General features: G+C 42.9%; 3 protein-coding genes across 3 annotated transcripts; 2 read left to right on the top strand and 1 right to left on the bottom strand.

Annotated features, from left to right (window-relative positions):
• Nucleotides 1-851: 851 nt before the first annotated feature.
• ECHDC3 (enoyl-CoA hydratase domain containing 3) lies at nt 852-9,355 on the top strand. The gene is made up of 5 exons (XM_075427625.1): nt 852-1,034; nt 1,129-1,250; nt 3,821-3,918; nt 7,103-7,303; nt 8,833-9,355. Exons 1-5 carry the CDS (start codon nt 895-897, stop codon nt 9,157-9,159), a joined length of 888 nt encoding a protein of 295 aa, XP_075283740.1. The 5' UTR covers nt 852-894; the 3' UTR covers nt 9,160-9,355.
• A 21,049-nt stretch (nt 9,356-30,404) lies between these two features.
• On the top strand, nt 30,405-56,671 carry PROSER2 (proline and serine rich 2). Its single transcript, XM_075427624.1, has 4 exons — nt 30,405-30,596; nt 40,015-40,230; nt 51,527-51,779; nt 52,680-56,671. The coding sequence occupies exons 2-4, from the start codon at nt 40,051-40,053 to the stop codon at nt 53,663-53,665; spliced, it is 1,419 nt and encodes a 472-aa protein (XP_075283739.1). The 5' UTR covers nt 30,405-30,596; nt 40,015-40,050; the 3' UTR covers nt 53,666-56,671.
• Nucleotides 56,672-69,595: 12,924 nt separating this feature from the next.
• On the bottom strand, nt 69,596-142,807 carry UPF2 (UPF2 regulator of nonsense mediated mRNA decay). Its single transcript, XM_075427623.1, has 22 exons — nt 142,707-142,807; nt 136,876-137,255; nt 135,034-135,813; nt 130,987-131,147; nt 128,370-128,567; nt 126,373-126,522; nt 119,637-119,740; nt 119,043-119,128; nt 112,390-112,498; nt 111,003-111,116; nt 109,707-109,823; nt 103,752-103,937; nt 103,016-103,219; nt 102,099-102,374; nt 100,105-100,288; nt 93,689-93,828; nt 92,197-92,301; nt 91,169-91,267; nt 90,243-90,410; nt 82,990-83,131; nt 78,757-78,877; nt 69,596-70,890 (listed from the first exon to the last, which is right to left on the bottom strand). The coding sequence occupies exons 2-22, from the start codon at nt 137,235-137,237 to the stop codon at nt 70,881-70,883; spliced, it is 3,816 nt and encodes a 1,271-aa protein (XP_075283738.1). The 5' UTR covers nt 137,238-137,255; nt 142,707-142,807; the 3' UTR covers nt 69,596-70,880.
• Nucleotides 142,808-144,179: the final 1,372 nt, after the last annotated feature.

Raw genomic sequence — 144,179 nt, 5'->3', positions numbered from 1 at the left:
ACACTCAGTGGAATCTGCAGAAATTACAGCAAAAAATGTCAACATTTGTCAGTACCCCTCCAACATCCCCAAGACACCCATTAACGAACGCCACCATCCCACCCAGTCTTCCGCAGCAGGAGGTCCCAGGAGGTCTTGCTGGTTCTACAGCTGCCATGTTTATAGAATCATCACAGAATCACAGAATCACAGAATGTTCGGGGTTGGAAGGGACCTCTGTGGGTCATCTAGTCCAACTCCCAAATCACAGAAGCATTAAGGTTGGAAAAGACCTCTAAGATCATCAGGCCCAACCATCACCCCAACACCACCGTGCCTGCTAAACCATGTCCTGAAGTGCCACATCTACACGTTTTCTGAACACCCCCAGGGATGAGGACTCCACCACCTCCCTGGGCAGCCTGGTCCAATGCCTGACCACTCTTTTAGTAAAGACATTCTTCCTAATATCTAATCTGAACCTTCCCTGGCACAACTTGAGGCCATTGCCTCTCATCCTATCACCAGTTACCTGGGAGAAGAGACCAACACCCCCCTCACTGCACCCTCCTTTCAGGCAGTTGTAGAGAGCAATAAGGCCCCCCTCAGCCTCCTCTTCTCCAGACTAAACAGCCCCAGCTCCCTCAGCCGCTGCTCCTCAGACTCGTGCTCTGGCCCCGTCTGGGGAGCGACGAGCGAGAGCCGGACCCAGGGGCGCAGGAAGCTCCGTCCCCCGGCCGCATCCACCGCCCCGGCAGCGCAGGCAGGGGGCCGGCCTCCCCGCAGCGCTCCGGCTCCGCCTCGGCGGGGGCGGGCGGCAGGGCAGGCGCGGCCCGGCTTGGCTCGGCGCGGCGGGGGCGGGCGGGCGGGAGGCCGCGGGCCTAGGGGCCGGTAGCGAGCCGTCCGCCGCCAGCCATGGCCGCCGCCGCGCTGCGGGGCCTGAAGAGGCCGCTGGCCGCCGCCCTCAGCAGCGCCGCGGCGGGAGCGGGAGCGGGAGCGGGGCGGGCGGCCCCGGCGGAGCCGCTGACGGTGCGGCGGGAGGCGGCGGGCGTGCGGTGAGGGGGCGGTGGCGGCTTTGGCGTTGGCGCTGGCGGCTCCGGGGCTGGTTGGTTTCACAGGGGCCCTGTTTGTGCTTCTGGGCTTTTGCAGCGCCATCACCCTGAACAACCCGCGGAGGAGGAACGCGCTTTCCCTGGCCATGCTGCAGGCCCTCCGCGCCGACCTGCTGCGCGACGCCAAGGGCCCGGACCTCCGCGTCATCGTCATTGCGGGTACTGCCCGCCGCCACGGCCTGGGGGGCGGGGGGGGAAGGAGGAAAACCGGGTGACACGGAGCTGAACCCGAGATCTCCCACAGAAATAGGGAAAATGGGAAGGGACTGGCGCGTCGGTTCGCGGGCCGGGGAGGCACGGGGTGTCCCGCACAGACTGTCCCGCGGAGTTACCGAATCCCTCGCTCTGCAGCGCAGCGTGAAGAGGCGACGGCTGCCTCGGCGCGTTTGTGTCCGTGCTGCTCGTGTCGAAGGAGCGGTGCTGCAGAAGCGCGTGTCGGAATGCCGGGGGTTCAGTCAGGTCGTGCAGCGCCTTCACGGGGTCCACGAGCTTTTAGCTTCTGTCAGACAGTCGCTGGGTGGAATAACCAGCTTCAAAACCGTGCATAAAGAACGCCTGAAACAGAACAAACGCCGGGTGCTAACGGTTATCAGAGCTGGGGCTGTTGAGCCTGGAGAAGGGAAGGCTGCGGGGAGACCTGAGAACAGCTGCCAGTGCCTGAAGGGGCCTCTGGGAAAGATGGGGGAAATACTGTCAGCAGGGCTTGTTGCAACAGCACAAGGAGCCGTGGCTTTAAACTAAGGGACAGTAGATTTAGACTAGGTATAAGGAAGAAATTTTTTACCATGAGGATGGTGAAACACTGGCACAGGTCACCCAGAGAGGCGGTCGATCCCCCATGCCTAGAAACATTCAAGGCCAGGTTGGACAGGGCTCTGAGCAACCTGGTCTGGTTGAAGATGTCCCTGCCCACTGCAGGGGGGTTGGGCTAGATGGCCTCTAAAGGTCCCTTCCAACCCAAACCCTTCTGTGATTTCTACAAAGAAATAACGTTCCCAGAGCCAGGTTTCCGCACAGGCGCGTGCCGAGCTGGTGTGACACTTGTTGCCCTCGGTGGCAGGTACCAGTCGTCATGGACAGGGCTCACAAGGTTTCTTCGAATCGCATGCTCTGTTCTTCTGCTCTAAGCCAGGGCCAGCCTCGTTAGCTTTGCCACTGGTTTGTCAAAACTGGTTTTAAAACTCTCCGATGAACGAGAGACCAGAATACCGATACTGCAGTCACCCGTAACCTGCAGGTGCAAAACGTTATCTCACAGCGCTATTACAGTTTTCTTCCCTTTAGGTATTAACCTGTTCTTAAAGGTAATGAAACTTGAGCTTTTTTTGCCCTGCTATTTGAAAATAATCTTCCCCTGCCCCCCTTCCAGACATCTTGGAGAAATAGGTTTATTAATTTAGGATGCTGCGGTTTCCTGTACGTAGAGGAAAACACCATGCGTGTGCCCACACACACGAGAGTGGAAGTAAGCTCACTTCACAGGGGTGAGTTTAAATACATAGGTATTCAACGTTTCAAACAGCAGTTACAAATTTTGTGAAACATTCAAGGTTCCTTTTTGGGACTACAGTAGTCTGGGAGTTCGTGAGCACAATTTCATTTATTTTTTTGTTTTAGTTTAAAAATAATTTGCATGTACCTGTTGATTTCCAATTCCCTTGCTGGATGGAATGCAAAAGAAGAAATCTCAAGAAAATAAAAGACTGCTCAGGGCATGGTTTGAGCCTTTAACACAGGCTTTGCAGTGGATTCTTCTTCAGTGAGGCGCAAATGCAGATGTGATTAATTTCCAGATATATATTGCTGATCCCATGAGCTGACTGATGTTAACTGCGTGGTGATTTCTGGATAGACTGTGCCACAGTAATCTGGTCCATGAGAAATAAATGCATAGGTAAGGTTGTGGCTGTGTAGCTGTAGGGGCAAATGTCACATCCGTACAAATACCTGAGGAGTTCTGGAGGATTCAAAAACATCACATTGGTTTATTCTTATGGCAGATACCCTCATGACAAAGGAAAACTGTTCCAAAGGTAGCGTACCCAAAAAGGGTGTTTTGATCTTGGCTGCCACTGGAGGCAAGCAAATCCAAAACTTAGGTCTGCAGAAACCTGCTCTTTGCTGCCCAAACCCTGGCCGTGCTTGCTGGGATTCTCTGGAGCACTTTAGAAGTGGAGGAAAAGACGCCCCAACAACCCTTCTGGTTCTCCTCTAGCAGAACAACCTTTTTTCTTGTTTTTTTCCATTGTGGCCTTGAATGCCATGACACGAAAACCTTGATGCTTATTTGGCGAAAGTTAATCATTAACGCTGGGTACAATAAATACAGACTGGCTGTGTTTATTAGTCCAAGAGCAGAGCACTCCATCCTTGCTCCAGCTGACTAGTTTACATTATACCAAGGAGCTGTTTAGTGCAGTATCCTTACAAGAAACTGGGCTGAGAGGTGTGAAGCGCCTTATTTTTAACCAAGGTAGCTTGGAATGGAAGTAAAACCAGGCCTTTACAAATGTTTATGGGTGTTACTGTGGTTAAATGTTGCGCTGTGGCTATTTGAAGTTGTTACAAAACCCAGAGGGCAGTATATCTGGGAACTCTGCATAGAACTCCCTCCCAGGCTCCTTGGTTTTGACCATTGACCCCTCTATGCCTTTAACTGGGGCATTGATATCCCGCTACCACTGGTTTCTTGATTAATTCAGACTGACTTTTCCTGAAATGTCTTGCAGCTGAAGGACCTGTGTTTTGTTCCGGCCATGATTTAAAGGAACTGTCAAGTGAAGATGATGTGAAGCATCATACCCAAATATTTGAAATATGTGCAGAGGTAAGCAGTTCTGCTCAAGTTGCCTGATATTAAGAGCAAGCAATGATACAGGTTTAAGGAGGGACAGCATTGCTTATCTGCTAGCTAAAGCACAGACTGTGGCCCCAGATCCCATGCTTTTTGTTGCTCTGCCATTTTAATACCTGATCCTGGTAAAATTATGTTATGTCCTCTACATGCAAATAAAAGTGCTAGCGTGCCGATGTGCATGTCCCCTACAACGGGTGCAGTCATGTCGTGTTCCTTGGTTTAGCCAGTGCTCCTTGCAGCTGAGTATTTGGGCAGTGTCTTTCCTGGATGTCTAGGGATAACGACCTTCAGATCACTTGTGAGCAAATGTTCTTTCCCAGCATCTAGTTAATAACTCAAGGCCAGCTTAAACATCGAGCAGACAATGTGACGGAAGGATCTGAACACACCTCTGAGTCGCTGGTTGCCCAGTCAGCAGACCATACAAGTTCTTGTTAAAGGCACAGACCTGGAGGTCGGGAAGTTAAAGGGAATCCTGGAGCCTTTGGAGAGAATGGCAAAACACCCGTTGATTGTAACAGCACTAGAATTTGACCCCATCTTGCTCAGCATGACCACAGAAAGTCATTTGAAACCTTTGGTTCTAGTTCCTCCAGTAATAATGATTTTTATACACCTTGTCAAGCCCATATTTAACAAATGCTGTAAAAGCCATGTATGAAAGTTACCACTGAAGGGCCTTCAGTTTAACATGAAGCAGTCATCCTGGCAGCTTTGCCTGGATTTCATCCTGGTAAGCTGATCACAGAGGTAAGCACGAATATGACTGAATGACAGGTTAGTCCCTTCCTCAGAAAGGAGCCAAGGTCCAATAGTCCAGCAGGCAATAGTTTAATATTAATTTTGCAGTTGCAGGACAGAATACCAGTACGTTGTCAGTGGAAAACCGAACCATGCAGCTCCTGGGTCACAGAATAGGAAAAATCAGGCTGAAAAAATGTGAAACTTATTCCGTATAGCATGAAATCAAGGGCTGGTAAATTTCTCACTTTAAGGACCAGAAGAATTTCAAGTGTACTGTATGTATATCTAGCATTGTGGCTACATTCAGGATTAGTGAATAGTATACCAAGCTTATCTTTCATTAATAAAGAGAAATAGCAGAAAACAACAGAATGTCAGCATTTAGAGTTAAAAACAAGCCTACCTTTCTCTGTGAGAATGGTGCCCTCCTGTACAGTAAGTTTAGTAAGGGAGCGTTATTACGAATAAAAATTGGTGTACCGATTTCAGAGGAATATTCCTGAGACCATGAAATTCAGAGGTAGGGAGATCCTCAAAACCCAGCTGGACACAGTCCTGGACAACCTGCTCTACCCGAGCCTGCTTGAGGGGGGGTTGGACTCGATGATCTCAAGAGATCACTGCCAACCTAAATGCTTCTGTGAAACTGGCAATGCAAGTTCAGGAAGAAATTAAATATGTGAGATGAAATGACACTTGAAGTGATCCCTTTTCCGATGTTGATGGTAGTGACGAGTGCCTTAAACTCTCTACCTGAGTAGCCTAAAGGGATTTAAGTTTCTTGTAAATCACAACTCGCTATTATCCTCATGAAGGAAGAAGGTCTTACTGTTAAATAATAATAGCATGTTACAGCCAAACAAAAATAGAGAAATTAATTTAATTTAGGATCCTAAATGAATTAGGATTCATTTTAGGATCCTAATGAATACCTAAAATTTAGTTGTCTAGTAGAATAACTGACTTTTGCTTCTTTTTTTGGTCAATAGAGAGGAAAGGGTACTTTTGAGGGCTTCCGAAACAGGATCGTGTCTTCCGAAATTTCAGTCAAGTAGAATGGATCCTACCCTAAGTGACATGCCTACAGCATTGTGGGCTGGGGGATCCAGAGCACCGGATTGCTTTTCTGGACCCTTGGCTTCTACATCTGTCTACGACTGGTAATCTTTAGCAGATCATCTCAGCTGCTACACCTGTTTCCCCACGCATACAACAATGTTAGTAATACCATAGAATGCAGTATCCGAGAACTCGCCACATACAGTTTTGAGACAGCTGAGAATATTGCTTCTCCAGAGGCTTTTCAAATACAAAACCATAAGTACCCAGGGGTTTTTCGGAGAAGCAGCTGACTTTGAATTTTTATACCCACAAGAGTACTCTGTAGTTGTTTGTCTGCACACATGCACGTGTTGTTACTCCTTTGTTGTCTGCTTCTCCAGATCCACTGAAAATTTGTTTTTAAACAAAGAAGAACAGAGACAAAGACTGATCAAACTGAAGATTAAATGTAGGTAATTTTACCTAAGCACCATAAAATTTGCTAGACTTTATCTGCTGGAGACATTGAAGTAGCAAATGAGAAGTTGTTATCTTGCTGTACTGTGATGATAGGAGATTATTTTTTTTTTAATCCAGATAATGACTGTAATCATTTAACTAGTGTTTTCTGTCTTCAGGCATTAAAATTAGGTGAGTTTGTTGATTCCCACTGTGTGGAAGGAGAACCTGAGTTAGAAAAGTTAAGACAAATTCATCTTTCTCAACTTCAGCTATCTGAAGTTGGATGTCCAACCTTCAAGAATTACCAGAATGAGAGAGAGAATGAGTGTGTTTTCCCATCTTATGTCTAATGCAAGCAGGAAAAATTGCTTCCTGGCAGGTTAAGTCTCTCCCTGGAATGCAGAGTAAGCCCTGAAAGACATCCAATGATTGTGCTGGGTGAGATCAACCCAGGCTCGAGTCATGCAGATGTCAGCAATAGGCTGGTTTAGTTTCTTGGGACGGAGATTTTTATTCAGTCAGTTTTCCATTATGGGGCAAATGGAGGTGGGGATGGTGTGTCTCGGATACACACCTTCCCACAGCCAGGATTAGCACACCTGCAGTGCAGAGGCACCCAGGCTGCACGCAGATCTGATAACAAGTGCTTCTACCTTTCATCCGTGTGTTTTCCATTTCCACTGGAGTTATGAGGACCAACTCATGCGACATGAACACAGCGGAGCAGCTACTGGAACAGCAGTGGTCTCGTACATTGAAAAAGGTTTTCAGAGAGCTGACTTCTTTTACTAAACTTTTAATAAAGCTGAAAAATGCACACATCAGCTGTGTGAAGCAGTTGCAAGTTTTGGAACAGCCACTGCTCAAGGTTCAAGGACTAACTGACTGCTTTCTTCTGTCCACGCAGGTTATGACTTTAATCCAGAAACTTCCAGTACCAGTGATTGCCAAAGTAAATGGCTTGGCTACAGCAGCAGGCTGTCAGCTTGTGGCAAGCTGTGACATCGCAGTGGCGAGTGAGAAATCTCAATTTGCCACTCCTGGAGTAAACATCGGACTGTTTTGCTCCACACCAGGTGTGGCCTTGGGCAGATCTCTTCCAAGGAAGGTAGGCTTCCTTCCCAGATACTCTCTGTGATTTTGCGAGAAGTAGGTTCCCATGTTAGGCGTTTTAGTTCCATTGTCTAAACTTTATTTTCCTGCAGTACAGCATTCACAACACTTCATTGCAAAAGACGTCTTCATAACTCTGTAGACTGGGAAAAATAATAAAGGGATGAACTCCGTTTAGGGAAAGCTGCTTCCTACTGATGCGATTCCAACCAGCAGGAGCTCATGCCAGCAGCACACCAGCTCAGCGATCCCTTTCCTTTCCAACAGACAGCTCTCTGCTTCAGACAGTGATGTTCTCCCCTGATGAGGAAACCCCTGCAAGTTCAGGATATCAGTCCCACCGAGGTATCAGTTCTTGCCAGGCAGTGACATTTCACTGCCAGCATGATCTGCCTGGGTGTAGATCAACATGCTTTAAATAGCATCTAAAACCTTCCAGTACTTTTTTCCTGCTTTATTCCCTACTGATTGTGACTACACATTGCTCACTGCATAAATAATAGTACAATCTGTAAAGCTTCCGTAACTGAGAAAAGAAATTTTAAGTTCTGATCCAGCTGGATTCGTGCGGACAGACCCTCCAAGCCCAGGTGTGCTCAGCTGAGATGCAGGGACCTAATGGCACAAGTCCAGTTGCTGGAGAAGAGCTTCAGCTTTAAATTTCCCGTCTGTAAGGCCATCCAGTTCAAATACAGTCTGTCTGTGGGGGGGTTTTGCCAAGTGTGCTAACAGTGTTTCTGAATCAGTATTTCTGGGGTTTATGATTACCTTTTTAAAATGTGTGGGATAAACTTTTCTCTGTGCCACTTCTCAAAGTAGCAAGAACATTCCCTACAGTTCTCAGGATTACTGATCTTACCTTTTATCAAAGGAAAAGCTGCCATTGTTTGTAGCGAAGATACTAATGAGGATAATCAGCTCCTGTGATTCAGGGCCTTGGTCAATTGCATCAGGAGTCATGGAAGAAAATTCTTGTTGATATATAACACTGAATAGTCACTGGGAATGTTTTAATTTGAAACCTCAAGTACAAGATGCCGGAAGGAGCAGGAGACTGAACTAGATGTGGCTGTAAGAAGGACATATTTAAAAACACCCTGACCAAACTTAAACTAAGACAGGTATTTTCAAATACTGCACATTGACATAGTAAGTCTTTATTTATTATTATATGCCCAGCTTAAAATACCAAGTTCAGTCATTTGACATTGTGGACCATCCTCATCTCTCTGAATTCTACTGCAATCACTAGAGACTGTGGGCTTTTGAAATGAAGCCCAGAGATGTCAGCCTAGGACAGCTGGAATCGGTGGGCAGGTCTGAAGGAAGGCCAGCTTTAGACCCAGTCCTTCTCTTTGCTGAAACCTCTTCACACCTCCGTGGCAGTTTGAGAGGCCAAAAGGTTTAAATCTTATGTTTGTCGAAAGAGTAACTTGTACCTGAAGGAGGAGGCTGAAATTTCTCGAACAAACCAAAGCAATAAGGCAGTTGAATTGACTTAATACACTATTTTTTCTTGTTCAGGTGGCGTTAGAGATGCTTTTCACGGGTGAACCTCTTTCTGCTCAAGAAGCATTAATGCATGGGCTTGTCAGCAAGGTGGTACCAGAAGACAAGCTGGAAGAAGAGACCATGAAAATCTGTCAGAAGATATGCAAAAGCAGCAAATCCATCCTGGCATTGGGGAAAGCCACCTTTTATCGACAGATGGCACAGGACCTCGATACTGCTTACAAAATGACTACGCAGGTCATGGTAGACAATTTGAGTTTGAGAGATGGGCAGGAAGGTATTGAAGCCTTTATTCAGAAACGTAAGCCTGTCTGGTCACACTCTCAGGATGAGAAGTGAATGTTCTTTCTGAGCTAACCTTAGCTGTGCTTTATGATTCTTCATGCAGTTGCCTTTGGGAACTATAGTTTTGTTCTTACTGAAAGTTAAATTTCTCTTCTTACATATGCCAAAGACACAAAACATTTATTCTAAGGGTATAATAAATGTTAAGAAAAACCAAACAAAATGGATTTTTTTCAGCAATTAATTTAATCTTTGGTTTTAGAAGGAACTCTGTGCTGCAAAAATCAGTTTAATAAAGTCCCAGGTAATCTAGGGAATCACAAAGACTGGGAGAGAGCTCAGAGCACCCTGTTCAGTACCTGTCACCATAGTTCTGGGTGAAAATTTCCATTTATTGTTATTAATAGAGAATTAGTGGGTTTAGACACATTCCAGAGATGATGGTAGCAATATCATGATGGATTCCAGTACTGTTTGTCATACCCTAGGTATTACTGGTTTGTCTCCCTCAGCAAACTCTGTTTTTCCACCATCAGGTCAAGCACTTGTCCCAGCTCGACGAGAATTTTGCGGTTGACTCCAGTGAGGCTGAGCATGGCTCGGCAGTGTTTAGTTTCACAGAGGGCACACTGCAAAAGCTGCTGCCTGTGGGTTTCAGCAGAGGCTCTCACCTGGCAGTGTTTTGACCCAACTGTAATTCTGAGGCTGTATGTTTTCAGTTTATCACAGGATTTTAGATGTGTTCGTTGGAAAGTCCATCCTTGTGCTCAAAGCTGGGCATTTGCTGACACTGGAGCCACGGATTTATGGTCTTGACAACCTCCAACAACAGGGATGCAGTTGCTCCTCTGGGTAGTCTGTCACAGTGCTGTGCAATGCTCCTGGTGAAAAAAAAAATCTTAATGTCCAGTCTGAGCCTTGAAGCAGCAGTTCTTTGGCCATTGCCCCTTGTTACGTTATCTGACGTTACTGAGAAAGCTTCAGCTCCGTTATCTTTGTAACTCTCTTCAAGCAGTCACAGGCTGCGGTTAGACCACACTTAGACTGCTCTGTGCCAGACTGAACAAGTCCAGCTTCCTCCACTCTCCTTGTAGATCATGTTCTCTAGGTAGCCAGCTCGGTAGCCCTCCAGTGAACTGGTTCCAGTTTCTCCACATCCCTTTTGTAGTGGCTGTGCCAAAACTGGACTGTATTGCAAGTATGGCCTCACCAGTGCTGAGCAGAGGAGAACAAAATATTCCCTCCATCTGGTGGCCCCTTTCAGCCAGTCAGCATTGCTCAGTATGCATTTTGTCATGTTTGTGATGGGAGTGCGCTGTTGGCTCGTGTTCAGCTGGGCTTCCACTGTAAGCCTGGTTTCAGCACGACTGCTGCTCTGCCAGTCAGCTCCTAGCCTCTGCTGGTGCTTGGGGTCATTGGTCCCCAGGTGCAGAACCTTGCATTTCTCCTTAGATTATGGTTTTTCTGGATCGAAGCTGGACCATTTTGGGTGTCAGGCACTCCCCCAATTTCACATCGTCTGCAGATTTCCCAAGGATGTATTATTGATGATGATACAGAATGATATGAGCCTCGGTGTCAATCCATGGTGATCAACATCAGATAGCCTCTCAGCAAGAACATTTTTCTGAAGTTCCACGTACCCAATTCATGAAGGCTCATCCATTTCATCCTTAAATAGGTGTCTGAGAAAGACCAGGTGAATCACCATATAGATAGGTCTTTTTTTCTTTGTTGACCATAAAAGTAGCATAAGGTGCTAAGCTGAGACTTAGATGTCTTAAGTTAGATGAATCCTACCTACAGCTACTAGAATTCCAAACATAGAAGTATCACGAATCAAGAAGGACATTTTTAAGGTATGTTTGCTCCTGTGTCCTTAGTTCCCTGTCTGCATGAGTGTTAGTTCCTTCCTCAGTTCTCCTCTGGATTCAATCAGATACCCAGTAAAGTCCTGGGACAGTTCTCTCCAGGGGTCGATTACTCCTAGCCAGAATGGATGGGTCTACATGAGCTTTGGCTCACTGTGCCCTTCAGTGTCCTGATACTATCCTTGTAGGCCTTGCCTAACACTCCTGACCATCCTCAGCATCGTGCTAAAAACCACCCCGCTTGCAGGCCTGCCTGTTATTTCGGGCACTTTGAACTGAAAAACGGCTGCAATGAAAAGTCAGCACTTCTGTCTTTGGGCCATGAAGGCTCTGTATGGAGGTAGAGGAAGTCCAGGCCAAGTGCTATGCAGTGCCATTGCTGCAGGTCTACTTCAGGATGACCTAAATATGAGGGACACCTTGCAAAGGCCATTGTTGGTAGTGTCAGCCTTGTCATTGTCCTCCTGCTACGAGAATTGGTCTCATGGTTCGGTCAATCTGCCTCCCGCATGGTAGCAACGGGCTGTCCTGTCAGGTGCACTGCTGGGATCAAAGGGTTGAATGACGCTTCGCTGCCCGAGTACCAGAATCAAATTCTGTTATTCATTATACAGGAGCAAGACCTGGACAGTTTGGAGCAAAAATCAGCCTCTTTTCTTTCTAACTGGCCTACACATTTTAATTCAAAGTAGTGATACAAATACTTACACCATTTATACTTATACAGCCCCACAAAGCAATTCTCTCTTCTGTCTACAGTGCACACTCAGGATGAAAAGAAAGCAGTTTCCAGTTCTGCTGCTATTTTTATTTTGAGGAGTGGAAACGTAAGCTTGAATTCACCATTAAAAATAGTTTGTTTCTGTAGGAATCTTAAAATCGTGGACCATTGGAAATAGTTGTTTTAAAAATATAAACTTTTAGTGTTACCACTAGGAAAGATGGGTAAGTTTTATATAAAGTCACATAGTTTATATAGGTTTGGAACTGTTATGAGCAGTTAAGAGGTAGAAGGGTTAAATCTGGAGCCAAATAACCTTCATCGTGTCCTTTTTAATGCAGTAAGATGCTTCATTTAGACTCTTCCCACGCGCTGCTCTAAAAGCATTAGGAAAGAGTAAATTGTTTTTAAAAATATTTATATTTAATGGCTATCTTGCAACTACTCAGCAAATCTCAGCTGGCTCTTTTGTTCCAAGCTTTTAGAAATAAGTACATTATCGGATTTTTGCAGAATAGTGCTCTTTCCAGCTAACTGCAGCAATAAAATGGTGTCGTTGGCCATCTTAAAACATGAGTGATAGTTTAGGGGAGCACATTCAGATATTTAGAAATTCTCCTTCTGCAATTGATTGCCATCTACCCAAGGCAGGATTTAATGTTATTATTAACTCCTGGTCATAATTTTTGAAGAAAAAAGGTATCTGCACTTTTAAAGAATATTTACTTCATTTGAAATAGTTATACTGCAATGGAATCAAATTCTGGTCATCTTATTCTTGCACATGGATTAATTGAATTTGAATGGCTTCGTAAGACACTAATATTACAAAGACATACAGGTATCCTTAGCGTAATTCACTGTGAGCAGACTGACATTCATGGAAGTGCTGTGTAAAGTTAAGAACAGGCATACTTTAGCAAGACAAAATGGTGATGGGAGGGAAAGTAAACGATCAAAAGTGGTGTTCTGGTTGTTTATAAGATAGGCAGAGGGTAGGAGTGGTACCTTATCCTTGGCTTTCCCTGTAAAAGACCAAACACCGCAATGCCTCGAGCTCCTTCACAGTTCAAATCCGTGGAAACTGAGGAAGCACAGCGCTCTGGATGACCGAGTTCCGATCCTCAAGAACACTGCTTTTCTAGCCTCAGGACCTGTTTCAGTCTAATTCACAGGTATGACAAATGTTTGTGTTGCAGTTTCAGATCTTGAAGAGAAAAATATTTGTAAGTATGTTTTACCTCAGTTTTCACAGTGTGTGTACTATTTTATGCAATAAAGTAATTGTGTAATTAATAATAATTGGTTCCAAAAATGGTGGTGTTTTTCTCCATTAAATGGAGTAAATGCTCCATCCAGGAGCATTTCCCTCTTGCTTGAACTGCTAGACAGAAAAGCTTCAGGTTTTAGAACATTCCTGAACTGGCTTTTGTGAGTTGTTAAAGCAACAAAATTTTTCATTTCTGACTTGTGTGAGATTTTTATTTTTGCCCACGTCTGCCTTTATTAACGGATTTACAGGCTATTCCTGGGAAACAGACTGGTTCCAGAATTGTTAATTAAGTTCTAGAGCCAAGAAACAGCAAACCCAATGATAGATTGGGAGTCTCACCGCTGTGGCTATCTGCTGCCTGAGGAGAGAGTTTGTCCCAAAATAGTAAGGAGTCCATCCCTTGTCACCCCATTCATTTTTATGAAAGAATCTGCTCTGCAGCAATGTCTGCCAGGTAATTAGCCTAGTTTCAAGTGACCTGAATAGCATGTGGCATACACTCAGCCTTCTCTGTAAACCAGGTACAACTCCATCTGCGTACATCCTCTAGGATACGGCGTCTCACTGCGGATGACAGACAGGGACACATTTTCTGTTCGTATACACAGGAACAGCTGGAACGGAAACTGTCGAGAAAATGCAAGCAAGGAATTGCCAGTATGAATGTAATGAACTGTCCAGCCACGGACCTGACTCCATGAAGGCCTTTAGAAGAATGGCTTTGAGACTTTACCTGGAAATTTTTCGAAAAGATACGTAGGCAAAATCTGAAGGGTGTGAACATATTGTCACTTGTGATGTATCTTCAGGCTCCCCTCATGAACAAGGCACACAAACAAGCCGAGGTGCAGTGATAGGTAGGGTAACGCTGGGCACAAGGTTGTTCCTAATTCATGGAGCAGGCAACAATCTGCGTTACCACATCACGTAGGGGGTATATGCTGAAGATGGAGTTAAACAGAGGACTCGGATGATGGGCAAGGTATTTATACCTTCCGTGTTCCACAGAGCCAAAGAACAAAATGGGACTTTATATAAGCTTTTGTATAAACTTCATGGGGTTTTCTTAAGGCCACCCGAGTCAGAATTCAGCAGACTGGGTAAGAATTAGTTTTGCATTGGTTTGAAGAAATCACCTGTAGCTGTGGAGGGGAGAGCTTGAAAATATGGACTACAAAGGCACAAAAAGCTGCACGTAGTTAAGGTTAAAAATACAAGACTAACTTATAGGCAAAAGTCAGCATCATAGCTGACTTTTTACCATCTAGCTCATGATTTCTGAGCATTTGGATGGCAACACTGTGTCCTTCAGAGAATTGCCTCTGGGCAATGCCTGTATTGTCATTCCTGTAGTGCAGATGGGGAAGTTGAGGCCAACTGTGCTCTGCCTGAGGTCTCACGGTGAGCCGGCGGCACTGTAAGAGAGGCACCCAGAATGCCGACACCTGCTCCTTGTACGTCTTCAGCAACAAAGTCTTCAGTAAAATCAGCAGAATGCAGGATGACTGCATACCCTGAAGAGACTGCAGAGGCTTCTGAGCAGGAATTATGAGCTACTGCATCAAAGGCCCCATGCTTGACATTTATTGGCTTTTTGATGAATGTTGGGGTAATTTTACTGTCAACAGTTTCTCATTAGGGGCCTGGCAATGTTGTTTCTGACCATTATCTTGCTCAATATCACATTGGGTTGCTACAAAGAGCAGAGATTTTATGCAAAACCCATTTATCTCTGTAGCTGCAAAATTTTCTAATAATTCCACATTTAAATAATCTCATGGAAATGCTGGCTGCCTTCTCTAAGCAATAAGGAGAATAGACAAATGCTTAAATTTCCATGAAGACCTAAAGCTATAGGACAAATCTCATACTGCAATGAGTAGGATTCATTTGTCTTGATTTCACTGGCATTCCACCTCAATTATACTAATTCTGAATTTAGCCACTGCGAAACACGTCTCCATCCTGGTTTACACTCGCAAAGGAGAAAAAAAAAAACTATCAGCGCTACAACTTCCTCGCTCTTCCCTGTATGATGTACCATCTCCTAGCTGCTTGTTGTCAATGTTAGGAATTATTTTTGTCAAACCCATAGCTTTTGTAAAAAGAAAATAGTAGAACTGTACCCCTAATACCATTGTGTATTTGGAAAGGGAAAATCACTCATTAACCTTTGATGAGGCCAACTGTAGTAGTTTTCATGATATGACTTTTAAAATGCTAATACTTATTTTAAATATTTGTATCCTGGAGTCGTGATAACGGGAGCATCACAGGGTTATTGTATGTTTTATTGATTATGTTTGTTATAGAGAAGAAATTGAAATCAAAACCATACGATAAAATAACAAATTGAATTTGTACTATTAAAATTTAAGCCAGATTCATGGGTTTGATTCATGACTATTGTTCATAGCCACTTAATACAAGAGACTTCAATTTTCCCTCCTTAGGCAGGACAGTGTTTTCACCCTGCTGAAACCAAAACTTGTAATGCTGTGGAGTGAACTGAAACTAAGAAACATTCTGTAGCGTAGATCGAAACACAACCAACTCTTCAAACTAACTTTCACAGCAGTGCAAGTTAACCTGTTTGACTTACTATGGCTATGGGTATTGATCTCATCCACCAACGCTGCTGAAGGAAAGTCACCGCCCGGCAAAGCAGAACAGGTGTGGATGGCGACATCTTCGACTATCGGCAACTTGGCTCATTAGAGCTGTATGTCAGTGAGGTCTGATGTAATGGGTCATGTCTAGGAGAGCAGAAGCTCCAACTGTAGTCTGCTTTCTGAAGGAGTTTTTAAGGACAAATTCACTGCAATAAGCAAATGTTGACATTCAGCTGCTGATGACAGAGAAGGCGTGAGGTCTTCCAAAGTGGCACTCAGGTTTTGTTCCAGACCTTTCTTCTATAAACAATTACCGTGGATGAAATCATTTTTGGAAGGATGAGCGATGTTTTCCCTGTCAACTCTGCCCTGTCATCATCAAGGATAATGTGATATATAGATACCTGCTAAGTCGTCTCCACTTCCTGGCCCAAAATCATTCTCAATGTAGACAGCGAGTGATGCTTCTGTAAAGAAACAATAAAGAAATAGTAAAACATATATAGAACACGGGGGAAAGGAGAAAGCAAATGAACACATGAAGTCATTCTCCTAATGTGGTCTTCACTCTAGATAAGAGTATTTTGTTTCTTGTACCTGATTCGTGAAATATACCATTCATGCCATTAAAACTTTATCATCTGTTGTTTAAGGGAGTTAATCCTATAACAAAAATCTCTATTCTGAATGTTAGGATATTGTATAAATCTACACATGGCAAATACATTTGAGTTAGTCTCCCTTCTCATTTGACACCTCACTAGATTAGGTCAAAAATATTGTAAAATTAGTGTGCTTTTTCTTGCTTTTTTGTTTTTGAGTCCTTAGTATGAAGTCAGAACTATTATTCCAGTTTTTTCTCTCCCTCCTTGGGGGTTAATTTTTTTTTTTTAAATGAATGCTGACATTCTTATATAAGTACACAAATCTGGAACATTTTGCAAAATACCACATAACACATTTTAACAACTGGTAACACTGCCATAAATATGGGAGTGGGGGAAAGCATCAGGTTTTGATACAAAACCTGTAAGAAATGAAAGAGATGTGACAGATGAAAGAGCAGAGTAATGAGAGAATCTGGTTCTCTGACAGCAGGCCCTGCAGGAGAAATACTGAGGCGCTGCCCAGAGCACCCACGCAGAGGACTGGAAAACGAACTTAGTTTACCCCTTTTTCACTGGGGCCAGCAAGAATATTCATCCAAGGACAATCAGCCCCTTATTCATTAGCCTGAGGTTATTATTAATTATCAATATTATTACGTATCATTATTGTTGCTATTATCGTTGCTATAACCTACTTTGTACAGTGACACCACTACAGTTCAGAAATTTAAATTTTGATGCCTCCTCTCCATAGTTGGGCTTGGAAACCAGTCTTAATCACTGGAATCAGAAGCCTGTTCTGCTTGCGATGGGGAACAGCAAGGGCAGACTTTCATCCTTTTATATAGCCTGTGATAAAACACTTAATATTTACCATATACTCAGCATGGTAAAATGGACGTTGTTGAAGACAACGCTCCTTTCTGTTTGCTGTCTGTGGATATTGCTGTAAGCTGCTTCTTACAAGGTCTTTCTCCACGTAAGCATTCATTCAGAGCAGACAATCCAGGAATACTTCTATGGACAGACTGAAACCTTGATGAGGCACGGGATGGTTGAAATGCAACACCAACTCATTCAGCACTTACAACTACCAAACTAGCAAAATCCAAATGGTAAATTTACCACAGCAAAAGTCCTGGTAAAGAGCTCAGTAGCAGTTCATAGGCTAAAAAAAAACTGTTAAAAAGTCCTAGACCTTTCTGTCGCATTCATCACTATAATATGTAAATACATTCCTACGAGCCATTTGTTAGATAATTCTGAAATGTAAACAAGAGGAAAAAAGATTTGAAAGCCCTGGACCAAAAAAAAACCCAAAAAATCCTGGATTCACTTCCTGGCTCTTTCACAGAACTCCAGTGTGACCTTGGGCAAGCTGATAGGGGCAGAAAAGAAACATGACTGTCTAGTCCAGCTTCCTTCATCATAGGTCACTGCTGCTTGGCCCACTTAACTCCAATACAGCATTTGACTGAATTGCAACTTTGGTTAAGCTAAGGTGTTATCTAACCCAGTGAAGAAAAAAAAAAAAAAAAGAAAAAAAAAAGAAGATGCCAACAGTGTGAGCCATCCTCCTTGCAGTCAGAACTTGTGGCTTATTTCTGCTTTGAATTCATCTGACTACAGCTTCCAGGCAGGGTGATAGAGCTGCCTTTTTGTGGGCTCGGCTAGATCTTTCTGTATCTCGGCAATCTACATGTAAAATGGGGCTGATCGTTCTTTTTTATTCCGCTATCCTTTATCTGTCTGGTCTCTGTAGACCACAAGCTATCCAGAGGAAAACTGGCTTTCTCAGTGTGTGCACTCAGTGCCTTGCACAACAGCTTAGACTGGACTCGTCTTTGATGATGGATGGTTGATGTGTATTAGCTAAGCTACAACAGTGAGAAACACATTAAAAAATCAAGCAATAAACCTCAAAAATCTCTGTCTGAGGGAGGTTCCTTCAGTTTACTACAGATCCTCAGGAATCCTTGTTTGCAGTACAGCAGTAAATACATATTTTTTAAAATGATGGCACTATATGGCAAACTGTCAGCAGAGGGCAATAACAGCTCACGTCTTGAAGCAATTCCTGGTTAATGTGTTAGGCCAGTTCTGCCAGTGTTGTTTTTCCACTTCACTGCTCACTGGGAATGAGCTCCTGGTTGAAACGAGCAGCTCTCTGAACGACATGTGTGAGAAAGTACTTCTGGAAATCATAGCTCTAAATGCTCTTCTCTCCTACCTCCCCTGCAGCCCCTGTCTTTGCACCCCCACTGATTAGGTTGCAGGACCAGTTGCAATCCCATAGTCAAGACGGGCTGGCTGCTCAGTATCAATTTCTGGAAGATCTTTGCAAGCAAGAGGAGACCCTGTTCTGCTTTAAGAACTGCACCTGTGAGAAATACAAATGTGTTTAGGGACCTGGACCGTTCAGCAGAGCACGGTTTGGGAAAGCCTGGCTGTTCTGGCTTTCTAGAGAGTTTTAATTTTAGATCCAGATGAGTTTGTGTAGATTGGTAAGAGGTTCTGGAGGGAACAAGTGATTCACAAAGACCTTCAGGAGACTGGATCAGCAAGCCAGGCAGAAGAGGTGAATAGAGTGGGGCAATCATGCCTTCATGCCTCAGAGGTTCAGGAATAGGTCGCAATCCAGAGGATGGGTCTCCCAGCCAGAGGTCAGTGTCGCCTCTTTCACCCTTCGTAACAGGTGAACTAAGTGACGCCATCTCTTCTCTCCGTGACTCAGTTTCCCCACCTGGAAAGGAAATTGTAAAGTTCTCTGTGACACACTAAAAGCAGTGAATGATAAAAACTAATCAACTGTACTACTCACAGCTTCGTGATGAACTAATGCGCTTGTCACACTGCTGGCCCAGAGTCTGCTGGGTAGAGAAGAAAACTGCTGAAGGTGTTAGTCCAGATGGACTGTAAATGCCAAGGCACAGCAGGAACTGTTGAAAAGTAAAAATATTCTCTCAAGTCCTCTCCAGCAGGAACAATATTCCAATCGTAATGCAGATATCCTGCCAAGTCATTCCATCCCTCAGGGCAGGTGAACACTTTGCAATAGTCTGCAGTGGTAATCATTAGATATTGTAAATATTACAGAATACAAATGCCAGTGTCCCTGTATCTGAGCTTCAGCTTTATGTCTGGCTTCATGAAAAGTAAGAAATTATGACTACCCATAATGATACCATTTACAATATTTGGAATTTCAGGGAACACTGGTTATCAGCTGAATTAATTAATCCTCCCCCAATTCCCTTGCTTTGGAAGAAGGATGGGAAGGAATTATATTGTTCAAAGCCACCATAGTGAGGGAAGCCTGTATCTTCAAACATCAAAAGAGCCAGTATACGAGCCTGTGCTGCAGCTGCAGAGGAATTCAAATAAATAACATTCAGTGACCAGCTCTGGAATGCAGCTGAACCCAGCTAGGTCAACAAGCACACCGATAAGTGATAAGTGTGCAGGGTGACGAGAGGGGTCCAGCCCAGGCTAAACCTCCAGGAGCCCGTGGCGATGGGGTAGAGGTTATGTCAGCCGTGTGCCCGGCAGCTTCTGGACAACTCTCACCAGCAGACTGAGTGGAAGATGTAATTTAACTGCCTCACCAGTTTTCACTACGAAGGCTCCACTCAGACAAGAGTCATCCCTGTCAGTCGTGATTCAATGCCTTTTCCACTAGACATCCTTCGTTCCTGTTGTACAGTCGTGCTCCTACACAGCCGAGACCGAGGTGATCTGTGCCCTATGTTTCGTTTTCCTCTCTACCAGTTTTGATCCTTCTCTGACTCAGCGTGGAGGCTTAAACTGGTTCACGCAGAAGCCATTTCAGACTATGGCCATCTGTAATCACAGAAACTGAGCCACCGCCAGTAATAACACTAAAAGCAAGCAATTGAAACTTTGAAACAAAAAGCAAATGTTACCTCAGAGTGATAAGCAGCTGTAATAACGCATCTGGCAAGACAGTATTTTAAGCCAAAAATGTGCTAAAGAAGTATTTTTGCAATCTTTTTTGAAATCTTTTCTTCAAAGAGGCTAAAATGTTGGTTCTGGGAAAAAGGTACTGAACATCAGTTTTAAGCAAAGTTGGGTTTTTTTTTCTTAATTAAAAGCTTCCATCTTAAAGGGTTTAAACAAAAGTTTATGAAAGCATGTCCATATAGATACAAAAACAACCCCATTCTTTTATGTGGACAGAGAGTTCCTGTTAAGGCGGTGGTTGCATAGAGGACACAAGAATAGCTGGTAACATAAGTATATACAGGATGCCATTAAGAAATCAGGTGGTGATGAGACTGCGCAGGACTGAATCACGATGGCCCGTGGCTGTCCCATGACAGCTCTTCCAGGAGGTGTCTCTAGAGCCATGAGTCAGATCACCGCCTCTGTGTCAATCCTTCTGCCGGAAACTCCCTACAGAAAACCTGGCAGGTATGTCCTTAAAGGCAAAGGAACCAGGGTCTTCCCATGCTTTAGCTCTTTCAACTGCAAGAACAGATCACAGAGGCAGCTTGGAGTGAGCACAGATAAAAGCAGCCTGAGAAGTCTCTACACTGGCACAGGCAGGAACCCGTTAGCGTTGTAAAGGCACAAAAGATGGCTGTGAGTCAGGTTTGTTCCTGTTGGTCCTTGAATTGATGTTGGCTCTGACGCTCTTCTGATCTTGAACATTCAGACCTAGAGGCCAGACTGTTCACTGCCTGAATTAAAATCCTGCCCCCAGTTACCCCAGGCAAGGTTAATGACTGTAATTTATTAAAAGGCCTACAATGATTTGTTAAATGATGTTGAAAATGGTAGTTTCATGACAACAAGTTACAAAGCGTCCCAACAAACAAAAGGTTTGCACCGTACTTCCTTTTAAATGGAACAGTCACAAGCCATGCATTTGTCACCTCTTTTGGGCCAAGAACAACGCATTAATGTGTGCCTACCATATACACAGAGGTGCCCTACACCATACCCTTTGTTGATGGGCCAGTTGCCACTGGGTGATGGCTTCCTTCCCTTCACTTGCACTCCGTGGACTTCACAGGAACGGCACTTACAGCACAGTCTGCGTGGAAAGCAACAAGTGAACTAGCTGTGAACTGCCTCCTCAGTTGTGAACCGCCTCTCTCATTGCCGCCTTCCTCTAGCAACGTGATCTCAGCAATGCAGCACCCTTCCTTATGAGAACCAGCAAAGTAACCACAGACATTACCTCCCAAGAGGCAGGGATGGCAAGAGAGGAGGGGTTAGTGCAGAGGTGACCTCACCTGTTCGGTTTGTACTGATGTTATTCATAAAACACCTAATTAGCTATTAAAGAAAAACTCAGCATTAAAGACTGGCAATGTTACTTTGGTATTTAGCATTTACAAGGGACCCTGCATGGCTGGAACAAAAAAGCCTCCAGCATTCAAACCACTTTGTCCGGTTCCCAGGGTCATATTCTCTCACTAGCCTATTGCAAAGATCCTGATATCCAGTGTCTAGCGTTCAGCTGCCCAGCCAGAAATGATACCCAAGCCCAGAGCTAATTGTCTAAGTTCCTTCTCTAGCTGAGAGAAATCAATGCTTCGAAAGATCAAACCACCCGAAATGCTGGGAGGGGCAGAGATCCAGTGGCCAGCAGGGAACTGATGTCTGTGAACGCTTGATCTTCACCAGGGAACTCCTTGGGAGCTGGAGTCTGACACAGTGTCCTAAGCATAGAAATATTTTCAAGAGTAGAGCAGGGCCACTGTTTTCCTCTTGAAACCCACAGAAGATTTTAAAATAAACTTTTTTTAATGTATTTTTGCACCTATATATAGTGACTTTGCACTTATTTAAGGGCCTGAATATTGCTCTCATCTTTATATGAGCCTTTTTCGATACACTTGGTTTTTTTAGTCAGGAATGCCTCTCCCATTCCAGCTTTAGAGATGCACATGACAGCAGTGTCCTGACCTTAGAAATTGAGCTGTTAGCGCATGATCTGCTACTAACTGTCACACTACCTCTTCCACCTGTCTTTGCACAGCATCAAGAGGAGAAGGGGAAAAAAAAAAAAAGCAGTAACAAATGTGCTTTTATTCCTCACTTTTAAGGGTGAGATTTCCCTTTTATGGGGACATCTCTCAAATTATTTACTATCAGAGCCTGATACCTTTAATGGTACCTTCTTTTACCAAGAGAACAAATTATTCTGTAAAAAAGCCAGTTCTTTGCTCCTTGCCACCGCCAGCTGCAGGCAAGTACAAAATTACAAAGCACTCACTTAGATGAAGTGAATACTTCATTAAACAATTAAGCAATAAGGCAGAACAAAGACTGTGGTTTCCAGGCCTTGTTCTGTAATTGTATCCTACAGCATAAAGAGAACCAATGCTCAAGCATAGGGTTGCAATTTAGGCTAGGATTATCCTCTAATAGCCTTGGCCTGTGGGATTAGAGGATTGCCACGATGGGGAATCTTTTTTATCCATTGATAGCAATGTAAAATACATGATTTGTCCTTGAAGGTCTGGAGGCGAGGATTTCCATCCCTCTTTCCTCCTTTCATCTTCTTGCTGTAATGGCTTGATTCGAAGCTTTTATCTCTGCTTCCGCTTTCTGAACCATGAAGGTTATCCACCAGCCCAGCCTCTATGAAGGTACCGTACATAGAAACCCAGTTCATAAGTGAGTAAAATATCACTGAGTCTCCCCAAACACACTTTGAGCCTGAGTGACACTGAGTCTGGGCAATGTGTAATCCACAGTGGTGAACAAGGTGAAGTTTGTGCTGAAATTTTCTGTTTGCCTCACACAGCGTGTGCATCTGGTGAACTTTCAGGTCAAACTGGGAGGCACCTACAGAGATAAGGCAGATGCAGGTTTAGACGGCTGATAAGCAGAGACTGTTTAGATCACAGATGAAGTTTAAATGTCTAAAGTCCATCAACATTCCGCTACAGAGGTCTAAACCCCTTTCTTGATCTAGTAAAGGCCTGATTCAGCTCCTAATGAAATTACCAGGATTTGTTCCACTGACTTGAAGCTGACCCTGGATAGAGCCCACAGCCCTACCAGAATCCCCTTCCAGAACAGTTATAGAACATCCTGGATGTCAACGGCAAGTCCTTCTCTCAAACATGACATATAAGGAATCCCTCCATGCTGCTCTCTTTCTCCATAAACCACTCAGTTCTGCTGAAACAGAAAACACAGCTCAAATGCAAAATACAGCTCACTGTATGACAGGACACCCTGTCCTTGGGAAATGGAATTAAGATCACCCAGACTCATGTCATGGGCCAATGGAAGACCATTAGAAGAATTAACTTTCAGTCTGAACAGGAATCAAACCAGAAATTAAGAAAGAAATTAAGTAATTAAGAAATTAAGAAAGAAAGAGAACAAAAACCCCCCAAAACCATGAAGATCCACAGCAATTTAAAAATACAAGTTTATTTCTAAGTATACTTATTTTATTCTCTTTTAGAATAAATAATTTTCTATATTTCTTTGATTATACTTGCTCTCCTCCCATTTTGAAATAGTATGATTAATATTTAATTCAATTCAGTGATATGTTTCTCCGTTCCCCACTGGGAAAGAAGTTGCATCCATTTCAAACTTGCTGACACTGGAAAATAACTAGCGGTCTATACTCGTTGGGATGCATGGGAGAACAAACTAGAATTAAATGTCAGAAAACATATGTTTTAAACAGTAGAAGCCAAGGAACAGCTATTAGGTATACTTTTCTACCGCATTAATGCTATAGGTGTTTGCTAAATTTGGGCCATTTTCAACCAGATGCTGCAAAACCAGCAAATGGCCATCCCACCCCCCCACTCAACAGACAAAACCTGGGAAAAAGGAAGTATTTGCTCTAAGAGTAGGGTCTGCTGAAGGAAAAGATGAAGGACTAGATCCAAAAAAAAGAATTTAGGAGCCAAAACTGGAATTTAAGTGCGACTCAGGTACTGAATGCAAAAAATACACCCCAGCTCCACTTGCTGTCCCCCCGGCTGAACTGCAGACAAACCCTGCGGACAGCACAACTCCTTAGGCAGCTTCTTACTCTGCAGAGTTCTCCTCATCCCTGAAAATCTCATCTCAGCAGTGAGGTGCACTAACATCAAAAATCAGGTGAGGAGAGAAATTAGGTCCAACTTACTAGACAACTCACTATTATGCCTACCAGGTTAGGCTGTGGAGCCACCAGCAAGGAAGAGGGACACAGCTTGATGGAGGGAGAAGGCAGTAGGAAGCCACAAAGGCAATATGGAGAATTCTGGGGAAAGAGGGTGGGTCAAGAAGCACTGGTGTGGTGAGGTTGATGGTGGAGGAGGCAGAAGGAATGGCTTGGGGACAGTGAGGTGGCCTCAGCAACACAGGAAGGAGATAGGGTACTGAAGAGAGAAGAGGGCAGGGGTGAATCTGGGGATCCAGAAGACCAAAGGGAGACTGTGAGGGCTGGCTGGAGAGAAGTTATTAACCACAGCTCTCTATGCCTCCAGCTCTGCTTCTGTACAGGCACAGGACAACACTGGCCACAAAAACTTCAGGGCTATTTCTCAATTAATTTAGAACATAACCTGGAAATTAGACATTCTTCTAGCTTAATCGCAAATTGGACTAAATGCTAAAGGCGTTCCTAGAGAGCGCCCAATAAATCTGACTGTATCTGCTCTCCACAGATCCTATCTGGGCCATTTTTTTACAGCAAGTGATGGTATCTCAAGTGCTTGTCTAGGAAGCGTCAGTCTAGCAGACTGAATTGTCTCTGAACCACCAGACTGTCCAAACTCACTTCTCACTTTCCACACGTGTACCCTGATCACCCAGGGGAGGAATGGAAGTTGCTCTCTGCAGCTCAGAGGATGGGATTTTAAACCTCCCATCTATTCTTATGAGAAAGTTAACATTTTTAGTTCTTCTGGAGCTTGGGTCACCATTTTTTGAGTTCCATATTCCTGTCCCTGTGGCAGCAGATCTGGTTTCAGAGGTTGCTATCTGTCTCCCTCAAACCAAAGTTCAGTTTTGTTCCATGACACTCTAACCAAATGCAACAGTATCTGGGTAAAAAAAAGATACAAGCTCCTTCCAAAAACGTTCACAGAATCATAGAACAGCCCAGGCTGGAAGAGACCTCAAAAGATCATCTCCAGCCTTTTGTGGGAAAGGAAGCCTAGAGGAGATTATCTAGCACCCTGTCCAGTCACATCTTGAAAACCTCCAGCAACGGGGACTCTACCATGTCCCTGGGGAGTTTTTCCAGTGAGTGATTGTTCTCACTGTAAAAAATGTCTTTCCTATACCAAGAAAAAACCTCTCCCCGTGCAACTTGTACCCATCACCCTTTGTCTTCTCCATTTGGCTCCTTGTGAAGATAGATCCTCTGCCCTCTTTATAGCTGCCCTTTAGGTACTGAAATACTGTGATGAGGTGTCCCCCCAATCCTTCTCTTCTCCAAGGAAAAAAGACCTAACTCCTTCAGTCTTTCCTCATAGCGCAGGTTCTCCAGCCCTTTGATCATCTTAGTGGCCCTCCTTTGGACCCTTTCCAGTCTGTCTGTGTCTCTCTTGAGTTGCAGATGCCAGAAACGGACACAGTGCTCTTAGGTGTGGCCTGACGAGCACTGAGTAGAGTGGGATGGTCGTGTCTCTGCTAGCGATGTCCCTGTGGGTGCAGCCCAGGATCCAATTTGCCTTCACTGCTGCACTGCAGACTCCCATTCAGCTTGTTGTCCACCAGGTCCCTCTCACAAGGCTGCTCCCCAGCCACACAGATCCTGGCCTGTATTTGGCTCTTGGGTTATGTTGTCTCAGGCGTAGGACCTTGCACTTTGTTAAACTTCACACAGTTCTTGCCAGCCCACTCTTCCCAGCCTGTCCAGGTGTCTCTGTAAGATGGCGCTCCCTTCTGACATGTCCACCTCAGCACCTGCTTTAGTGTCATCAGCAAACTCAGTGAGGGTGCCTTCAATCCCATCATCCAGCGTTGAACAGTGTGGGGCCCAGCATCGATCCCTGGGAGACCCCACTTGTGACAGACTGCCTGCCTGAGTAAAGACCTTCGATCATCACCCTCTGAGTGTGGCCCGTGAGCCACGTTCTTACACATCTTGCAGACCATCCATCCAATCCATATCTTCCAATTTTATCTTCTTCATTTTAATCTAGATCACTACACGCACCTGCCTGACAGCACCACAAAAGCCATTGAATTGGCACAAGAGAGGCAGCGGTGACATCTGGGCTGGGATGTCAGCCTGCTGCTGAGTCACAGACAAAACCCAAAGTTTTCACTGTAAGTTTACCTCACTGTTTGGAAATCCATTCTGCCAGCGAGGCACTGAAAAGCAAGGCGTGCTGTGATGCCAAAGCCTTTCATTGGCTCTAGATGTAAGTGCCACGCCAAAAAAAGGACATGGTCAATCATGAGGAAAAGTTGTATAAATGAGTCATGAAGCGTATCTCGTGCGGGATTACTGATTGTAAACAAGAATAACAGTGACTGTACGCTACTTGGTATTTGTACAGTACTTTGTACAAGCAGCCATGGTCTTGTCTTGAGGTTTCAGTGGCCACTCTTACACAAATAACAAATCATAATACCGTGTTTATCACAACAGTAAGTCAACTATAATGACCATAAACATAACTGAACCTTCACTTTAGCTAAACCCTTTTCTTTCGTGGTTGTCTTGTATCACAGTGCTCATTTATTCCCTGTTTTCTCTATCTGTTGCCTTACCTTCAAAATGTAAATAACCAGCTTTCTAAAACAGGGATTTTTCTGATTGCCTCACACAAGGGGGCTCTGAATTTTAACTGTGGATCTTTCTAAGCCTACTGAAATCAAAATGAAAAACAGACAGGTTTCCATCATTCTACATTTTCTTTCTGACTGCTCCATAGAATCACAGAATCACAGAATGGTAGGGGTTGGAAGGGACCTCTCTGTGGGTCATCTAGTCCAACCACCCTGCCGAAGCAGGGTCACCTACAGTAGGTTGTAGAGGACCTCGTCCAGGCGGGTCTTGAATATCTCCAGAGAAGGAGACTCCACAACCTCCCTGGGCAGACTGTTCCAGTGCTCCGTCACCCTCAGAGGGAAGTTCTTCCTCATGTTCAGACGGAACTTCCTGTGCTTCAGTTTGTGCCCGTTGCCCCTTGTCCTCCCAATTGCTTATCAAATCCAGGCCATATGCAGAGGGGGGAAAAAAAAGACCCAAAATGAAAACTATTTGTGAAGAAAGTCCAAAATAGGTGAATAAGATCTCTTTGACCACAGTTGCTTAGTTCAATGTGTCTACTCTCAGCTATTTGCAGTTATAACAAGTACATTCTGTGAGAAGAAACTTGAATTTTGGCCCGTAACACAAGGAGTCAGATTGCCAAGAGGAGTTTTGCAAACATGGGCTCATTCTAGCAGCTCTGGATTGGGCAGCGTTTCCAGAGAAGCTGTAGAATGGGCTTCCCGTACACAGGACCATACTGACACTGACAGTTGGGTATGTTGTGATGTCAGCCTGGAGTACGATAGACGTTAGAAACGCACATAAAATACTGTTTTGCTTTATTAAGTAGCAACCAGAAATGCCAGTATCACATGCTAATTAATGATTAATGTTAGAGGAAGGAGATGCATGCCTGACATATTTTTAAACTGGTAAAACAAGTTTTCACAACGCAAAGGAGGCAAGTTCTCTGTAATGCATAGTAATGGGCTGTGTACTTGGAACTGTGCACCATTAATTTCCCCACCTTCAGGACAGAATGTGTCAACACACGGTTGCTCTCCCAGAATAAAGTCAGTGCCGCGATTAGCATTTGGTAAAGTTGAAGAATGAGGAAAAAAGAAAAAACATACAAATGATTATCAAAAGGACAAAAAGCTCTTTCAGACACACCTGGGGTAGAAAAATGTCGACAGAGAACATTTTTAATGTAAGCCCAGACCTGATATTACAAGGTGCTGAGACTAAATCAAAAAATAAAGAAAATAACACTGTAGAGCTGACAAAGCCCTGGAACTGCAAGAGCTTCCTCAAGGTGATGTCCTACTCAGCAAGGAGAGCTTTAGCTCAAGCAGGGTGAGCATATACTTACACATAATGCTGTAAGAATCATACATGGAAGTTATCTAACACCCCACATTGATGAATCTCAGAGCGCTCTGCACCTGCGTATTGATGTTCCCACGCTGAATCAGAATAGTGCGTGCTTGCCTTTAAGTATATTCTTGAATTAAGTACGTTTCTCAAACAAAGATGTTTCCCTTAACCAGGGTCTACATGCTATATGTAGTAGACACCACTCCCGCTTTGCTTCTGGATGAAATAAGGCACTTTCCTCTCCTGTACGGTTGTGTAACAGATGTTACACGGGACAGTCATATGATCCTGTACCACGTTGCAGGCAGAACCAAGAATAAAAAATCAAGGTGGGATTCATCTAGCCTAACATTAGCGAGCTATAAACTAGGCCTCCAGTCAAGAGAGACATGTAGGACTCCGGTCAGGTTTCACCACTCTACAACCACTAGAGACGCGTTTTCTCACAACATGATTTGTCCAACCTGTCTTAAGTCGGTGGAGATACCCCACCTCTATTGACTGTAGAATGACCAAACAGCTTAGATTAGACACCAGCTTTAAAATAACCAAACATTACTTAAGGCAAATGTCCTTTTGAGATCTGAACCATTTGCTCTCCTCCTGGACACCACTCCTGCAGCTCTGGAGGATGCCCAGAGAAAGCTGCAGATGGGATGGTTGCGCCATTTCCCAGCCCTTGCTGACCCACATTGCACAGGTCCCCCTTCTCCATTCTGTTATGCCATTCATTTTGGGTAGGGTCGCATCTTTTTAAAACATCTCCATCCTCCATGCTTTGAGGTATTTCCCACTCTAGGACTATTTCTGCCACCACAGCATGGGTGAGAAGTAATGATTTATGAGAGTGGCTTGAAATTTTTACAGTATAAGTCAAATCATTATTTTGATGGCTGCTGTGACCTTGCACCATGAAGGAGGGAGGGGACATGGTTACTTGATAAAGACCAGTGAGTATGATCATATGTTAGCAATAAATAAGAGTACATATAGGCAATATTTGTTATTGAGCTGTTAAATATATGGGTGGCACTGCTTTACAAGGCACGCAAACCCCTTTCAGTCACATCAACCCCATGCAACGCTACAGGTTTGGGGAGGAGTGGCTGGAAAGCTGCCCAGCGGAAAAGGACCTTGGGCTGCTGGTCGACAGCCGGCTGAACAGGAGTCAGCAGTGGCCCAGGTGGCCAAGAAGGCGAAAGGCATCCTGGCTTGGATCAGGAATAGTGTGGACAGCAGGAGCAGGGAGGGGATCGTGTCCCTGTACTCGGCACTGGTGAGGCCGCACCTCGAGTGCTGTGTTCAGTTTTGGGCCCCTCACTACAAGAAGGACATTGAGGGGCTGGAGCGTGTCCAGAGAAGGGCAGCGAGGCTGGTGAAGGGTCTGGAGAACAAGTCTGATGAGGAGAGGCTGAGGGAGCTGGGGCTGTTTAGTGTGGAGAAAAGGAGGCTGAGGGGGGACCTTATTGCTCTCTACAACTGCCTGAAGGGAGGTTTGTAGTGAGGTGGGTGTTGGTCTCTTCTCCCAGGTAACTGGTGATAGGACGAGAGGCAATGGCCTCAAGTTGTGTCAGGGGAGGTTTAGGTTGGATACTGGGAAAAATTTCTTTCCTGAAAGAGTGGTCAGGCATTGGAACAGGCTGCCCAGGGAGGTGGTGGAGTCACCATCCCTGGAGGTGTTCAGAAAAAGTGTAGATGTGGCACTTCAGGACATGGTTTAGCAGGCATGGCGGTGTTGGGGTGACGGTTGGACTTGATGATCTTAGAGGTCTTTTCCAACCCTAATGAATCCATGATTCTTTCCCTCGCTCAGGGCAGGCTCAGGCAGGGAGCATGTCGGGCCAGCCATTTTTGACCCTCCGTTTTCACCTTTTCCCCTCAGCATTTCCCCGTAGCTGAGTAGCGGGACAAGCCCCGCAGAGACCGGATCCAACACAATTTACCCCTCACGATCCGGCCCGTCCCCGCCGCCCCAAGCAGGGTTTTACCTCAGTGTTCTCCGCGAAGCCCCTCGGACCGGACCGCGCCGCCTGGGAGAGAGGGAGGGCAGCAGGGCGGGGTACCGGCGTTATGCCCTGCCCAGCGGGCCCGGGACAAAGGCGGCCGTCCCGCTCGGGCTAGGCGGAGCCACCTGGGGCGAGCCGCCCCGGCCCCGCCGCCGCGCCTGTCGCTTTAACCGCCCGCCGTGGGTGGTGGCCGGGCGCAGTGCGCATGAGTTGGGGGCCGGCTGCCCGCCGGAGCCCGCGCTTGGTCGGAGCTGCCGCTCCCGTTCTTCTCCGGGGCTCGTTGCCGCTCCTCGCCCGGCCCTCCGCCGCCTCTCCCCGCAGCCGGTGAGTGCAGCCATCCCCTCAGAGGAATCCCCTCGCCTTGCGCGCAGCCTTGGCGCTCTACCTGAGGGGATTTTCGCTTCCCCCCTCGCCCCCGGCTCCGCCTGAGGGGATTTTCGCTTCCCCCCGCGCCCCTGGCTCCGGTTCTCGCCTCCTGGCACCGGGGGCTGGCGGCGAGGGGCGCCGGGGGCGTGAGGCGATGAGCTCCCGCCGCTCCGCCTGCCCCGGCTCGGTCTCTCTTCGGGGAGGGGCCGGGGAGCGCTCCGCGCGTTTGTCAGCCCTTGATAGGAGCGGTTCGATGTTGGTCTTATTATCATTAATGGATTTTTGATTTCCTCCCGCCTCACCGGGGCTCCGGGCTGGGCCGGGCTCCGGCCACGGCGGAGGGAAACTGTCAGCGATCCGCTGCCCTGCGGCGTGCGGCACTTCGTTTCCCAGTACTGACCTGCGCTAAGGATTATTTTCTTTATTTCCCTCGGGTTTCTTATTCTTCCCCATCGCATCCCGTCTAAAAACAGCGTGCGTGTGCTAAGTGGCAACTTTTAAGAAAAGAAAAGGGATTTAAGGACAGGTTTTGTACGCGGGCGTTGTTGAACTTGGGGTGCGTGGTGTTGCTGGCTGACGGGGGGGTGATGGCAAAGCGCTGCCTTGTTCCTCCCTGTCGCTTTCTGGCTCTCTGCAATTTAAAGTTACCGTTGGCTGAGACAGTAGCAGATTCTAGTTCAAAAAGTACTCCCCCCCCCCCCCCCCCCCCCGTGCCCTGTCCGGTGCCTTTCCCGCCTGGAGATGGTGAGCCCGAGATGGCTGGCGCTTCTTCAGACAGCAGTCTTGGGTGGTTTGGGCGAGGTGCGGTATGCGTAAGAGAAACCCCAGCCTTAAAAACGCGCTCGGGATTTTCAGTCACCCGGGATCTGAAGGGCACGTTTCCCGAAGGGTGGTTGTTTCAGCGGGGGACCGAGAGGAGGGAGTGGGGAGCGGAGCCCTGTTGTGCGGGGTCCTGGGCGCGGGTGGAGCCAGAGGGGATTCCTGCGGTCACGGTCGTGCAGGTGGAATAGACAATCTCCTCCAGATGTCTTTCCTCTCTTTCTAAAAATTTTGCAAGCATTTGAAACTGCAACAGGTATCAGAAATGAAAGTAGCGATTGTTTCCTTTCCGCTTCCTTTTATGAAGAGCGCAGGAGGAAAGGCTTCTTCCCAAACCCTAAAGCACAAGTCTTAGTTTTAAAAGCTGTTTGCAATTTCTGGCTTAGGCTAATAAAAAAGGTATTATTTTAAGACTCTTCTACAGATCCTTGACTAATGCAGCATTGCAGATGGACTTCCTTGTACAAGTACTATGATAAAGAATAATGATTGTGGCTTTGCTCCTTCCTTTGCAGTAATTACTGCTGTATAAGGGGGGGAGCTGGTGTTTAAACAGTAAAAGGAAAAAAAGAAAGTAGTTGCTCACTCGGGTCTCCAATAAATGAAAATACTAATTATTTCTGAGAAATGGAATAGGTTTTCCAGCTGTGTCTTTCTTATCAAGGATTTGTTTGGGGTTTTTACAATGGAGAGTGAATGAGTAAAATGAACTTTTGTGACTAGAAGTACAAGTAACGCCTGACACTGGAAAGGAACAGGGAGATTCTATATCACATATCTCTATTTTGTCAGTAGTAAAACTCTTCCCCTCCTGTTGGTTATAGCTGCTTTTTCTTGCATGCCTCTGAGAAAAATATTAACCAATGTTGGCAGAGGGTCTCACTGATTGAATATAGTAACTGGAGCAACTTAACTCCTGAGCAGTTGACTAGTCTCAGGCTGACTGACCTTCTAAAATACTGGAGCATGAAAATAAATGAGCATATGAATGTGGCTTTCAAAGCGAGCCAGCCAGCCAGGCTGTGTCAAACACTGTTACCGAGTCCTCCCTCCTTTTTTTTTTTTTATTAAAATTTTTATTAAGAGCAAGGAATTTTAATTTCCAGTGTAACTAACTGCTTAAAGATATCCTTTTCTATTGGGTGTGTATTGATTACCCCCGTACCAAGGAAAGTCCAGGGCAAGAATTTACTGCTCTGTTTTGCCAGTGCTGTTTTCAGCTCTGTTTGCCTTGGGGCAGCAGACCTTTATGTACTTACATAGGAATGAAACGTGCATTAAATCGGCTGTTTTTTAAACACCTCTGGTTTGTGCTTCAAATGTCTTCTGCCTTCCTCCCTATACCAGCATAGCATTCACAAAAAAAAAACATAGGAAAGCAACCTAAGATCCAGCTGTGAGACTGTGACACGGCCGTACTGGGGCTGAAAATTATCTTGCTGTCTTAAATACTTTGTGAAACAGGATTTGGTTCACCTTTGCTATGCCTGTGGCAGTAGTTACATAATGAAACCCTAAACCCCAGTGATGCTACACCTGTAACAAGACAGAAGTTCCCTAATTACAGAGGACTCTGTGCCTGAAATTGTGTACATTTCACATTTCTAAAGGGTTGGCTGTCATAGATAGCACCACCCTGATGTTAACAAGGGAGATTTAAAAAGAGTATCTTTATAAAGAATTGGACGCTTTCCTTGTTGAAATTTGCGTATGGACATTTGAAGTCAGAAGAGACCTCGGGCATCACTTGGATGTGTTTAAAGCCTCGTATGATACTGGACTGGACAGCCCTGGGTATCGTACTTCGTTCTCCCACTGAGCAGATAGTGGTCATCGAATCTCAGCTGCAGAGTACCAGTGAGAGCCTTATCGTTATCCTCGGGTAAGGCGTTAATCTAAAGAAAAGTAACAACTTGTCACTGGCTATAGTTTTATTTTTAGCTGGGGCAGGGAAGGATTCCGTTGCTGTAAACACATGGGAAATGTGAGCGCTTCAGGGATCCTTCGCTGGTGATTTAACTCACACTATTGTATGCAAAGCTTTGCCACCGGCCTGCTTTGCTTTAGGCAACAGGATTCAGCTGAAGCTGCTGTTGGTGTAGTGAACTGGAGACAGAGTTTACTTTCAAGGGATAAGGCGTGTGAGAACCTGCTTCGTAGATTTCTCCTGAATAAATTCTGTCTTGAGGCTGGCCCAGTGTGCTTAGCATCGTCAAATCCTGCATTGGTATTGCCCTGCCTGTTTTAAAACAAGCAGCATTTCCCAAACACTGCAGAGAGGATGATGAGGTAATGATGATCTAGGCTTTTGCAAAAGGTCTCTTGTCTTGCATTGGGTTAGTTGTCTTCAGTAGGTGAGGGAAGTTTCTAAAGTATAGGGTCTCAGGAAGCTAAAAAGGCTGTTCTTGAAAATCCAGAAAGACCAGTAAAGACTGAAGCACAGTATTGAACCATCTTTTTCTGGTATTTTGAGACTCGGATTAATGTGGTCAAAGGTGTGACCTTAAGCATTGTTTCTGAGCAAAGTGTGATTTGGAGAATTCAATGTAGTAATTGAATTATTACTTAGGTGATGAAAATGTTGGTTTGTGATTGTTTCCTTTCTTTTTATGTGGTTGCTACATTTAATTTGAGATCTAATTCAGCAAACCATTTAGACTTGTGATGAAATACCCTAGTGAAGTCATCTGGATTGAAGTTTTACTGAATTGGTGCCTTGCCCATCTAGTTCTTTTAAAAACTTATGTACACAGGATTAATTATTTCACTGTTGGCAGTGCTCTCAAATTCTAGTGCAAGTTGTATGAATGACATTCAGTGTGTTTCTCAAGGCTCCAGCTTCCAGATTTAGAGGACTGAGAGAATCTTTGTTTTTAGTTTTAAAACTAATGGATTTTGTAGCTCTCCAGCCTGTAGAGGAAAGTTTGAATTGTCACGAATGCACCACAGAAACCAGGAAGTTTAAAACAAAATGTTGGGGTTACTTGCATTAAATTCCCTTAAATTCTGGGAGTCTCGCGTCGTTGTTAGCACTCTAATTACTGTGGTTGTAGCTGCATGTCTGTCACAGGCTGCCATGCTACCCTGAGAGTACCCCGAGCTTGTTCAAACTTACTTGTCGTCCATTCTGAAAATCTCAGTCAGAACTGATGTCCAGTGTCTATAAAAATGCTGTTGGCCTGGTTCTGTTTAGAGGTTCATACTGTCATAGGCTGGGGCGGAGGGGGTGTAATTTTGGGGGCTTTGGAAGGGGTTTGTTTTTTGTAATGGTCAGCATTTCTGTTTGACTGCTTGCACTATGATGACAGTCCCTCTCTAAACAAGGGCAGGAACATTTCCTGGTTACTGGATCTTAAATAGCCATGACTGTTTTGGACAGACAGGATTTTTCATGAGCAGATAAGGAATGTGCATCAGAGTAAAATGTATTAGCACATTATGGTAAGCATCTGCACTTATGATATGGAGAAGAAAAGTCAGAATTTAACTGTTGGCCAGTTTTGGTTTACCTTGGTTCCTAAACATCAAACATTGTTGCTTGTTACTTCAGGATGTTTTTGGCTCTTTCTATGAGGACAGCTTACAAATTTGCTGTCTGATTCTGGGGTTATGTGCTCAAAGCAATACCTCTTCAGCCATCCCGTGTGCTCCTAATCAACCTGTCTGTGAGGTTTGTCCTTTGTAGGCAGCGCTGAAATCTTACTTTGTATCACAAGAGTAGGACATGGGTTACCTCTAAAGCTCAAGGATTTACTCTGTATTTCATATCCTGAAGGAGGTGAGAAGAGTTCGGTTGCTGATAGCTCTGGAGCTGTGTCCACCATGCTGGGCCAGTTAGTTTGGAGATGCTTGTAAGAGCAGTGGCTCAGTAAAGACGTGTCATGGGCCAGCTGGTTTTGTTTAGCTGTGATCCTGTACAGCAGGTCTAAAGGTATGTTGCAGGAGAACTTAATACAAGGAAAAATTCATCAGGTTATTAGACACAAACACCTGGCCTGTTTTGGGAAGCCCTGTGGCCTCACGACCACAATTTGCAGGAATTTGAATGAATTCCTACTCTCTACTTGCCTTGTTTTACATACTCTCCCTGCTAACTGTCAGAGGCTAATAGAGATACAGGTCTCTAGTCTGCCCCTGTACCATTATTTTTATAAAACCTATCCCACAGTAACACTCTGAATGACCTGAGAGTACTTTCAGATGTTTTTTACAGATGCTTAACTCTCCAAACTCAAGCGCTGCCGTGGAGTGCAGGCGACTGATGGTGCATGCAGGGCTGAGTGTGCATTGGTATGTCTGTGTACAGCTGACAGATTAAAACAAAACTTGAAGTTCACTGGCCAGTTCTTCTGTTTTGTTTGTGTTGCTGAGAAATCGCTGTTTAGGAGCAGGCAAAGTGTGCGTGATGCTCGGAGTATAGTCTGGGCTTAGAAATCTAGCTTAAGAAATGGTTCAGGCAAAAAGCGTTCTAGAAATTGTATGCATAGCGAGGGTAGGGAGAGGCTGATATTGTGTCCTTTAAAAAATGTATGATAACTTGCTAAAAATTGTTGACTCTACTTACCTTAAATATATCGTGCAGTAAATGGGATAATGCTGTCTGTTTGCTGGCTTTTGGCTCCTGGCTTGTATAGTGGTTGACTTTTAGCCTCTAAATGTCTTCCATTTTTGCAGGATTGATCTTTTTGCCTATTAAGCTGGTCTTCAAACAGGAGTATTAATGAACAATTTTTTCAATCTCCTGCTACTACAGAAACTGTCCTTTGTAAATGCTAACATTGAACTTCAGTGGAGAAGTAATCTTAGTCAGCAAAACTATAAAAATAGTCTTTCTAAACAGACAGGCTGCAGTTTATCTTTGATGGCAACTCAGTGCAGTCTCTCTGAATTATGTGCCTCTGTCAAAGCAAAATTAAGTCTTTGGAGGTAAAATTCAATGTTAACTTCAGGGTATTTCAATTTCCTCCTACAACCCTCTGACAAACGTGTGATGTGTGAATTATACTGTTTTAAATATCTCATGAAAGCTAGCTCTAGTGTAACTGAGAAGTGATCATTTCAGTTGATAGAATCACCGCTGTCCTAAGGTGCCTTTTTGGTTTAGTATTTGGGATCTTCTGCCCAAGTAGTACTGTTCCTGTCACACTTACGCATGCTTGTGTCATGGTCTGATTTCTTTTTTTATTAATCCCTAATGGTACAGGCACATATCTCTTAAACCAAGCAAAAAAAAACCTCACTACAATGCATTGAACAGACCAAGCCACAAATCCTGTATTGAGCAACTTTCATATTTAATGTGTCTCTGAAGGTCGGGAGGAGCAGCCGCCTGTCGTCCTGCTGTTCTTGCTCTCTCTGAGGATGGCTGCCTTATTTTTGAACCCTTGCTTGTTACCTAGGCAATCCTACTGAAACAAGCAGTGGGGTCTTCTTGAAATTCATTAGATTCTTGACTATATCTTAAATCCACAAAGTTTTCCACTTAATAGAGGGGACATGAGAAGGGTGAAGGGACTTCTGCGTTAGCCATGGTTAGGAGGGGAAATTGTCTGTAAAGCATGCTGTATCTATTGCAGCAGTGCTGGGCAACCTCACATCAGCTGTAGCTGCTCCAGGCATTGTGCAAATATGTAGGAGTTTCTCCCTTAAAGCACAAAAACAACACAGCAAAGGGGAGAAGAAATAATATATATGAATGGGTGATGGCCTTACTGACATGTACCCTTGAAGTGTTAGGGATGATGTGAGAGAGAGAAGGGAAAAAGACCTTCCCCCCACCTCCTTTCTGCAGGTTCACAGGCTACTGCATGGCTCCTGAGCTTTTCTGAAATGAGCAAAACCTCCAAAGAAGCCACAGCTTACAACACAAAAGCGAAACCAGTGCCATAGTGCCTGCTGCTTGATCTTGTGTGGGTGGCTCTCTTAACCACTTGCAGTCACTGCCTTTATTCATTGTTCAGGAGCTTTGTGAAGCATCGGAGCTTGAGCTCCAAAATGAGTAACAGGAGCTTGCTGGAAGCAGAGTTGTTTGTTGTTGTTTAGAACTTGTGGCTTTCGTGTTTATTACTCCTGAATCTGGGTGTGCCTTCTGTCCTGGATGTAGATGGCCCACTGTGAAGCTTACACCTGGTTATGCTAAGGTTTTGCTGTTGGAGAAAGCAGAACAGTACTCTTAAATACTTTCTTCTTCATCAAAGTTTTGGCCCATTGATTGGTTTCTTGGTAACTTGGATTAATATCTTCATTTGCTTAGTCTTTAAATGTGGGTCTTGTCTATGATATCTATTGTCATCTGGAGCTATGACCTCTCATAATGTAGTCTATAAAATGTTCACGAACAGCTTTGAGTATAATTCTAGTAATCTAGTGTTTGTCTATAATACATCACTGAAGGACTGAACAAATGTGGCATGTCCAGTTTATACTGGGGACACCTGGATAAAGACTGATGCTGCAGTGTAAAAGTGCTGATGAGGAAATAACACTCACATTATATTGGATGTCAGTAGGAGTACTCGCCTCTTGCTGGTCCCTCCTTAGACTCTTTTCCATCTGAACATCGCCTTGTAAGTCATGGGATGAAATCTGAAGTCAGTAGGAGTTTTCTGTGAATTTCAGAAGTGTCAACATTTTCTCTGACAGTCTTGCCTTCTAAAAATTATATGCGTATATTTGTGTGTGTTTGTGTGTAGCATTTCAGAGGAGTCAAGATTTTCACTGATAACGTTGCCTTCTACAAATGATACATGTTTTCTTGTGTGTGGCTATTCAGTGCCACAGGGTTTGTTGTAGATGGAGCTGCTGTTGCAGGCTGTCTTCTAGACTTGGGCTGCTCTTTTCCAGCTTAGCTTTCTGCAGCATAGCTTTTTGGTTTGAGCCTGGGCACGTGGCACCCAGAGGTACAGCAGCTACTGCTCTCATGTCTGCCTGTCTTTGGTGATGCCTGATGACCAGGACCAAGAGCATGTTTCTACCTCTGTGGCTTCACTTAAAAACCATTATACTGAGGATGCATGGTGTCTTTTTATAGCCAATGTTATTAATAGAAGAAAGGAAGAATGTTCTTTTTATGTAAAAGCAAGGCTAAATCTTAATCGTTAGACCTGATGTTTGTAAGAAAGGCTATTGGATGCTTTTATCATCACAATCCAGTGCTCTTTTTATGTGGATTGTGCTTCCAAGACTTGCTGGCCTGCAGCCTAGCTACGTTGTGTGGGAGCCTTCCCCACAGGACATGTGTTGGTGCTACGGCATAGACGAGGGAGCGTTCCTACGTACCTCTGGTAATGTCATAGCCCTCTCCTGGGAGGAAACGATCAGTGGGATAGAATTGTTGCTCAGTATTGGCAGATGTTATCTCACTGCTATGAAACGCTAATCAGCTTACCAGGAGGCTCTGGTTTCTCAGCCCTCAGCTGACAGCGGTAGGGAAGAAGAAGTAATCCAATTGAATTGGAAATGCAGACTTGACTTTGCTTCTCATGTCACCTCCCGAACCATAATAAAGGGAGAAGCGCTTGGGCAGCAGGACCATCTCATTTCATTAGTACAGTGTCACGGTAACGGTATCCAGTTCCCAGCTGGCTGCGTAGAATGTGGTACCTCGGAACAAACTCTTTTGAGGAATGCGTCACTGCTGTTACCTGGTCACAGGCAGGGTGGGTGAAAGGATGGGCTGGTAAAGAACAAGGCAATTTCGTGTTGCGAAGGATGTTTTAACGTATTGGAGAGAAAGATGAGCTAGGTTCTACTTGTTTTCCCCCTGTTAGTGCAAAAGGATGACTCTTGTCTTTTATCGTACTTTGCGAATGAAGGAAGAAATTCTGCCAAAGTGCTTTGGGAGATGATGGCAATTACAGAACTGAGCACTAGGATGGCTTAAAAAAACTTGGGGCTTTTTCTGCAGTAAACGCTGGTGTGTATGTCTGTTCCAGTAAGCATCGTCCAAATGTAAACCCACTGTTTTTTTCTTGGCTGAGTGAAATAAAAACTCTGTAAATGTTAAAACACAATTTTGCTGTGTAACACGATGGTGCAAAAATGGCATTAAGTTCGTGGATCTTTCACCAGGAGCAGCTCGCACAGAGCTGCTTCAGTAACACATGAGTTATTTTCCTAGCACTGCTGCAATTAACTGGATTCTGTTTCCCTCGTGATCTGATAAACAGAATTCTTGTCTAAAAGCTAATAAAAGATGAAGATCTTTGAACTGGGTCAGTTGATCTCTCAGCCGATGGGATTATATTACTGTTCATGATGTGTCATAACGGAAAACACAAGCTGAATCTGTAGGACAGGTGTGTGTGCAGGGTCCGTGCTTGTAAGTGTAGACCGGTTTGGAAGCACACATGATGGGGTACAAAACCTTGCTACACTGGATTTTTAAAGTCATCTTTCAGACTAAGACTAACTTTTTTAAAAGGTGCCCACGGGTGGTAGACATGTTCTAGAGCATAAAGGTATGCCTGTTATTAACTTGTGTGGGATCGTTTTTACTCTTTATTTTCTATTCCTTTTACAGTATTTTGAAGTGTAACATGTTGTTCTCTGTTTTCAGAAATGAATAAAGCTAGCAGCCCTACGTAATTTGCTGATGGCATTCTGCGCTGCATCGGGGTCAATAAGTCAAGAGAGTGTCATGCCTAGAAAACTTCTCTCAGATTCTGCTGAAATGGCATCTGAAATCTCTCCAAAGCACGCACTTGGGAGCACGGAAAGGGGAGGCAGTGTGGAAAATCGTGGCAGCCAAGCTAGGTGCAGAAATACTGCCTTGGTAAGTGTGTAATGAGCCTTACACTTAATGATACAAATTACATTAGTAGCTTTGTTCATGTCACAGGATGTTTTTTTTAATTAAGTGTTGATTTTTGCCATTTCTAGTCCTAAATGTTTGCTTGTGGTCTTTGTTAACAAACCGAAAGGCTACTCTGATTCGGTACAATAACTACTCTGATATGGTACAATAGCTTGTTATTCTGGTCTGATTGTCTCTGAGGGCTTGGAGAGTGCTTCTGTCTGGCCACTCCTCCCAGAGAACCGGGAACGGCAATGAGGAGCACACATTACGCTGGGCAGCTCAGTGCAACCACCCGCATGTGGTGTACATCCCTGTCCTGGCTTTCTGAAGTAGCTTGTAAAGCAACTTAAGGATAGTGTTGGTTCTATACGCTGTTTCTTGCTTAAGCTCCTTGTTGACACTCCTGAATGAAGGTCTCAGCTTATTCCACCTTCATATAATTAGGTGAGTAACAAATACATCACCATAAACAAAGCTGTCTTTGCATTAGTGAACATGAGTGTGTGGCCATTTAAATAGTATGTGAGTAATTGAGGGAGTAGGATGCACTTCTGTGTTTTTCCAATTAGGAGGATGATTCAGGCAGTGAACTCAACAGTACTGTTTGTACTGTGATGGGCTAAGCCTAGAAAGCAGGTATGGTTCCTTGCACATTTCTTTTTATCATCACAACCATTTGAAAAGCCTCCATTTTTAATTGAGCAAAGAGCGCTCTGGTAAACATGCTTTCCTTAAATGGGAATCTAAATCTCTGTCTTACCTTAAACATGGAATTAGGCTTTCCATATCTTTCCCTCTGGCCTCCCTGCTAGCTTCCTTTTAGTGAAGTAACTTGTTGCGGTGAAAGAGTAAACGATGAAAATAGGTTGGCAGGTTGATACCTGCATTTATCTATATACCTCAGAAATGCTCAGTGTTTTGTGCTACTGCATGAGCTTTTTGGCAACTGAGGCAATTCTAAAGATATTTCTTCTTGGTTGTTTGTAATGAAAAGAAACTCAGTTAATGCTCTGCTGCATCCTTAGGGCAGCTTGTGTTGCTAGTTAAAACACAAAACAAGCATTACTAAATTTAGTCCCTTAACTGTTTCTGATCTGCTGTAGAACAAAGCTGTGAGGTGGGGGAGGTTGAGAAAGTAGCCAAGTCACCATTTGGACTTGGGTATTTAGAGTATGTTGTTTGTTGTATGAAAACTGATTGGATCTTAGAGAATTACAATGGGAGTCACACTTTGTTAAAAATTAGAGATAATTTTATGCAGAATTCTAAGTTAATTTCATGCATGACTCAGATTCCAGTTTTCCAGGTTATCAGACTAGTAGCCAATCGTGTTTCATTGGGTTTTATTCTTAGCTGCAGTAGCAGACATGAGACTGGTCTTCTGAAAAAATCAGTACTGAATAATAGGGCTGTGTATGAATCGGTGTGTTTGTGCAGTCTCATCCGGAGTCTGCTGTGTCAGAAAATGATATAGATTGCCTTGGTCTAACTAGATCTTATCATGTGATAGCCCATACGATGATGCATCAGCTAGAATTGGAATCCCTTCCTACTTTGTAATGCATTACTTTATAGATGGAGTAAAAGCTGGCTGCAGGTTTAGGTAATTCCCATCAGATCTGTGCATCAGCAAAAGAAGTTCCTGCAGCTTGCAGTTTGTCTTGTTTGAGTTTGCGCATGAAGAAAGTGAAGGATGTACTGACAAGTTTCATTCTGGTGCCACAGATCCCCTTCCCTGACTGTTCTTCCAGCAGCATAGTAGGTGGCATGTCCGATAAGGCTGGCAGCTAGCATGCATGGAGTAACAGGTTGGAGAGTGGAAACTCTCTTCAATAAAGGCATAATTTCACTTTCTGAGTTTGGGGGTGGGGTCTGTGGTGAACTCCATATGAAGGACATTCTGGCAGTTGTAGATGAGTAAATGGGATTCAAGTCTTTAGTGCTACGCAGATCTTTCTTTTTTGTGGTCTGATGTAATAAAACAGTATTGTTCCACTCACAGATGCCTTTCAGCACTGAAACAGGCTTTAGAAATCCTCAGGACAAAAGCAATATTTTTCAAAAATTTCTTTTTCTACATTCTTGTGTAATTGTGTATTAAAAGCATGATTTTTACAGTCCACTGAGCATCAGGGGATTTGTAAGAGGAAAAGCTAGTCGCTGGAACATGGTCCTAGCGACCTTGACTTCTTGCTCCATTAGTTTTTCTATAAAAGTTCAGAAGGTGCAGAAGTTTTGATGGCCTGATGAGAGGGAGGCGATCAATAACTTTGTGTAGACAAGTAATTTCTTATTAGACCAACTCTGAGAAAGGAAGGAAGGGACAGATTTTTTCAGGCATACCAGACCTTAGCTCTGAAACAGAGGCAACTACAGACTTACCTGCCTCTTCATTTATTGCTTTTCTGGATCTGTTCACTTAGAAACACAACAGGGAAGGTCAGGGTTGACTTTGAATTTTTTTGATGGCCTTGCAAAGGAAAAAAGTGTAGCAGTGTTTTTTATGACAGGCCTATACTGCTGCAGGCTTCTTCCTACTCAATTACAAAAAAGAGGCTCTTAAGCTTCTCAGTGTCAAACTACATTAGTCACTAAATATAACCTTTGCGTTACATCTGTGGAATTCAAACAAACCTAGGGATGTGATAATAGAGACAAACACTTGGACTGGCGTTAGCCTACGCTGGCTGGTTGCGGCTGGTTTGGCTGACTGTTCTCGCATCCTGTGTGTCTGCGCTGGCGTTAGGTGCTGTGGAACTGGTTGCTGATTTAGGAGTGACTAGGAGATGGACATCAATTGCCATGTGCCAAAAAGGTCTTAAAACTCTGCGTGTGTGATTCTTACCTGTCAGCTTTTGTCAGTTCAGATCAATTTTGACAAATTTCTCAGCTGCTTCTTACCTACATGATGGTGCTTTTAGCTCGTCTTTGACAACTGCAGTCCTTAAAGCCAATTTTTTTTTTTAAAGCAGAAAGCAAGGTGCTGATGTCCTATCTTGATTGCAGTAGAATGTTCCATCTAAATGATAGATGTTCGGGTCTGGATTTATGCTGCCAAATTTGTCACTGCAGCTGAAGACAAGAGCCTGCATTTAGATGGGAGGAATGTTTGGCTTGATATTTTCATCTCGCAGCACCCCCTAAAGCTCTTTCCTTCCCCTCAGCTTTTCTCTGTATCTTATAACCATAGAAGTTCTTATATAGGTGGACATGAATTTGCACATCTATTCTGGTTTCTTTTCAGTGAAGGAGGTGTCCATGCGTATGCTTGGCAAAAGGATGAGACAAGTGTACCTTCTCGATTCGTGGAATCGGTTGCACTATCCAAGGGGGAGGGGAAACAAACCCACTGTGTTCTGCTTGGCAGTTCTGACTTCCAAAACTCGTTCCTGAATGACACTCCCTGATGTGCGGTGTAGGAATTAACTTCCAGTGAAGTACATTTGCAACAATGTAAGGACACGTAATTCGGATATAAAACTAGGTCTTAGCTTTTTTTGAAGCAATTTGCCTTGTTCCGTTGACCGAGTAGGTGCAGACTGACTACTTAAAGCCAATCCTTCTTTTTCAGTGCTTTGCTGTGGTGATTGTACTGTGTATCTATTCTCAGCCATGAGTAACTGCTTTAGTTTCTAGGTGTGAGTAACATGCTGGGACAATAGTATCACCTATGAAAAGTCATACCAGAAGGTGCTGGTTGTACCTAAGTGAGCTGTGTCGCTTGGAACTGCGCTACTGACGAGTTATGCCAGTGCCTTGGATCTGCTGATATGGCTTCAGTACTATGTGCTAAACCTTCTGTTTATGAATATGTCTTACTGACTGATAGGTTTGAGGGACAGTGAGTTCCTTGTTACTCTCAATGGATCATGCTGTGGGTTAGGTGGATGGTGGTTTCTTTTTTTTTTTGCCTTTGGCATTAACCAAGGATCTCTCTGAACCAAAGTTCATCACCACTCTTTTTGGTGCAATCGTGACCTCTAGAATTTGGTCAAGTGACTGTTTCTTTTAGTCATTAATGAAGTGGCCTAAATTGGCAGATGGATGTTAATCTAAAAAGATGTCTTGCTTATGCTGTTTGTTATTTCTTCAAATAAGCTTTCTCTGTAGCTCTAACAAGGCTTGATATCTAGTCACGGTAGATGGTTTGTCGCTACTGGGTACCTCGTATAGTACAGGTGACGTTTTGAACACTGGTTACACAGACAGGAAGAGCAAGTTTCTTGTCAGTACTCTGAGCTGGCTCAGTATCTTATTTGACACACTCAGATATTTAACTCAGGGTTGACCTGTTTTATTTTGTACTTATGATGTCTCTTGGAGCCTAAAAACTAGTTGCTGTGACCTTTATCCTTTTTAGGATCAGTACACATAATTTAAACAACCTGGTGTTCTAAGTGCACTGTGTTACTGTCTCTTTGCCCCAGCCTCCCTGAGGAGGTCCTGGGATTCCAGTGTGATTTTAGGAGTTACTGGAAAAGGACAGATTGTGTGTCTGTTAGCCCGCTGCCACCTTTTTTCTCATGGTTTGAGTGTGCAGAGTCTTGTGATGCTGAGCTGCACTTCAGGTACACTCAAGGGAAAGTCCCGAGAGACTCAGCCTTTTATTTTATTTTAGGAAAATAAAATTAAGATATTTTCCCCCCCTGATACTGTTACTCTGCAGGCTTTACTGTACTATGAGGTCTTTCACCATATCTAAGTAGTCTGCTAAATAACAATACACAAAAAATATGAGAAGAATTTTTATGGCTGTTTGATACTTTCTAGAGATACACCTGTCTTTAGGTGGATGGAAGCTACTGGTTATAGAGTGCGGAGAGAGCTATGCTGTGCTTCATCCCCTTTAAATTGGTGTTAGTGTGACTTGGAAGCAGCATGCCATAGAAAAAGAAGAGTCATTGTTCCTACCAGCAGGGCAAGAAGTGGTGAGGAAGAGGGGCTGGAGGATCACTTGCTTTGGACTGTGACTATAGGAGGTAAAGAGCCTGACTCCTAGCAAATAATGACCTTTCTGTAAAATGTGCTAGTGAGAATGTGCATAGAGTGCAAACTGCCTTCAGGATCTCTAAACTGGATCATTCTGCTTCAGAGAGGGATCTGGTAGATAAAGATTATTCCAGCAGGTGGGCAGCTCTGCTCTGTAACCCTCACTGACAGGCACTCCTGGACTTCCAAAGCAGTTTCTTTGTACTCCACTAATTTCTTTTTCAAGGAATACTTGGAATGGAGTTTCTGAAGTATAAAAGCCAATTTTAACTTGTCTTGCCTTCACTGCACCTAGTGGGCAACATTTTATATATTCAAATACATACAGGGCTGTGTCCACCTACCACCCGTTCTTCTGTGGTTTAAGACATTACGTGCTGCATTCTTCCAGCCTTCCTGTGCAGTTAAACTCTCAGCGCTCCCAGCTTTATTCTGGACCCTGTCCAGATTGGCTGCATCCTTTCCAGAGTTCAGTGACTGAATCTGAACTCTGTGTTCTGAATGAGGATGTGCTGTTATTTCATCACCCTGGTTAATACGTCCCAGACTGACATTCGCATACCCGAATGGCACTCTTTCCTCTTTATGGCACTTAAACTGACCTGCAACTCCTTCTGTCTTGTATTGCCACTTAATCATTGTTCATCACTCTCTATTCAGGTGTCTTTCAGCTGAATTTGATCTCGTGGACGGCCAGCCCACTTACACGGTTCATGAAGGTCTCATTCTGTCGTGCCTAGTTCTTGCAGCAGCATCTCCCAGCATAAGAGCATCAGCACATACAAAATTCATTGTTTACTGTCGTTAGTGAAGTATCAGATAATAGAGATGTAGGGATAAATCTGTTCAGGACTTGTTTCATTATTTGTTTTATGATACATCATGCTACTTCTCAAAACTAACAATCTCTCCCCTGCTGCCCACTTACATAGGTACCTTGCAGTAGCTTCATCAGGGCATAGTTTCCTTACTCATCTCTCTTTCTTCATTTTTGGGGACCATGTAATAAATCCTTCAAATCAAGGCTTATCGCATTTTGTGCTTATGCCTATTGGCGAAGTCAGTCACCTTCTCTATGAGAAATGAGGTTGGTGTGAAATTATTTGATTTTTTTTTTTTTTGTAAAAAGTGTTTAGAGGCTTTTGCCTGAAATGTTTCCCAGTTTTTCTCAGTGTTGTTCTAACACAGAAACTAAAGGGAAAGAGAAATTTTAAGCTGATCAGCCTGACTTTGAAAACCAAAGGGATGTCTTCAGAGTTTAACTAGATCTTGCATTGCTTTAGCTTGCTTTTTGAAGAGTAGGTTAGGAGTACTTCAGTCAGTTTATGATTTCAGTTCGTCTAGTTTATTTTTTAAACACTTCTAGATCATTTGTTTCCTGACTTATGACCTGTTGATTATATGCTTTGCTAACTATTATGAAGCACACAGGTACAATTATGTTAATAAACTGAAGAAAACAACATTCAATATTACAGTCTTTTTCACCACATTAAATGGTATTATCAAAATCATCAGATAGTGCGTTGTAAAGGAAGTACTTTTTGACACAGCACACAATTAAAGTGTGGAACTCATTGCCACAGAATGCTGTGAATGCCAGCCATTTAAATGGGCTTAAACAATAAGATGAATTCATGTTAGAAAAGCTCATTAAGGGCTATGAAGTACACAGATGCAGATGCAACTGGGGAGTCCTTAAGCTGTGTATTGCTGGAAACTGGAAAGATGTAGGGAGGAGAAATATGAATCTATCCATTTTACAGCACAACTCTTCCCCCAGCCCTGTTCCCCTGTCCTGTGCAGCGCTGGTGGCTGAGGGCAGGCTGCCGAACTGAACAGCCTTTTTGGGGTGATCCTGTGTGGTAGTTCTTGTTCTTAGCTGTGATTCACTTGCTTCCAACTTACGCAATGCAGCGGTGCGATCCATTCTGTTTCCCTTTTCTGTAAATAGAATGAGAGGTACTTGCCTTTTTCTTCTGCGCTGAAGCTTTCGGACCTGTTCTGATGCTCGCTGTTCCTGCATGCAGGGCTTGCTTTCTGCCCCCCCCCCCCCCCCCCCCTCTCTTTTTACACGTAGAACTGCCTGCCTGGTTATTAGCAGGCTGAGGCCTGAGTGGTGCCACATCGCTCTCTTCCTCCTCTGTATTAGAACAGTTTGCTCCCTTCACGGTTTTTTGAGAAGCATCCAGTCACTTCTCTCCCATGGAACTGTGCCTATTAATTCCTTGGGACTGTCAAGTGATTGATGATGAATCAGTTGAATCTGCTGTTCTCCTGGTATTTTGCTAATTGAAGTGTAACTGTTGGACATGGGTAGTGCCATTCAGTTCTCTAGCAGTTCCTAGAAGAATGGTGCTGGGGTCTGGCTTTTTTTTAAGCCACTGCAGGTGTCTTGGGATTTCCCCCGCTATCCTCTTTCTGTCAAAGCTGTGCTGGTCTTAGGATTCTAGGTCTGGATATGATGATAAAAATCTCTGCAGATGCGTGTGAAAAATTGTGGGCCTCTGATATTAAGTCACTGTTTTGGACAGGTAGGAAAGGGATCTTTTCTATGAAACAGATTCTATTCCTCTTTTCTCCTTTTTCTTTGTTTCTTTTTTTTTTTTCATCTTTTAAACCAAAGACCATCATAACAGACTCTTTCCTGTTCAGCGTAAGGAGGTAATGTTTGGCTGCACAGGGATCTAAAATATTAATGCCAGCTGAGCATACTCAGCTATTTCAGCTGTTTGCATCCCAAACTTCTTCTGTCCAAGCAGCCTCTTTTATTCTTAGCAAAGGCACAGTTTTCAAGTTTCAAATTTAGGCTGTCTTTTGACAGTAGCTTTTAAGTCAGTAGCGTTAGGTGTATGTGAGACTGAGTTTTGGGAGGTGTGTTTGTGTATGAAGAGTAGGGAGCTGGTGGAAAGTATGAGGGGAATAACTCCAGTAACTGAAAAGACTTTGCTTTGACTGTTAAAACAGAAAGGAGGCCTGGAAAACCAGCCCAAGAACAATATGGGCAGTTCCAGTACTTGGATTATGTGGAAAATTGACTAATTACAAATAGACTTAGTAAGCTTGGTTAAAACTGGTACCAGTTAACTACAACAAAATTTCTCCCATCTTTCTGAAAGCGTTACTATATTATAAGTAATACAGGCAGGTATTTCATAATACACCGGTGTTCTCAGAGCAGAGGTAAAGCAAGTCACTGCTTCCTCTACATCTCTGAGCTCCTTTGGTGTGACCCACTCGAGTAGTTTTATTTTCGTTGTGCTTGTGTGTCTAAAATGGGATTATTTCCTTGTCTCACAAACCAAACCATGCCTTGCCTGAGGGAGTTTGTAGCCAGGCTAGATGCCTTGCATCTCAGTAGGGTGACCTGCCATAATGCTGCCTGATCTCTAGAGCTGCTGGGGTTTGTTTTGGTCCTTTTATTTTTTTTCTCCCCTGAGGAAATGTGACATTGGTCATCTTGAAGGAAAACTGCATGAGGAAAGAGATCAAAGTGCTAGCTGAGATGAGGCTGACCTTTCAAATCTAGGTATGCCATTTACTGTGTAAATGTATTTGCAAAGGGATGGTTAGTCATTTTGGATCCTTCACCTAAAGGGAGACTGCTCATTTCAGCAAGATCCATGAGGGATGGTAAGTCAGAGCGCTCTGCTGACCAATCCTCCTGCAAATCTTACCTGGCGTGGAAAGGCGCTCAGTCTTGCAGCGCAGAAACGGATGAAAGGAGGGGCTTCCGACACTCTTTGTTTCGGTTCGCATGCTGTGTTGCTCAGCTCTTGATCAAAGAAGTTAAGCTCATGTGGGAGCAGTTGTTCTTTTAAATGAAAAAAACGTCGTGCAAGCATTTCTCTACTGCACCGCAGTCTGGGTCTGCTGCTGCTATGAACTATGTGAGCACAGCCCTCTTTTTTTTCCCTTGCCTGCGGAAGTCTGGCTCCTGCAATGAGCTCACTCGCAACAAAAGCTTCTTGGAGTCCTGTTCGGCTCCAGCTAGGGCCTACCTAACAACGGCTCCTTTCCTGTCATTCTCTCGCCTACTAGACATAGCAGCCCTATGAGTATTTGGGTGGGGAAGGAAGGAGATTGCAACATCCATTAAGAAAAAAAAAAAAGTGACTTGTCTGTCTCTCACTTTTCAAGTGCAGCTGTAAAACTTTCCTTGGCATTTGAAAACTGAGCTCTGCCATGTGGTGGGTGCGAGTTGTGGAATACGTCAGCCTTTGAAGTTAGTGCTTTAAATAGGCAATTGCAAATGGCATCAGAATTTCAGCTTTTGTAGCAGTTTTGCTGCATGCTGGAGTAAGTAAATAAATACTTATTCTGACAGTGCACTGTGGAAGGTAAAATACCCACACCTCTGTATGTCTTTCCCAGCCATCAAACCATGTTCACCTGATGACGATGAATCTGGATCTCTAGAAATGTAGTTGTAGTATGAGCCTCTTTTTGGAACCAACTTCATATTTCCTTGCAAGACTTGTTTTCTGTTAAAGCGGAAGACTGTGCCAGCTGTGACTGAACACTTCTGTGTTCAGATGATTGCAGCCACAAATGAGCAAACCTGTCCCGAAGTGTCTGAACTAAGAGTGGCTGAAAGGCTGTGTGTCTGTCTTCTGTATTTCATTTACTTATTTACAGGGAAAATGTCCTACTGGCCACACAGGAGAATGCAACTAAGAGCCCTAAAGCATTTATTTTCTCGTCTGTAGTGTTTTGGGTGCTTAGAAACTAACTGCCACTTGGTACAATGAAGCACTTTGTAGTTCTGAATCTACAGGCACTACTTTTCTGCAGAGGTACATTGTTCTTATTTTTAATGCCCGGGATGGGGATAAATGCTTTGTTTGCGCAAGGAGTTAACAGGTAGGGCTGCACATGCTTATTTCTATTCTAATCTAAAGCAAGATGATCTGAACAGGCACGGTGAGTTTGAAGCAAGTTGTGCTGCCCTAGCAAGAGCATGTCTACCTCTTGGATATTTGCCCTGCATACCTTTAGGTGTTTACCTAAATTCCCCCAATCCTCCATTGAGAAGTAGCCTTGTTACCTGTATGCACAATCGGATGTCCTTGGAGAGGCGAAAAGTAGATGTGAGAAAAGAAACTGTCTTGTATTGCTTTGCCGGTGCCGCCTTAAGTTACCGATGGCCAAGTTTCCAGTATGTGCAGGGTGGGAGAGAAATTCAGTGCAGAAAAGGGAAAACCTCGCTTACTTTTCAACAATACTTAGTTACATTCCAGAACTCACGCAGCTCTCTTAGGAAATGTCTTTCCTGTATCCATTGTCTTAATTTGGTGCCTTTCCTAATAATTCTTTGTCATCTCCAAGCTTCTGGAAAAGTGAGTGTTTCCCAGGGTGTAGGTGGAAGGAAAAGAGTTTGCACATTGCTGCCTAGCTTCTCATAGCGATATTGTGTTAATCAAGCTAATCAAGAGCAGTGACTCATAGAAAATGAAGACTAGATAATCCAAGTGACTGTTTATCACTTCTGTGGTCTATGGGATTGTTTCCTGCTGGAGAAAATAGCCCAAAGCACTTTACTGCTAGGGAACACATCTTCATATTTATTCTAAATTTTTCCTTTATGTAACTCAAAGTTAGCATCTTTAGAAACCCTCTTCCTCCTTCTTACTGCTTTATAATCTACCACATAACTCTGGATAACTCAGATGGCAGTGGCAGAGCCAGATTTCAGCTCCAGCTCTGCCTCTAGAAGCCAGGTCCCACTTGGTGTAGAGCAAAAAGGGAACGAACCCATTTGTCGGACTGTCCGGAACGCACCCTTTGCAGTCCATGCTGCTCCCAAGCCGTGTCCCTGAACCTGAGATGGCAACTGAAATGGCTTCCTCCAGTTTGGAGCCTGAAGAAGCTGTCTTACCCCTTGTAAAGGCACAGGTGGGGTGGGTGGTGCTGGGTTTCTGTGGGGCTTTGGTTGGGTTTTTTTAGACTGCTGTTACAATCTTAGCAATTTGTTCTGTCCAGCTCAAGTGGACACTTGTCTGCTGAACTGAAGTTAGGTCCTTTAAAGGATGGAATACCGCTTGTTGTTCTTCAGTCAAAACTAACGCACTGTAAACTCCTGGCGCTTTTAACTCTTGCATTGTAGTGGCTGAAGGCCTCTTTGAGAAGGGATGAAACAGCGAGCAGGAGATGCCTCTGGTGTGACTGCCTGTTTCATCTTGCCCCTTTTGGCCCTCGAAAAGGGGTGCTGTGTTTGCTGTCAGTGTACTTACCTGTGCTTACCTGTAGGGCATTAATCTTTTTGCCTGTTTTCTCTCCATAGGATGATGAGAGTCTGAAACACTTAACTCACGAAGAGCAGGATGTTCTCATGTTCTTTGAGGAAACCATAGATGCCTTAGAAGATGACTTGGAGGAGCCGGTCCTACGTGACAGTGGCATCCACTGTCAGTCTCCAAGGTCAACAGAAGAAAATGTGTCCAGTCATTCAGAGACTGAAGATATCATCGACTTAGTACAGTCAACACCTGAGAGTAGCGACCATGAAGGCCCTGCTAGCAGAGAAGCAGAACCAGGTAGTAGCATTTCTTGAAAGTGTGGGTTTTCTCTTTGACCTAGCCCTGAAGTACTCCAGTTCTCAACAGAAACAGCTGAAGAAATTCTATACCTTCCATATGACGTCAAGATGAATCTGTTACACATCAGGAGCTCTAAGGACTGTGATTTTAATTTGACTTGGGATTTCTGAAATTCTTGCTGTTACTGTAACTTTTTTTCCCTCTGATGGAGGTCATGCATATGATGAAGTTGTTGGACTGCTGCATCAGTCGCCTACCTGGTGACTGAGCTGCAACAGAGCTAAGTGTTGTGCAGGGGCATCGCAGCAAGGCAGACTAGTGTTCAATGTGTTCATGCTCTGCTTCTCTCAGAGACCTCTGAAGACTTTCTCTAAGAGTTTTAAGATAGCAGATTGTTTGTAGTGTTACTTTGTGTGGGACTGAAAGGCATATGATCCTATCGCTAGGTTTGTGACAAGGTAGTATACGGCATGGTGTTTTATTCGCCCTGTAGAGTTTGCTCTCTCCATTTTTGGAGAGTAGATTTATCAGCCTGGACATACAGTGGGATGTAGTGTGTCCTTTCCTGGCTGTTATAATAAATAAGAATGGCAAAACTCTTTTAGAAAAAGCAGCGATTCAAGCACAGTGAAGCTAGCATGCAGATTGTGAATGAATGGCAGAAAGAGGGCTTCTAGTGAACACACCGTAAATATGGTGACTTGAACTACAGTGTCACCTACAAGATGCCGTTGCTAGGGGTTCAGTTATCGTTTCTTCTGGCAATGTGGGCTGACTTTGAGTTAGAAAGTTTGGAGGAGGGGAGTACTGATGTTTGCTAATCCTGGGTGATGGAAAGCCATGTGTTCTGCTCTATGTGAAGATTTAATGACGTTGTTGCTGCTTTGTCTTTTTAAGTGTTGGATGCAACCTGGAGAAGTGAGAGCCCTAAACCAGCTGTACCTGCTGACCTTCCCCCGCATCCCCCTGCACCACCACCATCGATGTCCGAGACGCTTCCTCTTCCTCCTCCACCCCCTCCTCCAGTCCAGCATCCAAAATTGCTTCGCTCTGTCCCCACTCCGCTCATCATGGCCCAGAAGATGTCCGAGCAGCAGATGGAGAGCAGGGTGCACTTCTCCAGTGCCCTCAAGGAAGGCAATTCCGACAAGAAAAACCCTGTAGCCAACGGTGATTATTTCGTGGCTCCGAAGCACCCTCCTGCACCTGCACCCAAACTGCACCGGTTCCCGAGCAACATCAACATAACGAATGTCAGTGGCAAAGAATTCAGTGAGACTATTTCAAAAGCAGCGGTTAACGTCCAGGAGCGGAGAGCTCAGGTGCTGGCCAACATCAATGGAGGAGCTTTGGCAGCTGAACTGGAGGAGAAGCTGCAGAAAAATGATTTCTTGTCACGTAACAGAAGTTCTTCCTTAAGGGATCTCTCCTCTGAGCAGACACGATACGAGGCCTTGACAAAACTTGGCCTCGTTAAGAGCAAGCCAGCTCAGGACCAAGTGGACCATGCCCCGAGCACTCAGCAGCTTGACGTGCAGCCCAAACAGGCAGGCGCTGTTCCCAATGGATATCAAAACATCCACGAGATTTTAAAAAGCAAGCCCAGCCCTTTCCTTCCTACGGGCAAAACTGTAACAATCAAACCAGAGGTAGCTCTTGCTGCTAACAAGGTCAGCAGCGCGCAGCAGAACACAGCAAAAAGTTTTAATGATTGTAAACAACCTAGTCTAAACCCGGATATGAGGAGGAGATCAGGTTCGCTGCCTAGACCTTCAGGATTTCGATCCCAAGGGATCACGGTACAGTTTTCTGGCCGTGGCTCAACAGAAGAAGCTAGGAGAGAGGCACTTCGCAAACTGGGACTACTAAAAGAGACTGCGTAATTCGGATGGGAACGTTTTGGTGACAGGGGGAGGTGATAGTGTGGCTTTGTGCTAGAATAGTCCCAACAGGATTGGGATCAAATGGTTTGGGAGAAGAGAGGGGAAGTTCTCTGCTTCAGGCAAGCTGCGGAGGCACTAGATACTGTGGAATGACCGCTCGTGTTTGTCCCAGAAGGACTGGCACCACATGCGGTCACGTGCAGCGGTGGGTTTCAGCTCTCCTTCTTGCAGAGATACTCGTCTGTTGCTCTTCGTGACTAAGAGGAATTTTATTTAAGCGATGCTGAACTGTAGCAGACAGCATCTCGTTAATGAAGTGTACAGTGCAGTATTGTTGTACATAGCAAACTGAATGGTAAATCTTCCTTTTGCTCTTTCTGAAGCCAAAAACGAGAGCTCCGTTTGTCTTGCCCACATATGTGTGTCTGTTCGTCGGAGCTCGAGATAGCATCAAAACTGACATTTCTGACCAGCGTGACGCACTTCCGTGACTTTTTTTATTGCCTATATTATCTGGCTTGGCTTTGTTCCCTACCAGTGGTGGAGTCTTCTGCATCCTTGCTCTGTCCCCACTTGCCTTCAGACTGCACAGAGGGTGGTTTCTGTTTCGACCTTCTCGACGGAGCGGCCCAAGCTTCGAGCGGGCGACCGCGTCACTCCGCTGCTTTGCTGGACGTCTTGCCTTTCTTCCCAGCCACCTGCTTCTTGGTCACGCTCTAGCAAGCTCCGTGTCCAGTGAGAGGCACCGGATGCGCCTCAAGGATATGCACCGTGCGCCGGTTTTCGCACTGACAGCCAAAGAGTCTCCTGACAATCTGTGACCCCAACTGTTCTGTACCAGTGACCGTCTTAGAGCAGGGAAGCCATAGGAACAAGTTAACTGTGTACCGAATGCGAGAACCTCATGTGGAAAGTCTGATCTTCTCCGTGAGGGTTCCCGTGAAGAAACTGTTACTTTTTGAATGGTAGCTGTGGTACACTGAGTAGTTGTAAGCTCTGTTACTGCTAAAAACCGTCATTTGATCTTCCTGTAGTTTGACAGCTCGAGTAATCCTCTGCTCACAGCCTTATTTGATTCTGCCCTGCCAATGCATAACAGAAGTTAGAGCCAAAATTCTTGCAGGCTAAGTGGAGTTACAGGAGAGAGCTGTGTGCAAGGGCACGTAGCTCCCGAATGGTCCAAGCTGGTGTTATTTTGCCTTTGTTCAACAGACACGCTTTTAAAGATGGTCCCAAAATATATCTTTGTGTTGGTATGGTTTTTTTTTTTTATATGGCAATGCTGCTCTTCCACATTAAAACTCCCTTCCCTTTTTGTACACCTGAAAGCGTCAAGAATAGCCATTTTAAAATCAAATGCCAAACTCAAGACCCTCTAAATTTCTCATTGTTACTCCTGCATGTTTAAGAGTTCTCTGGGTTTTGGGTTTTTTTCGAAAGGGATAAACTCACTTATTCTCTGCACTATCTAAAGCCTCAAGCAACCCTCTCTTTTTCCCAAGGAGCTGAGTGATAAACCTTGGAGCAGAGGAGGGGAGCGGCTGTCATGGGCTGACACACCCTTCAGCGAGGAGCTCTGACATAACTGTGATCAACAAGTTCGTAGCCCTTGTGATAAAGGATTTCAGACTTGCTGAGCTGTACTTGTAAATGAAGCTGTCGTGAAGGAAAGATCTTTGCGTCATTCTCAACCTGCCTCATAAGTTAAAGTTTTTTGTTGTTTGGGGTTTATTTTTTTTAAATTATCTTCTTGCTGCTTAAATTTTTAATGGTGTTATGGTATCTGGCTGGATCTGTTATGTAGTTGTTCTTTTCATCCTTTTCACTGCGAAGCGATCGTGTTCCTCATTGACGGGCACACCATACATAAGCGATCAGTAATTACAATATGTGGCCATTCCTCAGTCTGGCAAAGCACTTAGGCGTGCATAATCGAATGTGAGAAGTGCCGCTGAAACAAAAAAGGCTGCTTGTATGCTGCAAGTAAAGCATGTGGTTATTTTGCTGGGTTCTGAGTCTGTAGGCCTAAATCAGAAAGACAAGGAAGAACATAAAACACATCCAAGCACCTGCTTCAGCGCAGCCTGGAGTGGAGTCCTACATGTGGATGATGCATCATAATTAATTAACATAACCTGCTAAGTAAATTTAAATGTTTCATGACCTTTGTGCTTTTAAATCCTGTTAAAGCAAATTCTTCATTATAAATGTGAAGTGCGTACGAAGCAATCTTCACATCTAATCATTTCTTGCCAGCTCTTCTTAGAGTTGTTTACAGCTGGGAGTCCATGCTAAGCAAATAGGGGGGGGAAAAAACCCTTGATGCTAATTGTTTCATTGAAATTCTGTCCTGTTCGATAACTCTGTAACATAACCTACTTTAAAAATAAAATTAGATGTTTAGTATCTAAAGTGTAAAGCTGCAGTATGCTGAATTAGCTGGATCATGTTCTTTCATCCTTTGTGCAGGGCTGCATCCTCAGCTGGTGGGAAGTGAGCGTTAGATCTGCATTAGATAAACCAGCCTCTGCCCAGGGAGGACTTGGAACGAGGTATTCATTGTGGCCCTTCATTATAGCAAATATCCTACTGGTAAATTCTTCTCCGTGCCTAAAACTGTAGTGAGTAAAGCCATGTACTAAATGAAGTTAAGAGACTAGCTGCTAATAACCTGTACATAAATTTAGCTCTATTTTGTGTATCTGGTTTTGTGTGTATATGTTGCTGTGGTTTTATTTTTCTTCCCTTGTGTTAGAGGTAACTGTCTTGCACAAATCTGATAAATCATCTATTAAACTGGGATAAAACCAATGAAACGGTAGCTGATGGAGGTGGAGTTTCCTTCTTTGTCACCCAGTAGCACGCGTCCTTCTTGGAGGAGGGAAGTGACTTGCTTTAATGGCTAATATCAATTTAATAACTCTTCTTTTTGCAGCTGTGGATGTGTGTGAGCCAGAGCTAAATCCTGTCACAGCACGGGTGAAGGGGAGGGCAGAAGGGAGGATTATGCCTGTCTTCTGATGAGAGATTTGTATTCTTATTGCTCGGCTTCAGGAACTGTGCCCAGCGTCCTTGCAGGACTGAGGTTCATCCTGAACAGTGTTTGAAGTAGGCAGGAGCCCCCCCTCTCCCAGTGTTTCGCAATATTTAAATGACTTCTACAAGAGGAATATTGTATATGTGAAAGAATAGCAACTCATCTTTGTGTTTCCATGGGTGTTCCCATACGTGAGCGTGATCCTGCTGAGGGTACAGGTTTTCCTTTTGGCATAGCAGAAAGTTCCCCTTCAGTGGATATTCCTACCCATCCCTCCTGAGCACGTGCATGAGTTGTTGCTGCCCTTCTGTCTGTCGTTTGGCTTCTTGCATGTCAAGGCTGCTAAGGTAGTTCCTTGGTTGGAAGTAAGTGCTGACTCTGGCGCATGTTACAAGGTGCTGCTGCCAAGTAGAGCGTAGAGGTGAAGGTTTCTTCATGAAATGCTGCGTAGCTGAGGTGGTGGGTAAATCACCTCGCACTGGGACTTGTCCCACTTTGAGTAGGGAATGGTTTAGAGCCAAAACTAACCAACTTTGATGTAATAAAAACCAAGAGCAATGACAAAATCCTCGGAAGAACAGATCTGGAGGAGGTGGTGGGTGCTTTTTGCTCAGACTCCCCTGGGAGCAGCTGCAGCAGGCTGCCCCGAGCAGGAGGCCGGATCGTGGTTGTGCCTGGGAGCAGCTGCAACCCAGGAAACGACTGCACTGTGCTGAAGATGGATGGGGTTTTTTATTGTATCTTAACTACAGGTGGTGTTGAGCATTTGTCCAAATATCAGGGGTTATGTATCATAATTTTTTTCCTGGAGTGATTTCCATTCTATCTTTTAACTCCCATGCGCATGAGCTACCTTTTTCTCCCCCAGGCAGGATGTGGCAGCAGCCAAAAAGCGTCAGCAGGTCTAGCAGCCTGTCCCCACGCTCCCCAGGGCTGCCTCGGGCAGGGCAGGGCAGGGGCCCTCTCCTAACGGTTGTCCAGCTCCAGCCTGGAGCTGGGATGAGAGAATTTAACTTGGCGCAATCCATGGTGAAACTCAAACTCAACCCTTTGCTGCAGGGCAAAACCTCACGCAGCTGCCCGGTCCCTGTCGGCCTTTCGGGCGGCTGCAGCTTTGGGAATAAGCTTGTGATGTTTTGGCTCCTGTGCTTGTTTTATATGAAGACACAAAAAGAATAAATTTGGTTTCTCTCTTAAAAATGAGCAGCTTCAGAAAGCGTTATCCCTAACCGACCAGCGAAGGCCCGAGTCTAAAGGCCGCTGGGGGATTCAGCCCAGCAGCTCGGGCTGGTTTTCCGTTGGAGGTGCAAACAGGAGCCCTGTAATTTACAGCACTCCTGAACGACCTCGAACTGTTTTGTAACTGATCCCAGGAAGGTAAAAATTACAGCCCCTGCTCATTAGCTGCCTGGCTGGTCATCGTTAGTCCCGGCAGAGCCAGGAACAGCATGGAGTGTGTCTGAGGGGTGGCATGGGATCACAGAATCACAGAATGTTCGGGGTTGGAAGGGACCTCTGTGGGTCATCTAGTCCAACCCTCCTGCCAAAGCAGGGTCACCTACAGCAGGTGATGTACATCCTAAGCATGGCGCAGGCTGCTCTGGAGGCAGCTGCAAAGCCAAGCCCTGATGGTTCAGTTTTCAGGTGCATCCCGTGCCCCTGCAGCACCCACAGCTCCAGCTGCCTGGCTCTCGATGACTTGGCCCCGAAGCCAGTTGCTTGATGTCTCAAATACACTGCGGAGAAGGGAGGAGCTCACATCCGTGCTGGGGTGGCACTGGTGGCTGCTGTGCTGGCAACAGTCGCTCAGAGAACGGCTGCGGCGGTGCCTGGGCTGCGCAGCAGGAGGTGGCACGGCGGCAGCCATGGCGCAGAGCCTGGCGTGGAAGGCACTCGCAGCAGGAAGGCAGTGACACGACGGCTCGACAGAGCGAGAGCAGAGCAGGGCCCTCAGCTCCGCTGGCCCCTCGGCCCCTCGTTCAGTGCTGCTTCGCCGCTGCAGCATGGTGCGAGCTGAACAGCGAGTGAGGTTCGTTACACCCGCCTCGTACATAATTCTGTCCTTTTGGAGAGCTTTACCCTGTAACTCAGCGCTACAAGCTACGTCGTCGCAGGCTCCTGTACTGGAAGGAAGAGTTGAGCTCAGCAAGGTGATTTTAACTCCGGTCTGGGCGTGGGTCCGGGTGCTGCCTCCAAGGAGGGGAAGCCTTCGGTGCGTGCACCCCAGCGCCGGCTCTCGCTTTCAGATAATGCCTGTGTCTCCGGCAAAGGCAGAGCAGCCTTCATCCCAGCGCTGACTCCCCAGCTATAAATATCTCTTCCTCTGAGGTAAGGAGGGTCCTCAGACTGGATGGAGCCGAAGGGAACACACCCTTCTCCTCTGCATGTTTTGTTCTTGTTTGGTCGTCTTTTCCCCACGCACGGTGACCCCTCCCGCGCGAGGAAATGCCTGCCTTGGGGAGTCGCCAGTGCATCCCCAACCGCTACACCCAGGGGTCAGATTGTTCTTACCTCAAGGGAGCTGCGAGGAAAGATGAGGTCTGGTAACACCGCTAGCAGCCTTCGGAGTTTTCCACTCGGTCATGATTACCTCCTGCTACCGGCAACCAGCAAAATAAAGAAAACCAGAAGAGACTTCAGTGACTTCAGGCATGAGGAACAGCGGAGGAACCAACTGCCAAGCTTGAAGGGGCAGCTCAGCTCCAGTTTCTCCTTGGTGTGTCTTTGTACCTGCCCCTGAGGTTTAATGAACCTCTCTGAGAGCCCCAGGCTCTGAGAGGTTCCCAAAGCTGCCGAGGCGCTGTCATCTCAGGACCGTTGCTGTCTCCTCAGGCGCGTGGCTCCGTATCACAAAGAAATGCAGCTGTCACAGTGCCCTCCCCTGAGGGACAAACAAAGCCCAAGTTTTTTGGGTTGTGGAGTCTTCTCCTATCATTTAAAAAAAAAAAAAAAAAAAAAAGGGGGTTTTGGTCCCTTCACTTGCAATCACCGTGCCCAGCCCGGTGTCCCCACCGATGCCGTGGTGGTGGCACCTGCCACGTGCTGCAGCAAAACACCGCACTGGGCAGAAGGCAACAATTGTCTCACCTCATCTGTTGTGAAAACTCGCAGAAATTCTTCTTACTTGTCAGCCCCACGGGGAGCTGTGGGTGACCTGGAGCAGGCTGGGGGTGGAAGTGCAGCTACCCGGTGCCTTTCATCACACAGGGCAGCGCGGTCGCCTTCCCTGACCAAGCCCTGGGCACTGCTGCGGGGCGGAAGCCCGGGTCTCCTTCCTGTCCCTTTCCTGGTTTGCCCACGGAAGGTGGCGGCGGAGCTACGGCAAAAGCAGCTGCCCGAGAGCCGAACGGGCCAGGGCTGGCACCGGTCGAGGGCTGTTTCGCCCCAAGACACACCAGAGCTGGGAGGAGGACCAGCTTGGTGCACTGCTGAACATCACGCTGGCGTTTGTGAGCTGATGCACAAAGCTACGTCCCAGCTCTCCCAGTAAGCGCACGTCCATCTCCCAGTGTGGCCGCGCTCCCTGATGAAGCCCCACACCGACCCCAGGGCAGGTCCCGTCTCCTTGAGCCGTGGCTGGTTGAGCCCGGGAGCGACGTGGGAGCCTTGCAGAGCTCCGTGCAGCCGCCGGGCAGGGTGCGAGCTGCCTTCCCGAGCCGGCACCGAGCTGCGTGGGGCCGCGGGGAGCCCAGCTCGGGCCAAGCATCGCCCACACTCGTGTTCTTCATGGCAGCTGCCGCGGTGCCCTGCTCTCATCGCTGACCATGGCTTCCTGTGCAAGTTGCTTCCCTCTCGGAGATTCCCGGTGTAACGTGATCACTGACGTCCCCAGAGCTTTGGGAGGGCGAACTGACCAGCAAACCTTCATGATGTATTTTTTCCCCGTAATTTCAAAGGAAGCTCTCTGCTCTTTGGGTTTTTTGTTACTGTAAGCATCGGAAAATTGTTTCATTTTTTTATCTCTCTGCTCTCTGCCTGCTTACCCGTCCCTGCGAGGAAGGGCAAGGGCTGCGCTGCCCAGCTGGGGACAGAGGGCAGTGCTGGCAAGCCAAGACAAAAGGCACAGAGCTGAGCGTGACCTTCCCGTTCCCAGGCTGGTGCGCTCATCCTGAGTCACCCTTCCTCTCCCCCACCACACCTACCGCGGCCGGAGCACTGACTTGGCAGCCCAGGAGTAAAAACACCAGCAGCCTGGACGGTTACACTGGTGTGTGCAATGAGTTGTTGGTACTCTCTGAGTAACAACGTCACGTACCGGTGCTCGGAGGGTGGAATGGCAGCGGCAGGAGAAGCGTATTCGCACAGGCTGTGGCAGCAGCAGGGAGACTGTTTCTTCATAATTAAACATCTACGAGGAAACAGTTGTCAGCACCTTTCTATTTAAGAACACACAAGCCAGCACAAGGGCAGACGATCCACAGGGGCTTCAGGCTTCAGGACACAGATTTCATTACCGTGGAACATTTCCTGCCTTCCTGAATGGATTTAGTTTGCCTGATTAATTTTTATTTATGGCGTGAGTTCCCCAGCATGCTCAAGCCCAGGAAACGGGCACTGCGTGCCCGGCGCAGTGGCTCTGGCAGCCTCTAACAAACCCCGAGCCCTGCGCCCGCCACGCCAAGAGCGAGGGTTTCCTCTGCGGCGCGTCACTGCAGGCAGCAGCGGTGCCTCCTCTGGAATCAGAAGCTGCTCCGAGTTTATGTTAGGTAGGGCTCACAGCTAGTAGTAAATCCCTGGTTTCACAGGGCCTGGGATTTGAGACCAACCTAAGTAACAAAAGCGCAGGTGACTTTGTCTCACAGGTGTTACGATAAGAAAGGGAGAGTTTGCCTACACCTTGGTGTTGCGCCCATCTTTCCCCTGGAGAAGAAAGGCTTCCACAGGAGGGACGAGGAGCCGGTGTCTGCCCGGAGCAGCTTGGCTGAACTCCCAGAGAGACGCCGACTGATCCTCCCCGACCAGGAGGGCCTTCCTCCCTGGAGAGCCTTCCTTCACGGAGAGGGGTCTTCCTCCCACGAGCCCGAGGAGGAAGCCGGAGCCCCATCACCATGTGCAAAGCTGCTCAGAGCAGCGACAAGACAAGCCAATGCCACCTCGGAGATCCCTCTCGCTGCTTGGCTACCCGGGCTTCGTTTCCATCACTCCAAGGATGCAACTTAGAATCACAGAATGGTTTGGGATGGAGGGGACCTTCAAGATCATCTCGTTCCACGCCCCTGCCATGGGCAGGGACACCTTCCACCAGACCAGGCTGCTCAAAGCCCCGTCCAACCTGGCCTTGAACACTGCCAGGGAGGGGGCAGCCACAGCTTCTCTGGGCAGCCTGGGCCAGGGCCTCACCACCATGGTGAAGAATTTCTTCCTACTATCTAATCTACATCTGCCCTCTTTTAGTTCTTCCAGCACATGTATGGGTTTAATAACCCCTTGCTGGAGTAACGTCACGGACACACCAACCCTCTCTTCAGGTGGGTTCTGAAAGCCTTCCTGCTGCATCAAGTCTTGCTTCCCAGGAGAGAACAGCTGACATTTAGCTTACTGCGAACAGATAAATGAGAGCTATATGTGTGTGTGCATATCTATAATACATAATTTTAAACACTGGGTGCTGGCACAGCACGGAGGACGGCCGGCTCAGCTGGACAGTGATGCTGAGACGCGATGCAGCCCTGCAGCCCGAGCCGCTCTCCCCGCAGAGCAGATGTGGGCTTCCCCCGACAGCCAGAGGAGTTTCCAGCTGTCCTGTCCCCGAAGAGCTGCACCAAGGCGGAGTGGTGGCCCCGGCCCCAGGCGGGCCGCTCGTGGTGTCTCCCAGCAAGTGCTGCGGGAGGTTTCTGAAACCGGCTCCCCTGGGGCATCCTCTGGCTCTGGAAGGATGGTCGCAGTCGGGCAGGCACAGCTCCTTCATCGCATCACAATTTAAAGCCAGGAGCTGCCCAAGAAGTGAGCCAAGGGTTCAGAAACGAATGTCTAGCCCCAGAATGGGGAGATTTGATTTGATTTGATTTCATCAAATTAACCAGAGAAAAGGCTCTCCAGGGACTGAGGAGTGACGACAAGCCCTAGGAGGCAGGACCAGCAAGTGGAAGGCTCCAGCCCAGAGCAGGCTCCTTGGGTGCCCCCGCCTCCGGTATTTCCGTGGTCTGCTCCTCGGTGGCAGGGGAGGCAGAGCTGACAGGAGTGGCAAACGCTAGCAAAACCAACTCTCTTGTTAACACCGTTTCAGCGTTTCTCCTCCTGCCGCAAGCTGACTGCCGTCAGAGCAACCCCACCCATCAGACGAAAAGTAGCACCTGGGCGATTTTGCATCTATACCAGGCTTTAAGGGTACCAGAGGGCTGTTTTTTAGTGGAACCAGCAGGACACAGCACATCACTCTCTGCAGCACCACTCCCTGACCGGTCACACCACCTCTGGGGGTTCCTCCATGCATTTGAATGTCTTCTTGCCAATGGGATCCTGGGGTGCATTAGGAGGAGTGTGGCCAGCAGGTCGAGGGAGGTTCTCCTCCCCCTCTACTCTGCCCTAGGGAGGCCCCATCTGCAGTACTGCATCCAGTTCTGGGCTCCCCAGTTCAAGAAAGATGAGGAGCTACTGGGGAAAGTCCAGCGGAGGGCTACGAGGATGGTGAGGGGACTGGAACATCTCTCCTGCGAGGAAAGACTGAGGGAGCTGGGCTTGTTCAGCCTGAAGAAGAGAAGGCTGCGAGGGGACCTTGTAAATGCTTATAAATATCTTCAGGGGGGGTGTCAGGAGGATGGGGCCAAACTCTTTTCAGCGGTGCCCAGCGACAGGACAAGGGGCAATGGGCACAAACTGAGGCACAGGAAGTTCCGTCTGAACATGAGGAAGAACTTCTTCCCTCTGAGGGTGACGGAGCACTGGAACAGGCTGCCCAGGGAGGTTGTGGAGTCTCCTTCTCCGGAGATATTCAAGACCCGCCTGGACAAGGTCCTCTGCAGCCTGCTGTAGGTGACCCTGCTTCGGCAGGGGGGTTGGACTAGATGACCCACAGAGGTCCCTTCCAACCCCGCACACTCTGTGATTCTTCCAGTTCAAGCTGCGATTCTGGGGATGAGCGGTACCCAGCAGGCGGGCCCTCACGCACAGCCAGCACCAGCTCCCACGTCTGGGAGGGGAATGTGCGGTCTGCAATGTAGGAGTGAGGTACAAACTCCTCCAAGCAGCTCTGCCCACCCTGGAAGGAGCATCCTCACCCGCATCACCGCAGGATGCCGACAGCGACAGCGGGGCCGGGATGGCTGAACAACCATCAGGGGAGAGAGAGCTTGCCTCGGACAGGTTCAGCAGCACTGCTGCTTCGCTGTGCCCGGACGGCCAGTGACAGGAACACCCTCGGGCGACGCACACGCTGGAGCAGCCCCTGGCCACGCAGAGCTGCCGGTCCCTGAGGACAAGCTGCCACAAAAATCATCACCGTGCTGTCACCGGGGCTGCGGTGGCAAGAGGAGAACGGGCTCCACGTACCTGCTGTAACCAGCCTTAAAGCCCGGGGTAAGTTACCACGAGCGGGGCCACTGGTGTTGTTTCTGAACGTAGCCCCCGTGGTTTCACACCACGCAGATGAAGTGAGGATTTTTCCCCAAACCTCCGTAATCTACATCAAAAGGTTGGAGCAGAGCATGCAGGTGGGCACCTCCCGCAGCGGCGCGACCCAGCCCGTAGACACCCGCCAGCTCTGTCATCGTGGGGCCCACCCTGGAGATGGGCACACGGGGAGCGTCGGGGCGTGCCGGGCAGCGATGACGCCCAGCTCACCCACACAACGCTGCCGGCAGGAGAGCAAGGGCCAGAGGTGGGAGAGCAAGGGCCAGAAGCAGGAGAACAAGGACACCACGGCGTCTCCAGGAGCTGACAAACTGTGCCAACAGCTGTATCGTGGCTAAAAGGTTGACCCAGTGATGGACCTTCGGTGGAGAAGAGCAGCCCCAGAATGCAAAAGCCCCTTCTCGGGGCCCCACTGGTGAGCGTTACGGCTGTGATAAGCGTGAATGGGAGGGCGACTGGGGTGGCCTGAGCACGGCAGCCCTGAGGTATGACCAAAAATTGAAAAACAAAATTAAAATTCAGCTGTAAATACGCCCTAGTTTTCAAGCTCTTGGGTTGCCAACCAGGACACGTTTCCAGCAGAAAAGGTCACTCCCCTTTTCCCCACACACACCAGAAACTTTTTTCCTGCAGGTAAATGTCAAAGAACAAACCAACGTCAGCAAAACCTAAATTTCTTTCTCCTTTTCAGGCGTCTCAACCATTTTTTTTATTTGCCCGACGGCTTGGATCGGGGGGAGGGAGGGGGGAAGGAAGGCAGGCAGGAAGGACGGAGTCTTTATGACAGAACACTGTTTGTTCTTCTAACAGCAAGCACAAACACCAAGTGTTTTAATGGCACAATCGTACCCCGACAACAATAACTTAAAAGCAAAGTTTATTATTTAAACAATACAAGTAAATGTTTTGACATTTACTCACTCGTTTGATTCTCGCCCAAATAGTTTCCTACTCCCAGTACGCTTGGAGCAGTAGGAAAAAAACTATTTATAGCAGAGTTCTGAGAAGAGACAGCAACGTGTCCTCTCAGACGAGCATCTTCAGCAGGGCAGAATGGCACGCGGCCGAGGAAAAACCTCGGTGCGGAAAAAAAAATTGGTGACGAAGCTCAAAAGGGGAAAAGAAAAAACAAAAGTTAAAAAAGAATGTATTTGTCAGGGGACAACGGCAGGCTCACGGCGTCGTTGTGATTGTATTTATTTTGAAAACACCCACTCACCTGACCGGGCTACGTACTCGCCATGCCACAGCACCACTTCTGGGGGCAATGGTTGTCAGCAGGGTTGGTTACTCGCTTTTTTAGGACCATTCTGGTAACTGGTGTGTGGCCGACAGCGTGGCCGCACCAGCCAGCTGCCATCGCCGGGCACAGGAGCTCCTCGCGGCTCTCGCCCTGCCAAGGGCACAGCTACTGCTTCGCTGGGAAGGGCAGATAGTGGTTGGACCTGACGATCGTGGAGGTCTTTTCCAACCTCAGTGATTCTGTGATAAAAACCTGAGCAAAGCAGGCAGTCTGCACAAGGCGGAGGTGGTTTTCTGAGCCTTCGTACATACAAAATTACATTATGTGTGTGCCACGCTGCCTGCGCATTGATGCCTTTGCATCTGTTCTTATCTCACAGCATCACAGAGTGGTGGGGGTTGGAAGGGACCTCTGTGGGTCATCTAGTCCAACCCCCCTGCCGAAGCAGGGTCACCCAGAGCAGGCTGCACAGGACCTCGTCCAGGTGGGTCTTGAATGTCTCCAGAGAAGGAGACTCCACAACCTCCCTGGGCAGCCTTTTCCAGTGCTCTGTCACCCTCAGAGGGAAGAAGTTCTTCCTCATGTTCAGATGGAACTTCCTCTGCTTCAGTTTGTGCCCATTGCCCCTTGTCCTGTCACTGGGCACCACTGAAAAAAGTCTGGCCCCGTCCTCCTGACACCCAGCCTGTAGATATTTATAAGCATTTCTAAGGTCCCCTCTCAGCCTTCTCTTCTCCAGGCTGAACAAGCCCAGCTCCCTCAGTCTTTCCTCGCAGGAGAGATGCTCCAGTCCCCTCCTCATCCTCGTAGCCCTCCGCTGGACTTTCCCCAGTAGCTCCTCATCTTTCTTGAACTGGGGAGCCCAGACAGCAGAACCGGCTGACTGCTCTAAAGGCTTGGGCAGTTACTAAAAGTTAGAACAAGTCTGAAAATTCAGCAACTCATCAATAAAAGATTTATACCATTTTGAAAATGTTATCACATTGCAGCACTGCGGGGTACAAGATGACAGCTGATACTGCCAGCTGGAGTTCAAGGTGCTGCCAGTGAGCGTGGACATTCCTGGGTGAACTCAGTGCTTCCCAGTCACCTTGGCTCCACCCTGGAGCAAGGACTACAGCAGCACCTCAGCTCAAACAGTGATGTGCCATAAATCATGGAATGGTTTGGGTTGGAAGGGACCTTATAGATCGTCCAGTTCCACCCCCCTGCCATGGACAAGGACACCTTCCACCAGACCAGGCTGCTCAAAGCCCGGTCCAGCCTGGCCTTGAACACTGCCAGGGAGGGGGCAGCCACAGCTTCTCTGGGCAACCTGTGCCAGTGCCTCACCACCCTCACAGTAAAGAATTCCTTCCTTATATCTAATCTAAATCTCCCCTCTTTCAGTTTAAAGCCATTACCCCTTGTCCTGTCACTCCAGGCCCTTGCAAATGGTCCCTCTCCGGCTTTCCCAAAGGTCCCTCCAGGCACTGGCAGGCTGCTGTAAGGTCTCCCCGCAGCCTTCTCTTCTCCAAGCTGAACAGCCCCAGCTCTCAGCCTGTCCTTACAGCAGAGGGGTTCCAGCCCTCGGATGCCCTAGGGTGCATCTCATCGTGTTCCGCAGAGTTACGTATACTCAGGTTCCTCAGGTGGTCATGAACTTGATCTCCTGCAATGGGAGGGACTTCATTCCCCCAGTCCCTGCCTTGAGTTTTCGGGGCTTTAGAGATGCAGGAAGGGAGACTACCATTGAGAACCGAGGCAAATAAATTGTTGAGTACAACCATGCAATACATTTTCTGGTTGTCAGCAAGCCGGCTCAACGAGCCTCACGGCGGTGAAGACACAACTTCAAATGCCCAGACCTGACTAAAGTCCAAATTCTTTCCAGAGAACGATAAGATAACAGGGAAATCTTTTACGCAATCAAGGACGTGAAACAATTTCTCCTTCATCTACACACATTTTCCCAGATTTAACTATTTCCATGCACGCTCAGGAACGCTGCTTTAGGAACACCCCGTGCCAGAGCGCCTTCACCTCACCCCCCTCGAGAAGCGCTCCCAGGGGAACATCCCCTCTCGCACCAAACGACGGCACAGTTTGCCTCTGGCATGATTTCCCCACACCGCGTCACACCTGTGGGTCACTGTACTGCAGGGAAAGAGGAGCAACTCTAGACATAACTTCATAAATAAAAATAAACATCCTGTAATCTGGATAAAGCTGCCATATTCACAGGTAACAGGCAAGCCCTGATCAAACACGGGTTGTTCCCCTGTTCCCCTATCAAGAGCAGGCTGCTCACCTGAGCGTCTTCATTCAATACAGTTTCAAGGAAGACAAGCCACACCAATGACAGAAGCAGCGAAGCCGTGCAGTCCCTACGGCGACAAACCATACGTGAATCAGGTGGCAAAGCCACTCTGGGAGCAGCAGCGCAGCATCTGCCACGCCACCGGGCTGTGGGGCCAGCAAACGGAAAAGCAAAGAAGAAATTGGATCCCAACATCTATTTTTTTCCCCGCTGTTGATGCTCAGTGCTGACCGTTTCACTCACAATGATTTCTGACATGAGATTTTTATGGAGCAGAACTTCAGAAGACTTTGCTTTACAATTAGACTTCAGAAGGCTTCACTGAATTGTGTTTCGATTTCAGCCGGAAGTAAGGGAAAGCTCCAGCTGACCCCAAACTATTTTCATCCAATAGTTTTATAAAAAATATTTCCATTGATCCAAATTCCATCCAAGGCAGATACAAAATAAAGCAAATGTGACATCACGTTTCATTTTTATGCAGTTCTTCCATTTGGATAAATTAAAAGCCTTTGAAACTCAGCAGCATGTTGAGAACAGGATGTCGACTTTCGTTTGAACCACAATTAGATGCTTAATTTGCTTTTAGGAATTGGTAGGCATTTTTCATCAGGGAAGTGGAAATTAGATTTGACCAATGGATATGTTCATACCGCTGCAGAAGACATTCCCGGAGGAGCTCAGGGTTACACATGTGATTAATAAATGCATCCACAAACTGTATGTGGGGGAAAAAAATATGATATGGAAGAAACATACAGGCTGTCGAAACACAAGACTTAAAGCAGAGACTTGGTCTTCCTACAGCGCGCTCCTCCGCCCAGGACACCTGCGTCCCATCGCCGCGGCGCACGCTTCTGAGAAGCTGGGCTCTGGGTGACCGCACGCACCCAGGACACTCGTCCCCTGAGAAAACGGGACCTAAGGCTGGCAGAAATCCAGAAGAACGCATCCGCATGGGATGTTTCGAAACCGTCAAGCCACGCTCTGCAACCGGGAAGCCCGCGATGTCCTCGGGACAAGCGCGCCGTAACCGGCCCCACACTCGGCAGCCCCTGGCCGGCAGCGCAGCGCGGCGGGGAGAGGAGCAGGGCTGCAGCTGCGTTTGCTGCTTGGCCACTCTCAGCGCTCCCTTCGCTGATGAAAGAGCGAGACTTCGAGCAGGTACATTTTGCAAACCTTGACTACTTCTCTCCAAAGCACCGCTGGCAAGCTTACGCGTTTGAAAATTCACGGTAACTGCTTGAGCTAACAGCCCAACTCCCCAGAGGAGCAGGCTGCTGCTTTATTTCAGGACTGCCTGGTGACAGCACAGAAACACGATTCGGCCACAACTTCACTTCTGTTTTCAAGCAAGATATCACCAAGAGGAGTTCTGCTCCTCTCTGGTGTTGGTCCACGTACGCCCAACACAGCGTTGCCCCCGTTCACCCGTTAGTGCACAACTCAAGATGCCAATGCAACGAGCCAAGACAGGGAACACCATTACTATTAATCTAGCCAGAACCACCTTAATTAACTCAGGTTAAGTTAAATGCATTCGTCAGCTTCTGTTATGTGAAATGATGCTCTCCATTTCACAACTCCTTGCTGCACAGTAAGAAAATCTCGCATTTACCAAGGGTGATTCAGGTCTGTTTCTTGGGGAATCCTGCTCTGGTAAACTGCTGTCTGTTTTCACATTGCTCATATGAAGCACTGCCCGAGCCCCACGACGTACCACAAACTCTTCGAAACTCCATTTCAGAAGCAGCAAAGGCAAGGTAAAGAGGCAGACGTCAATTCTAAAGTACAACACTTTATTGCAGCATTGGCAAAGGTCAGATTTCTGAAGCTGGTGAAGATCGGGCGGCATTTCTGTATGAAATGTTACAATTTTACAAGTCTCTCTCCCTACATGCAGAAACCAAAAACAGTGGTAAAAAGGATTTTAAAAGAGCTAGAAAAAAGAATTAGTAGTAACATACAGATGAGCTCCTTAACTCCATTAACTACCTCTACCTGAAAGCAAACAAAAACCTATGCTAATAAATAACAGATTCTCAGAAACAGACCAAGAAACCTCATTTCTACTTAGAAAAAAAATAAAAATTCTACTTGTTTCCAGACTTAAATTTTTTTTTTTTAAATTTTTTTTGTTTTGTTTTGTTTCAATAGACACAGAGGCCTTATCAACCCATGAAGATCAACAAAATATTTGGATCACCTCCTTGACATCCTCCTGTTACGCTGACCGGCACGTTTTGGTTTTCAATGATACATACAATGGGCTCAGCTACATCCCCGTCCTTAGGCTGGTGTCAGGCTGTTCCAAGCAGTACGAGTCAACACCCTGTGTTAAGCAACTTCACATTCTATTTTAAACCTTAACCGACATTTTTGCCTCCTTGGCTCTCGAGGTTTTCACCCCTCCCCACTCCCACCCCCTCCTCCTTGCCCGTCTGGCAGCAAAAGGCGATTCCGTAACCAAAACCCTCCTTGCCGAGGAGCGTTTGATATCCTGCTCGTCAGGGTTTTCTTCTGGATTTCATCGTTTGCTCTGTATTTCCCCACTGTAGATCTGCAGCCCCCAAAGCACATCCTTCCAACGCAAAGAGCTCGATTCGGAGAGAACGTAACTTGCCTCATGTTTCGAATGTTGTTCTCCCGTATATCGAGCTGTCAAAGACCTCTTCCATTTCAGTGTAATTCATCTGAATTTCAGGTTGATCTTTGTTTTCACCGAGCTGCTCGCTGGTCAAGTTAACTATCTCATTCGTTTACTTCTGCTCTTATGAGAAAATTAACCCTCAACGCAGTTCCCATAACAAAAAGCTTGCTTTTTTTTTTCTTTTTCTTTTTTTTTTAGTAGGCCATGACTGGAAGCTTCCACTTGTTCCGTGTGGGGTTGGGGAAAGAGGGGAGGCTGTCGTTTCTGCCCCACGGCCCCAGCCTGTCCCAGGTTTCGATTCTGAACGCTCTAGACTGACATGCTGAGATGTGTCCACTGCTCTCATTTAATCGCTGGAGGACTCCACTATCCACAACACCGGAGATACAGGACCTAATGAAATGACACGCTGCTGGATCAACGTCTCCTAGGAAAAGAAAAAATAAATACTTTAATACAAGATGCCCGATACTGTGCAGGTTAGCAACTACTGGAGTCAACTGCTAGCGCTTCTGATACTTGTTTAACCTCTATATATTAAAAGTTACATCTTTCTATTACGTGCACAAGCTTTTAAGAAGACCGTCCCACCAGACAAAAGGTAGGTATCAGAAGTCCCCTACACAATCTCAGCAGATGAATCTAAAATTGTTCAGAAAAACACAGCTGCCCTAGCCTCCCAAATGAGATGCTAAACCACTTAACTGCACAGCTCATTTGTGAATTTGTTGAAACACAAATTATTTTACATGGTGTTCATTTTTTTGTGCAGAGTTTCTTAATGTTCAGAAGAGCTGCAAAAATGTTAGAGGGCCTTCTAGCGTCAAATAGTTGTTTAGAAAATTTTTAGAGAGTCAACAGTTGTATCAAAATCTTTGGCCATTCCTTGTTCACGAGAGACATGTCCCTACCCACAAAATGCCACATATAATTCTCTTAAGAACGTAAATCTGCATTGAAAAATTACACCAATTGGTAGGCACGCACTTCAACAAGACCAGAGTGACCTAGCAGTAACGCTAACCTAGTACCACCAACTTCAGCACAACCGTCAGTTACTGTATCCGGGCTGGATTTCAGCTGATTTCTAGACTGCACATTAAACATTAGTAGTACAAACAGAGTAAAAGTCAGACATTTACAATGACAAGAAAGTGCCAGGGCTACACACCCAAGTCTTTTCCCACATAAACAAAACAGTTCATGTTTTTTTACATCGGTGCATAAACCTCAAGGAGTTGTTGAACAGTAAGTTAATCTAAACATAGTTTTTATTGAAAATCTTGCAAGAAAAATGTTACAAGTACGTTAAAGTGGACATGGTAACTTCTGCATTTCTTGTAATAGATGAAGATTTCACAGTAATTCTGTGTTCTTGTGTATTGCTCTGGTTTGCTAACCAGTATTTCTGTGATTTATTTAAAGATGCTGTATATTTCTGTCAGAAGTACTGAGACGATGCATCACTAGAACTTACTGTAGTATTGCTTCTGCTACTTGGTTTCACCGTCTTTTGGTGTCACGCAATATAATGTTCCAATTCTTTGTGGCACACTTGATACCAGGAACATTGGCAAAAGAAAGGAGCTTTATTTTTTATATATTCAGTAGAACGAGATTTCACTTGCAGAATGTTACAACTGAGAAGAAACTTCAAACATCAATGAACTGCAGAATCATGCTTTCACCTCTCCATCTCCCTTTAAAAAAAATAATTCTACCATTGATGGGGAGGGCAGGAGAAAGGCTGGGACCAGCGGCACGCGTCCGACTTCCCCAAAATGCCTGTCAGCCAAACCAGCAGCTGCCACGGCAAGGTGGCGGCAGACCGGGCAGAGGGAGCATTGTTTCGACGGATTACGGCGAGATGCGGCTGGTAAAAATCTCTGTAGCAGCTTTTCCAAAACCAGGTATTTCACAGGATATTCCTCTCCAAATTAGTAAACTTGATCCAAACCTCTATGTGGCAAGGTCAAACATTGTACGCAGCTGTAATTAAAGACATCTTGAACTGAATGTGTAAAATGAATCCATTTTTTGCAACCTACTCCCCCACCTCCCTTCCCTGCTATCACCAGTTATTAATTTGTGTAGAAAACTTGCAGTCAGCTTCTCAACACCGCTGCGTAAGTATCAGTACTGCCTACACACTCTGTGTGATGGAGAAACACACAGATCCACTTTTACCTACCCACAGCTGGAGTAGAAAACCTGAACTTGTAGAAAGGCACAGGAACATGACACCGTGGTATTGGCTAGGAAATAATCACAAATGCATTGCACACGAAGTTGGGAGAACTTTAGCCAGCAACACAATGTGATGGCTTAAACTGAAACGTGCCCAGGAGAATATATGAAACCAAGTCCTTTCTGCACATTGCTGACATCACAAGATCACAAAAAAAATTCTTACGATTTCTTGACATGTGAGATGTTTGAAATTAAATTTCACACTTCTTCCAAACCCCTTCATGTCCTCCATCAATCCACAATGCTCTGTGGAGTACTGTATTTGTTCACAAATTCCAGGCCCTTTCCTTCTCCAAACACCTCCTCTCAAACCTCACTTGCTGCTTCGCTTTTCCCGAGTAATCTCAGCTTTGGTGCTCTCTGTATTCTCTCCCCTCATCAAATCAACCAAAGAGAGCAACATGAAATAGAAACGCAATGAACACCTGGAATTTATTTTTCTGTCTTAAACAGAATGCTTTTTCAAGAACTGTGCTTTTCTTTCTGTGCTTTGTTCTGCTGGACATGTGTTCTTGCTCTCAGAGGCAGGAGCTTTAGAGGGGAGGACAGTTCTTCCAGAGGAAAACAGCGTCTGAAGTTCAGCTCCGAGCTGTCACCTGCACGGACAGCACAGAGATAACTTACAGGGACCCACCCGTGCTTTCAGCTCTGCTCCCACAGAACTGGCCTTTGAGAACAAACAGTATGCAGGCGTTCCTGTATACCAGCTAGAGAAGAAAAATGCTGGAGAGTACTAACTTAAGTCCTGGGAAACTTAAATTTGTCGTGCCGCAGTCAGCTTCTTTCCTGTCTCATAGATCTATGGAATTGGACAAAACATCACTTGTCTTCCACATGGAAGCGTGCAAGGATGTTCGCGTATCAGACCGTGAGGTGACGTGATTCCACAGTAATGAACGCAGTAACAGAGACTACAGAGGTGCTGTGCTTTCATATGGGCTGGAGAGAAAATTCAACACATGCAAAGGTGTATAGACTCCTTCTAAACACATTCCTGCTGCTGGCGTGACAAAGTTCTTGACAGCAAAATTGGAAGTTACAGTCTGTAGAACATGAACTAGTAATTTTGCGTTGAAAAAATGTAGCACTGGATTTCAAATAGCTGTTACCAATTTAGCTGCACAAGAACATATTCCCTGGAACAATCATATTTCAGAGTGCATATTTCTGGACTAACAAAATACTAAGGTGCCCTGGCTGTCATCTAACAAATCTGAATTATCAGCTTCCATACTGCAAACATCACAGATTCAAATAATCCACAAAAAGCTAGACTCGCCTAAGTAAGAGAACCTGAATTTGTGCAAGTTATTTTGTGTTCTCATCTGTCCAACAAAAAGAAAATGCTCTGACAAAATCAAGTCAAAGTCACAGTATGCAAAGTGGGCTATTCTCACGAAGGTGTTTTGATGATTGGCAGTTAGTTGCCAGAGGGCCACAAAGCTGCAGGGATTTTTGTTTGATTTATTATTTATATTGAAACAACTTTTCTTAAACAGAGTCATTTATAAATCGGTATGCTAATAAATAAAATCTTGCCTTCCTTTCCCTCTCAGCTTTAACTGGGATCAGGTCTCTCTTCAGCTTTGCGATATGGGTTAGACTCACACCTACATGTGCAGAGCCCAGCAAGCACCATGCTTCCAGGAGAAAAGCCTGAGGACCCGGCTTTTCTTCTTCTTTTTTGCTCAGTTCCAGTGCAGTCCACCAAAAGAAGCTGCAGGATTTGCAACTCCCACCTTGTATTCCTACCCTAGAGGCTTTTCTCCCATAAACCAGCTGAAAACAGAGGTTGGAATTCACTGCTGAGTTTGAATGGCTTTCATGGAAAGCCACACTAGCATGTGTATGTGATTAGGGAAAAGGAGTAGTACAGGATCAAGAACGACAACTGAGAAAAAGTCCAGATTAAAATACTGGTGAAAAAGATGGCGAGGAATGAGACGAACTTGGCTAGCACACAGTTAGGCAGAGCACTGAATTTTTTAGTATTTATATCTAGAATGTGAAGATGGGAGCTATTTCATCATAGAAATCTCTGAAGCAAGAGCAAAATATTAATGCTGAAGTGACAATCTCTTTTTTTTTTTTTTTTTTGAAAGAGATCCATTGAAAATGACAACTAAAGATTTCAAAAGCGGTGTGATGTACCAAGGGACAGACGTGTCAGCTCAGGGCAGTGCCACACCAACACGCAAGGGTTTGCCCAGTTCGAGTCAATGACAGTCTACGACAATCAGCTGGACTGAGGCTGACAAGAGGAACTGGATTTGGGCTGCCCAAGACGTCTGGAATGTCAGTCAGAAGTGAATTCAAAGCTTCAAATAGAATACTGGTCCATACCTCAGCTACATAGTGGGTGAGGTATGAAGTGTGTTTGTCTAGTAGCTGAAACAGGAAATCATGTTAAATTCGCATTTTTCCTTATTATCTATATTCTGATCTTTCAGCATTGATGAAATACTCTTTATTATGAGAATATTCAGCTAATAAAACCCTAGCATCCTGTTATTACCCTTATGCATCATTTTTCTTTATTAAATGGGTTAAAGAGAAATAAGAGTCAGATGCAAATAGGACACCTGAAATTACCTATTAACTTGAATATGATTTAGTTTGTCAGCTTACATCTGCATCCCAGTGGGTCTTTTCACACAGACAGGTCCTCTTTCTTCACTATATTTTCAAAACAGCAGAGAGTTTTGAGGTTACTGCTTCTATGAGCTTCTACTGCTTCTACTCCTTTTATGAGAAGAGTTTTAACAAGTTAAAAAACTCCTTGGTAAGGCTCGCTTCTCTATAGCCAAATTTCTCACTGCAATTCCTTTTTCTTTCTTACTAATCGACATTTTAAAACTGATTTCATAAAATGTGGTTATTTACATTTTGCTTTATAAGGAAGCCATTTTATGGATCTCAATCCTCTTTAAACAAAGTAAAAACACTTTAGTGAAGTGAGAGGCTGTTCTCCACAACTATAAAAGAATATTTTCATGATAATCCCATCACCAACAAAACTACTTCTATAAATTTTGTGTTTCCTGAAGGTATCAGTTTAACAGCCTTATAGACAAAGTCTTCTTATAATACACAAATGCTACAGAACTGCAGGCAAGAGTGAAAACTGTTGCCTTCCCAGTTCTGCTGAAACAAATCAAGGAACCCTACTTTTAATGGAGTCACAGAAAATTATCTTTAAGGCCAGTCAGCCTTAAATGTATGAGTCCCAAAAAGAATCTCCTCCTTGCAGGATTAGCAGATTTTTAAAAACCCGAGGCTATACAACCAGGTGATTACAAATAAGCAGCAATAAACTAATGAATTTTGATCGAGCATTTTGCAGACTCCAAATAATAAGAAATCTGACAATGCCTGTAAACCTCACTGCATTTAATTCAATACAGAAAAAGGATATTAAGAGGTAACAAACAATGTAAACATTGCACAAGATTTCCCTCTTGTTTTTTTAACAAAATGCATGGTGTACAGCCACAACCATCACCTCATTCTTCCACTAACTGTGGTTTTATCACAGGCAAAGCAGGAAACACATTTGTGGGTGGTTTTGGGGTTTTTTTGGCTTGGTTTGGGGGCTTTTTTGGCTTTGTTTTGGCTTAGCACCCCACTAAACCAAAACAGAATCACAGAAAAACTGAGGTTTCAAGGGCCCTCTGGAGATCATCTAGTCCAAATCCCGCTGTGACAGTAGAGCTAATTGCAAAGTGAGATCCAGCAGTTCAAGGCCAAAAACATACAAGAGAACCCAGTGCTGCCTTCATTAATTTCTGAATCATCCCTTATGATAGGTAGATTTGGATTTAACATTCTAAAAGATGTTTGCAACATGGTGTTTAGGACATACTTAGCAACATGACCAAATTGATTTCTCTACTCTACAACACTACTTGAAATCTAAGAAAATCCTCAGCACAACATTAGCTATCAGAACCTGTCAGATTGTACATTACAATGGAATCCGAAGATTTACTTGCTCAGATTGTCCCTAACCTCAGGAAATTTAAAATAAAAAGTTGCATACCTTAAAGAAAGTAACATACATTATTATGTCCAATAGATATGAGTTACTGTTGCAAGAAAATAACATATCAGCCATCTTCATACACCAGGAAGAAACAAGCCAACCCAGCTCACTCATCGTACAAGTGATAACATCTGTAATTATACAAATTGGTTCTATCCTGTAGGAAAGTGAAAACTTCTCCAAACAGATACTAAAATTAGTAGCTCAGTTCCTATTTGCCCTCAGCAACTAGGAAGATACTCCAGTGTCCTCAGAGTCCATGGGGTAACTTCTTCACTAAAACGTGAGAGTAGCCTGGGCAGAGCGACTGCAGTTCAGCCGTCAACACCAGAAGACAATCTTCAACGTACACTACAAATCAGCAGCTCTAAAAACGCAGGCGACAGACAACCCATACGAGGAGTGGTAAGCCATTGGTGGACCTAGGGTCTCCGATAAATAAATCTCTGCTTAAATACCTTTCAGTGGGGGTTAAGAAGAGTAACGTCCCCCTACTACAGGCTAAGATGGCTCAACCGATGCATGACTGCAAGCCTGAGCATCGCACTATACAACAAACAAAGTGTGCCTGCTAAAACAAACTTCCTGGTCCCTGCTCTAAGGAGCTTACAGACTAAAAGGAATAAAGGGTAAATTACATAATGCAAAACTACATCAAAATTGCCAGCGCATGGCAAAGCTATTTGAACGAGCAAACACTACTGGAACTGTTCGCTGGATAGTGTCTGACCTAGTTTACCGTCAAGTCCTGAATTTTATTTTCCCTAAAACATTTGAAAATTAAAAGCTTTCAAAGGAACTGCATTTAAAAAAACCCTGCAAATATCACATCTACTGGTTTGGCTGCTGTATGTAAAGAATAACTGCAGTGTGCTCCTCATACAGGTTGCAAGGCGTTTGGGCAAGATCACTGAAAGAAGAGAAGACTGCATAATTATTTATGAAACACCTGCAAGTATTACAGCAATTCAGTGTAACTGAATAGTTTGTATTTCTATGGCAGGATTAGGCCACAGTGATATGAAAAAGCTAAATGGACAGTATTGCTCATTTTACTGAGTTACATCAGGTTAATTTTTTTAAAAAATATTCTTTTTAAATTGCAGTCTGTTTTCAAAAAAGAGGGGTCTTTTTGTACAAGCAGTATCTGTACAGTGTCTCAGCGGAGTGAGTGACCATCAGGAAGTTACAAAATGACTACAAAAATGTATCAGAAAGAAGATGGCAATGTTACCGTAATACAGGATTGGTACATGACATTAATTTATTTGTAGTTTACAAAAGACAGAGCCATTAGTAGGCAAACTCTCCCCTCCCGATTGCTGCTCCTATCTATCCACCTCCAAAATTAACTTGCAACGAAGACAAACATAAAAGCAGTCTATGTTTCACCTGAAACTCTGTCTATTCAAATTTGTGCTGCTGCGCTAATTTAATGGTTTATTCACAAGCTTACTCAGAGTGAGAAAAGCACACAGATATATTAAAGCTCTAGAATGACTATTAGGCAATCTGGAATGGCTCTTTTCAAGTTAATACTGGTTTTGGTATGCTCTTGCACATCATAAATCAAAGGTTGTCCTCCCCCCTCCCCACCTTTACTATATTTACTTTCCATTCAGGGCTTCAAATACAGAGGTGTAGCTCTCGAATTCACCAAACTGAAAAAGCACAACGAGAATTTCTCCAGATACTCAAAAATACCCTCTCCCCCTCTTCTCACTGAGAAAGAAGACTTGCCTCTCTTCCCCTGTAAAAAAGATGCTAAGGTTCTACCAGCCATTCCACACCTCAAAAATAATCCTCTGGCTTCCAAACCTCCGTCAAGGACAGACGCTGTGTTAGCAGCACCAAACACCGCTCGGTATTTTAACAGAATGCTTTACAATGCGAACTACTAGCAAATGCACTTGCCCTACACAGATCATTATCCGTTCCAATTACGAAGGTAATTACTTGTCTAGAACCAGAATTATCACATTTAAAGGAAGATTGTCCTACCTCCCACCAGTTTTAAAGATTAGATCTGCATTAGGTGCTCCCTTCGGATGCTGGTAACGAGGCCGCCGTTCACGATTAGTATTTGCTGGAGCTGGACGCTGTGCCAGAGACTGCAACATTTCTGTAATTTTGTACAGAAGAAAGTTAAATACATTTTCTATGCATCATTTAAAAGGGGAATTTACACAAGCACTTTTCATTGCCAAGTCGTAAAAAAAGACATCTTATTTACATTTTGCTATATAGGGTTAACACTCCTCATGTTATTCCACATCAGCTAATTTTTAAAAATCACTAACGTTGCATAGACAGCTTTGACAAACCCAGACTACTCCATAATATGAACCTGCATTTCCAGATGTTCTTACAGGAGGAACTGCCAGCAATGGTTTTCATCACAGGTGCTTAAGAAAGGGGCTGTGACCTTTTCTTTCTAAAGGTATCAGCCACCACTTTCTTTATCAGTCATCAGGGACAAAGCTTCACAGCAGCAGGAGAAGCCACAACATTATTCTCCCCTGAAATAGTAACAACCGGACAATGCTGCTGCCAATTAAAGACTCAGCAAGAAACCTGTCCTAAAATTAGGCACTGAGAAGTCAGGTATTTAAGTCTAAGCTAGCCATAATGGGATCCTTTTAGAGAGAAGACAGCACCCAAAGAGGGTGACTCAGCTGACCTACATTACACCAGCTGTCTCATGGATGGAGCTGCTCACTTTATGCTCAGCAGGAAGAAACAGGTGGATGGAGCGGGAAGAAATAGGTGGATGGAGAAAGAATCCTACACCACCCAGTTTAGCCCTGCACATCCAACTTCTGGGCAGTTTAAACTAGGTGGAAGTATCAGTGTTTCGGCATTTGGTAAAACTTCATTTCTGAAATTTCATTTCATTTTTGTTATGATAAAAAGATGGTTCTTTACCAGACTAAGGTAATGGTTATTAAGTACCCAGTATAATTACAAATACATCATAGGGACCTCCACATGACCTCTGCCCATATATTAACGCATTTAATGGAAAGTATTTCTGACAGTCCACCTGTGCAAGAATCTACATTACTCAGCAGACAGATGGAATAAATGAAGGGGAAAAGTGGAATAAGCTGTTAAAGAGATTATGTTTGAAAGTCTGCTCTGTCTGGTTCTCTAATCTCCGGTAATCTCATTGGAGACACATACCCATCACCTGCTAGAAACAAACACTACTGTCAATGACTTGCACAGGGCAAAACTGGAGACACTAATGAGATTCCCTGGCCATTTACAAAATGTACATGAAGCTTTTGGTAAGTTATCTGCCCAATCTTTGAGAAACTGTGAAACTACGAATGATTTAATATACAATATTGGTGTCACCAGTTAATAGCCCATGTATACACAATCTGTATACTCCCCTATCAAAACCTGGAAAAGGCAAAGAAAGCCATTCAGCACACTGACACTCCATTTTTGTAAACATCATGAAATAACATCCTTCAAAACAATTCCGTGTGCCAGCAGAGATGTCTGTTGGCAATGACGAGACCCAGGAAGAAGGTAAGAAGCGATTATGGGACATTGCCAACCAGGTGCTAGAAGCAAGCAATGAACGAGCAAGTGTGTGCATGCCTATCTGCTGTTTTCCACACTGCAGGTGAAAGAAAATACCAGGTTTTGTGAGGAGTCAGTAACGGAGAAGTTGAGTAACTGAGAAGATAGCAGACAGAAGAAGTAGCAAAGGAGCACAATGTATTAGCTAGACATGTCACCCATCTTTGGTTTTAGTGAAGAAAAAAAAAAAACCTACACAGAAAAATACTAGTCTAGAGCAGTCACCCAGTTAGAGAGTCACCCGGTTCCTAATATTTCTTTAAATTAAAGATGTTTGTAATACTAATAAACGTTGCTGAAGTATTAAATAATTATCTGATACTACTTTGAAGTACATGGGTGAGTTTTCATCTGTTAGCTACCCTATGCAGATGAAAAAACCCAAATGTATAAGCAAATGTTAGGACAACCCTGAGGTGTTCTCCCAGAAATTGAGACTTTTTCCTCCCTTGGTAACTTCAAAGCTTGAAACAGAAATTTAAACTCAACTCTTTCTTTGAGTGGGTACATACCAACTTGTCACAGGCAAGCTGACTCTTCAAAAGTAACAATCAACTGCACAAAATCTAAATAAAAAATAGTTCCAAAGAGGAATGTAATTTGGCCTGTTTAATTTAATCTGATTAAAAGGTCCTTTTTAGTTTGGGTTTACCATGTATATTACCCAGGTTCACAAAAAAGAATCAACAGCTGTTTTGATGTCAATTATAGAAAAACCTATTTCTTCTGTGCTGATTTCCCTCCTATATTAATGCTTTATATACAGCACCTACAAAATCTATGAGGAAGTAAAAAAAGCCCTGTCTATTACTGGTTATCAATTGGTGTCAGTTGTCTGATTCATTCCTCTTGGACAAAATCAATGTGATCTTTTTTTGGATAAAAAGCACAATCACTCGCAATAAAATCCTAGTTTAAACCGACTCATTTTGAAGATACCCACAAAGTCATATGACAAGGCATACAAGCCCAAATGGCCTGACCAGTAAAAATATTTAAAATATCATTCATAACAAAAAACCCACAAAAAGTCTGGGAAAAGCACTCAAATATCTAATTCTAGAGTCTATTGTTGCTCTTCCTTTTTCACAATTGGACTTTATAAGAGGGGACTGTCTTAGAAAAGACATTTTTAAGATGATTACGATGTTTTACACTAAGAATATATTGTGTTACTGTTGCAAAGCTCTGCAGACACTCACTTTGGAAAAATCACAGAATCACAGAATGGTCGCGGTTGGAAGGGACCTCTGTGGGTCATCTAGTCCAACCCTCCTGCCGAAGCAGGGTCACCCAGAGCAGGCTGCACAGGACCTTGTCCAGGCCGGTCTTGAATATCTCCAGAGAAGGAGACTCCACAACCTCCCTGGGCAGCCTGTGCCAGGGCTCTGTCACCATCAGAGTGAAGAAGTTCCTCCTCATGTTCAGACGGAACTTCCTGTGCTTCAGTTTGTGCCCATTGCCCCTTGTCCTGTCACTGGGCACCACTGAAAAGAGCTTGGCCCCATCTTCCTGACACCCACCCTTGAGATATTTGTAAGTATATACTAGGTCCCCCCGCAGCCTTCTCTTCTTCAGGCTGAACAAGCCCAGCTCCCTCAGCCTCTCCTCGTAGGAGAGATGCTCCAGTCCCCTCACTCCTTTTTACGATTACAAGTTTAGTTCTTCTACTGTCAAAGATCTGAAAGTAGTGTTAGATTCCATAGTGTTTTTACAGTTAGAGCTGCTTTAATTTTAAATTTCCTGCTTCTTGATGAACAATGACCTTTCACTAAATATCATAAATGAGATTTCCTGCTAATTAACCACTTATACTGTGATTACCACCAGACTGCAAAATCTTTACAAAATGACAGAGCAAGACCTTTGGAGATATTAAATGGAAATACTAACATAAGAACTGAATACCATCAGTTCTATTGGTCTGGCTTTGTTTACTGTCTGAGTAAGCCAAGGAAAGATGGTCTGAGAAAACCCCCAAAACAAACCACCCATCAATCAAACATATCAAGTGCACCAGTTCAGGGGCTATATTATCTGTTTTATTAACTGTTTGCTTTGATCTGCCCAGGTTCCAAAATGCCTGACTTATATGATCTGTTTTTTAATGATATGCAATTTGTATGAAACCTTCATTCTGTTAACATATTCCTACGTCCCAGATTTGTAGCACTCCTAGAACCTTTCGCAATATGAAGCTGAGGTGACAGTTTTTATTTCTCAGGTGAAGGTTACCTCTTCGTGTTTGCAAGTCTTAGCAAGACCGATGAAGATTCTAGATAGCTTTGCCTAGTAATATCTAAAAAAGCAAAGAATTCCTTTTGTATCCAAGAGGATACTGCAATTGTCTTGCAGTAATGGAGACAACGCCACCAACATCAGATTAATTTTGTGTTATCTTATTTTCAAGGAAACAATCTGTGTTGTTCTTCTTTCCCAAAATAAATGGAAGTGTTGAGATTTATTGAGGCCCACTTGAATAACCCCTTTCATGGAAGAGCTATACAAACTTCTTCAAGCATAGAGACCAGGGAGCAAATAAGAAATGACTGAATTAATATTCAGAACTTGAACTGCTAATTACCACAAACAGTATTTTCTGTAGAGCCACAAAAGTTAAATACTTCATGATTTTCTTACCCTGGTAGTCCTCTTGTTCTTGCCGTTCGTTGATATCCAAAGTGAGCTTTTTCATCCTCATTCTCTCCTCCTGTTCAGCTTGCTGTTGGTTCCAATGGTTTGCAGCAAGTTGGGAAGACATTGGTACGTTTAGGATCTTAAACTGCAAATGAAAATAAGTTTAAGTGCTCATCAGAGAAAAAAACAAACCATGACAAAACAATTCAAAATACAGAAGCATTATGGTTATTTCATAGAATCACAGAACAGTTTGGGTTGAAAGGGACCTCATAGCATCTAGTCCCAAGCCCCCTGCCATGGGCAGGGACATCTTCCACCAGACCACGTTGCTCAAAGCCCCGTCCAACCTGGCCTTGAACACTGCCAGGGAGGGGGCAGACCACAGCTTCTCTGGGCAACCTGGGCCAGGGCCTCACCACCCTCATAGTGAAGAATTCCTTCCTTATATCTAATCTAAATCTCCCCTCTTTCAGTTTGAAGCCATTACCCCTTGTCCTGTCACTCCATGCCCTCGTAAGAAGTCCCTCTCCAGCTTCCTTGCAGGCCTTTCAGGCACTGGAAGGCTGCTCTAAGGTCTCCCCAGAGCCTTCTCTTCTCCAGGCTGAACAGCCCCAGCACTCTCAGCCTTTCCTCACAGCAGATGTGCTCCAGCCCTCGGATCATTTTTGTGTCCTCCTCTGCACCTGCTCCAACAGGTCCACGTCTGTCCTGTCTGAGAGCTCCAGAGCTGGATGCAGGACTCCGGGTGGGGTCTGATCAGGGCAGAACAGAGGGGCAGAATCCCCTCCCTCGACCAATGCGAATTCTACTTCACATAAGGAAGCACGAGAAAATACAAAGCTATTCATACCTCCTAAAGACATACAGAACATACAAAAAAGACTGATATACTGCTAAGGCAAAAGACTATTCCACCCAATATTTACAGGAACAAAACTGATTAACTTGCACCAGGAACACATACCTATATGCTTTACTACTTTTCATACAAGCTGATACCCTCACAGTAAACTACACTGGTTTTGAGATCAAAGTGCCATAGCTGGCTCAGAAAGCTGTATCCCCCTCTAAAGGTCTCTACCTTCCGAAGAGATGAAGCCCCTGAGCAGAACTTCTACTGCTATCCCTTGTGATAACAGGGGAGAAATCACAGAATCACAGAATGGCAGGGGTTGGAAGGGACCTCTGTGGGTCATCTAGTCCAACCCCCCTGCTGAAGCAGGGTCACCTACAGCAGGCTGCACAGGACCTTGTCCAGGCGGGGCTTGAATATCTCCAGAGAAGGAGGCTCCACAACCTCCCTGGGCAGCCTGGTCCAGTGCTCTGTCACCCTCAGAGGGAAGAAGTTCTTCCTCATGTTCAGATGGAACTTCCTGTGCCTCAGTTTGTGCCCATTGCCCCTTGTCCTGTCACTGGGCACCACTGAAAAGAGTCTGGCCCCATCCTCCTGACACCCACCCTTGAGATATTTATAAGCATTTATTAGGTCCCCTCGCAGCCTTCTCTTCTTCAGGCTGAACAAGCCCAGCTCCCTCAGCCTCTCCTCGTAGGGGAGATGTTCCAGTCCCCTCACCATCCTTGTAGCCCTCCGCTGGACTCTCTCCAGTAGCTCTTCATCTTTCTTGAACTGGGGAGCCCAGAACTGGACACAGTACTCCAGATGGGGCCTCACTAGGGCAGTGTAGAGGGGAAGGAGAACCTCCCTCGTCCTGCTGGCCACACTCTTCTTGATGCACCCCAGGATCCCATTGGCTTTCTTGGCAGCCAGGGCACACTGCTGGCTCATGGTTAACCTGTCGTCCACCAGGACACCCAGGTCCCTCTCCGCACAGCTGCACTCCAGCAGGTCCACCCCAAGCCTGTACTGGTGCATGAGGTTGTTCCTCCCCAGGTGCAGGACCCTGCATTTGCCTTTGTTGAACCTCATCAGGTTCCTCTCTGCCCAGCTTTCCAGCCTATCCAGGTCTCGCTGAATGGCAGCACAGCCTTCCGGTGTGTCTACCACACCTCCCAGTTTAGTGTCATCAGCAAACTTGCTGAGGGTACAATCTAACTCTTCATCCAGGTCGTTGATGAAGAAGTTAAACAAGACTGGGCCCAGTACTGACCCCTGGGGGACACCACTTGTCACCAGCCTCCAACTAGACTCAGCGCCGCTGATGACAACCCTCTGAGTTCTGCCATTCAGCCAGTTCTCTATCCACTTCACCGACCACTCATCCAGCCCACACTTCCTCAGCTTCCCCAGGAGGATATCATGGGAGACTGTGTCGAAAGCCTTGCTGAAGTCAAGGTAGACAACATCCACGGCTCTCCCTTCGTCTACCCAGCCAGTCATGTCATCGTAGAAAGCTATTAGATTGGTCAGGCATGATTTCCCCTTGGTGAATCCATGCTGACTACTCCTGATAACCTTCTTTTCTTCCACTTGCTTCATGATGGCCTCCAGGATAAGCTGCTCCATCACCTTTCCCGGGATGGAGGTGAGGCTGACCGGCCTGTAGTTCCCTGGGTCCTCCTTCTTGCCCTTTCTGAAGACTGGAGTGACATTGGCCTTTCTCCAGTCCTCGGGCACCTCTCCTGTCCTCCAGGACCTCTCAGAGATGATGGAGAGTGGCTCAGCAATGACATCCGCCAGCTCCCTCAGCACTCATGGGTGCATTCCATCGGGGCCCATGGATTTGTGGACGTCCAGATCTCTTAAGCGATCCTTCACACAGTCCTCCTCGACCAAGGGAAAGTCGTCCTCTTTGTAGGCTTCTTCTCTTACCTCCGGGGCCTGGGATTCCTGAGGGCCAGTTCTAGCACTGAAGACTGAAGCAAAGAAGGCATTCAGTAGCTCTGCCTTCTCCGCATCCTCCGTCACCAGGACACCCGCCTCATTCAGCGGCGGCCCCACATTGTCCCTAGCCTTTCTTTTGCTGCTGATGTAGCAGCAAAATGATGTTCCAGGCATTTCAGATATCCCTCCCGCATTCCTTGGCCCGTGCTTTTGCTTTCACGAATATTCTAGCTCTGCAGTGCTTCTTACCAGTCTGGAGACAATTGCGGTGTCAAATTTAATCTTTTCCTCCTCCTCCTGCACCCAAACATCCACACCACATGTTTAATACGTTATCTGATTTGCCATAAGCTACATTAAAGGTAAGCTTGGTACTACTCCTACAGTGCCCTCTCTCTGGAAAATACAGCTGAGATTTTCATAGAGATGCTTTCTTTTTCCCCAGACTCAGAAAATCCAAGTTTTTATTTCCACAGAAATTTTTTTTTTTACAATTGCTCCAAAACAGAGAAGTGATTCTTCATCTTATCCGCCACTGAAACAACAGTTTTCAGAAACTCCTTAATGCTAAAGTTTTTGAACATATTTAGAAAAATTTCACTTCCTCCTTCTACTGCATGTCCATTAGAAATAAGTATTTCTGTGCTGTAAGAAGGGTAATGCATCTAAGGTTAATCACTCTCAATATTCCACAAACTACTCTGAATCCTGCTGCTTGTTCTTGTCATACGAGATCTATTTCCACAGAAACAGAGCAAATTTCTTAAGTGTTGTTCTCTGCTAAACTGTCAAAAAGCTGCAGAAAGATACATTATCAAAACCTGTTGAGGTGGTCTGTAGTAAAAGCTAAATTCTCACTGTGTATGGTTAGTATTTAATGCAATAATTACTAAGAAATCTCAATGTATCTATTAGATACTAGTGCCCCACTAGCAGCAGATGAATGATTAGTGTAAGAAGACACCAAGCACTCAGACACAGCATTTGAAAATAAATTGTGTTTGAAACAGTTAAGACAGACTCTTGCAAAAACTTGAAAAAAAAACTGGGTATGGTGAATCCCTATCAACTAGAAGATTTATTTAGATGAGACAAATCAGGCAAAAGATTTGGGGGGGGGAGTTAATAGCATATTATACTGAACATAAATACAAGCTTGTTGTTAAGGTATGCAGGGAAGAATAAAAATGAAACTTCTTGAAATTACAACAGAAAAGTAAGCTTTAGTGACTTACTGCTGAGCAAACTACGCACGTTTCCAGATATTGTCAAATGAGCTTTACACTGACAAATAACTAACCCATTAGCAGCATTTCATGATCAAAATCATTCCTTAGCTTCACCATTAAGCCCCTCATCTATCTGATTATGTGCTTTATATTTCACCTGTTCTACAGATTTATCAACTTAATGGGATTGGTAAGTGTTTTCAGACAGGATGGTTAAAATAGAAAAAAGAAAACAAAGACAGAAGGATGCAAATGAAAGGGATTCAAAAACCAACAGACTGGTAATTCAGAAAATTCACTGAGTCACTATCTCAAGGCAATCAGACAGTCACCATCTGAAATCAAGTCACTGATGATAATTACTTAAGGATATGATGATTACTGAGCAAATGAAACATTTCTGATTTGCAAATAGTGAAGAGGTATCAAAAACATCTCACAAAAATCTGTGACACGGGGACAGGACACAAGACTTCACTTAGAACACGGTAAACTGAAGAAAGATCAAAAATGATCAATTCAGAATACTAGATTCCGGATTTTATAAAAACGTCACTGAGATAAAGAACTTCACATTGAAGGACAGATTTGACCATTCCATAGACATTACTGTCCTTTTATGGAACCTTGCTAAAAATCTTGCAAATGAAAGAAAATCTTTTGTCATAGGTATTACAAATTTCTTGACACTAGGTGACTTTTTACTGTCTAAATCTCACCTTACTTCAAACTACCTGCCATAAAACTTCTTGAACAGTTTCAAAAACATCAAATAGTATTAGATAGATCTCAGCTCTGATCCCTTATGATGGCAATATTTCTTTATTTCCCCTTTCTTTCTCATGGCTTGCGGATAAATCATGATGCCAGAGCCTAACTTCCAGTAACCATGTTCAGTTCTAGTTCTACTGCTTCTGGTTTTGTCAGTTTTGTAACACAGCTTCTTTGGTACAGCTGACAGGCGAAAAAACCCAGCCATCTATTGCAAGACACTGGTTTACACAGCATCCTTGCTACTGCCCGTTTTTGTAGACCACAGTGTGGCACAAAAGGATAAAATGCGGTATCCTTGCTACTACCAGCCTGCAATGACTACAAATTCAGGTTGTATGCTGCTGGTAAATAGCAGTCACTTGTTCTTGTGTTGCTTCAAAAAACTAGTTGTCAGTGCTCCACTAAAATCTGGCTAAACACTGGCACGTGAAGTGAGTATTTAATGACTGGACCTCAAGTACCAAGTGTTAACCTCCAGAAGGAAGCACAGCACTTTCCATTTTCATCAGTAAGTACTTTCTTACAGTCTCGTTTCAGCAGCACCGATGACAAAGAACACAGAGACCAAACCAACTGCTAACATAGCAAGCGATTAGGTTGATGTCGTAGCGAGGTGGTGATGCTTGTCATTCCAGCAACTGTGCAGACGAGAAGTTACGTACAGCCTTCCAGGCTGTCTGCACACTCCTTTTGACTGTTTTTAAAAAGCTGAAAGTTCACAGCGATAAGAGTAAAGTATGCATCCATCATTTCAGAACTCTGTGCACATTCTGCTCAAGCAGATTTAAAATAAAAGTACTATAACAAGGAATAATTATTTTCTTTTCAACTCCACCTCTTCTTTCCTGCTTATGTTTCTATTAAACTGACTACTAAGACATATTTTTTTCTGAACACAGAACTATAGACAAAGCCGCCTTTCATTGACTCAAGAACTGAAGTACTCTATAAAGCAACTGTTTTCTACATTTCTAGAAACACTGAGAGGAGTTTTGGCAGGAAGAGCCTACTCCCAAAACCAAATATTGGGGGAGGAGCAGGGAAAACTTCTGAACAAGTTCTGCTTTCTTTTTAAGCCCCATGTCGGCAACATTTTCCCCTCACACAGAACATGAAGATCCTAAAATCCTCGGTAACTACAGACACTCCCAGTATATTATCCTGAAAAAGCTAAACACCTTTTTTTTTTTTGTTTATTAAATAGAGTTCTCTTAAATTCCTTCTCAGCCCAACGACAACAGTTAAAATTCCCCACTCAAAACTTCCGTAGAATTTTGTAAACAGCATTCAAGTTCCAGGAAAAGAATAACCAAATGAATGTAGTAAGCAAATGAATTAATCTCCACTGCTAAATGCAAGGATGTGCCACTCAAATAGGTATCGCCACTGACACTTAACTCAGCACAGCACACACTCCCTAGTTCAAGCATTTTACGAGAAGAGACCTTCTCACTTTCTGCAAGAATTCTTGAAGTGTCTTTCATATGCAGGAAGAGAAAGACTCCTTCAGGCTTATATACCTCAACTGTTACACCACTGTCCAATTCAGATAACAAAAGCCAAAACAAAGTAATGACATGGATCTAAACGCTTGAAAGGTAGAGACGCACGGAATGAAACAATGCCTTGGTTCTGCTTTCCATATACACTCAGTCACTTGTGTTCATCATCAATTTATACAACCAAAATGAAAAGACTTCATTAAAAGACCTAACCCACGACAAGAAATGCATGTGGAATGTGTTAGGTATTGATTTGTATACTGTGCATTTGCTGACCTAGGAAAATTCAAACATATACTGCAGAAAAGAGCCAAAACAAATATATAGCTTGGCTGTATGTAGCAAGGGGTTTATTTGTTTTATCAACATGATTTTTCCATTTATGTTTCTCTGAGAGATACATTCAGTGCATTCTGGAATAGTTCCCTAAAAATGTCTTCAGAGATAATGAGGTTTTTTTCCCCCGAGTTGAAAAAATTCAGCCAAGTGGCAGTTACTTAGGAAATGGAATTTAACAAATGCCATGTATCTTGATTTGAAGCTGAAAGTCTTTTCAGAAAAATCTGTAGAATCTTGAAGATTCTGGAATATTCCTTTTTTCCCCCCCCTACTCCTTTCAACGTTCAGTGGTGGTTCACCCACCACATCCACTCATCTTCCACAACTATATTTAAAATACATGTAAGACATACCACTGTCCTACTGGTGTAACTGCCAAACATAATTAGTAACGGCATAACTTAACCACAGCATTTTTCTACAGAATTTCTATTAACAACCAACAATTCCAAGAAACTACATACGGTATTTTCTATTTCTCAAAATTAAGTTGTCTGTATCACACTCTGAGAAAAGGATGAAGAGATAAAAAATTCTGTAATTTCAAAAGTCACAGAGTGCGACTTTCAAGAAAGTGAAAGGATTTTATTTATTTAAACAATACCTATACCTTACATAAACTCTTACCTGCTGTTTGTTGCCTTTTCGTGTTAACATGACAAATGGCATTGTGTCTCCAGACTCTGACTCTCCTTCCCCGCCTCCAAGTGGGGGACCCTTCTTGAGCTGACTTTTGAGATGCAGAGGAATAGCCACATCCAGCTGATGTACTTTAACAGATTCACCACTCCGTTGCTATTTAAAAAGCGAAAGAAGAAAAATCCATAAATATTAGATGCTAAAAAAGTCAGTCAGTCTGGCAGCATTCATATTTTCATGACTGAGAAAAGGTTTAACCTTCTAAGAAAACTAAGTAATACATAAACAAACGTATTAGGCTTGATAATATTTTTCCTTTGATTTCCTTGCTTGTGAAGAAGAAAGTTATAGGGACAGAATACTTCAAATTTTAAAGGAATTTTGGATAACAACTTTTTAAGGAAAGAAATCTAGAGACTTGATTAGACATACTCAAGAATGGGCATTCTACATTCAAGATTTCTTTGTAGCACCTTATTAATGTATTCCTCATAGAGGGCTTGCTACACTCCATACTTCAATACTTACCAGATGTGACCAAAGAAAAGAAAGATTTAAAGGTTATGTAAACTGAAATGCAGTTACATTTTAAACATATTAAAACCTAGGCTTGAATAGTCTAGGATAAAGTCAGAAGCATTGCATAGTATGTGTGCAGTTATTACTCCTCCAGTAAAATACAGATCAGCATGTCATATATTCACTGCGCAAACAATCCAATTAACTGCTATTTTACTAAAAGCTACTTATCCAAATATGTCAATTGCAGAGACTAGGCCACAACTATGGAAAAAATCCATGTCCTTTAGTATGGTAAGCTAAGCATTAATCACTTATTTACTCAAAAAAACCCTAATCAAATACAGTTAGCTGTACAGCAAATTACATTAATTTAAGAAAATAAATATTTATACCTGAAGATTTTCCAGCATCATTTTATCCAATGCCTGAATGAAGTCCTCATCTTCCGCACAAGGGACATGTTTAAGTCCTCCTCCTTTAATCATTACTTCCTATTGCAATGGGAAAAAAGCTTCTGTTACATTAGTTTTAGAAATACGAATATTCAGTCCAGAAGTAAGTGGGAAAATATCCTTATGCTTCCATATCATGCATAACCAAAAGCTTTAGAAAAATTGTTACAGAAAAAAGTTTTCAGGCTGGATTATTCTTGAAGAAATATTTTCTGACATTTATTGCATTAATCATTACAAAGGCCGGCAACTCGTAATATTCTGACGTACTAGCACATGTGTACAGATGCATATCTACACATTCTAGATATGGCAACAATACAAAGAAAAGTCTCTATCCCTACCACACCTACTTTAACTAATTTTTCCACTAAGACCATAAAGTTAGATGGTCTTTTCAAGACAAATCCCTTCAATATTTGGAAAGCCCAACATGACAACAAAAATGTTTAGTGAGTGCCCCAACTCATTGTTCTAATGATCATCACTTTCCTTACTATGTAACTGCAATTCAGGATCAACTGGATGGGTTCTTTTGCTACAAACGTTGTAATCTGGCAATCCCAATTCGTATTTTAGGAATTTTGCACTTCTTGGTCTGTCTCCTCCTCAGTTTTGAGATCTAGTGGACTGTAGCTAGTTTACCTTGTTGTATTGTATCAGTTTGCTGCCATTGCTGGCATTGCAAAACCGTAATTTATGCAATCTTTTCCAGTCTAGCTACCTGTGAAAGTGCACAGCCCTGCAAAAACATGTTGTAGTAAAGTTGACAGCATAAATATTTTCAGAAGGTAATAATGAAAGTTTGGAAGTATAAAAATAAGCTCTAAAATGTATTTGAGAGAATAGCACGGAGTGTTCTTGCTGTGTTTTCCCAGATATGTTATGAGCAGCATTAGCAAAAAACATTCAGTGAAGAAAAACAAGATGCAAAAGTCAATTCACTTATCTAAAGCTACAATACATACTGTATTCTCCTCATCGGTTTCATTTTCCTTATTAGAATCTGTAAGATAATCCGTGTTTTCTTCCTCCTCTTCTTCACCTTCTTCTTCCTCATTGTCAGAGCCCTCCTGAAATAGTCAACGAATCACTTCTGACTATTATAAAACAAAAACGACCACTTGCATCTGATTCTTCATACACATTTTCTGCACCTTTCCTACCCTCTCCCCACCTGAACCTGTTTAGTTCAGTTCAGTCTTAGTAAACTTGTTTGTTATGTTTTGTATTTCATGCTTCAGTCTGAACTCACTCCTCTTTATTTAACATTTTCACAAATGTACAGCAGAAAACTGGGAGTAGTGGCTGGCATGCCAGATGGTTGTGCTGCCACTCAGTGGGAACTCAACAAGCTGGAGGACCAAGAACTCCTGAAGTTCAACGAAAGGCTTGGGGAGGGGTAGTTCTTCTCAATTGTATAATACCTGAAGGGAGGGAGCAAAGAAGAGGGAGTCGGACTCTTCTCAGTGGTGCCCAGTAACAGACAAAGGCAATGGACACGGGCTGAAGAATTTCATTTAAATGTAAGAAAAAAAAAAAAGCCTTCTTTACTGGGATAGTGTTTAAACACTGAAACAGATTGTGGAGCCTTCATCCTTGGAGATGCTCAAACCCTGATTGAACATTGCCTCAGGCAACCTGTAAGCTGTAGACGACCCTGCTATGAGCAAGGGAGGTTGGACAATAAGATCTCCAGATATCCCTTCCCTACTCTGCAACTGTTTACGATTCTAATGATATTATTAATGTATGGGAAAAGGCACAAACCCAGCCAAACTTCAGGAACTTCAATGCTGAGAAGCACAGACTGAAAGAAAGCTTACTAGTAAACCAACCAACCCAAGCATAAGGAGAAAGAAATGTTTCCTATTTCCATGATGAATTGATTTGCTCATAACACTACCATTACTGTGTCAGCTTTGCTGTGTCATAGTGACAAGTTAGTATTTCTATGTACATGTCTCTTACTGGCCCCACCATTGTTGATTCAAAATATTATTGGCACAGTAAACAACGAAGGTTGTTATGCTCTATAAATCTTTTATTTATTCATATTACACAGGCATACTCTGAACCCCTATTATTTTTCCTGCACGACTGCTTTGACATCTAGTCAATACACTTGCTTCTACAACAAATAAAGAAAATTATCTGAAAGTGTTTTCATGCCAAAAAACTGAGGGCATCTTTTTGTTGAGAAGCAGCACACACCCTGAATAAAGTTATCAGGTTCAAGTTTCTGCCATAATTATCTGGAATAAGCCCCAGACACTCGGTATGCAGTCTTCCATATATACAAAACTGGGATGGAAATACCCTCAGAGTACTGACTGGGTTGTGAATACCCACATTTCACCTGCTAACCCTGTGACATAGAAGGTCTTCAGAAAGTAATGAGTAATCAAAATATTGATTACTCATTACTTTTATGTGAGGCAAAGTAAATGATTAGTTCACCTCTTCTTCTGGCTCATTTACTTCACTTTCATTTCCAGATTGTTCCTCTGTCTCTGCTCCACCTTCCTCTTCCTCTTCATCCTCTTCCAGATTCTCTCCTTCTGTAATGGAATCTTTGGAATCTTTGTCATTCACAATTCCTGAAATTTGGAAAAAGAGGAAGAATCAGAACAAGGAACCAGAACAGAATTGGAACATTAGAACACATATAACCATTCAAGTTACATGTGGAAGATCACATCAAAAGTCCATTGTTACAGAACACTAAAACTTCTAATTGGTCATAATATTCAACTTCTGAATGAAACATTTTCTTTTATGCGTAAGGTAACTATATCAGGTAATAATTTCCCTACCAGAAAAGGAGGACATTATGGAGAATGTTTAAAGTCTCCCACAGAGCAGCAATCAAGAAGCTGCACTGTGCAGACTGCTTCACAATATCCTCAAACTAAACATGCAACCTTACTGAAACATGCACTGAAATAAGAGCACTAAATTACAGACGCTCTACAAAACCAGCAGAACCCAGAAGACATCAAGCCCCTGCAGCCTTAGTTCCAGTCACTCACACTACTGTCAATTAACAGTTTTGAAACAACCATTTCCTCAGCCTGTAATAAACCTTTCTGACTCTTTTCTAATGCTCCAAGGCTGCACTTGAATCTATGAGGATGGAGGTGTCTACATAGAGTTTTTGGAAATTAGAGTCTCTTCCAAAAGGATTACCTAGTGTGCCCAGCCTACTTGCAGACAGGACTGACAGTTCTTTCATTGTAGTTTAGTTCATCTTGCATTTTCCTTGCTGACCTGCTTGCCACCTCTATCCCTCAAGACACTTCAGTTTACTCTGTAAGGTATCAAGCTTAGCTCCCTAAACCTCTGCTTTCTTTCAGTAAGGTATCCTTCAATGCAATACCCTTATCTATACCATTCCCACAGTGGTGAAAACTAAGTTTTATCTTCTTTCAGTGCCTTTTTAGTCTTAGATGTAGATTTCAGAATTGTTCCCAGACAAAATATTTAAGAACTAAGCATGCTTCTGATTCAGGAAAAAATGAAAATCTGTTTTTAGAGATTAGCTATGGCAAAAATTAAGTCATCCAATGCAAAAAAAGAACATACTTTCAGCACATGCTATTGTTCTCACACATTCTTTTTATTTTTTTCAATAATTTACAAAGCCACTTAATCCTCCAGAGGACTGCGGTTTGAGCTACCAGAAAGTGATGCTGATGCCAGCCTTCTGCAACACAGCAGATCTAAGCCAGTAATATGTCCAAGATTTTACTAAGGACTCAATACAGTCACTGTGCAGTCTGTCGTTCATATTTTGACATTATGCCAACCACATTTCAGGTCAGCCGTCAGCGTAAAGTTTTTTGGACAGCACATGAACACCTCAATTCTGCGCTCATGGCACTCTTTGTTTGTTCTCTGCCACATGCAAAGAACAAATGCAGTGGTAGGCAATTCTTAAGCAGAAGTCTAGATTCTGAACAGACAAGTGCTTTGGGGCATATCAGATTTATTTTTTTCTCTCCATCTCCAGATGCCTTCAAGAGATGCAATATGCAGACACACATAGCCAGGTCTCTACAAAAAATTGACTAAGATCAAAGATCAGCTTTAGGAATAAGTGACTTTCTAGAGCCATGGTTAAATTTGACAAAAATCGGAAATAAAATTAATGGTACAGAAGGCTGTACACTAGTTACCAAGGATTTTGGTTCCATGTGAACACACATGTGCACACACGCTTCTTCCTTCATAGTCCAGAGGTTTAAAGTATTCTTTTTTTACCCATAGCTGTAAAAAGTATGCTCTTCAAAATATGTGCTGCTCTGCAATTACGCAAGAGTTTCTTTTGAATCACTCTATACTCTCACCAGTACAAAATCACCGGAGCAGCTCAGGAACCAACAGTCATTCCCCAGCACAAGGTCTGCAGGCAACAAGCCACCCCACTGTTCTGCCTAGAATTACACTTCGGGCTGACAAAGAGCAAAGCACGTCACGGTCTTTAGCACAATACCTTCTCAGTGTTATTGTCCGTGGGCTGAGGAACTGATCAAGAACTGCAGTTTTACTAGAGCTTTTGCTAAAGTATTAAATAACTCATTTTCTTCAGACATGCTTGCACCTATCGTCATAACTTTCAAAGATCAGAAACGCAGAAGACAACCTCCCTGAGACCACCTTCAAACAGTCCTAACAGGAGGACTGGGAACCATCCCACCCTTACTGATGTTTAACAGCGAGCAAGTAATACCAATACGAAGAAAAGCAACACACTTGGTGGGGAGGATGCCATGACACAACCCCCTACTGTAAAGGCTGTACTGTTGATGGGCTTCACTCATGCCACAACACACACAACAATATCTTCTCCAACACTTGCTCACATTCAGTGACTATGTATCTGCCCCTTAACTACACCAAATCCAAATGCTATAGCGGGGGTGATCCAGAGAACAGAAGTTCCTACGATTTGTAGGAAGAAAGTGCTGGGCATCTTTCAAACAAGTATTACATAGCTGGCTGTAAATTTGTAGAATTGACCGAGGCAACAAAGGGAACCTTGCATTTGGTGTCTACCCGAGGCTGTCCAGTCAAGGGGAGCCTACTGACGAAGCCTTCTTCCTCCAGCTCCAGGAGGCTTCGCACTCGCAGGCTCTCGTCCTGCTGGGGGACTTCAACCACTCCAAGATCTGCACGGAAAGCAGCACAGCGAGCTGCGGGCAATCCAGGAGACTCCTGGAGTGCACCAAGGACAACTTCTTGATCCAGGGAATAGACAGCCCCACCCCAGGGGATGCAATACTGGACCTGATGGTCACCAATGCAAGTGAGCTCATCGGTGACGTCAAGACTGGAGCAGCCTGGGCTGCAGTGATCATGCACTGGTGGAGTTCACAGTTCTGAGGGATATGGGAAAGGTGAGGAGTACAGTCAGGACCCTAAATTTTAGGAAAGCCAACTGTCAGCTCTCCAAGGAGTCAGTCAGTAGGACCCCCTGGGAAACAGCCCTCAGGGACAGGGGAGCAGAACAGAGCTGGAAGATCTTTAAAGGCGCTTTCCATAGAGCAGAGGAGCTCTCGGTCCCCAGGTGTAAGAACTCAGGCAAGGAAGGGAAGACATCAGCATGGCTGAGTCGAGACCTGCTGGTCACACTAAAGGGCACGAGGGAACTGCACAGGCAGCAGATGCAGGGACAGGTACCCTGGGAAGAGTACGGCGACGCTGCCCAGTTGTGTAGGGAGAGGTTCAGGAGGGCCAAGGCATGGCTGGAGCTGAACTTGGCAAGGGATGCAAAGAACAACAAGCAGGGCTTCTACAGCTATGTCAGTCAGAAAAGGAAGGTTAAAGAAAGCGCACCTCCCCCCCTCCCCGTGATGAGCAAGAATGGTGACCTCCTATCAACAGACAAGGAGAAGGCTGAGGTACTTGACAACTTTTTTGCTTCAGTCTTCCCTGGCAACCTCTCTCCTTGACCCTCCCCAGCTGATGGACCGCAAGATGGGGAACAGGGGGCAAAGCCCCTCCCACGGTAAGGGAAGATCAGGTTCAGGACCACCCGAGGAACCTGAACATACATAAGTCCATAGGACCTGACGAGATGAATCCCAGAGTCCTGCGGGAATTAGCTGATGTCATTGCCAAGCCACTCCCCATGATATCTGAAAGGTCATGGCAGTCAGGGGAAGTCCCTGGTGACTGGAAGAAGGGAAACATGGTGCCCATTTTTAAAAAGGGTAGGAAGGAGGACCCTGGGAACTACCGACTTGTCAGCCTCACCTCTGTGCCTGGGAAGATCATGGAACGGGTCCTCCTAGAAGCTATGCTAAGGCATGTGGGGGACAGGGAGGTGATTTGAGACAGCCAGCATGGCTGCACCAAGGGCAAGTCCTGCCTGACCAACCTAGTGGCCTTCTACAATGGAGTCACTACATCAGTGGACAAGGGAAGAGCTACGGATGTGATCTATCTGGACTTCTGTAAAGCCTTCAACACAGTCCCTCACAACATCCTTCTCCCTAAATTGGGGAGATACGGATTTGATAGGTGGACTGTTCAGTGGATAAGGAATTGGCTGGAAGGTCACAGCCAGAGGGTAGCAGTCAACAGCTCAATGTCCAAATGGACACCAGTGGTAAGTGGTGTCCCTCAGGGGTCTGTACTGGGACCAGTACTGTTTAGTATTTCCATCAATGACACAGACAGCGAGACTGAGTGCACCCTTAGCAAGTTTGCCAATGACACCAAGCTGAGCAGTGTGGTCAACATGCCTGAGGGATGGGATGCCATCCAGAGGGACCTGGACGAGCTCGAGAAATGCGCCTGTGTGAACCTCATGAGGTTAAACAAAGCCAAATGCAAGGTCCTGCACCTAGGTCAGGGCAACCCCTGCTATCAATACAGGCTACAGGATGAAGGGCTTGAGTGCAGTCCTAAGGAGAAGGACTTAGGGGTACAGGTAGATGAAAAGTTGGACACGACCCAGCAATGTGCGCTTGCAGCCCAGAAGGCCAACCGTATCCTGGGCTGCAGCCCCAGCAGTGTGGCCAGCAGGTAAAGGCAGGGGATTCTGCCCCTCTGCTCCACTCTGGTGAGACACCCCCCCACCCAGGAGTCCCTCAGGACATGACAGACTTGGAGCTGTTGGGGCAGGGACAGAGAAGGCCACAAAAATGGTCAGAGGGCTGGAGCACCTCTGCTATGAAGAAAGGCTGAAAGAGTTGGGGCTGTTCAGCCTAGAGAAGGCTGCGGGGAGACCTTGTTGCAGCCTGGCAGTACTTCAAGGGGGCCTACAGGAAAGATGCAGAAAGTATTTTTAGCAAGGCCTGTTGTGGCAGGACAAGGAGTAATGGTTTTAGGCTAAAGGAGGGCAGATTTAGACTGGATATAAGGAAGAAATTTTTTATGACACGGGTGGTGAAACACTGGCACAGGTCGCCCAGAGAAGTGGTTGATACCCCATCCCTAGAAACATTCCAGGCCAGGTTGGATGGGGCTCTCAGCAACCTGGTCTAGTTGAAGATGTCCCTTCTCACTGCAGGGAGGCTGAGCTAGATGACCTCTAAAGGTCCCTTCCAACCCAAAGCATTCTATGATTCTATGAACTACTTCTGGGTTTCTGAGACCATAAAAGGTAGTAATTTAGATCATATCATAAGGAAATTTTTATCTGCATTTCAGTTACTACATATGTAATTTTAAGGCATGTCAATTAAATGAACAGCATGTTAAAAAAATAAATTCCTCCTAAAACAAGTTACACTTTACCTGGCAATTACACATACTCATCCTACTGGATTAAAGGATTATTCTTAAAAATTGAACTCGTCTAACTAGATGAAGTGCTATTAAGACCCTAATTAACAAAAAGTGTAAAATTTACATATAAAAGATGTTCTTGAACAAGCTTGTCTTCAAGTAAAAATGGAAGATTAGGAAACACCACCATTTAACAAAAAATCAGCAGAGTTGTATCCAATAATTAGTAAGAACTGATACATACTAAGGTTTAAAGGTTACCATGATGATAGTTTTAGATACACACTAACCAGTACTTTGTCAGCTGAGCTGTGCTGCAAGCCCAACTTTTTTCTCCTGAAATCAACTGATTTTTAACATAGCAAGATTTATAAATATACATCACTGTAATCTCAGCAGGAACTACAAGCTAGCACACAATCTAGCTGACAGATACGTTTTAAGAAGAAAAAAAAAAGAGTAATAGTCCAACCAAAGATCTAATTCTTGAGAAGGAAATCATCCTCTGGCCTCTACTGTAATGTAAAGTCCATTCAAAATTACTCCAAAGGGAGCATAAAGGTTCAAAGTATCTGACAGTGTTCTAAAAGCAAAACGTATTTTCTGTTTTATTGCAGTCTTTACACTAATGCTTACTTTGACACAGCAACTTTAGTCAAATCCAGAATGGGGGAAGAAACACAGAGTTGCAAGCAATGACTCTACCAAAATGACCAAGCTGGTGTCCATCAGCGCTTACCAACCAAGAGGCTGCAGTAATTGAGTCCGCAGATGCTCCTCGCTTTTTATTGTAGAGCATGCTTCCTAAATTTTTCTGATGAAATTCAGTTTTCTTCCTCATCATTTGCACATAATATACACACACACACTCCCCCTCTCCAAATACTACTCTATTAATAGAATTAATATTGACCTTTTTTTTTTTTAACCACTCAATCACTTTAGAGTTATGGAGATTCTATATCATCTCTATGGTGATGAGAAAAATGCAAAGAAGTTACAAAAAAGTTTCTATCGTGAGAATAAAAAGATCATATCATGAGAATAACAGTATTTATCTATCAGCACCATACAAAAGATAATTTTAAGAAATACAGGAATTGCTAAAAAGACCTCATTTCCCTTGCGTATTTTCTTACCTAATTTTATTAAGAATTCTCGTTCCAAGTCTTGCACTTGTCTGATAGCTTCTTCCAGAGAATTGCAGAGCTTTATCTTTGGTCTCAGCAGTTCCAGTGTATCACTGATCATATAGTCTATGTCTATCGGAAATGGGTGGTCTTTTGTCCAAACATCCAGACTTTTTTTCCACCAAACATACCGCTAGAATGCAAAATATTCAAATAAAAGTTTAAGTGCCAGAGTTCATATAATATCTAACTTATGAGTTTGTAATGCCTAGCCATGTTTGTACAGTAGAAAGCGCAAAAGATTTCACATCACTACTCTCTTATGTCATACAACTATTAGATATTTTGGTATCGCTACACATTGTTTGATAACATTGGATAACACAAGCATCAAGAATATGCTCCTTTTATCCTAACAACTGTCAGAAGTATGAAGACTGAACAAAAAAGCACTGAAAGTGTCTTCTAAGGATAGATTCTTTCTATGAGAGATAAGCATTAAATCATCTAGCTTTCAACTCCTTCCTCCATGTATTTTCAAAAAAATTAATTTCCCAAAGGCATATTAGGGGAAGAAGGGAGAAAACCTCACAAAAAGTTTTAAGAACGCAGCTAGTATGAAGTGACTTACCCAGTTCACTTTATAAAAAATTAGCACATAGCCTTTACAGTAAAGTTGCAAAAAAAAAAAAAAAAAAAAAAGTTGATCTTACATGAACTTAACAGTAGGATCTGAGAACAACGGGGTTGCAAAAATTTCACGTGAAAATGAAATATGAGTAACAGAATCTTTATTTAAGAGGTGACATGGTCAAATGAAATGCTTATTGAAACTGCAAGGTGTAACAAAAATAAGACAACTTCTTCACTGATAAGTTTATTTTGTGTTTAAAAATCAGACCGTACCGTACTTCTGAACATCATTCATGCAGATGACTGATATGCATCCTGAAGGTCTGAAATAAGTCGTTATCACCTTAATTTTTATTTTTTCATGTCCTTGCCTTAGTATAATTTAAAGAGAGAAGCAGAAAGAAAAAGAAATTAAGTCCAAAGAGTTTTAGCACAAACTCCGTGGACTGGAATTACACATTTTCTCAGAGGAACTCATTCCAGTGTTTAAACAGTGTTTCCCATTATGAAATCTTTTCCCTTGTTACATCTATTGAGTCAGAACTTGTTGCAACTTGTGACCATTACTTCTTGTCCTTCCACTGTGCATGCTTGAGAAGTATCTGACTCCTCCTTCTCTACAAACACTAGTAGCTGCTGACAGCAACCTAATTAGCATTCTCTTCTCCAAGCTGAGTAAACCACAACTTGAGAAGCGAGAGCTTTCTGATCACTTTGGTGACCCTCCACTGGACTCAGCTCAGTTTGTTAATGTCTCTCCTCTCATCTACTAGGGAGCCTTGAACTGGAAACAGTGCTCCAGATGTGGCCTCACAAGTGCCAAGCAGCAGGGAAGAGGAAAAAAGAAAAAAAAAAAAAAAATATCACTTTCCTCAAGCTACTGGCTACACTCTTACCAACGCAATGTAGTACGCTGTTGGTCTTCATCACTCTAATGGTGCAGAACTTCACGTCATGTTCATAGAGTGCATGAGTCCCAGCTCTATTCCCGCAAAGCTGCTTTCCAGGTAGTTGGTGCCAGGCTGTATTGTTGCATGGAGCTATTCCATGCCAGCTGGAAGACTTGATACTTACCATTGCTGGAATTCACAAGGTTACTGTCAGCCCATTTCTCCACTTGCTGAGACCCCCCTCAAGGGCAGACCTAAACCTTCAGTGAATCAACTGCTACTTCAGTGTCCTGCAGTTTGCTGGAACATCAGTAACATCCACATATAACTGAACATCACTTTAAAGTAAAAGAGCTGCTAGACAGAGCATTCGAAAAATTGTAGTGGTAGAGAACATTCAGAGAAATACGTAACATAGACTGACCTACACTAGCCTGTTAAAAACATCTACAGAACTAAATAAAATTTAGTTTGTAATACCTGAAAGTATACAAGGAAGCAATCAAGTTTTCGTTTGCTGGATCCTCTGTCAAAATACTGCCCACAGGTATCGAGGATTGTACAGACTAGTCTGATTCTGAAAAGATGCTCTGGAGGGTCCAGTGGACTAGGACTACCATCAGGGTTCACACCAAATGAAGTGAAAGAATAGAGAGTTCGAAATATTACAGCGGATTCCACCATTCGATAATTGTAAAGCTCCCCCAAAAACTTGGCACTGCTGATCCGCCGCTGGTTAAACTTTGGCTGGTTAACCTTTATTAAAAAACAAAAAAATTCACTTTATCATGCAGACACAATAGAATCTTTGTAAAAGGTCTGTGTTTTGGGGGTTTTTTTGTTTTGTTTTTTGTTTTTTTAAAAAAAGCATTACAAACATTGATCAAATTATTTATAATATAAGAAAAGATGGTTACTTAGGCTACATACATTACACAAAAATAAGCAAAGTAGTTACGAAAGCTGGTCAATTAGCAATTATTATAAAATTAAAATACATTTAGCATACACTCTTTCTTAAATCTATGACGATTTTTCATTGCCCGAGAATTCTTGTAGTCATAACATCTACCAAAACATGGACTAATCTCCAAAGTTCCTTGAAGTTGCATAAATCTGACTACGCTGTGAAAGAATAAATTGTATGCCCTTACTATAACAAGGCAGGCAAAAAACAACTGCCCTAGTTATCTCTGCACTTTGCTGGGGTTTTTTTTGGGGGGTGGACTGATTTTTTAATATTTAAATAACCTAGATGTAAAGACAAACAACTGAGGTAGAAAAGTCAGACAAAAATCCAGAATCCAAAGATTCTTTTCTTTAAGCACGATTATGTTACTGTTTTCCTTTCAATACAAGTAGATCAGTACTGCATAATGAGAATGTTCATTGTTTACCTCCATTCCTAGTCGAATATCCTCTAGCACTCCATCCACAACATGAATTCCGACATCTTCCTGGTAAAGGACCAACCCTGCTAAGAGGTTGGCTACACAGTGAATACTATTATATTTCACATTCCAGATGTTGATCATACAGCATATAACATAGTCTTTTACTTCCGCATCCTGCCAAGGCAGCTTGCGCATCTGTCTCAGGACCTAAACCAAATTTTAAGACAAGCTCAACAATCTGGCAGGCAAAATATCACGATACTCACTGTCATCCCCCGTCTCTCACAGTTGTGATGAAATCCCTGTAAGTATCTGCAAGCAACCTCATTCTCTTTTTCAAGCATCCTCCAGATCTGCAGTAGCTAAGGAAAACTTTACATGTGTAATTCGACTGCTGTCCTTAGCTACTAATCAAGCTGTCCAAATCTGTTCCTTGCTCTTAGAGTCTGTATTTAACTGTAGTATTTTGTCTCTTACTCCAAACACCAGATATTTAGCACAAAGATTCTTATTTCATTCTCTGTTTGTTCAGCATTTAATGCTGTGGAGAATGCAGGTCCATGACTGGAGTTTCATTTCTTTTATTGTAACGCATAGAAATTATCTTACAATCAGGGATACAAAAACAATCCCTCCTCCTTGCAATTAAAAAAAAATTATAACCCTCCCAAATCCTTCAAAAGTTAGTACTGCATCACTTCCACCAAAAATCTGTATTAAAGATTTCAAAAGGATTTACCTTCTCTGTGGTGACCTTGGAGAGATCCTTGTAAAGAAGCTTACGAATATATTCCTGCAAAGGAGGACGTTTTTTCTTCACAGTTTTTTCAGCTGGAGGGGGATTACAGTAGTAATAAGCATTTTCTACCATTGTAACATAGCGTGCATCAAGATGCATTGCTTGTTTTTTTCTCATCATTTGTTCCTGGAAATAAATGCAAACAATCCATTAAAGATGTTGACATCCTACATTTTCAAGCCACAGGCTTTTACAGTTATGTTTGGGATAGAGGAAACATGAAAGGTTACAGAAAAATAAGTTACAAGCTTGGGTGGAGAGAAGAAAGGACAAAGCATATATATGATTCCAAGTTGCAATTTCCAATGTCATTTTTCTTCACAACTCCTATTTTTATAATGGTTCACTATGAAAAAAGGTTTCAGAGAAGTTATTTAAAGTTTAACTTGAAATCTAAATGTCTAGATAAATACTTAATAAGATGATTAGCCACTCTATTCAAAACATGATTTTAGTTAAATAAAGCAGCTGAAATACTGATTTCTTCACACAACCATAGTGAATCATCACAGAAGTGGCAATCTACATTTTGAATCAGTGTGTGACACTCCAGAAAGGTTATATTGATGGTTTCAAATGAATTTTCATTGGTTCAGGCAACAGCATTTTTCCTATTACATGCTCCATAGTTGCTGTTTACTCAAGCAGGAGAGACTGCAAGGAAAACAGTACCTACCATAAAAGCGTATTTCAGCAAAAAATCCGACAAGTTAAAGGTTACTACATCAACACTAATTACTGTGCTTAATTGTCAGAGTTGTCCTAATTTTCCTCACTGGATACTCCATACTTCATTTTGGATATGTACTTTAAGATTTATTTTGTGGGTTTTAACAATTTTGTGCATCTAAAAGTTCAGAACAAGAACAAAAGTAGCAGTTCTTTTAACTGCTGACAGTTAAAGATGAGGATGAGCTTAATTCCAATGTAAAATGATTCTTTCACATGCATCTGTGTGTATATATATATGTGTGTAATTCTGTAAGTTGCATTAGATTTTTATGTACATCATATGATCCCATATATTCTGAATCACTCTAAGGTGGTTCAACAGGAAAATAAATTTCACTGGTTTAGGCTTTATTAGTTAATAGAGGTTGGCTACATGTCAATTCACAGCATCAAACAGATAAACAAAACTAACATCTAAGTACGGTTTTATCACCACACACAAATGTTAATATACACATTCATGCAGTCCAGTAAACTAATGAAAAGAGTTTAAACCTTCTTTGCTCACTCGTGATGAAGCACAGTTTTTCATGTTGGTGGTCTTTCCACTGAACTTCAATAATTTAAAGTTTCTTTCACAAGGCAGTGGTTAAGTTCAACTGAAAGGTGAACATACTCAAACAGCTCCTTAACATTGAGTTTCAGCTGCTAACCCAAGGAGGAAGAGGAGTTTTTGGTAACATAGCAACCCAAAAGATAACATAGTTTTCCTCCTAGATTGTATGCATCTATTGCCAGAAAGGTCTCAATGTGACACCAACCCTCAGGCATTTCGTTTTTCACCTTTTCCATAACAGAAATGGCCTCCTCTTTGATTCCCTAACTGAGACACTTCCTTTCCAAATGGGAAATTTCTGTCAAGTAATAGCAAATTTCCTGCAGGCGCTTAAAAGACGCACAGCACTTCTAACAATTGAGTACATAAATTGTTTTATGTGGGGTAAGCACACGTACAACTGGAAGTTCCAAAACCTTACTGCGTCATATGTGTCAATATTACCTTTGTAAATGTTTCACCTTTTCCAGATGCATCAGGAGAAAACACATCTTTGCTGCTTTAATGATACTTATCATGTTTTACTATAAACTGAAAAGTGAAGTAGGGCAAAGTAAAGTGTAACAGAGAAAGTGGCAGAAGGGCTTGCAAATAAAATTTCAAAAAACCCCATAACTACATAATTTGTACATTCTCCTGTTACAGAAAGTTGCACAATATACAGGAAATAACAGGTTATAATTGAAACGTTTCTTCCCAGAAGAGACAATATGCACTACCCCAAGTCTCAAAGTCACTGTATCATTTTTTTGAGCAATCCCAAGCATGTATTTGAAGTGGATGGTATTAGTCTTAATCTCTACTAAAAGTCATCACCATTTTAAGCAACTGTGTGTGTTTCAGTCGTTTTTAATTTCAGGTATCAAGTCAGATCAACAGGCAGGAATGAGAAAACATAACCATACACTGCCTACAACAACAAAAACATTGACATATTTCAGAAGAAAAAAGCAAGATCTGCCATCTACAGCACTTTACACTAATTAACTACTTCGGGTCCTCATTTTACTAGGCTATAATGAAAAACTACAAAGGTAAAGCACTACATTTGAAGATCAGGTTTGAAGTTTTCCTTTGACAAAAGGAGGTCACAACATCAAAAAGTCCATGTTAAAACCAGTAAAAGCATGTTTCTTTCTCCTTGCTGAGTAACAAAACCTCTCTGCACATAGCATATATTTCAGATCAATTTCAAATTAAAATCTGGTCAGAATTAAGAGATGTTCCTCTGGTTAACCATCTTGTCCCTCCCTCCCCACCCCATAACAACAATTTGCGTCATAAGAAGTAGAATTAATGTTTGCAAAGCCGCACACAAAAAAAAAATGCAATTCTGCAAAACCTTTCAGCATGACTGACATTTAAATTATCAGACTGTAATAAGCCAGTGAAACTGTTCAGCTCCTCCTTCCCTTTACTGCATACACTGCTCTGCCCTGCTACAGTTCAAAACCAGCATTTTAAATTTCTTGAAAGCACACTGTTGTTCCAGTGAATTAACACAGTCTCATTCTACCTACAGTTACTTTGTCACAGCCTCTGTCTGTACAATGTTCTCCCACAGTTTCAACACCATCTGTAAAAGGAGTCACCCTGAGAAATGAGCCATGGTGTAGCTTAAGTTATATACGTTTATAAACAAAAGTGATCTTGCCTTAAAGCTTAAAAAGACAAATTAATACAATTGTCTACGGTAAAAAAATTACAAATGCATCAGAGGCTTTTAATACCAAAACTTCAAATATTCTCTTAAGACCAAAACAGCATAACACAAGAATTTGACATTTTCATGTGATAACGTTACAAAAACACAGATCAAGATACTGCTGATCATCTTTTCAAAGCCCCAATTCAAATCATCCATTTATCAACAGACCAATCCTAAAGCCGTTAGTTCTATGTTAATATTTTAAATTACATAAAGGACATTGAATTTGAAAGACTTGCCAAGAGGAACGATTAACAGAAATAAACATTGCTTTCATAAAAGAAGAATCTTCAAATAATTTGCAAAACATGACAGTAGTTCCAAAAAACCAGAATGTGATCATTAAATGTTTCTCTAGAATAAGTCACATGGTGCCACTAAGTTTGCAGCACTCTTACAGAACACTTTAAAAGTAATTATGGGAAAAGTAATTATTAAAAAATCCATTTTAACTATGCCTTTGTTCCATACCAGGACAAAGGAATATTGTCCTTAACAGGAGACACGCAGCCTGTTTGGCATTCTATCACATAATATAGTCAGCAGTAAAGATTAAGACTAATAACTACGTGGAAGATCAACAGGCCTTAATTCTACCCATAAGAATAATTGATAAGAACAGCTTTACATTTACGTAGCTTTTTTACCACAAGATCCTAATTAAATTGCTTTGGGAGTAATCTTTTCTACAGTTCACACTGACTGGTACCATAAGACTATGACCCAATGTGCCTAATACTATTTAAGTCAAAATTAATCTCTGTAGTTTCAATAGGGCAACATTACAATCAACTTAATAGCTGCATCTTCTATAATATAAATCTATTTAGCCTATTTCACATCTTAATCAACAGATATTCCAAACTTATTTGCCATCTCTATCTTGTCCTGGTTCTCCAAAACATAAGAAAAGACTACTTATCGAAACCTTGTGAGGCTTTAAGCCTTGGTTATTGAAACAGTGTCTGCGGTTTGTCTTGCACTTCACAGAGCTGAGTCATGTTTAGCGTTCATCCAGTCAATTTCAGAAATCCAGCTAACAACCAGCACTTTTCTAGTGAGTAAGACTAAAAGCAGTCAGTTACAGAAATTAACTCTGGGAAAGGTATTTCATTTTTCCTGACTTCTAAATTTTTCTTAACTACTAAATGGTAACAATGAGTAAAGGGTCTTTTAGAGATAATAGAGCAGCATTTTCAGGGGAAAAACACTGGATTATGGAAAGGAATATATCTGACAGTAAAACACATCAGCTGGCAAATGTTTACAAAATTGCAAGATTCAAACCCTTCAAGATAAAAAGCACTCTGCAACAAAAAGCATGAGCCAAGAACTTGCAGTTAATTAGTCCATCGCTTTCCTCTTGTGACTACACCACCAGAAAAAATACTATGACATTCAGAGAGGTTCAGAAAGAAACAGCATTTTGTGGAAAAGAATTTGTACAGCAATATACCCCAGTATGCAACAACTGCTCCTCCATTAACTCTAAAGAATGAGAAGGGAGGCTGTAGATTCAAAAGAAAGACCTGTTAAATGTAAGCCTGTGCTTTGATAAGAAAGGAGATAAAGAGATGAGACAGTGATATTTCACAGCTTAAGATCTACATCTCTAGAGATTCCAAACACTTAAACCACTCCCTTCCAGAAGGGCAAACTATGTCCACGTTCTCCCCCAAACACAGAAACTACATTCTTTACTGCAGACACACACATCTATATTCTTCCTGCAGCACACGGATTTGAAGGGAACATTAACACATCAAGTCACACTTCTAATACAATAAGGTGGTCTATTAATCGGTCTGTATTCACTTAAGCTGCTTTTAATTTAATGCCATTTCCTATCACTGGTGTCTTTGGAGGACTTCTCCAACCATATTTGATTCAGCTTTTTGCCTTGGACAGAGTTCTAAGATTGCTTCTCAAGCCAATAAACGCATTATTCAGGGCTCAAATTCATATACTAAAAGACCCAAAGCTAATCCTTCTTAATTTAAAATCTTTGCCAGTACTCACCTAGACTTTTGGATATAATTTCTACTTTTACCTTAATTACCAATCTCTGCTTCTAAAACCCCTTCCTCGAGTGTCTTCATAAATTTGTTCTTCAAATTTAGAACCTCACATAGTTATGCAGGGCACAGAAGCCACCTCTTTCACAATTGTTTTCACCTCCAGTTGAAATACCCTCTCATCTCTGATTCTATTCACTATCATTTTTTCCCTCAAATAGTATCTCAGGCACGTTCAGGTACAGCTATTATATTCTTTCAACCTCACCCTGTTTCTGCCCCCTCTCTGAATTATTTGTAGTTCAAAAGCAATAGCTTTTTTCTTTAGAAATTTAATTATTTATTTACATTTAAGTCATAAATAGACTTCTTGGTCAACTGGAGTTCTCCATAATAGTTTCAGAAAGCTATTCTCACAGGAGGTGCAATCCCAGAGCTGAGACAACACTGTACAAGCTGTAAGTAGCAAGATGATACAAGTCTATCGGACTACTAACAAAAGCTGATAGCATTAAGCAGCCTAGGACCTGAACCTATGTAACACCAGTTCATCTCAACCCCATTCCACAACCAGGAGGCAAGACATCAGGAAAACTGACTCATTCTCCTCCCATACTTGTCTCTGTTTTTATTAAAAAAAAAAAAAAAAAAAAAAAAAAAAAAAAAAAAAAATCAAGAATCTTTTCATTAAGTTTTATTTTGAGCACTCAGGGAAGATAGTTCTCACCTACTAGTGCTTGAACATTGTAACCAACAATTAAAATACTAGAATACTAGTCTCAATAATCATTATGGTCACACCACATCAAAGCCAGAAAATAAAAGAAGATTTCAGTTCAATGCAGTACATGACACCCTCTCCCGTAAGACAAGTTTTCTCTTACCAAAAGAACACTGGTTCTTAAGTGAGATTCTGGTGATCTAAAGAGGAATCTTCCACAGGTTTCCAGCAGAGTACATGCCATTTCAATATGGTGATGAGAGAAGTCTGACAGAAGCATCTAGTGTATGTATTTATATAAAAACACAGCATGTTAAACATCTTTCTTAACTGCAGAAAACAGTAAGTTATATGTCTCAGACTTTACACTACTGTGGTGTTCTATTTTCTTTAACAAAAAAATGCAAATTGATTTCACCTATCACACATCAACAAAAACCAAAATATTCATCTCACCATAAACTTAAGAACAGTCTAGAACCCAAATTTAGGCTCCAGGAGCTGAAAAACAGGATGCTTCCTAAGCCCAGCATAAACAGACTACAATATTAAAACAAACACTATAATATCTCCCATGCCCCTTCCAAGTCAGTCGCATCTGCTTTAAAATTCCTGCTGCTAGACTGGAAAACCATCAAATAATGCCGTACAAGGACACAATAACCTCAAATTGTATTGTTTAAGTTAAGCATTAACTAAAAATTAATAGAGCTTTGCATTTTACAGTATTTTACAGACCAGGGAAGAAAAATGATTAGTGAGTATAATTTTTTAAGAATTCAGTTTTGATACCTAACGAGTCAATGAAGAAGAACTATTCCTAGAGGAAGTGATCCTATGTGAGTCTTCAATCACCTTTTCTAAAAGGCACTTTTATTTTTTAAAATCCATTTTTAATTTGGGACTTGACATCAAAGATAAGTCTGAACAATTATCAGCATGCAAACTGAGATAATATGCCCAGAGATTAACGGTCTCCAAAGATTCACTTTGCTCCTCAACAAACAAAAGCATCTACTAAGACGGCATATAAGCCTCTCCTTCCATCACTGAACAGCTTTCTGCCTCTAATCCCTCCCCCTTATTGATATTTTCTCTGTAAAAACATTAATTGAAATCAACATAATGAATAGAAAAGCTCACTTCCAGTTTTGCAATACATAGCAGATGAATAAGTAGCAGTGTCCACCATTGCTTTACAAAGAAAATTACTAGCAATTTGTTTATGTCCAAAAGTGGAAGTTTATATTAATGTATTCCTACCATCACAAAATTAAAACATTCTAGCTTCTAGAATGGCTATAGAACCTTGCTCACAGACAGGAGCAACAGACACTGGGCTTCAAAATACCATATGCAATGAATTAATGGGTCACATCAGCAATAGATATACGCAGGGGAACAGGATGGGGATTCACTATCAGCACATACAGGAGCACAGGACTATCCCAACACCAACCTTTAAACAGTGGAGAGTATCATTTTTGGAGAACATCTTAAACTTGGTAAGCTCACCAATAAACCTCACAGTTTTATTCTTTGTTTCAATGTTGATCTGGTCCTTCTTTCTTACCTAAAAAAAGAAAAAATTATTCATTTTTAGGCTCTCAAAAATACTTCTCCCTCTTAAATTACTTTCACCTAAATGTGTTTAATAAGCTTGGGGGTTCAAAAGGGTTTGATACTTGTTTGGTTCCTTATGCTCTATCTTCACCTATGCCTGGGTCTCCTAAAAGACTCTCTACAACCTCATTTCTTCAGAAGCTTTCGAATTTCTCTCCCCCTCCCCCCAAAAAACCCCAAGTCCTCTAATATATCTACAGTTGTAACCTGGCCACCCCCATTTTGCTATGGTGAAGAATGATTAAGAATTCTATATTCTATATTTTCAGAATCAGTAAGTAGTCTCTGTATGAATAGGACCCTAGTATAGTTCCTAAGGAAACAGTAAATATTTACAGCTTTTCCTAGTCAGGCTTAATAAAATGCAGACTTTTTTTCCCCCCCTTTTAAAAATCACTGACATGCAGCATAATTTTACTGACAAAGTACAAACCTATCTCTATTTTTAAACATAATCATGTTCAGCAAAATAGAAAACAGTATTTCTCCACAACAGAAATAACTTTTTCTGACAACAGTTATCTTCAGATAGTTAAGACTTTAGTAAGACTGAGTAATTCACACACATTTATAGAGATGACACCAGGAAAAAAAATATTTGAAATCCGTGCCGTACAATTCAGGAAACAGTGAAGGAGTCATCACTGTGCACCGTAACCAATTCTATTACAAAATTTAGAAAAAGGTGAAAGCAACAACGTTGAAAAAATACATTTGTGAGGCACAGAAAATTTTGGTTGATGAAGATAGTAAAACATAATTTTTTAGAATCAAGCACTACACTACAATGGTAACCACTATATTACAACAGTAATCTTGTAGTGGGGATCTATTGTTAGAATAGGTCACCTCTGACTTCAAAATGTAAGTTATTAATTAACAGAAAACTCAACACACAGGTGGAACACAGCTTCTATTTTTTGCAACTTTTGTTGTAACTCTTACACAGTTCATTTTAATCACTGTTTAAAACCAGAAATTACGGATAACACTACAAACAGTACAACCTATCATATATGTCTGCATATATACATGCAAGTTTTTAAACATACCAGTCTAGTATTCTAGAACAAATCCACTCAGATGACAAAAATATTCTAAACTGAGTCACTAATTTTTAGAACTAGCATCTACATTAATATTAAACATTGTTTTTTCTCCAAAACATGACAATAATCAGACTGGTTAATTGGAATGTGAAAACCTAAACCAACAAAACATACATGAAACCTGAAATCCCCTTTCAGCATGGAACAAAGATCCTCCGCTACATCCGACATACAGGGATGCAATGTGGCCACCAGCCTTGCATAAAACGGTAGCAAATCCAACCTGCAAACAAAGGAGATGATAAAACAGACAACTAATTTATGTTATGGACAAAAATGTATTTATGTCTGCAGGTATGGGTACCATTTTCCTTGTGAAAAAAACAAATGTGCATATCCTGATAGAACTATGTACATGCAATTCTATGCTTCAGATTGCAATTTCATGTCAAAATAACAAGAGGTATACTACCACATCCTATTGGAATCCTTCATAGTTTATTTCCTTTCAAAACCATTGCCTTAGGTGAAATGCCAAACACCACCTTAACAACTGAATTCCATCTTTAAGAAATTACCAGAGAGAAAATTCAGATCCCTCTCAACACACAAACTGAAAAAATCTTACAGACAACTCCATTCCTTATTGCCTTTTTTTTTTTTGAACAGTGGCAGCAGACATAAGCAGGATGGTAAGTACACCTTTATTTTTAAGGCACCAAACTTTTAAATGAATCTAATAGTGTTATTACACAAAACAAAGCTCAGCAGATGTGATCTGGCAACCCTTTTCCCCAAAACTCAGCTAGTACTCCCACAAGTGGTAATTTTCAAAATTCTCTACAGAACTCTCCCTATTTTCTTTGCTCTTTCATTGATTATACGTCTTCATACCCATTTCATAGTATTGCATATTTCCCTTTGGGAATTTTGGAGGGCAATTTGTTTTTTCCTTAGTTTGTACTTTGTTTCTTTCCATCAAAGACTCTCTGGTTGTAAAAATGCGATAAATGCCCTTGACCCTGGTTTGTGGCATTGTGCAACAGGACACAGACTGTAACACAGCTGCTTTGCATAAATGTGCGTGTAACACTTAAATGCAGAGAAACCAACTGCACTCTGAGGCCTCATAATACCATTTAACAAGCTAAAGAAAGTATTTTTGTTTTATTTTCAGAACATAAGTTAATGCTGTAAACAGATGAACTGTAGAACAAGCCTACTGTTCTAAGTAGAGAGAAACATCTTAAATTTGCATGCTTCAAGGGAGAAATTGCTTGTAAGGGAAAAATGGATCTTAATGGATCTTAAGCTTACACTTCATGAAGCATTAAGGTTTTTGCTACTACTAGGGAACAGAAAAAAAAAAAGAGGAAAAAAGATGCTGCTGAAGAAAATCTAAAAGCACAGTCAATACACAGAGCTCACCTTGGCACAAAGTACAACTGGAAGAACATCAAGACAAAAACCCCCGAACCAAGCACACACAACTGCCTCCCTTCTCCTTTGTACTGCTACGACATTAGAGCAAATTTCCAAGATCTTTACTATCCACTCACAGAAAATGAGGGATAGAGGGATAATTATGTATTTAAATTGTAGACTAGAAACATCAGAATATACTACCTGAAATAGGCATAGCTAAGCAGATAATACATAAAACTCCTGGTGAAACATTGCAGGTATCCCAGTTACCTATTTAACAGTTTTTATTCTCTTTTGTTAATCAGTAACTGAAGCAGTATATATATTTTTCAAGCTCGCTGGAACACACAGTCAAGGATGACCAGCCACAGCAAATTACTATGATGTTATTAAGCATTTAGTCATTAACTCTCAGAGAAGGAGTAAAAGTCTCATTACTTCACACACAAATACCCAAGTTAAACTAAAAAAGGAATTTAGCTGAATTGAGGGGGTGTGTTTTAAACGAAGGGATTGCTGTATGGCATCTGTTTTAAGACAAACGGCAGAAAGTTTTATTCCGGTCTAAACAAGTACCTGCCTGCTGAGATCTAATAATTTCATCTCTGTAAACTGAACATACCTGGGGGGAAATTAAAGTCTTAGGGCATACTGTTGTTATTCCCTCCCAGAGCACAAAAGGTTTCTTCATGGGGAAGAATACTAAGGCTGGGTATTTCTAAATGGGTGAAATGTAATAAGGAAAAGCCTTAGGTAATTACTGTGAAATTGGCAATCAGAGATTGAATCCATTCCCTCTCTCACAGGGGAGACAAAAACAAGCATTCAGAAGTGGAGAGATTGCAGTATCAGTGGTGCCATCTACTGGTACCTACATTAAGGCTAAAACCTAGGTAGTTATGTTTTCTCCAAAAGTATTTCTTTTTCTTGAGAAGGTGGTCAGACATTAACTAAAAAACCCACAAAATCCACAGTATTGCTTTCTCTTCCTGCTCTTCTATATTATGAAGCAAGATCTAGCATCGGCGATGAGTCACTTTACTCTCTGGAGCCTGTGGTGAGCACCTTGAATATAAACTACCACAGTAAAAAACCACTATGTCTGACCACTGTCATTTTGACCACATACCTTGCACTGCAATTTAGTCAACTCCGGATCTCTGGATCACGTTGACTTTTTTTGTGGAATTTCAAATGCTAGATAATTTTTAAAAAAACAAAAAATGGGCTTTGCTCAAAGTCCTAATTGCAATCTCTCTAGAGTAAGTGCATCCAAAATTTTACATCGAGAAAGAGTAAAGGGGGCATTTTGTACATCTATTAACTGGGATTCTATCAGAAAGATGGCTTATTGAATGAAGGACCAGATCAAGAACTCCTGCCTCACAAGCACAATCATAACCCAGATAAATGCAGCATATTCACAGGGCCCGAACAGGTACAAACTGCCACCCACACTACTCAGTGGGAAGAGAGTGGTGCTGTGGAATTTTCATGCTATCAGATAAGCAGGTTTTGCTTTTGTTTATTAGCTGTGGCATAAAGTCCTTATCTCAAGCACATCCCTTGATCTTATCCTTAAATGACAGAGGCCACTAAAACACTGATAAGTCAAGTTCAATTGAACAAAAAGGACCCCACTATTGAGGATTCTCAGGATACGAAGCAGAAAGAAAAAAAAATCAGAAACCACAACAGCCCCTATTTAATGTTTACCATTTGCCCAGCTTTATTTAGAATTTAAGTCCTAAAAGCCCAGTCTTTACACTTATTTTAAACTTCTCATTTTGAACTTGAAAAAAATTCAACCAAATCATGCAATTAAACATAAATAATTATGTGTATTGGCACAGGAAGATAATTCCGTTAGATAGCAAAGAATTACACATAAATGTCCTAAAGCTGCGAGCAGTATGGGTTAAATCACTGCATTGCCACCTTTGTGCAAACTATATAGTCCTGAATTAAAAGGCTAGTATTCAGTTTTAAATTGGGCCGCTTGTATACCAGCACTTAAAACATCTTTTTAAAAGGCTTTCTGTTCTGTTGGGTTCGAGATTCACATTGCAGCTGAAACGTAAATGCGATCCATTCATAAGCATTCATCAGACCAGTGCAGTGATTTTGTATTCTAACACTAACCTATAGTTGAGGAAACACTGCCCTTTTTTGTCAAATTCAGTTTTCTGTCTTAAAGAATCCTGCATTTGTCCCAATCTGTCCAACTCTAGTGGGAACAAGAAAGCTCCCTGGCAACACTGCATTATGGCTTTGACTTTACAGTGTCTGCTTTACTCCTCAAACACAAAACCATTTTCGTACTTTCTTGGTAAAATTGTTGTGCCTGCACATTTCCTAAAACTGATCTCTCAAGAGAAGAAGCAGAACTTATTCTGTTATTGAAATATCTTATTATGGCTGCCAACGCAATAGCTACACTTAGATCATTACCTGATATGCATGGAGACTAAATACTTCTGGAAAATACACTGGTTTAGCTACATCCTACAAGGACACTGTTTCTCTGAACGTTTCACACACACAAAAAAAAAAAAAACCAAAAAACAAAAACAAACAAACAAAAAAAAACAAACAAACAAACAAAAAAAAACTCCTCAAGAACATAACCACAGCAAGCTTTCTTATCCCATGGCATCCTGGAGGAATACTGCAGAAAATCCTGGAATTAATAAAAACTAGTACGCAACAACAATAACAGAAGGTAAAGACATATTATTATGGCTCAGTGATGAGATACAGAAAGTAAAAACATTGTTAACAGTATACAATATATAACATTGTTAATAGTATGCAAAGCTTTGAAGCAGCGTGTTAAGTAGCTTTCTAAATGAATTTGTAGCATTTTATAGCAACTGTTAATATTGTGTGCCACATACACACCTAGAGCTTTTCCACAAGGATTTTAAGTGTTGATTTCAAGACAGAAAGCAGAACTACTCTTTTACCAACTGCAGTACTAAAGCTAACAAATATTAGGATAGATTGCCCTTAAAATCGCCTGCATCTACGGGCAATTCAGCTGGCATTTTCATTGCAACTGTTTGTGGTTCAGAACAAGAAGCTCAGTCAGCATCCCGTTTCTCCTGCTTAGTAGCCCAGAGAGGGGCATCACTAACGCAGGCAAAAGAACAGGCAGATACATAATACGTACATCTGAACTTGAGATCTTATAATTGGAAGCTGTTTCTCAATATTAAGAATAGTTGATATTTGTAATTAAAGAACAGTGATCAGCTGAGCCATTTGCTTCAGTATTAGCTCCCACTATTAGAGAACAGAATTGTCTCAGACAGCAGCTCCTTGAGCCAACCACACCATCTATACTAGTCTACTGAGTTCCTACAGAAAAAGATATCTTTTTAAAACTATTTTTATTTTTTTAAAAAATTAGTAGCATAACGGAACTACCATTGGAAGACAACAAATCAGTGGCAATGTGAAGACTATATACATTTCTGGCAACTTACTGTGTTCCTAGTACAGCCTGATCAAAGACACATCTCTTTTTTTAATACCACAATACACTAGGAATTCAGCTTTTGTTTTCATGGTATCTATGAAACCACACTACTGAATTTACAAGACACCATCTTGTTCTTGTTTGAAACTACCTCTTTTGCTGTGCACAATGTCAACAGGTTCCTTCAGGTCATTATCATCTAGTACACTTCAGTGGATTATGCAAAGAAAATCATGTACCTTCAAAAAGGTTCCAAGAGTTAATGATCAATTTAAGCAATCTGGAATCTACATCACTGGGAAGAAATACAGGGCAGTGGTACAGATGTTACTGCGTGTTCACAGACCAGCCAGCAACCCACTCCCATCTGGCAAACAGACATGTAATTGTAAGAAATAATTCTCTATTATGGTAGAGGTGGAAAAAAAAGTCTAAGTCATCCTGCTGCTTTACATTGCTGTGGCAGTTCTAGGTTGTGAGAAAAAAGTTCTTCTCACATCGTGTTTTGATGCATTTCATGATTACCAGCAGGCTGATAAACAGAAATGTTATTTCCTTTACATGATAAACTTGGGCTGGAAGAGCACCTTGTTACGTCTAACACAGAAGATATTCAACTGTCTGCCTCCTCTATCAGTAATTCATATTTCAAGTACAGTCAGGCCTCTATCAAGTCTCCAAAGACTGAGGTGTCAAAACCACAATTTTTAGAGAAAAGAATACATGAGAGAATGAAAGATTATGTCTACTTCTAATTGCAAAACTAGTATCAACGTAGCGTCAGGTTAATGGTCAGCAAATCAACCATTGGTTTATATACAGAATAGGGTTATTAGCACAGCAGATGCTTATTACAGATGGGATGTAGAAATAGTCTAGAATTAAGGTTGCAAACATACTGCAACTAGTAAGTGATTAAAAGTAAGAAAAACAAAATACCAAAGCCTATTTATTCAAAGCAGTAGTCTACACAAGTCTTGAGACAAAATGGCGACACAAATCTTGTTTTTTCACCCCAGTTCTAAAAGGGAATGGAATCAAAGTGGTGTGAACTGTAACAGGAAATCCAACATGATGATGAAACATTTGAAACTAGAAGCAGCATCAGAACAACCTCTCAGGACAAATAGGGTAAGGTGGAGCAAGAAAAGTGACTCCTTCATAACTCCGCCTATTTAAGTTGTACCTGTTCAAGGTACAAGTTCACCAGGGAGCAGAGAAATACATTATTCTCCCATTTAATTTAACATTTTCATTTTGGTATTTGCAATAATTTTTTGTAAGCAAGGCTCTTCCTGTTAAGTGTGGGGACCTCTCTTATTCAAAGAGACAAGAAGAAATAGGAGAACTCTACATGGACAGATACACACGGACAGAAGAGGCCAGGCTCAAACTCTTGTACTGGCTTTCTCTAAACCAGCCAGCCTAGAACCAGCTCTGTTCCAGAAGATACAAGGCTATTATAACAGGTATGTGCTGTATCAGAATTAACAAATCCTCCTTCCTAAACTACACTGTGCTCTAACTTTTCCCAGGTTCTTATATAAAAAAGTGCAAGTTCTCCTGAATGAAATATATTCTCCTTGTTTGATAGAAGGTAGGTTTTGTTCTTGTTTCCATGGTTAAAAAAAAGGTCACTAAAAAGATCCACTACAAACACACAAGTACCAGAAAAGAGAAACTAATCATAAAAAAATTTACACTGCTATGGCAAAATATTTTGGTGAATCGCTTGATCATTAATCCTAAACGCTTCTTTGGTGGTCTAGCATAAATCACTCCAAAAGTGCACGTCAGGAACAAACAAATACAATTCGGAATACACACTGGTCTTCAGTAATTTAAACAGTTAAAAAATATATGCATATGTAAAGTTAAATAACCAAAGGGTGGATCCAGCTTGTTCCTCTTCAGTTCTTACCTTTGTCTAGGAACTATGAAGAGTGCTCGTACTAGTTTTCTTCTGTTGGCTTTTGTATTCATATTCATGCAAAAATCCATTGCCGCCTATAAAGAGAAAAGTCAATACAATACTTCACCTTTAATGCAGCAGCTTTGTATTTAAAGAAATATAGCATGGTTTTCAAATGCATCTTTCACAGAGCTACTTCTGCTACATGCAGCTGCTTTAAAAAAACTGTAAAGAAAAATCTTCATTTTTGTCTGGAACTCACATAGTTAGAAAAAATGTCCCACTACAGAAATACGGACTGATTCTTCAGATCAATATAAGGAAGGAAGCAGCTTTAGGCAGATGGGGAGTAATTTGTTAGGGAGGGATAGGAGGAAAAAAATAAAAAGCCAAGTCTACTTCTAAAAGAAACTAACACGTCAGAAAACAGACAAAACCAATATCACATCATATTTGGGCAATGGCTAAGTGAGAAAAAGAAAATATTTCCTCTAGATTAAAAATAATTCAGCTACTGCTACACTCCAAAGCTTCAAACCTTTATTTCTGTTCTATTTGATCTAGCATTATAGCTTTCAAGAGTGGAAAAAACAAAAACTATACCTTGTCTATGAGGTCTCTGTTGACACAATTTGGAAGCTGCTGAAGAAAAGCATCTACTATAAGTTTTAAATGAGATCCAGTACTGGCTTCTTCATCCTCTTGTTCTAACAGAGTGAAATAAACAAGCAGCACACATCTTTAAGTTATGAAACATAATGACTGACTATCACATTCCCCGAATTTGTAATGTTTAGTTGTCAAACATTAATTCACAGATTCAAAAAAAAATGAGATATAAAGATGAATACAAAATATTCATTTTTTAATGCAAAAAAAATAATCCAGTGATTGTCTATGCCAACAAAAGTCAAAAGTATCACATTTATAAATTGTCTTCCTATTCACGAATTCCCTACCTCCTAATTTTTACTGTCAGGAGCAACAATAAATATATATTCCTAGAAAACTATGGTAGTTTCTTTAAGTGATAAGAGGACCACAAGAAGGCCCGAATACTTAGGGAAACAAAACAAAACACCTTAATGCAATTGTGGATTCCACTTTTTAATGTATATTTGCCCTGGGGGAAAACCACAATTTTTGATCAAAAATGTCCATTAAGGCCACTCTTTCATCTGGTAGGTTCTTCACATCTTTTCACTTGAGGTTGTGAAAGCTAGAGGCCAACTTAATTCTTTCAGCTGTACAGAAACCAGAACAGAGAATCATAAATCAACAAGGATGGAGGGTTGATCACATAGCAATTGCAAGGCAAGTGACAACTTGTTTTTCAAGCAAATGCTTCTATGTAATCTGCAACATCGGAAGCGATGACAGTGACCTGTATCTACCAATTGAGTCAGTAACACTGCTTAAGTTAGAGTCTGCAGGACAACTCTACCACTGAAATTCAGATTTTCTGACATCAGCTATGAGGGTGTCACCAGACCAATCCCCCTACAGTTACCCTTTAACTGCAAAACACGTGGTGTGCTTCAGAAATTTTCCAGAGTTTACTAAGTCCTAGACAAGAGCCTAGTTTGCTCTATAGCACAACATAAGCCAAAAAAACAAGTTAGAACACAAACACTTGGAAAGAATCCTTCCTTGGCTAAAGCTGCACAAAAGAACACTGTTTCCTGAAAAAGGAACACAATGATGTTTGGTTTCCTTTCAGTGTGAGGATGTTCAGCAGTAACAAGAATATCCATGAGGGATCTGAAAGCAGAACAGACACAGATAGACCTCGAAAAGGTGAATATGGTGGTGGTGGAATTGCACCCAAATAAACTACAAAAATACCCAAGACTTGGTAAAGTCACTTTGTCTTTACAGGCTACACAGTAAGATAAACGAGCATGAAAGACTGAAGTCCCTTTGTCAAGTTACTGAAAAGCAAAAAGAAAACAAAGATGCTACACTGTAGGACCCTTTTTTTTTTTTTTTGAGACAGCTCAGGGCAGCGGTTGAGCTTAACTAGAGAAACACTAAGAATAGTTCCAAAGAACACTGCCAGCTACCCCATCTTGAAGATCCTAGAGATTAAAGCAAATAAGTAAATGCCATCGCCTCCTCTCTTGCACAGGCAACTGGATGTCAGAAGAACAAGAGAGAAGGGTTCATTAAGAAAGGAGAAAGAAGAAAGGGAAGATGTTCCAGATGCTCAGACAAGAGGACCATGAAGTTTTAAATGCTTAATGAATCCTGACCCTCTCACCACCCATGTACTCGGAGTTAAGAGTCCACTAGGATGCATGCAATAGCTCAAACCAGACAACTTTACTAGCAAATCTTGGTTTAATGCATTTTTCCATTTAGATATTTAGTCACACCTTTCTGATTCCTTTTGATGTTCTTTTATCTTCCTTTTTTTCCATTACAGCAATTAGTTGTCTCACCTCAGTCTTCTATTCCAACTGACTCAATGCTCTTGAAATAAATTTAAAAATCCAAGTCTTTAACAATTCAGCCACTTTTCAAGAGAATCTTTGAAGAGGCCCTGCTATCACACTTAATTTCAAGGGTTCCCAAACTTATCTCTTCTTTCATTAGTCCTTTCCCTCACTGGAGGGCTGCAGATATCGTCACTTTGTATTTCTAAGTATTTCTTTCTCCTCACAGTATGTGGCTACTTTCTAAGCTGAAAGGCTCTTTTGTAGTACCTGAAGCAGGTTTGGGACTTAAGATAGAAAATTAAGAATTTTACAGTGACAGGAAATTAAATGGTCAAGGGTTCCTTCTCCAAGGCAAACGACGATTCTACGTATGCAATTAATGAAAAAAAAAAAAAAAATCTTGCTTGTCACTTCGATCCTCTTGCGTTCCAGTCTTTCATCATCACCACATTTTAAAACTGTATTACCTCTTTTTAAAAATTTACTACAAGTAGTAATGTATGCTAATTACAGTTAGATTATTTGTAATCGTCTATCTGGTGCAGATTAAATCATGCAGTATGGTCACTGTAGATACTGAAAGAAAATGTTTTTTTGTTTTTAAACACCTTTATATTTAACCAGAAATGCATGCACTCCTGCAGTTTTCAGGGAGCAGAACAGAGAACGCATGAGAAGACACGAAGGACTCACTGAAGTCGTTCTGCAATGATTGGTGCCAATCGTCTGCTTCAGCCACAACAGTTATTTGCCTTCCCCTCTCCCGACGTGCTTACTTTCTGAGAAAGCCCTGGCTCCCTTATCGTCAACATCTTTCTTTAATTTTTACAAAACTATAACCTTACAGAGTGGGCTGTCCATGAAACTCCCCCCTGCCTGAAAGCTTCAGTCTACTTTATATAGTGTCACCCAGACAGTGGAAGTAACAGAAGTGCGTTTGTAAAACTAGCAGTTACTCCTCTGTGAGATGAGTTTCTGTAATGAACCGGATCATGCAGGAGCTCTCAGGTGCAGACGGTACGAACCCGTAACGTGAGCAAACCGTTGGCTGGATCCCCCTCTCTGCACAACACTTAGGCATACCATAGTGTTAAACATCTCGTTGAATCAAAGCCTCACTGAGGAATGTGTTCAGAATCTAGTCTCACAAGTGCAAAAAGTAGTTCTTAATGAATAATCTTCAATCTTTTTTAAATTCCTGCTCTTCTGATAGGAACTTTGCTAGCTCTCTAAACAGCCTAGCAAAATTAACAGGGTTGACTTAATACTCACTTCTAACCCATCACCTCTGCTGCTGACCAACCTTACAGGAACTGGTGCTAGATATATTGACATCAGACTCCTGCTCCCAGCACTCTTGATGGCTTCCACCCTGGCCATTCCTTAACTTAAAATCTTTGTCTCCATTCACACAGCTTCATTTTTAACATCGTATCTTCTCTTTTAAGAACAACCTCAAAACTCACTTCTTTCAGCATGTTTTCCGTCACTATTTTCAGCTCCGGTGCTATCTGCTCCCTCTCTCTTCCCTGAGCATATTGAAAATAAGAAAATTAAGATACACTCAAAGTTAATGCAATAGAAAAAAAAAATAAATTAGCTGAATTCCTGGTAAACAAACCTCTTCAACTAACTGCATCAACTTTCCTTTCACATGTCATATCTTAAAGGTAGCTGACTATTATAGACTCCAAACTTCAGGAAAAAAGTGCAGAAACAGGTACTGCAGTGTTGTGAAGAATACTACACCATGGCAAATCTGTTTTAAAAACACACACTTTGGAAAATTGCCTTGCCTCCCTCATATTTGGACAGAGGAGAAAAGACTGAAGAGAAGTGACAGAAGGAGACGCAGAAGTAACAAAAGACCTGCAGTACCCACCCTCTGACTAGACGGTCTACCCTATTTATCCTGTTTTCCCCTCTAATTTATATATTCCCTCTGCCAATGAAATCCACACCCCCAGATTATCACAATAACTAAAGCTACTTTTCTTCATCTTGGACCTTACATCAGGCTGGACGGGGCTCTGAGCAACCTGGTCTAGTTGAAGGTGTCCCTGCTCATTGCAGGGGGGTTGGACTAGATGACCTTGAAAGGTCTCTCCCAACCCAAGCTATTCTAAGATCTAGGACCCTGATATACCTCACGCATCCTCCCTTTTTATACTACAGGCCCATCTCAACCTAGGATGGCTGGATAGGAATATTCTGGTTTATGTTTTTAACAGTGTCATAATACAGTGGTTTCATTCTTTGCTGGCTTTGAGCAAAACATTACTACTAACTCACCTCAAGTACAGATGCACAAAAATTCAGTACACATGAAGAAAAGTTAAAGCTATATTTTGCAGCTGAAGGACATATAATTTTCCTAATTTCAAATTAAGTGAATTTTACTTAAGAGAAATGGTGAAAAAAAATTACCAGTTCACTAGATGGAAACACATCACAGAGCTTAAACCACCACCTAAATTGAGATTTCTGTTAATTCGGCATATCTGGTGCTACCAACTAGGGGTGTTCAGGATTACACACAAACCCCAGCAAAAACCAATCATTGTGTTTCTCTGTGTTTCAAGTAAAGCAAAACCTACCTGCTGCTAATTAATACCCTAGTTTTCTAGCAGAACAACGATTTGGTACTCATACATATTTTAACTTCCATCATTAATTTATGAAGCCACTTGTCAGTATTATAAATTTGACAGAGACATAGAATTAATATAGAAACTAATTTTCTATATGTTCACAAAAAATAAGCTAATGAGCAAAGACAATCATGAAGCAATAGTTCTCCACTGAGGAAAAAGCCTACACTGAGCCAAATGACATTACCTTCACCAGGCAGAAAGGAAAAGGCTTTCTTTAAGGGATGGCTGTTTATTGATAAAAAATTAACCCCATTCTGACACATTTTAGATTAATCTTTCAGATGGGAGTATGTTTAATGCTCAGTCAATAGCTAGTTTAAAACCAGAAATATTATGACAAAACATCACCTTCCTTTTACAGTCAAAAACATGATCATCAGTCCCTTCTGTACTATTGTACATACTCTAACTGGCATTGCCTCCCAGTAAGCTAAAAACTACACAGAGACTGCATCGTCTACTTGTGATCTCATCTCCTGTTCCTTCCTCACTTCTACAGGATCTCTCACTCCTGTTGTTTGGCTTTATCCTTATACTTGGAATAATCTTCATCCTCCTACCCAGACAACAAACCCTTCAATAAGACACAAAGGAAATATCCACGTTCCTTTAGATGTCTATTGACACAGTACTTTTGGCCTATTAGCAGGCTATGAGCAATCCAGAATGAACTGCTCTTCTTGCTTTTGATTCCAAGAGGCCGTCCACGTGAACTTCCCTTACAGATAGCTAGAACCAAGCTCTTCGCTGCGTTGTTTGAGGTGTCTGACCAGAAGACAGAACTCGCTCAGGGTGAATGTTCTGCAATTAAAACTTTATATTTTGACCAGCTTAATGAGCTGACAACTACTCAGAAAAGAATATAAATAGAAGAGAAAATTTATTCCAAAGAGGGTATGGCCTTTTCCGACCTGTCTGGGTAAAGAAAGCAAAAACCTAAGGAAATATTATATAGAATTATCCTGACAGCTCTCCTTTCAGGAGTCTGAAACAGTCTGATTCTGGAGCTGTAACTTCTTCGAATTTGTGAGGTGTCACAGACCAGCATAGTCCAAAGATTAATTTCAGCTCAACTAACTTTATGTACACAAGAGTCATCCAATTTAAATATTCATATGCCCTAACCCATCCCTATTGTCAGCTGAGAGAAACTGGAACTTTGAGGAGCTGTTCAAGCTACTGAACGCCCAAACCCACAGATTCACACATCAGCTTGGTCAGATGAACCTACGCTTTAAACACTGATACACAGTCTTTGCCAGGGACTGAACTTCTTTGCTCTAATGTGAACTCCACAGCTTGAAGTTTTTGCTTTAACTTCTTAGCTTTTAAAGCCCAATGCAGTTTCAAGCAAGAGGATCACTAAATTCACTAGATCAGGTAGGATTTTCACTTTTAAGCCGCAGAACCTCCAGCCAGGAGACTCCAGACATAATTTTTTTCCCCTCAGCATTCTAGACACAAGAACAAGTTTGCTGCTTCAGAAACAAAGAAAAGAATCTGCATTGGTCCTTGGAAATCCAAAGCAGCAAAACCGACATGTCTTACAAACTGGGTTAAAAGAAAACAGCTCACTTGCTCCTTTATGAATATGGGCCCTAACACCTGATGTTACTTTTCCCACTATTCAGTACCACTGAAAAACTTGTAACTCATAAGAAAAAATTCTTAAGAAACATTTTGCTGCTCTTTCCCCTAGTAAAACTAACACAGCTAGATTTTCACAGATGCCATTTGCAGCCCTTTACATGTAATTAGAGGTTAGATTTCATAAATCCTGCAATGTAAAGCCATAATATCAAAAGAAAAGTATTAAACGATTAACAAGACAGAGGCAGAGCTAAATCCTGGATTTCAACAGAAGTTAAAAACAGAAGCTATTTTATTATTACCCTAAGCATATTTGATGAGAAAATCATTTATGCACTGAATTCAGTCTACATACTTCTTGCTAGTCACTTTTCAGACAACTGCCTTCACTTTCCATTATTTTGAATAGCTATACGAAGGAATCAATAACTTTCACTGCATAAACCTCCTTATAATGCTTTTCACTTGTATCTGAATATCTTCTTACAAATGCATTTTTGACCACAATCCTAAGCTTCTAGCTACTAAAGTTTCATAAATATATCAACAAATCAATAGTTCTCCCTGAAGTCACTCTATCTACTGACTAAAAAACCATCACGCTCAAAAAAAACAACCGGGAAGCAACAAAGAATTCCTAAAACCAATTCTTCTTACCTTGCTCATCAAGAAGCTTTTTTGTAAGATCTTCTGCTTCATCTCCACAGTCTAACTCCAGAGCATCATCATTAATATCCAGGTTTTCCAGCTCCAACTCCAAATCCTCACTCCCAGGTGCTTCCTTACTATCTTTGGCATCTTTTGAATCTATTTAAAAGTTAAGTAGAAATTTTTAACTATTAAATACACACAGTCATGATTAGAATACAGGAAGATTCATGTTGCTAAACCCACGTCTCTTCAGTGTGTTAGTCTCATTAAAAGCAAACAGAGGAAAGAGTACCTAATTCTTGAGACTATACCATCTCATGTTAGGTCTCAGTGGTTTGATACCCTCCATACAGTTTTACCCAGATGCCCGAAAACTGCAAACATTTACCTACACTGGGATCTGTTAAGGATTGCCAACAGTCTTCAGTGCTCTGGTTTTTCTGAACTATACCTGGTACATCTTTATTGGATGACATGCATACATTCAAACGGAACAAGATATTCCGAAATCTAAGCATTCTACGTCCAAAAGTGCTTAAAACAGATTGTTGAGCCATCACATGGAAAGTGCAAGCAAAAAAAACTTGCATACTGGGATGGTCAGACAGAAAAACAGTATCCTCCAAAACCCCAGTAAATGAATATCACAAACATTGTTGAAAAAGAGACAGATTCAAAGGTACAAATTCTAATTTAATGTTTGCATCGTATATTCTTCATAGCTCAACCGATAACAAAATTGACAAAGCAAGATAAAGTGTTTTGCACAGACCAAGAAAAAAAGCAAAAAGCAGACCAGGAGGATGATAGTGGACAAATGATGTGCTATGTAGAAAGTCAAACAAAAATAGTATTTTCCTTGAAAACAAATAATCTATGAATCTCCAGATGGAAGATTCAGGAAAGAATAGCTAATTTTTTTCTTGGACAACAACACTGGTCCAGCACAGAGCATTTTTTCCAAGAGATTACTATCCTTAAAACTTTGCTACTTTTATTCATTTGCAGGCTATGCTTCAAAGCAAAAATAATATTTCAGGCAAATAACCTTATTAAAATACTTACATTTTTCAAACAAAAACGTGACAAGAAACAGTACACACATGCTGTGGAAACAGCAGAATCACAAAGCAAGCAACCTGTTTAGAATCACAGACTTAATTCAGTCTGGAATGGACCTCAGTGAGGTCTCTAGTTCAACTTCTGATCAAAGTGGATGAGCACTGTATTCAGGCGACTTTTCTCAGGGATTCCTTCCAGTTGTCCTGAAAAACCTCTTAAGGCAGAGATTCCAGTCTCCCTGGGCAAGCTGCTCCAACATCCAATTATCCTCACAGCAAAATTTCAGAATTTAAAAATCAGAAAGAAGGCCATGAGCTATAAAGTTGAAATTCCATTAATACTCAACAGTGACCTATTGCATGTGTATTAGAAAACCACGTAGCCAGTGTCTTTGATGGCATTTTCTCAATGCCAAAACACTGCTCTTATCCAAACATGCATCTTCCATTACACTTTGAGCCAGTGCTGGCGAATGTCATTTTTATCCCATTATAACTAAAGTCTACCAAAGCTTGATTGTGAACCTAGGGCTGCGTCAGAAGTGAGGAACCACCAGACCTTTTAATCAACTGGAATTTTATACAGAGACAGTTAGTTACCGTGGAATATTTAGTGGAAAAAACAGAATGAGCACTAACATCTCTCCAAGAAGGTAAATTTCTAGGTTTCTCACAGAAGAGTTAACATTTACTTGCATTGGTTAATCTCCAATTATTTTAAATTTAAAATTCTATCAATATTAAAATGCATTTACTTTTTTTCCTTCCTCAAACACCATATCCAGATATAATTCCTATCCCATGTAGTTTCTCCCCTAAAAATTTATCCAAACTGGTGTACTGTCCTGATCACCACAATTCATTAGAGACTCATTACTTCCATCAAATTTGCATATCCGTTGGATGACATATGTTAAAAAAATACTCATCTAAGCATCCTACCTCTTGATTCATCTTTGCTGGAATCCTTGTTCTGAGAACACTTTTCATTATCTTTAAACAAAATTGCTGGCACAAAAGCCTTTAAGTCGATGAGATTCTCATAGAAGTTTCTAGCGTCTTCGTCTTCCCAGATACCCCCCTCCAGGTCATATTCTCCAGGCTTTCCTGGTGTGAAAATATCAATACCAGGTCCATGCTCTGCAAAAATAGTGAAACCACAAGAGAGTTATTTACACAAGTTTCTCACCTTCTAAAGAGAGGCACCTTTAAAGATTCAAAAACCACCTCTAGAAACACGTTAACCTATTTATTACTGCCACTGTTTTCACTTAAATATTGCAACATACACTTCAAACCACTCTTAACAACCCAATCTTACTATTCGATACATCAATAAGCTATCTTAAAATTATACATTTGGCATTGATACTGCCTGTTTTCTACCAGAGTGAAAGTCAGATCAAGTAAAATCAAGAAGCACATTATGTGCTATTAGAAAGGAAAGCTGTAACAGACTTTAACCACATTAGCATAAAAAGTAATTGCTTTAAGCATGAACTGTACCTCCTACCTCACTGTATTTCAAAAACAGAATTTTAACAAGAATAATTTTAAATTTAGAGGTATTCAACAAATACGCTTTTTTAAGCTCTTATGTCCCTTCACTCCTCAAGAAGGACACAGCGAACTACAGGCCGGTCAGCCTCACCTCCATCCCAGGAAAGATGATGGAGCAACTAATTCTAGAGGTCTTCATTAAGCAAGTGGAGGAAAAGAAGGTTATCAGGAGCAGTCAACATGGATTCACCAAGGGGAAATCATGCTTGACCAATCTGATAGTTTTCTACGATGGCATGACTGGCTGGGTAGATGAAGGGAGAGCCGTGGATGCTGTCTACCTCAACTTCACCAGGGCTTTTGACACAGTCTCCCATTACATCCTCCTAGGGAAGCTCAGGAAGTGTGGGCTGGATGAGTTGTCAGTGAGGTGGATTGAGAACTGGCTGAATGGCAGAGCCCTGAATGTTGTCATCAGTGGCACAGAGTCTAGTTGGAGGACAGTAACTACTGGTGTCCCCCAGGGATCAGTAATTGGCCCAGTCTTCCTCAACTTCTTCATCAATGACCTGGATGAAGGGACAGAGCATACCCTCAGCAAGTCTGCTGATGACGCAAAACTGGGAAGAGTGGTGGATACCCCAGAAGGCTGTGCTGCCATTCAGCGTGACCTGGACAGGCTGGAAAGATGGGCAGAGAGGAACCTGATGAAGTTCAACAAGGGCAAGGGCAGGGTCCTGCACCTGGGGAGGAACAACCCCATGCATCAGTACAGGCTTGGGGCGGACCTGCTGGAGAGCAGCTCTGCAGAGAGGGACCTGGGTGTCCTGGTGGGCAACAAATTGACCATGAGCCAGCAGTGTGCCCTGGCTGCCAAGAAAGCTAATGGGATCCTGGGATGCATTAGGAGGAGCGTGGCCAGCAGGTTGAGGGAGGTTCTCCTTCCCCTCTACACTGCCCTAGTGAGGCCCCATCTGGAGTGCTCTTTCCAGTTCTGGGCTCCCCAGTTCAAGAAAGATGAGGAGCTACTGGAGAGAGTCCAGCGGAGGGCTACGAGGAAGATGAGGGCACTGGAGCATCTCTCCTACAAGGAGAGGCTGAGGGAGCAGCCTGAAGAAGAGAGGGCTGAGAGGGGACCTTAGAAATGCTTACAAATATCTCAAGGGTGGGTGTCAGGAGGATGGGGCCAGACTCTTTTCAGTGGTGCCCAGTGACAGGACAAGGGGCAACGGGCACAAACTGAGGCACAGGAAGTTCCAGCTGAACATGAGGAAGAACTTCTTCACTCTGAGGGTGATGGAGCCCTGGCACAGGCTGCCCAGGGAGGTTGTGGAGTCTCCTTCTCTAGAGATATTCAAGACCCGCCTGGACAAGGTCCTGTGCAGCCTGCTGTAGGTGACCCTGCTTTGGCAGGGGGGTTGGACATAGATGATCCCCAGAGGTCTCTTCCAACCCCCTCCATTCTGTAATTCTGTGAAGCTCAAGATCACTCAGACAAAAGGTACATTCATTATTTCAACAACATCTCTAACCCTAAAATTTGAGATTCATTAAGGCATTGAATAGCAGTTAAATGTTGTACTTCTCCTCAGGAGGTCAGAGGGTCACCTAGTCACTTGTCTACCTTAACAATATGTTCCTGTTCATCATGACCCAAAATACACTTCAAATTCATTTTTTAACAATATCAGATTTTAAAACTCTAATATATACAGTTCTTTAAATATTTAAAAAGGCAGTACATTAAATTGAAAGGATTAGTTTAAAAACATTTTTAATTTTCCATTTATTCCTGTATTACCTGAAACAAATCTAAATAGATATTACTTAAGTTATCGTAACTACACAGCATATACAGTAGTTATGGTTACATGTTAGGTTTAATTATTTTAATAAAAACATATGTATTGTTCATTTTTTATATCTTTAAGGGGGAAAATATAAAGAAGAAGAAATCAATGGGAAGAACACATTAGTAAGAGGGTATGTTTAGCTTTCCCACCACACAGACCCAAGCCAAGTCCGGCATCCTGTTTACTTGCTTTAGAAGACAGCCTACCCTCAGGTGTTGGCTTCTCTTGGGGAAGGTCAGGCATATTTTCATCCAAAAGATCGGCTAGAGATTGAGAATTTGCCAACAGCTTCTGATAGGACATTGCAAACTCCTCATATTGCTTGTGTCGATCTTCACTCAGCTCTCCTTTGGAGTGAAGTATGCGCCTATAAAAATCAAAGTTACTGTAAGACAACCTTTTTTTCTTCAAATACATATGAGTTACTCTGAACCACTACCAATTTCTCTGAGCAAAGCTAACCTTCCCTCTTCGAAGGAACTGCAAGAATTCTAGTTTAGATCACAATAGCAAGAATTTGAGCAACACTATTTTTTTTCCAGACAACCATACTGCATTACCAACTTCAATATCATTGAGGGTAGAACAGGAACAGAAGCTCTAACTTCAATGTCCAAAGAGAAAGACTAACTTATTTTTTTTTCCCATGATTGTCCTGTAACGGTCCTGCACTATGAAAAGACTTCTGTAGTAAATTAAAACATTCAACTTCCATGAAAGCTGGATAAAGTTGCTTTGCATCTGTAAGAATACACTTCCATGTTGTTCAAATTATTAAATCGGCAATCATCACCAAGAGGCTCAAAAAAATTGCACATCAAGACCAGCCCATTAATTTTCCAACAAATCAAGTTATTTCAAGGCTATCAGTCCAAATTAAGAGCAGTTACATTTGTTTATTCACTTGCTCTTTGTTTTCTTTTATGAAACTATCCATACGTATTTAAAATTTTCATTTTTAAAATTGAAATCTGTTGTCAAAAGCAACTTGCATTTGAAGGAACATAATCACTGCTTACAAGTGCACAGTAAAGCAGTTTCAGGATCACATGCAGAACAGTACAACTCAATTTTCTTACCAAACTATAATTAAGACCATTTTGGATTTTAGACAAAAATATCAAGACCTTTCAGGCCGGCTGAGCTGTCTGGGGGCCTACACCAGCAAAGGCACAAATGGGCTCAGATCAAACATGGACTTTCAAAGGGAAGCTGACAGAATGAGCTTGCCTAGCAATTTTCCACTTTGTTTTATAGCAGCTTGAACAACGCCAGTAACATTGGACTAACTAGCTGTAACCACTGAGGATGCACCCTCCACTGAATGAAAGCATCAGAAGATAAAGTTTGAAATCAGGTGCGAATGCCATAATTCCTAAACCAGTCTGCACCATTACATTATCATCAGGCTTTTATTAAGCTATAAGTATACAATCACATTCTTGACAAAAGACCCAAACATTTTATGGCATAAAAATTCTAAAACAGTTCAAGCAATGCAAGTTGAGGGATAACAATCTTGGCTTTTTTCAGTTCCAAGTTAATTGTAAAACAAAAGTCATCTTTCTACACAACATATAGACAGGGTGAGCAACAAAATCCCTATCTGCTCAGAATCAGAACTTGACACAGATGTCTTGCTAGAAGGCAAGAAGCAAGAACGCGAGCAAAAAATCTATTTCTTGTCCCTCTTACAAAAACACACCTATGTAACATGTGTTACCTGTTCCTGCAAAGTAGAGTAAGAAAAATAAATACATTAAATAACCACTGACAATTTATGCAGTGCAGTAGTTTAATCTGATTCAGGAAACATGTTAAGTGCCAATTCATGGCCTTTCCATGGAGACAGCTATCGATCAGGAACATATTTTAAGCTTAAAATGTACCAGCAGCCTCATAAACATGAGCACTGATGCTCTGAGTTATTATTAAAAACAAAAAAGCAAAGAGTTTCGGTTCTCAGTTCTGGTTACCAAAAGACAAGCGTTAACAAATTCAAGCAAGCTAAAGCATACTCAGCAAACTTTTAAAAGTACAATTCATTTCTGAATACAATTAAAAGTACCGCATACAGTACTTTTGAAGTACACTGAAGCATAAGAAGCTCCATCTGAACACGAGGAAGAACTGCTTTACTTTGAGGGTGACTAACAATGTGTGTCTAATAACGCCTTGATTTTACCTAAATGATTCAGCAGGTAACACGATACTACAGCACTGTTAATGTTAGCATATTAATTTTTGATTAAACTCAACCAATCTGTATAGCTTGAGTTACTCCACAGTCACTTTCCTGACACAGGTAAATTCCAGAAGGATTTGCCTGACAAAATATCATCACCTAAACATATGACACTGTTGATGCACAAGAGGGAACAGTTTGCTCCCTGTTCGCTTCACCAGTTCTGGAATAACAGGGGGGCTAAAAGCTGTTGCTATCAGCAAAGTGGATCAGGTTTCAAATACACAGAAGATCGTTTTTTCCAACAGGATCATTCCTTTTTTTTTAAAAAAAAACAAACAAAAACACAAAACACCCCCAAAAAACCCACAACATGTCACCACAATCACCTTTCATAAATCTGCAGTTTAGGAAGATTTCTACAGTATTCACCGGCTTCTTCCCAGGCAAGTTTTTGTCTTTGACCTCATGCCTTGCACATCCGCAGCATGCAAATGTCAAGCAGCTCTCTTGTCACAGACATGTTGTAAGCAAATAAAATCAGGCAGGAAAGTTTTTTTTGATGTCTTGTATCTTTACCAAAATTTATTCCCCAACTTTGAAAGCAGCTAAAATAAACATCTAAAAGTTCAGATAAATAATAAAATTATCTTAATCAAATTATAAACTATGCTTCTTCACATTCCTTCCCCAAAACAAAGCTTTGCACCCAAGTTCACAGGGATAAGTCAGACAAGGTGCATAAATGTTCTCTAGTCTGATCTATTCAAAGCAGGCTCAATGATGACATTGGACCAGGCTGCTCAGGGATCTACCCAGTCATTTTTATCCACTTGTGCAAGCAAACATTTCCCTCTCCTACATCACTTACGTTCTTTCTTCTTCATGGTTTCTTAACATTCTTCATACCTCTTGGATTTTTTTTTTTTTACTTTATTTGCTATCATGCAGACTTTGTAACACTCACTCATTGAAATCTCAGCCAGAACCAACGTGCCCAGGACCAATTGTAATTATGACAGTATAAAAGTTTATATTCATTAACTTTAAAGAAGAAACAAACCAACTAAGTCAATAACACACTTCAAAGTAATAAGGTACTTGTAAAAATAATGGTAGCTCCAAAGTCAGTTTATGGTCCTGCAGAATACACCACTTAGCTGACCGAGACCGGACAGGACTGCAGCACAACACCCATCAGCACACCGGATCCAAGTTTAAAGCCTTGGTTTGGGAACATCAAATTTGAATGTATTCCAAGCATACATTTGGCTCTTGTCTGATGTTCAGCCTTTTAGTTAAAACCTGTGCCTACACACAGTAACACATTCATTTCTATCTGCCTGGAATGCTTCCAAAAGCATTTAACAAAGCCCATGTTTTAAGACCAGCAGTTGGGTTTAGGCTGGCTCCAATAACAACAATTCAGGATGCTTTAAAGAAAAGCAAACAATTATTAAACAATGTGGTCATGGTAGAAATTAGATTATTCATATCTTAAAGGTGTGTATATTCATATGCTTCAATATTACTATTTCATATAGACATTTAAGAGGATTTGAATCAAATTGTCTCTACCCTTCAACATTTTAATATATAAAATTGGCCCTCATTGAAGTGTAAGGGACAGCTTGTTAGTCCAACCTAATTTTTCCTCCATACTGGTACACTAAAAAAGTAAACAAGCCAAAGCCATTGTGGCATATGCTCCGGTAGATACATGTGGGTGGAAAGGGAGAAATTAGATTGTGCCAACTGGAAAAGGACAGTACCAGCTGGGAAAGAAGCACTACTCTCAACCTGCTACGGGAACACCACCAAACTTAAGAGTTACATAGAAAAAAAGCTGAAGGTCAACCTCCATTTTCTTTAAAAGATAATCAAAGAGTGTTTGGTTTTTGTTTTAAGTATTCATAGCAAATTTAGAACTTTTTTTAGACACACTGCAGAATACACTTATTTTCTACACACCACTAACAGACTTTCTTTACAAACACTGCAACAAATCTAGGCATTTCATAAATAAACTATTTTTTCTCCACAAAAAGAAGCAACTTTCAAGTGTCACCTGTTTTGTCTTTCAATATTTTGTAGCTCCCTGTGGTCCCTTTTCAGGTGTTTGGTCAAAGACGTAAAGTATTCCTTCAACAGATTCTGGAAGGGCTGTTGTTTCTCTGGGCTAATTATCTCACTAGGAGGAAAGCTCAAGACAAACTTCTCTGCAACAGTTTTTACTTTCCTTGGTACCAAACCAGCAATGTCATCTCCACAGTGCCGACAAAAGCTGATAACCACAGAAACATGAGTGTGGGATTCTCGATCAGCGTTAATAATATTTTTAAGCTGCTCATAGATTAAAGACAGACCTTCCTTGTCAGTGAAAATCCCAACTATCGTCAATTCAGCAATGAAACGCAAATCAGTTCTTAACTTGGTAATGTTGGGAGTTTTCTCTTCTTTCCTTGCTTCAAAATGTTTTTTCCAAGCCTGAAGTAGCGAAGGCGCAAAATCAGCATAGCGCTGGTGAAAGAGGGAACACAAGTGCACAGCGCAGTTCACATCTGATATTTTTAGTTTGGCTTCCACAATAGAAGCTACTGCTTCTGCAATGTATTTGCTTAAATTCAGACTATTAAAGTCATGGGACAAGGAGTCCCTTTGTTGCTCTGTAATGGTTTTTAGCTTCTTAACAAAAGCCGTGTTCTTCTTCAAACTGGAATCTAGTCTGCTGAAGAAGTTTTCCTCAGGGCGATTGTCTGGTGCATTCTGGTTTTTGCTGCGAAGCTCTTTTCTTGCCTGATGGCGCTCCCAAGCCTCCTGATGGAGCTGATGTGCTTCCTCTTTTTCTCTAAGAGAAACAAAAATTAGACATTTTCATTACTGAACCTTACTTTCAGGTAAACAGTTCAAAGGAAAAAAAAGTCATAGTTGGAAACTCTCCAGTAGTTCTAAACACAATTTCCCCTTAATACTCTATCTTTAAATATTTAACAAGCTAATCCTAGAAAGCTAAACCATCTGCTTCATAAACTACTGCTTTACTTTTTTTTCTGCAAAAGGCAAATACTACTTGTTAAAAAATGAAATTTCTCAAATATTTCTATGCAGAACATATTTATCCAACAGATTTCTAAAATGTAAACATAAAACTCCATTTACTCCAGACAGAGATGATGTTCTTACAGAAGAGGACAACCTTTCAACAGGTTACTGTATTACACAGTTAGGGCAAATCTTTAATTCCCAGACTACTGAAATTAAACAAAAAATTTCAAATGGATGAAAGACATCTGTCCCAACTAGAATTCAGCTATGGCATTGCCTCAGTCTTAGAAAGTGACACATTTCAAACAAAAGAATGTCTGGACTCTTGGCTTTATTGGTCTAAAGATGCTATCTTCAACACTGTAGTACCTTTCGGTAACATACTAAGAAATACTGTCTTGGTAATATCACATATTAAACTGCCAGGTTACAATTGTATGTTTGCCATCTAGGTATCAGTTGTGCATGACTGATTAAAAGAAATTACAGCCATCCCTCAGAGTAGATTTGATCCTGTTATGGTCTGTGGACCTGTTAAGAGCCTGTATTCCCAGTTTTATGACGTTAACACTTCATCTTAAAAGAAACCATGCTTCTTTGTTCAAGAATAATTATGCATTACATGGTCACCACAGGAAGAACACTATCAAAACCCCATACTAGACTAAAGTAACAGAGATTGGAGGTGAAAACTCAAAACTACGTAGAAGTCATAAAGTACACTCAGCCAGCCACGTAAAATTTATAACACTGCATACAACTCATAATAAGTAACTCAAACAGCTCATCTTTTATAATTCTGCTCACAATCCTGATAGCAGGACTATGGCATTTGGCACAATCAAACCATTAAAAGACAACTTACTTCAGCTGAGCAGCTGCTTCTTCTTGTTTCTTCTTCTCTTCCTCCTCTTGCTTCTTTTTCTCCTCTTCTTCAAGTTTCTTTTTTTCTTCTTCTTCTTTCTTCTTTTGCTCTTCTTCTGCCTTTACTTTATCATCTTCTTTTTTCTTCCGCTCCTTGTCTTCCTTTTTTCTTTTATCCTCTTCCAGTTTTTTCTTTTTATCTTCAGGAACCTTTAAAGCCTCTCTCTTCATGCCAACCTTGACATCTTCTTTTGGCTTCTCCCGGGTGCTCACTGGCCGCCTTTCACCAAATTCTTTTTCTTTATTATTTAATAGAGATTCTTTTTCTTCCATATTTGCTGACTTTTTACGCTCAGCTGGCATTGTGTTACCCAGGCAAGTCTGCAGAATCACAGGAAAAGAAGTACTTTTAACTCGTTGTTGACATATTAAAGTCACTTTCACAGTCCACCCATACCCACTTAGTTCTTAATTAAGTAAAATAACTCACAAATGCCTGACTCATCAGAATAAAATACGCTTTTAAGGTAAGTTGTCTTGAACTAAAGAATGGACCTAACAACAGCTAAAAACTAATCATTTGGTTAAGTGTTATACTGTGAAGTTGTCTTCAGCATGAATTGTGAAGTAAAAGCATTTGAAGTTTCTACAACTTGAGGAATAGAAAATCTTGGAACATAAACAGAAGTTCAAGTGAAAAAAAATCCAAAACTGATGAAAGCAAAGTACCCTCAACTTAAAAATGAATAAAAATATTTATCAGCATGCACCTGCACCTCACTGACCTTTCTACACCTCTCCATAGAATACTCCCCTTTCCACTCCCTCTGCTTAGGATCATAGGATAATGCAGGTTAGACAGGACCTCAAGTGGTTCAACCTCCTGCTCAAAGCAGGGTCAACTATGAGGTCAGACAAGACTGCTCTAGGCTCCAGTCTCAGAAACCGCCAAGGAAGGAGACTGCACAACCTCTCCGGCCAACCTGCTCCAATACCTGACTGCCCTCATTGTGAAAAGGGATCACCTTGCTCCCCTCTTTCCTCACCCCTCCCAAGATTTCCCCAGTCATCTCAAGCACTCTCCAGTATAGCACAAGTACCAGCTGGAAAAGCATGCTGTGCTAAGATGTATGCACAAACCTCCCTGACAGCAGAACAAATGCAAATAATAGCAGAAAGGCTACAATTACGAACAGTTATTCAAGGCTCCAGTTTGCATCTCTTTCTACTCAACCAATGCTTTTCTGGAGACTTGTAGGAGCTTTAGCATCTTTGGGGTTTCTAGCCCTCCAAGCTTTAGTTTCATTTGGCTAAGGACCCAAAAGATAACAAATATTGAACAAAAAAGGATAGAATCACAGAATAATTTAGATTGGAAGGAAACTCTGAAGGTCACCTGGTTCACTGCCTTGCTCAAAGCACGTAAAATCAGATCAGGGACTTGGCTAGCTAAGTTCTGAGTATCTCCAAGGATGCAGATGCGACGGCCCCCTCTGGGTCCCTGTTCCAGTGCCTGAACAACCACACTGTGAAAAAGCTTTTCCTAATATCATTCTGGAATTTGCTATGCCACATTTGCTATGTGTCCATTTCCTCTCATCCTATCCCTGCACAGCTTTGACAAGACCCCAGTTCTGTCTTCTCTATACTCTCCCGTTAGGTTGTTGTAGACAGTAATTGGACTTCCCTCCTGCTTCTCAGCTATGAAGCAAGCCAGTTAGCCAGTTCTCTCAGCCGCTCTTCAGACATCATGTCCTCCAACCTCTCAACGATCTTGGTGGCCCTCCTGTGGACTTGTTCCAGCATGTCAATGTCTTTCTTGGAACAGAGAATCTACAACTGGGTGTGGTGTCTAGATACGGTCTTGTCAGTATCAAATAGAGGGGAAGACTCACCTTCCTCAACCTGCTGGGTAACTCTTGTTAGTACAGTCTAGAATGCAGCTGCCCTTAATGCAGGGGCATTCTGTCGACTCATGTCCAGGATCAGACAGGGCCAGACAGGACTGAAAGAGGCAATTAGAACTACCTAAGCCTTACTTACTTCAGACTAAACTACTTTCTTAAAACAAAAAGTCATTTTCACATATTCATGTGCTTCAAGTTAAATAGATATATAGGCAGGATGGATGGGACGTGCTTGCACACGATATCTCCTAAAGAACTATTGCTTAGTTTTTATCAATAACACCAGTTTGATTCCCAATTGCCACCCCTAACATTTTACTCAGACTGGATGACGAAAATATGCTAGATTCACATATTTCCTGCATCTACTCAAAGCGGGTAACATGATATTTGCATTCTGATCTAATGTAGAGTGCCCTTGGTATTATTTTTGATTATTTTTAAAGATACTTATAAATAAGACATGAGGCTAAAGAAAATCTGTTTCCAACTAAGCATACCACATTCCCTCTCCCAGCACCAAAACATAACATGACAGATTCAGATATTGACTATCCCACATGGAACGCTGCATTACAATTTAAGATCTTTGTCCAGGTCTTCTGAAGAAAAAACTGCAAAAATTCACAGTATATTCATACGCGGGCAGAGACAACTCAGCAACGGAGAACCTATTCAGGACTTGGCCTCTTTGACAGCAAGTGGCAACAGCACTAACAAATAAATGTTTCTGACACCAATTTATGGAAGCGAGACAAATCAAACCAGCATTGCTTAAACAAATACTAGCAAATTTGGCTCCCTAATGCATGCCTACAACCAAAACGTTTCCCAGCTCAACATCTCAGAACGACCTGGATTTCAAAAACACTGATCCACATCATCTTGAAACAGCATTATTATTAAATCAGTACTTAACAAAGAGGGGGCGGGGGGAATCAACAAAACCCAAACAACTACGCAGCCCGCCCCAAACCCCTTCATATTAAAGGTCTGAACTACTTTTTCCATCTCTGGAGGCCAGTTAAGTGGAACCTGTGCCTCACAGATCTATCCAGGAGATGCAAATCCTCTACATGTTCTGTTTCAAATTCAGCAGTTTATTAGTCTTTTCTCAGTAAGAATGCACACTGGAAAATCCATCAGTCTGAGACAGCTAAACTATCTCTCCCACCATTTTTAACAAAAGTTGTTTGAAAAGGAAGCTTTTAGCATTTAAACATCACCATATCTTATTAGGAAGGTTAGGTCCATTAGAACATTGCATGAGATTCTCCATTAACTGTATTCAAATGTTTTTCACCAAGTCTACTAAATAAAAAAAAAATTAGAGTAACACATTCATTAAAAAAAAGTGTTAGTTTACAATTTATTATTTTTCAGAATCTAAGTTTAAAAAGAAAACATTGGGAAAAAAAGGTTGCTTGATTAAAGAAATGCTGGAAAGACGCCGTAATTCCAATACTTCAGCTTTTGTCTTTATCCCCCACCTGTTGTTACTAGGGTAATTCAATTACAATTGGGAAGGAAAAAAAACCACAACAAAATATCCAGCTACACACCTAACTTTTAACAACACGGTCACTTACCAAAATTGTTACACCACTCAAACTCTTCCTAATTTTAGGAACTCAGAATTCTGTTTTAAAGACGTATCTGACACTTGCTCATATAAAAGCAAAATAGAGAAGATGGCATAAAAAGAAAAAGGATGGAGCGTAATCAGGCACATTGTGATTTCGACCACAAGGCAGAATTATCTGCTTTTTCCCCATGAATGCTGGTGACAAAACTCCCCCCTGACAACCCAGTCTGGAACAGATTTCTGTCCTGTATCACAGAATGCGTATGTTACAATGCTCCTGACTACCTGCTACATATCTAGCTCCTTATCTCGCAAACCCTTCCGATCCATACTGCCAGCTCATTTCTGTTTGCCAACCGCTGATGGCAGGAGGCAGCCAGCGCGGTTGCTGCCTCCGAGCTATACCCAGACCGATTCACCGGCCAGCACAGGAGTGTCAGCTAACAGCACAGACAAAACAGAACTGTCCACTGAGCCGATGCTACAGCCCTTCCCTCGGCAAGAATGTTGATTTAGACCCTGTTGCTTTTCCTCAGCTGACAGTTATCACAAGATCTGTGGAAAGTTTATGCCTTCAAAACATCTGCCTAATTGTTTAAAACTGGCAGAATGGTTCAAAAGTTGTGCGAAGCAGACAAAAAGGGAAACAGGCAGCAGGCTCACCTGGGTCTCATTTCCATAGGAAATGAGGCTAAAGATACACAGTATGGTCCAGATTAAGGGAATGGTAAGGAAACGTTAAGATATAATCAATTGTTAAGAGAACTTTTATTTAATACCTAATGTTTACGTGAATGTACTGATCAAAACGCAAGATAATGACATGAACTTCATAAGCCAGCAGATAGGAAGAACTGGCACTCACAGCTGAAAATCAGAAAGGACGGAGAAGGCAGATACAAGACAAGCGTTCCATATGCTTTTGGACTCTTGGCAGACCGTTTCTGTGGTGACATTTAGATGCTTTAACATTCTAACCTCTTAGTTTCATCACTTACACATGCTATTTTTCCAGAGGAAACTATTTTTTCTCAGTTTTTCCACTATTTGACCTACCTGAACTCAATCTTAGTTAAGAAACCTACTATCGTACCTGAATTTCTACCTAGTTTTTTTATACCAATCTCAGAATCTGGAAAACTGATGGGATTGTGTTCATGATACTCCAGGCTCAGAAACATAAGAAACAGGTCTTGAAATACACAGGCAACATTTAAGACAAAGCATCTCCGTATTTACTCTCAAGGAAACCAAAGGCTCATAAAAGGTAATCAGTATCACTAATCTCATCACCATTCAGAAATAAAGGCTAAGCATCAACACCTTGGCCTGATACGCTTAAATCCTCTCAAATCATTAAAAACAGCCTATTGTTACAGACTGTAGTACCACAAACGAGAATCCCAATCCTTGCAGACACAAGTATGCGGGGGAGAAAGACAGTGTTATTAAACTAAGAATATTCAGGTTTTTCACATTCTTTTTTACTGCTACTGGACATCAGCATTCCTTTACACAGCTGCTCTACTACGAAAGAAATAAGGGACACACAGAACGTAGGCAAGATGTCCCACTTCTGAATGGCTGAAAAACCTCAGCAACGAACTTTGTCATCGTTAGAAACGACACCACCCGAAAATTAAAAGTTGCAAGAACTGAAATGCAATTAAGCTTTCTATTAAAGGGAAGGAACATAAGAAAAATACCACATTCTATCAGAAGACAACAAACTCAGCCACAAGTTTTGAAAGATGAGCCACAGAGCCAGGCAGGGAATCAGGGAGCAGAGCAAGAAGCCCCCCCTACACGCTGGCAGGGAAGGCAGGCCTGCCGAACCAGCCGGGCATTTTCACTTTCGGTTCCATACATCCCGCAGAGAGCGTTTTCGCTGTCGGACCCGCAGCAATACGCTTCTCCCTGGGGAGAAGAGGCCTGCGGACCAGCCACTGGATACAGGCGGAGCGAGCGACTTCCCAGCCAACAGCCCCCCCTCCTCGCCTCCCCCAGCCCACGCAAGCAGGCTCCCCGGCAAGCCGGCCGCCTCCGAGAGCTCTGCCTTCCCCGCTCGCCTGAGGGAAAGGGGCAGCCCAGCCCAGCCCAGCCCAGCCCGGCCCGGCCCGGCCCGGCCCGGCCCGCCCTTCCCCTCACCCCCCGGCCCGGGACGCCTCAGCCCCCGAGGAGCGCTCGCCGCGCGCCGCCTCACGGCCCCCGCCCACCGCCAGGCCCCCGCCCTCCGTCCCGCCGCCTAACCCCCGGGCCCTCCTCCTCGCCCTCCGGGCCGCCCTCCCCAAGGAGCTGAGTGCCCCCCCCCCCCCGCCGCCGCCGCCGCCTGCTCGCTACCTCCGCACGGCGCGGACATCGACCCGGCCACCCGGCGAGCGCCGACTCCCCCGCCGCCGCCGCCGCCGCCGCCCCCTCCCCGGAGCGCGAGGCCCCCTCCCTCCTCTCCCCTCAGGCCGCCCAGCCGCCGCGCTCCCTGCCGGGCCGCCCGCCGCCCTGCCTGACCGACAGCGCCGCCCCGAGCGGACCCGCGGCCACCGCCCCGCCGAGCCCAGGCGCGAAGGGAAGCGCGGCGCCGCCTGCCCGCCCCGCCGCCGCGGCTCCGGCCGGCTGGGCGAACGGCGCGTCCCGGCGCGCGGGGGTCAGGCAGCGCGGAGGGCAGCGCCGGGCGGGGTCCTGACGGCGGGCGGCCCTGCTCGGGTTACCGGGCGGCTGCGGAGGCGGAAGTGGCGGGGAGGGGGGGGCTGGGGTGGATCGGCGGCGCCGTCCCTCACGGCGGGAGGGGGAACGGGCTCTCAACGGCGCTTCCGGGGGCGGGCACGGTTCGCCTTGTCGCCCCGTGTGACGTCACCGCCGTGACGCTTCTCGGGCTGCGAGGTGTCACGACACGGGGCGGCCTTCCCGAGGGGCCCGCGCGGGTGGGCCCCCGGCACGGCGCTGCCCGACCGGTCCTCCCCGTCACCGCCGTGACGTGCTGGCGATACCGGTGGCGTCATGCCAAGTTATGACGTGATCCGAGGACCTAAGGGGTGTTGCCCGTCGTGTGTGGGGTTGTTTTTTTCTTCGCAGCCGCAGCCTGGTGTCTCCCCGTCGGCCGGCGGCCCCGTCGGGGTCCCTGGCTGCAGGGCCTCTCGCGGGGGCAGCTCCGCGGCGCAGCACCGCCCGCTGCGCTGGGGACGGAATCACGGAGTGGTGGGGGCTGGAAGGGATCTCTGGGGAGCACCCGCTCCAACCCCCCTGCCGAAGCAGGGTCACCTACAGCAGGCTGCACAGGACCTTGTCCAGGCGGGTCTTGAATATCTCCAGAGAAGGAGGCTCCACAACCTCCCTGGGCAGCCTGTGCCAGGGCTCCATCACCCTCAGAGGGAAGAAGTTCCTCCTCATGTTCAGACGGAACTTCCTGTGCCTCAGTTTGTGCCCATTGCCCCTTGTCCTGTCGCTGGGCACCACTGAAAAGAGTCTGGCCCCATCCTCCTGACACCCACCCTTGAGATATTTATAAGCATTTATAAGGTCCCCTCGCAGCCTTCTCTTCTTCAGGCTGAACAAGCCCAGCTCCATCAGCCTCTCCTCGTAGGAGAGATGCTCCAGTCCCCTCACCATCCTTGTAGCCCTCCGCTGGACTCTCTCCAGTAGCTCCTCATCTTTCTTGAACTGGGGAGCCCAGAACTGGACACAGTACTCCAGATGGGGCCTCCCTAGGGCAGAGCACTGGGGGAAGAGAACCTCCCTCGACCTGCTGGCCACACTCCTCCTAATGCACCCCAGGATCCCATTGGTCTTCTTGGCAGCCAGGACACACTGCTGGCTCAT

This window comes from Opisthocomus hoazin, chromosome 8 (genome assembly GCF_030867145.1).
Source record: "Opisthocomus hoazin isolate bOpiHoa1 chromosome 8, bOpiHoa1.hap1, whole genome shotgun sequence".
Classification (NCBI taxonomy): domain Eukaryota; kingdom Metazoa; phylum Chordata; class Aves; order Opisthocomiformes; family Opisthocomidae; genus Opisthocomus; species Opisthocomus hoazin.
The sequence above is the reverse complement of the archived record's forward strand: the minus strand, read 5'-3'. Positions and strand labels throughout refer to the sequence as shown.

What these genes read in the sequence shown, in the direction of transcription:
- ECHDC3 (XM_075427625.1), top strand. Translation starts at nt 895, where the DNA reads ATGGCCGCCGCCGCGCTGCGGGGCCTGAAGAGGCCGCTGGCCGCCGCC. An exon ending in CGGGAGGCGGCGGGCGTGCG is followed by an intron (nt 1,035 to 1,128) that starts GTGAGGGGGCGG and finishes GGGCTTTTGCAG; the next exon opens with CGCCATCACCCTGAACAACC. An exon ending in GCAGATCTCTTCCAAGGAAG is followed by an intron (nt 7,304 to 8,832) that starts GTAGGCTTCCTT and finishes TTTCTTGTTCAG; the next exon opens with GTGGCGTTAGAGATGCTTTT.
- PROSER2 (XM_075427624.1), top strand. Translation starts at nt 40,051, where the DNA reads ATGGCATTCTGCGCTGCATCGGGGTCAATAAGTCAAGAGAGTGTCATG. An exon ending in GGTGCAGAAATACTGCCTTG is followed by an intron (nt 40,231 to 51,526) that starts GTAAGTGTGTAA and finishes TTCTCTCCATAG; the next exon opens with GATGATGAGAGTCTGAAACA. An exon ending in TAGCAGAGAAGCAGAACCAG is followed by an intron (nt 51,780 to 52,679) that starts GTAGTAGCATTT and finishes TGTCTTTTTAAG; the next exon opens with TGTTGGATGCAACCTGGAGA.
- UPF2 (XM_075427623.1), bottom strand. Translation starts at nt 137,237, where the DNA reads ATGCCAGCTGAGCGTAAAAAGTCAGCAAATATGGAAGAAAAAGAATCT. An exon ending in CAGCAAAGATGAATCAAGAG is followed by an intron (nt 126,523 to 128,369) that starts GTAGGATGCTTA and finishes ACTTTTAAATAG; the next exon opens with ATTCAAAAGATGCCAAAGAT. An exon ending in TTCATAGTTCCTAGACAAAG is followed by an intron (nt 112,499 to 119,042) that starts GTAAGAACTGAA and finishes CTTTGTTTGCAG; the next exon opens with GTTGGATTTGCTACCGTTTT.